We start from the raw sequence: 144,179 nt of genomic DNA, 5'->3' as shown, positions 1-144,179 counted from the left end.
TTTCTGTATACCGCCGTAACGACAGCTACGTTGAGATACTGGAGCTAACGTTTCTTGAAAGACCATGCCGCTGCCTTAAAGTTAACTCATGCATTACACTCCAAATTCCTTGTCGCCATCTTAACACCTTCTAAATTACTCGACGCATTTACTGCTAAGCTATTAAAATCACTCTTTCAACTGACGTTTTTTCGGGTCTTTTTGTTACTCGCGCATTGACCGCCTGACCGGTTCTTCTAAACCCACAGATGCATGCCGCCAATGACACCCTTGAATGCTCCCTAACCTCTAGCTTCCCCAACACCGTCCCATGCCCGTCTTTTTTTTCTTATTTTTCCTCTCTTGATGTCACCCCTGTTGTTTTCCTTTTTTTACCTCTCCTTTGCTTTCCTTTTTCTCCCCACCTTCCCCCTCTCCCGCTCTTGTCCCTCCGTCTTGGGAACCGCACTCGCAGACGTCACGCGACAGCGCTCTAAAGGGAGAGACTTCAAAGAGAATTCTCTTTGAAGTCTCTCCCTCTACAACCAGCCGCCACCGATAGCCGCATGTGACGTCCCTGTACTAAACCTTTAAAACTTGCATGCCGAGGAAGACGAGACCGCCCTTGACGAAGATAGGTTCGCCTATCGAAACGTTGGCCAGCCTTTCTGATCCCAGCCTTTCTGATCCCTGTTTATAACCTTTGTACCACAGTGTGCTATTCCATCTGTCAGCCCCTTTCTTGATTGTGGATTTCAATTCTGAGAGTTATTTATCATTGTAATATGCTAGTTGACAATGCTATTTTTTTCTGTTATATCTTAAAATGACAATGTTGCATTTAGTTTTGTGCTACGTGTGAGGTATTTGCTGTTGGCAAAATTTTAACGGAGCCTCTGTCAGGCCTCGATGCCTTTTGCTCTTTTCACTATTTCTGCAGAGGTACAGTAGAAATAAATTTTTCTAAATCTTCCTTTCTAATTTCTTTTAATTTGGATACGATGACTTGTATAGTTGACGAATAACACTATAGATACCAACTATATTCTTCATATCACGCAAAAAAAAAGAGGGTTCAGTCATTACTTACAATGCTACTAGACAAACGAGAAACACGGGATTTTCGCCACAGAGTAAAATTAACGTTTTCACGATTTTCATTGAACAACAAGTTGGTGACCCTTGCCTTTCTTTTATGACCCTGGAAAACATCGCTGATAACGGCAGCATGACAATCGGGAACGCGTGAATAAGTAACTTTCTGCAAAAGGCTGTATATGAGCATCGGAAATTTAAAATTTGTTCTTCATCACGCACAACACGTTTCCTACTTTAATGAAATATAAGCACCATGCCTCACATGTTTGACACGCGAGACTCGGCAATAGCAACGGCATGTCTTGAGCAACGTATGAAGTTAAGATGAAGGCGGCTTTTCAGTAGTTATATTCAGAGCCCTTAATTAACACACACAATTGATACCTTTGGTGCGTGTCACCTATAGCGCGGCCCCAATTTCCGGAACATATGAAATCTGTGCCGTTTTAGGTCATTTCAGATAAGCGTTGAAACTTTTGAAGCTTTTCATGTATTGCCTAATAACTGCTTGAAGACGAGGGTTAGAAAAACTTAATTAAACCCAAACTGACACACATACTTTAAAATTTGTCAATATTTCCCAAAATATCAACTTCGTGAGTTGTATTGCCTTTGCTGAAAACGGTACAAACTGGCTATAATTCTATTCAAGCGCTTCTGTGGTCGCATCCACAGCTTCGCTGTAAAATAAAACGTTATGCAGAGTGTGCGACAGACAAACGACCTACAAAAAGTACACCACAGCATTCAACAAATTAAGGTGTCTCACTGATGCCTGTGTCTCTGAGGAAGTTTTAAGGGCCCCTCACTGCTTGCGAAATTCAGATGCGATGTTACCTCATAGTGTCTTACCTCACGGGATGACAGTGATCATGAAAATGGATGTTCATTACGGATATTAAGGCGATAATCTTCATTGTAGATAGCCTGCAAGCGCAAATTAGGGAATAGGCTAGCTTTTCCTGTTCGTTGTACGCAAGGCACGGAGGTGACCTTATACTTTTGGTTTTAAATAGAAGTAGATAGTACTTGCGGAATATGCTCAATGCAGTGTAAACATATCCAATCGCGCTTGGTATGGTCACAGGCGTGCGAAACTCGCACACAAAGGAAGTAAGGGCAAGTAGTCCTTAGTGAATCCGCGAAGCTGTATGGAAAATTTACATTCGCTTTCTCCAGCTATGTTTCTTACAATTTAGTAACTCACAAAGCGTTGTACAACATCCTTTCTCAAGCACGACGATAAACAAGCACGTAGTACTTACAAAATCAAAAATCGCAGTCTTCAAGATTCTGAATACGGTGTTTCCGAACCACCGAAGAAAACTTAGAATTTCGTTGGATCGTTTCCTACGTCGAAGGCTCTTCATGATAAGCTCGAGGTCGCCCTTGTTTTCTTTATTCATTTCATACAAACGAGCGATATCTTCTGGAGGAAGTCGAAGCAGCTCCTGCAATGAGATCACAATTGGCTCACACTAGGTTTAGAAGCATTAACATCATAAGGGGTCCAGCTTGCAGTTTTTTTTACTTTGAGACCCCTGTAGACAACTGCTTTTGTGCAAATTTACTTATCAATAAAATTGAATGGAATTGAAATCTCAAACTTCAGTGATTGATTGGTGTGCTCCAAATGCGCATGTAGAAATAAACTCGAAAGAAGAAACTTAGCACAAATAAGAAGATATCCTCGATTGCTTATCATTTTTCTTCCGCAGTATCATTTAATAACGGCAACAGCCCCCACAATGCTTACAAAGAGCAGCTGCCCTTGAACCCGGCGGAAACCTCCTCAAGTACGCTTTTATGTAGTCGGAAATTTCTCGTAAGTGATCCAAAAAGCTGTCGCTCAGATGGCAGCACACGGTCCTCAAATGACGATGCGAAAGGAGATCGCCATCTGTTTAGGTGTCCAAGGTACCTCGCATCAAGGTAAAAAAAAGCAAGAGTATCCTTCTATGTGCGATTGAACCTGTGTAGTCAGCAGCATCTTGAAGACGCGTATTTTCTTTTTAACGCGAAACTATTACGGCGCAGCTCTTATGCGCCCATTCCTGCGTTGAACGTCAGCGTCCCTCTGCGTAACCGAGCGAAGGGGCACAGCGAAGAATTAAAGAGCGAACGCTGTGCGCAGCGGGGGATGAAAGACGGCGATGGTGAAGGAAGCGCGCGGGGGAAAGCGGAGGAGGAGAGTACGACGAAATGGTCATGAGGAAAGCGCAGTGCCGGCGGTGACCAGGCATGCGGCGCGCGCAGAAGCAAAGCGCTGGCGTGGGCGTCGGACCCATTGCGCATGCGCTTCTTCACTTCCACCACCGCCGCTAGAGAACGCACTCGTGCGAGCCACGCGTTCCCGTGTTCACGCTTTCTTTCTAAACAATGAGCAACTCAACCGGTGGAAATGCTTCGCCTGCCGCTGCTGCTAAACGAGCTGCCCGAGCAGAGGCTCAGCGCAGCCGCCGAGAAGACCCTGTCGTTCAGAATCAGATTCTTTACGACACGATATCGCGAATTCAAAAAAAAACCTACACAACTGCGCTCAAAATTCGCATGATGGAGTATCGTAATCACTGGTAAATTTTTGTGCTTTCTTCTCCCTGCTACCGTACCCGCGATACTGTTGCCGTGCTGAGTAAACAACTCGGGGAACTGGTTGTGTAGACATGACGACATGGCATAGGAGCTGTTCCATGACAGCGTGACCATGCCTCTCGTGAGCGAGTCATTGCCTATGCCAGTCCTTGCCTGTCTACAGCAGAAACAGATTGTACAATTACTGAACAGGAATGCCTCGCTGTTGTTTGGGCTGTGTAAAAATTTTCTCCGTATTTACGCGGCCGTCGTTTCTCGGTCGTTACAGACCATCAGGCGTTGTGGTGGCGTTCCTCGCTGAAGAACTGATCGGGTAGTGTTGGGCGCTAGGTGATTCGCTCACAGGAATACGACTTCGACATAATGTACAGGTCTGGAAAGAAGCACCAAGACACCGACGCTCTCTCGCGTTGCCCGCTTCCGCTCTCGTATCACCCACCCACGCCTTCACATTATGGTCAGTCTGTCTCGCGAGCCATTTTCATCCCCTTTACAAATCGCAACACTGGATTGGTAAGGCGCCGACTGTCATCACGTTCTTATCGGCGCATCAGCATGCAGACCCATACTGTCGGACAATTCTTGAACGCCTTAGCGGTTCCTCTTCGCCCCAAACTCCCGTCTGCGTCGACAACTTGACCAATTCCAGTTGCACAACGGCGCCCTATATACGCCTCTACATTTGTCACCCAGATGGCAACAAGTGGGCCCCCTCATTCCCCGTTCTCTGGAAAAGCGAGGTTCTACAAGCTTTTCATGGCTATCCAACGGCAGGGAACCTTGGATAGCACGAGACGTACGACCGGATCGGAAGCGGCCTCTCTTGGACTAGCCTCTCCTCCGCCGTGGCCAAATATATCGCCTTCTTGCATGATTTGTCAACGCCGCAAACGCCCCACATCTGTACCCGCTGGGCCCCTCTAACCCCATCGTTGTCCTGCCTATCCCTTTGAGATGGTCGGAAAAGACTTGTACGGGCCTCTTCCCATGACCACCAAGTGGTATCAATAGATCGTGGTAGCTGTTGATCATCTCGCTCGTTATGCTGAGACAGCTTGTCTTATACATTCTGGTACAGCTTCTGAAGTTGCGGACTTTTTCCTGCAAAGCATCTTTTTACGCCATGGAGCACCACGCGTTCTCCTCAGCAACCACGGCAAGGTGTCCCTCTCTTCCATTCTTGCCGAAGTTCTACGAGCTACCAGCACTGCTCATAAGACAACTTCCAGCTACCATCCACAGACCAATGGCTTGACCAAGCGTTTCCATCGTATACTCTCCGACATGATCTCAATTTACATCAGCGCAGACCACACAAACTGGGATGCAATCGTACCGTTTGTGAATTTTGCCTGTAACGCTGAACCTCAACGTACCAGCAATTTTTCCCCATCAGTCCTTGTCTACGGCCGCTCACCAACTTTCGCCCTTGATGCATCTTTCTTCTCGGCCCCTGTCTCATTGGCAATGCCTTTTTCCAAACAATTTGTTTCCCGCCTCGCCCACTGCCGCTACCTCGCCCACATTAACACGGACATCTCCCAAGATGATCGCAAGCACCGCTATGACTCCACTGGACACAATGTGATTTTCTGCCCTGGCGACGAAGTACTACTCTGTACACCTGTACGTGCCCCCGCCAAATTTCACAGTCGTTTTCTTAGACCCTACCAAATTCTTGAACGAACTTCACCTGTTAATTACCGCCTTTCGCCTCTTTGTACTTCCTCTTGACCGTCGTTTATCGCGGGACCGAGATTGTGCACGTGTCTCGTTTGAAACCTTATCTACGGCGCGTTTCGTAGCACACTTCTGCGGCCAGGCTGGCTGCTTCCGCTAGAGGGGGAAATTACTTTGGTGTGGTTTGGCTTGGCGCCTGTTGTTATAGCACAACCCACTACGGGGGATTGACCATGAATCGGGCGGCAGTGGGTCGAAAAAGAATAAATACGTAAGTAGGATTTTTAGTGTGAGCAAAGTATTCGCATCTCATCTTCCTCATCTGTAGATATCATCATCAGAGCTGTGACTTGTTTGTCATCGTAGCGCGGTATCTTCGAGAATAAAGAAGTTTCGCAGAATATGTATATAATACCCAGCCTGTCAGTAATTCACTTAAAATAAAAATTACTTCTTCGTACAATGTGCTGTTCTTTATTACTTAATATTTACTTTACCATGATATGCTGGGGATAGATGAGGATATGTAGATTTCTTTAGTTACCAGGTGTGCAACACGATCTATTCGTCCGAAGCAAATAAAGAAATTTTCTTGAAGAACAAATGTATTTAAAAACACGTTTTTTCCTCGGACGATAGTTGAGTGGAATGCACTCTCCACTATTTCAGTGGAATGCCCGACTGTCCAATCATTCTGCAACATGCTGAATAGCATTTAGACGTGATATTATATGTATGTGTATGCACACACTTACATATATATATATATATATATATATATATATATATATATATATATTGCTACGGAACAATATGTGCGATCACGAAAAGGCGAGCAGTGTGAACACGACGACGACGATTAGAAGCTAGCGCGGGCTGTTGCCTCTTGGCCAAGCGCAGCGTATTTTCTTGTACATATACTTGTACACAGCTTTTCGTCTGCGTCTTCCTACGTAACATATCTGGTGGAGGTGCGGGGTAAGGTGCGAGTGGAGGTGCGCTCCGGCTACTGGCAGATTGCCGTGGATGATCTCGACCGCGAGAAGACTGCTTTTGTAACACCCGATGGTCTTTATCAATTCAAAGTGATGCCGTTCGGTCTATGTAACGCCCCTGCCACTTTTGAACGCATGATGGACTCCCTTCTTCACGGTATCAAATGGTCCACGTGCCTGTGCTACTTGGACGACGTTATCGTATTCTCCCCAACGTTGGCTACGCACCTCAAGCGCCTCTCAGCAGTCCTGGACGTTTTTCGTCGAGCCGGTCTGCAACTCAACGCATCGAAGTGTCAATTCGGCCGTCGCCAGCTTACCGTCCTTGGACATCTCGTCGACGCGAACGGAGTGCAACCGGACCCAGGCAAGATCCATGCTGTTGCGCACTTCCCTGTTCCGAAGTGTGTCAAGGATGTGCGCAGCTTCATCAGCCTTTGTTCGTACTTCCGCCGTTTCGTGAGAAATTTCGCCGCCATAGCACGACCCCTAACCGAGCTTTTGAAAAAAAGACTCCCCTTTCCAGTGGGGCGATAACGAGGCCTCTGCATTCTCACATCTAATCGACATTCTCACAACGCCTCCTGTTCTGGCCCACTTCGATCCTTCTGCACCTACTGAAGTCCGTACTGATGCCAGCGGTCACGGAATTGGCGCAGTACTGGCACAACGCCAGCGTGGCCACGACCGTGTTATCGCTTACGCCAGCAGGTTCCTCTCACCCGCGGAGCGCAACTATTCCATCACTGAGCGTGAGTGTCTGGCCCTAGTTTGGGCGATTGCGAAATTCCGCCCATACTTATATGGCCGACCCTTTTCCGTTGTCACAGACCATCACGCGCTTTGCTGGTTATGCTCACTGAAAGATCCTACAGGAAGACTTGGTCGCTGGGCCTTACGCCTCCAAGAATGTTCGTATACTGTCACCTATAAATCTGGCCGACTACACAAGGACGCTGACTGCCTGTCTCGCTACCCGGTCGACGAGCCTCACGACGCCGACAGTAGTAGCGCCAACGGCATTTTCTCTGTGTCTGCCTTCGCGAACATCGCCGATGAGCAGTACCGAGACCTATCGCTGCGAGCACTTATCGAGCGTCTGCGCTCTCCACCTACCGACGCATCCGTTCGCCGATATGTCCTCCAGGGCGGCATTCTGTATCGAAGGAACTTCCTCCCTGACGGCTCTGATCTTCTTCTTGTCGTGCCAAAACAGCTACGACAGACTGTGCTCTTTGAGATGCATGACGCACCCACTGCAGGACATCTTGGGGTAACCCGCACGTACGACCGCGTCCGCCGCCACTTCTGTTGGCCTAGTCTCGCTCGCTCCGTTCGACGCTATGTTGCTGCCTGTGATCCCTGCCAGCGTCGGAAAACACCTCAGGTGCTACCTGCCGGTCGTCTCCAGCCGATCACCGTCCCTGTGGAACCGTTCTTTCGTGTTGGATTAGACCTGCTCGGTCCCTTTCTCACGTCATCCTCTGGGAACAAATGGGTAGCCGTCGCGACTGATTACGCCACCCGATACGCTATCACTCGGGCTCTCCCTACCTGTTGCACCACTGACGTCGTGGACTTTCTCTTGCGTGACATTATCTTGCTTCATGGAGCCCCGCGACAGCTGCTTACTGACCGTGGTCGAAACTTCCTCTCGAAAGTTATCGCCGACATTCTGCGTTCCTGCTCTATTAAACACAGGCTGGCTACCTCATACAGTCCTCAAACCAGTGGCCTGACAGAGCGGTTAAACCGTACTCTTACCGATATGCTGTCCAAGTACGTTTCCAAAGACCACCACGACTGGGAAATTGCCCTTCCTTACGTAACATTTGCGTACAATTCTTCCCCGCACGACACCGCCGGATTTTCTCCGTTTTATCTACTGTACGGTCGCGAACCTACCTTGCCCCTAGACACGGCACTTCCTCCTGCTGCGATCTCAACAAGCGAGTATGCGCGCGACGCCATCGCCCTCGCCGACCATGCACGCCAAGCTTGCCCGTGCACGACTCACGGCCTCACACATCACTCAGCAGTGTCACTACAACGCACGCCCGCCATCGTGACGTACTGTTTTCGCCTGGTGCGCTCGTGCTCCTGTGGTCGCCCTCTCGTCACGTCGGACTTTCAGAGAAGCTCCTTTCGCGATACACAGGGCCCTACCGCGTGCTGCGCCAGGTGACGCCTGTGACTTATGAAATTGCTGCAGTGGGTTCAACCTCGTCCTCTCCTCTGGCATCTAGTGATGTCGTGCATGTCAGTAGGCTCAAGGCCTACTACATTGCTTCCGAGTCCGATCTTTAGTCGCTCCGGGACGGCGCTTTTGCAGGCGCGAGTAGTGCTACGGAACAATATGTGCGATCACGAAAAGGCGAGCAGTGTGAAGACGACGACGACGATTAGAAGCTGGCGCGGGCTGTTGCCTCTTGGCCAAGCGCAGCGTATTTTCTTGTAAATATACTTGTACATAGCTTTTCGTCTGTGTCTTCCTATATATATATATATATATATATATATATATATATATATATATGTGTGTGTGTGTGTGTGTGTGTGTGTGTGTGTGTCTATATGTATAGGAATGTATGAATGCGGCTCCTTGTTATCAATATCACGTTGTTATCAATATGCTCTGTACAGCTTTTGCGGTTCAGCGAATATCTGTATCCTAAAATATATTGAACTTTTGTAAAGCTTTTTCGTTGGAATGCTCTGCACGGTTCGGGCGGATCAGGGAATATGCCTATTGCAATGCATTGAATTCTTGTAATGATTTTTGGTGTTCATTTTTTTTTGGTTCATCTGTATATCGCATTATCCACTCCTGCCCAAGACCTAAGACTAAGGCCGGCAGTATCCTGCGATTAATAAATAATAATAAATTGTCTATCCCTCGAAAACTGCACTTTCGTATATAAGCACAATGTTCATGAGGCAATAACACCGACAATACTTAGTTTCCCGTCGATGTCAACTGCACTTTAGTGTGCCCATGTTTTTTTTTTTTTATTAGGAGCAGCGGATAGGCTTTTACGCAAATGCAGGCCCGGTTTGAATCAGTGCGATTTGCGTTTCGCTGGAGCTCCTCGATTGGCATCCTGACAATATGCGGTGGCATGTTTGCGAGATGTGAGGGACGCCATGCTTCGCAGCAGAAACCACGCACCAGCATGTACTATTTTGGTCATCCTACCATGGCTACTACGTGTAGAGAAACGATGGCACAAGCAGTCAGGGCATGCATGGTGTGTATAGGTTCCTGAGGCTTTGTCATAATTTCTTCCAGCAAGCAGACCTGTCCAATGAAATGTCTTCTAATACAGCTTCCTCTCTGAAAGCGGTTTGACGATTGGAACCCAAACCCGCCTACACATATTTCGCTACCTTACGTTAAAATTCTGGCGCACACCGAAATCGTGTAGTTAATGTCAGCAATGTTCTTCAGAAAACGATTTAAAACTGAAGATATCATTTTTTTTTATGTCTAGTGATTTACGACCGCGAAAGACTCCCTGGAGTAGTCACAAAATTCACCGTACGCCTCAATGCGCTGGCATGCACGCAATAAATTACGAATGAGGCTATGTTCCGTCTACTGAGGAATGCTCCCGCGGCCTAATCGGTAAAGCATTCGGCACCTGCACTAGGGGTCCTGTATGTAAATCTTCCCGTCAGACAACTTAGCTATAACATTTATATGTATTTACAAAGATGTATACCCGGAACATCATGGTGACCAGCGCTTCCTGGGGCACATACCCCAGAGACCACCGTATCATCTATAAAACACCGTATACACGTATCCGGACACTTCTTATGCTGAACTGTCTCCCGGATCACCATAAGAGGCTACAAACATACCAGGTAGGGAAAAGTTATAATGACTGGCTAATAGTGTTTATAAATGCAGCACAGTACAATGCGACAAACGGGGACTTTTTTGTTAAAGCAATAATTTGCAAGCAGCTCTTTGTGTGTGATCTCCCGGCGCAGTATCCTATAGTTAAGGTTGTAAAAGTCCCACCTACCGCACACTGAATATCCAATTCCTGGTTCTCAGAGTACCGTTATTCGCCAATTAAAATCTTCAAATGAAACGTAAAAATTCGTTGATTGTTAACAACCTAATGTTTTCAATTCCAAATTTTTCACACGTTGCATGAAAGTGATTGTTTTGTTGTCCACGTTTTCGTGAATAATTACACTAAACTGATCTTCAGGACTTCCTAATTTTTAAAGTCCTTAGTGATGCTTTTTTTGTAGATTGCGGCTTGCTTGCTGGCATTATTCATTCCCACATATACTTCCATTATACGAAATCGTGCTACCGAATAACTAAGTCGCTGTAAAAGACCAATCTGCAAAAAAAAAAGAAAAGTGGTGTCTATTGATAATAGACGCCACTTTTTGCTTGTTTATGCAGTATTAAACATTTGATGCGAATCCTACTGTAACTCTGTATGCAAACTTCAGGTGATCCTTACATAAACTTTGTTACAGTATTGCACACATGTTAAAATTAGGATACGATATGCATATATGTGCTGTGAACGCCGTATGCTGCCGATTTAAGGGTCTTCAGGGACTCAGTCAAGCTGCCTAGAGCAGCTTTTAGCCCTGAAGACCATCCAGAATATTCTGGTGAAATAAACTTTGATGGATTGATTGATTGATTGATAACCGATCACAATGGGAGTTATCTGGAAAGATGAAATTGATTGAGTCGTTCTGCTTACAAAATATGCTTAGCCGAAGCATACGTGCTCAGAAGTCAATAGCTCCATTAGACAAAGTAAATGGTTTATCATCACAAATAAGCACTAGTGCAGAGCACCTTTCTTTTTGCTTTAAAGGACTAACTGCGCCTCCTCGTCAGCAAATGCTTCGAAAACCATAGTGACGTACACGCACCCAATTTGTTTTGCTAAGTTGTATCATAAAAACAGCCTCTTTGTGCTAACGCGACCTATGTACTCTTAACTTCATCATGGGAAAACGTTACAGTAAATATCGATCTGCTAGATCACTGTCAATACGCTTCAGCATTGCCACGTCGGAGACTTCATGACAGAATAGCAACATCATTGTCGCCATGAGCTCTTCCTCTGCCTTTGTTTTCTATAGCAAACAAGTAAAAGGTTACCTCTATGACTTCTAGTGCAAACATATTGTCTTTCACCAAGTCTTCGCTCCACCCCTTGTGAGTATATTGTTCTGCTGTCCATTTGACTGAAGGCTTCTCAGTTTCTGCTAGTGCTGTATTTACTATGTCTGCAGTATCTTCAGCAATCGTGCAGGATCCGCTGACGAAGATCACTGAAAAGCAGACACGAAACCTCGATTTCTAGGTTAATATTGTTGCTTCTAAGGGTCACATATTATTCCACGGTTGTATTCAAACAACACAATAGAGATTTGGGCGGTTTGATTAGAATTCATTTTTAGAAACCACAAAAGAAATGAAAGACATGGTAAGACACGAGCACACTGTCCGGCGTTATACTTACTATATATTTTGTTCGTCTTGCGCAATCTTACGAAATTGTGTACTGAGATAAGCTCTAGAAATTAATTAAAGGCACGTCAATAACAACGGGAAGCGTGATGTCTGGCAAATGTGAAAGGGACGGGAAAAGCGAAAAAGATGCACGTGCAAGTGAAGCAAATTATTTAATTATTTCATAATTAAAACGTGAAAAATCATTTTGCCATTCTGCCTCGCGTTACTGTCTAGTAGCTTCTTGTCAGCTGAGCTGGTAGAGCGATTACTCTGAGAAGACATTTGGTCCCAGGCTGAATCCCAGGACCAGGACAATGATTTCTCGAACTGCGAAGCTTTCTTTCTTTGATATCCGTTTGGGCTTCCTTTTTTCTTTTTAGTTTCAAACTACATTCAGATGCATGACAATTTTAACTTTCATGATCCTCCCTGCAAGTTGCTGTCATCCGCAGGACTAACTTGCCATATCATGCGTCATTGTGCTTCGACTTGCCGATTAATTCGGCTTCACTCTGCGATTTGCTAGCCTCCTCGTTAGTGCAGGTGGTAGAGAGACAACCATAGAAAAGCGTTTTCAAATGCGAAGTCTTCTTTAAGGGAAACTTGCACGGGTTTTGCTTGTAACTTCACGCTTCACTGGGTTGGATGACAATTTTTTCGTGCATTCGACAACAGTAATGTGAAGTGCTGCATTATACATATAAGTTACTGGGTGAGCGCACTTCTACTTCAATACTGTGCAACGTGATGCAACGAAAATTCACCACTCAATTAGTAACTTGTCCTGACAACCTGTTCTGGAAGAGGACAAGTACAATGGGATTCAAAATGTCAAGCACAATCCGTATTGGCACTGCTACCAATTACCGGCCCCTCTGGCCTCCACCAAGCTGCATTCTTGCAGCGTTCTTGCCAGAGGGGCTTTCAACGCAACACTGTATGTTTTGTAAAGAAATTTTTAATTGAACTTAATTGAGTGGTACCATTTGAATTTTTATTTCTATATATACCCCTCCGCAGCCTCCTAGCTGTGTCCGCCACTGCACTGCTGTGCACATTAAAAGCATAGTCATCCATATTGTCTCTCGCACTTCGTCGTCGCATCGCATCTCTAGCCCTGTTCCATACGTTTTATTACAGCACCCGTGACCGTCCAAGCTTTATCATCTCACCAGCCCGCATCGTACCGGCCGTGTCCTTCAAGTCGACCGGCCACGCAGCCACATGGCTACATTCTCCGCCTCCTTTCTTTCCCCCGCACAGCATCCGATCAGAATGACCTTTCCCACAGCGCTGTCGCAATCACCTGCCCGACAATATTTCTTCTAAATGTAACAGACAACCTGTCGCGGAATTAACATGTAGTTACCCAGGTCAAACAAAAATTTTCCTGCATATCCATTTCTTATGTAACAACCCCTACCCGCTGTGGTTGCTCAGTGGCTATGGTGTTGGGCTGCTGAGCACGAGGTCGCGGGATCAAATCCCGGCCACGGCGGCCGCATTTCGATGGGGGCGAAATGCGAAAAGGCCCGTGTACTTAGATTTAGTTGCACGTTAAAGAACCCCAGGTAGTCGAAATTTCCGGAGTCCTCCACTACGACGTGACTCATAACCAGAAAGTGGTTTTGGCACGTAAAACCCCACAATTTAATTTTTTAATTTTTAACAACCCCTGGAAGAGTCCTTGAGGTAACAATATGAAATGAAATGAAATTTCTCCTTAATCGTTCTAAATTCTCGCATCACAAAACAACAACAACGTCTACAACAGAACCGAACTTTTCCGAAGGAACTCTTTATTCGACTCCTTCCCTCGGTATATGCGTTTGCCGATACCAGTGTGCAGGCAACAGCTGTAACAGACAATTCCTACTCGGAGGCGGATGTGTAACCATTGCTTTCCGTGAACCTATGGATTTCTTGCTTTCGCCTTCTTATTTCTACCGTTGCACAAATAATTCGCTTATATTTACTATAAAAGTGAAGCTCAACAGCAACCTGCTCTAGGTCTTACTGATGCCGTCACGTTAGAAAGAAACTTTATAGTTTACCCGAGTGACCATAGTCATTAAACGACCTTATAATTGGCGGAGAAAGTTGCAAACGCAGGGCGTGTCCGCTGCATTCTGTTGTCCTTCAGGTGTTTAGATACCCTGAACAAATTACGCGGATCACCTAAATTTGTTTCTTTAAGATTCCAATGATATAGTCTTCCTATTGAGTCAATTTGGACTGAAGCGTAATAAGTGATTCAGGGCCCATTTCGTGCTTTTCTTTACATGAACGTTTACACATGTCATGAAACAATCAAGTGGAGTACGTGCATATAAAAGACTTTCTCACAATAGTCAGCCGAACAGTACCCTCCGCCATTTACAAAAGTAAAGAAGAAAATAAGAAACAATGACGACGCTCACTATGCTCCCTATGGAAATAAGTTTCGTACATACCATATATATAAATAATTGGCTTTGTAGCAATCATTGTTCAATCTCGGATTTGTCGGCTGTTTCTGAAAATAAACCACATTAAAATTAGTAGTTAAAATGCCTTATCATGCAGCAGAAGTGATAGTTGGGCGAGTTGGCACGAATTAATAGTGAAATATGTAGCGCGCACAATTGACAAGGACACAGTGAAGGGGGACGTTCGTGTGTCATATTTCACTATGAATGCCTTATCATAATTGAGGGGCAGTGCCTTCAAGGTAACATTAAAGACATTAGTGGGCTGTGTAGGAAACAATGGAATGGAGTGGGGCGAGCCTTCGGGCATAACATTGTATGATTATTGTAGGTACCGCTGTTTTCTCTTAATAAAAGAAAAAGATATCTCTACTAAGAAGAGGCTACCATTCCATATTACAAAAAGTATACGAACAATGTTCGCCCCGGACAACCAGAAATGCAAATTGATATTTCTAGAGAACACCACTAGGGAGGTTCCGGAATGCAGTCTTTCAATGTTACCCGACATTTATTTAATGCGTTAGTAATCTTAGAGTACTTCACGCGCTTCCCTATCTATCTATCTATCTATCTATCTATCTATCTATCTATCTATCTATCTATCTATCTATCTATCTATCTATCTATCTATCTATCTATCTATCTATCTATCTATCTATCTATCTATCTATCTATCTATCTATCTATCTGTCTGTCTGTCTGTCTATCTGTCTGTCTATCTGTCTATCTATCTATCTATCTATCTATCTATCTATCTATCTATCTATCTATCTATCTATCTATCTATCTATCTATCTATCTATCTATCTATCTATCTGTCTGTCTGTCTGTCTGTCTGTCTGTCTGTCTGTCTGTCTGTCTGTCTGTCTGTCTGTCTGTCTGTCTGTCTGTCTGTCTGTCTGTCTGTCTGTCTGTGTCTGTCTGTCTGTCTGTCTGTCTGTCTGTGTCTGTCTGTCTGTCTGTGTCTGTCTGTCTGTCTGTGTCTGTCTGTCTGTCTGTGTCTGTCTGTCTGTGTCTGTCTGTCTGTGTCTGTCTGTCTGTCTGTGTCTGTCTGTCTGTGTCTGTCTGTCTGTCTGTCTGTGTCTGTCTGTCTGTCTAATCTTGTTACATAACCGTTTTCCAGATTCACTGGGTATTCAGTCGTCGAAAGGCTAGCGCATATGGTTGATGTGCTGAGGTATCAGGGTTTGAGACCAGCTCTTAAATGTACTGGGTTACCGAGTATGTGACAGTGTGTACGTACAGGCGCCCAAATCTTTAACTGGCGTGCACGAGCGGCGACCTTTCCTTGAGTCAGCGCCCTATGACGCACGGAAGACACATGACGCACGTATGAAGCATTGGCCCAGCTGAGCGCGCTTTGTCCGCATGCGGTTAGCCTCAGACTCTTTCTAGCCTCGCCCCATCGTACGGCGCTGACGCACGGAAAAGTCGCCGCTCGCACACGCCAATTAAAGATTTGGGCGCCTGTACGTACCGCTCTTCAACGGACCTCTATTGAAAGGTTGAAAGGCCCCTTAAAAGCTTTTTATAGATAGCATTTTCCGCCATCGCGTTAGCGAGCTGCGCCATTGATGCGCCGGATATGTGCCACTCTTCAAAGAACATCTCGCCATCATTAGTCATTGAGTATGTGCCACTGAGTTTGCGGCAAGTGAATGAACGAAGCTAATTTTTCGAAAGCATCCGGTGGACGATGAAAATTCTCGTCTCGGAGGCCACGCCCAGATTCCTTTAGAAGGGCCACTGCATGGTGCAGCTTATCTACCAAGACGCTCGAGAGAGGAGGCCGGCTGCCGCATGACGCGACTCTCAGCGTTCGCAAGCACCGGCGCCGGATTTATATCGGAGGCGAAGCGCAGGCTGCGTGGTGGCGGCGCTAGATGGCGCCGAGCGTTCTTGGGGAAGCGCGAAAGAGCAGTGCCACTGCAGTAAATGCCAGATACATAACTCGTTCCGATGGTGGCAACACGTTGTTTAGCTATACTGATTCAATTCTTAATGCATTTCTGCCGAGCCTTCAGGAGATGGGTTCTGTGTATTTTTACCTTAGCTTCCCTTTTTTTTACAGCGCAGCTCTTAGGTGCCCCTTCCTGCGTTGAGCGTCGGTGTGCGTTGTCCTCCCTCGGCGTAACCGAACGAACATGGAGCACTGCGAGGAATGAAAGAAGGGATAGCAAAGAGCGCGCGATGAGGAAACGGAGGAAGAGGCTACCGTGCAATCATGACTCCGAAAGAGGAGGAGGAAAGTATGGCAAAATGATGAGGAGAAAAGCAGGAGACTGTGATAGCGAAGTGATTGCGAGGAGGAAAGCGGAGGAAACCACCTTGAAGCACTACCAGATGGCGCTAACGCTCTCGCATTTGCAATCTCATGGGTGGCAGCAATGGAACAGAAACCTGTCATGAGTAACTACTTAAGAGGAAAAAACGAAATAAAGATAGAAACAATTTATGATAACTCAAATGGAAGCTCATTACTTTTCGAAGCGAGATCGGGATGCCTTAGAACACACACCCATAACGCGAGATATAAGACGGAAGAAGAAACATGTGCTTGCTGCGGTAAAGCTAGGGAGACTAGGGAGCATGTTTTATTAGGATGTGAAGACATCTACCCAGCGGTCGATTTAGGCACCACTGGCCTCCTTGAAGCCCTTGGGTTCAGCGAGAGCAGTACAATAAGCATGTCCGCAATAGGCATTAGTAAGAGGCGATTGGAGGATTGGTGGAAGAAAAGTAGGGACACGACAAAAAACGGAGACGTAAAAAAGCACAGTTCGAAATAGGGGATCAAAAAATTTCGGTGTGGTAGTTCATAGTGTTTGTTTTCTCATTTGTTTATTTTTTAACCTAGGTAGGACATTAGGCAGTATAATAGCAAGAGCTTGGTGGCGCAACCCACCGCCCCGTTCCAAAGGGGACGCTCATAGCATCCATCCATCCATCCTTGCGGCAGCGGCGGCGCTGGCCATCCGCGGAAAAGCTCGCTTTGTACACAACGTTCCCACAAATATTTCCCGATAAAGATTACGTTTGCATAACATTAATAATAATAATAAACTTTTATTATTTCTAGAGAACATATTACATTTATAAGGCCTGCCAAGTGCACATTGAGCTTGACTGATAAGCTGCGGTTGCCGAGAAGCGGGACCTGGGTGGCCAGTTTACATAAAGAGCCGGGCGTCGCGGCTTTGCCAGTCGGCGCGGTGATCGGTGCGATACCTCAATATATCGCGAAATGAAAACACACGTAGAGTTGCGCTCAAATTTCTCATTAGGGGGCGTCGTAATCGTCGGTGATTTTGTATTCCTTTTTTTCGTGCGCTACGTATATGAGGAATAAAGGAAGGATTGTGTAAATCACAGACTCAGCAAACCCCAGAACAACGTTTGCAAGGCTTCTCAGGGCCACTAAGCAATTATAAGACATAGAAGTTAACGGCCATCATATATGGATAATTGCCTGAAATATTATCATAAGGTCGACCTCTCAAGCCGCCGATCTTAAAGGCCGTCTCAATGCCAAGTTGCGATGAGCTTTCTGTAAGTGCAATGTCGGTGTTCCTGGGTAAAAGCGTGAGGATTTCCCGTACCACACACACGAAGAATGTGTGACGTTGTTTATGCACTGACATTTTGTGTACAACGTTAATGTGGAGTACTTTTTTTTTGGCTGCGTTGTTGTAACGGTTTACACTTCGCACTTTATTTATTGTGAGTTGGACATGAGCGGCCATGATGCCCATCCATCGTATCACTGTGACGTTTGTGCTAAGTTTTATAAGTAATGTTATGCATGGTCTTCGTGTAGTAGGGTAAATAATTTCCTTTATATAATTATGCTTGATGTGCAAAGCAATAAACACAAAAGTTTTCAACTGAACCCAAAACGTAGTACAGAAACTCGCTAGTAGGATTAGTAGGAGTGGGTAGGATTAGTAGGATTAGGTAGGAGTAGTAGAAACTCGCTAGTAGGAATTCCGGTAGCTCAAATTGCGCTCATGCAACGAATGATTGAATTAGCGGCTGAGGTGCGCACACCGCGGCTCGCGGTGTCAAGGATGACGCTATATCTGCTGCAATTGCTGCAGTGACCTGCTGTAATTACTTTTTGATGAACCTAGTTAGCCTGAACTAATACTATTCGGAGAAATAACGTACTCGTAAGTAATCTGACAATTACTTTTAGTATCCTTCATTACTCCTATTCCTTTTGAGTGCTCCCTATATATAATCATAATCGTAAATCTCAGTGACCCATGTCGCCGTGAAAAAGGCTCGTTGAAGAACGCCACATATGTATGCGTTGCCACATGCTTATTGACCCAAGTTGGTCGAGAGATTGGTTTATAATTGTATTTGCTCAGCACAGCAGCCTGATCCATTACCCATTCGACGATGAAGTACCCATTCACCTAGATAGACCAAAAATCTAATCGATACATACATACATACATACATACATACATACATACATACATACAAACATACATGCATGCGTGCGTGCGTACATACATACATACATACATGCATGCGTGCGTGCGTACATACATACAAACATACATGCATGCGTGCGTGCGTACATACATACATACATACATGCATGCGTGCGTGCGTACATACATACATACATACATGCATACATACATACATACATACATGCATGCGTGCGTGCGTACATACATACATACATACATACATACATACATACATACATACATACATACATACATACATACATACATACATACATACATACATACATACATACATACATACATACATACATAGCTAGCCCCCAAAAAGGGCCGGAAGTACCCTAAGAATTCTAACACAGTCAGAAGAGGGACCATAGGTGTATGGAAAATTATCGTTCAGGCGGTGTTTTGAGTCCCACGCTTTTCAACCTTGTTCTCATTGGTCTCGTTCAACAACTTCCAAACACAGTTAAAATATCAATGTATGCCGACATCTGCGTCTGGGCATCTGGTGTGACACGGCCGCAAGTACGCGCCAGTCTTTAAAAAGTTGCCACGCCAACATCGGCGTACTTAAATGAACAAGGCCTCAAGATCTCGCCAGAAAAATGCGCATTGGTCGCGTTTAGCCGAAAGCCAATGAGATCATATGATGTCTATCGACGGTCGAAGCATACCTTATGTCAGGACGCACCGATTTTTAGGCGTAATCATTGACCGTGACCTCTGCTGGAGCCCTTGATCATGTGGCTCACCCAAAGAAGCGCCTGACGGATATTTCTAATGAGCTTCTTGGAGGAAAAGTCTGGGTACTTCATTACATGCAATGATGCAACTCTACAGGACGCTCTTTCTTGGGTATTTGTGATACAGCTTGCCTGTGCTGACTAACACCTGCACAAGTAATATCCGTACACTAGAAAGCGTCCAGGCCCAGGAACTTGGAGTGTGTCTTGGATTGCCGCGGTGCTTGTCAACGGCTGACACAATTGAGTACGCAATAATTGCTGTTGCACACGATTTCCCAGCCAAGACCCATATAGTCATGGAAGCACTCAGAGCACACGTAAGACACCTTGCTCGAGCCCCTGCCCATCATCTAGCCTCACTACCAGAGGATCGACAACGTGCTTCCTTTTGTGAAACAGTCCTGTCCTATCGTGCACACCTTCCACCAGGTTATACAGCTCGAGCGAAAGTTCCTTTTCCACTATGTGCTTGGCTCAAGCAAAGGTTCGACTAATGGTACCAGGAATACGAACAAAAGCCCAACTCTCGTCTCCAGCACTCAAGCAGCTTTCACTGCTCTTGCTGTACGAGACGCACAACGAGCATCATCATCTATATACAGACGCTTCAACCACGGTGAATTGGTCTGCAGGATCGGTAATCTTTCCTGAAAAACCCTTCACCATAGAGATTTCACTATCTCAGCAGTCCATATCGACTGCCGCAGAGCTTGCTGCTATTCGTTGTGCACTTGGTGTAACTTCTGAAGAACTGCCCAAGAAATGGATGTTCAGTGACTCCAAGGCTGCTCTTCATTGTTTGGTTTCTGCCTTGCGCCGAGGACCCCACGAACAGCTAGTTCTAGAAATCAGACTTTTTCTTCATCACCTCGTCGAGCAAGGACACGACATCACGTTCCAGTGGATTCCAAGCCACTGTGCCATAATTGGCAATGAACATGCTGACGCAGCAGCACGATCTGCACATGAGGAGGGCTTTCAAGACTCCATTCCATTCTCAAGAACAGACGCTGCAATGAAAATTCATGTGCTTGCAATTGAAGCCATCAAAACTTTATGGAACACACCAAGCATGAAGCATACACGTCTACACCGACTGGACCCATCCCTTCGACTTCGACCCCCATCTGGACTCTCTCGACTCGAAACAGTAGTACTTTGCCGACTGTGGCTAGGTGTCGCCTACATAAGATCTTTCGCCTTCCGAGCCGGTATAGACGACAGCGCGGCTTGCAGTCACTGCGCCGGCGAGAAGACTATCGAACACGTGCTTTGCTACTGTCCTGAATACAGCGCGCACCGGCTGTCACTGGCGACCGCGTTGGCCCGCCTTGACGACAGGCCACTTTCAGAACAGTCTGTTTTGGAATGCCGACATGAACTGTCGTCGCAGCGAAAGTCGGTCAAGGCTTTGTTGACCTCTTTACGTCACAGTGGCCTATTAGAAACACTATAATGACCCCATTCCGTCCCTATTCATATTGTTTACTCACGCTTTTATTTTTGTCACGCTCTTCTTTCCGTCTTTACATCCCCTTTCCCTTCGCCTAGTGCAGGGTAGCAAACCGGAGGTTTTAACTCTGGTTAACCTCCCGGCCTTTCCCTCATTTTCATCTCTCTCTATATCGCTCAGTCGCAATGCTGACGTGTTTAACAAATAAAGAAAATGTGCACCGAGAACCGACTGAATAAATACGTTAATTTAGAATGTCTTTGCCTAATAAATCCGGTTTCGGGGATATATACCATTGTCCTTAGCTTGCTGTATATACAAAAAAATTACATATACTGACATTTGTTCTAGTGCACCGTTTAAGATAATTCTTATCCATCAGCCACTTTGCCTTTGTAGTCAAGAAATTTCGGCTATTGTAGCAGTGCCTTTTTACGTGAATATGTGCTTCGGATGCGGAAGGTACTGGGTTAGAATTCCGGTACCTTATGAAACCAATCAATATTTATTAAGCGTACAGATGTCCCCCGCGCGTGGATGACGCGTGGGGGTGGTAGTGGTTCTGAAGGCGCCGCCACAGACAGACCTCCACTCATGCAGCACTTTGGTTAACAGACGACGCGCGCTACTCGTGCGCCGTCTCGCAGCCATCGTGGCCGCTGAGTCCGTGTTGCGTGGCACTGCGCTTTCCTTCTCACGCTTTTGAAATACCCTCCTCCTCCGCTTTACTCCTCGTGCTGTCTGCGCTATCACAGTTTTTCATCTCCCGCTGTGCTCTGCGTTGACGCTTATCCTTCGCTGTTACGCGCTGGTTCGCTCGGTTACGAGGTACGATGCCGACGCTCGTCTCAAGAACGAGGGCCTAAGAGCTGCGCTCTAAAAGGTCCCTATAAAATCCCAAGCATAGCGTCTGGGCACCTCTTGCGCCACTCTAGACGGCCTTCTTGTAGAGAATTCGCCATGGGTGTGAGGGCAACCTCTAGAGTTACCATTGGGTACCTACACGGAAACCCTAGAAATGTATGATTCCACCTTTTACGAGGCTACTAATAAAACTCAATGCCCCACAAACTCGCTGTTTGGTTGGTGTGTACCAAACAAAAATGGTAAAATGCTGCGAGAAATTGCTCACGAAATAAACCAGGCATTTGTATGTTAAAAAGAATCACTGATTTATCACCTAAGGAACCACAAAACACAATGACGTTCTTTTGTTATGCATGCGACATCTTGTGGTGACGAGCAATAAAAAACAGCGCAAAACAACAGGACGAGTGAAGGGACACAGAAAACAGCGTTGACTAACAACCTGTTTTCTGTGTCCATTGACTCATCCTGTTGTTTAGCGCTGTTTCTTATTGCTCGTAATCATGAACCAACCAGCCCAAAGACGCACTCTTCTGCATCTTGTGGTTCTTCCTTTTACTGAATAGTATAAAACAAACGCCATAATGCAGGCAACAGTTTATATCACTCCATTTACATCACATGGTTTTTAGGTATATTCTGGCCCTCTTATAGTTGTTGATTCTTATATGTTGTCTTTATCAAAGCCACCTTTGAAAGGCTTTACAGGTTTTGTTAGGATCTAAGTAGTCAGTCTGTAAGACGCATTTTACTGCCCTTCCGCGCCCCATGCAGTCGTCCTTAGGGCTTAATATCTTGTGCTCGTGAACCTTCTGTTTCATTCAAATGACAATTTCCCTTTGGCCATTGTGTCAAATATTTTCAAACACCATATCGACCGGAGCACATTGTTTATGTGGTTCCAGGGATCCTCTTTCACCTGCTAACCACTGTTGCTTCTTAATATGGATATGAGCATTCCTTGAATGCTTCAGACAAGGAAGCCCTTTCTTTAGCACCCGCCCAGATGGCGACGGGGCCTGACATGGACTGTGACGCGCAAACAAAGTAGCTCACTTTGAGGCAACCACCGTTTTCCGTGGAAGCGGTAACTACCGCGAAGACCACACTACCTGATCCTGACAAGCTGACGGTCACGGAGAGCCTCCAATTAATGAAAAGGGCCAATGTCGAGGACTACCGTGGTAGGTGCATTGGCTTCGGTTTCCCAGGTTGAAACGCGGTTGCGATAAACGAGAGGACGATGGTGAAACATTGAAGGCGGAGTCCGGCTGGACGGTGCGACGTCATGGGTGGGATTTTGTGAACGATTCCACGATGTGGATTTGTCGAGAGACAGTCATAGGAATTCCCTAGTCTTGTAACCTAGGGAAATTAACTGTTTTTATAAACAGACACCTCTGGTGTGGAGAGTGCGTCCCGGCGTCTGCTGACACGTGTGTCCTGACATGTCTTGATGTGTGCTCAGACGTGTAATGAACTCAGAAATTTAAAGTGCTCCTACGTGGAGTGAACGAGAAGAAAGGGGGTTAACCGAGGGGCCCGATTTTTTATTAGTCATATCATAAGAAGCCAACAAACACTGACACCAAGGACAACATAGGGGAAATTACTTGCGTTTAATAAATGAAATAAAGAAATGATAAATATAACGCAAATTAAAGTAGATAAAAAAACAACTTGCTGCAGGTGGGAACCGAACCCACAACCTTCGCATTTCGCGTGCGATGCTCTACCAATTGAGCTACCGCGGCGCTCTTTTCCCATCCACTTTCTTTGGTATTTGTGTGTCCTAGTAGAACCCTGGGAGTGTTAGCCAGCGCCACCACTCATAGACCTTGGCGGCGGACGTGGCACGTCCTTTTTGCCGCAGGCGCCACAAGAACGTGATCTTTTTGGGTGAAGGCAACTGGTCAATAATCCCACATATGTTACCTGAAGGCATCAATGTAGCCGGATTCGAGACCCTCGTTATGTAAACCTACATGGAGTGGGCATACATATGTGGAGCCAGCGCAAATAATGTAAAATAACCCCTTTTCTTTCGCCCCTACTTCTGGCCGTGCTGATGCTTTTGCCTGAAGGATTCCTGGCATAAACGCTACACCGAGTCGCAACCTTACTGTAACAAAGTTGTAATCTTGCCTAATGTGATTGCATGTGCGACACGAGTACCTGTGTACATTCTAGAAAGTAAGCGAGCACGAGCGGTAACGCTGGAACGTAGAATGGGTAACCTCAAAATATCCAACGCGTTTGTGCCGGAGATTAGATTTTGACGATCGACAATAGTCCTATCGTTGTGCTTTGAGTGTCACTTGTTCTTGTGGGTAAAAGTTCGCCCAACAAAGCGCTCAATTCGTGACTCACAGTTTGGGTGCTCTGGTTCTTCACCATCACTACATCGAGACAATATGATTCATTCTGTTTCTGAGTACTGATTCAAGGGAGAAAAACTACACTCTAGTTTGAAATATAAAAAAATAATGTTCACTTAACATGTAGGTTATTTGCTCCAGTCGGAATAATACTCCTAGCCAGATTCTATTCCAATGCATAAATTTTGCTTAAGCTCAACAACGCATTTATTGAAAGCTACAACAGTTACTGTAGACCGGCGTAAGTTACTCCTTATCCTAAACATCTAACACAGCTAGAGCATTTACAGAACCGATCCATTCGAATTTGAACATCTAGGTTGCTCTTCAGCAATACTATTTTGCTTCTTTATGGTCACACACTGCTATTAAATATTGCCCTTGCTTAATAACATGATTCAGTCACTTTGTTGAAGACACTTAACGATCTTTTTCCTGTAAATACATATGTATATCCCTTTGTCGAACACAAATCAAAGCAGATTTGTTACCGAAAACAAACTGAACACTTTAAAGCAATAAAAGTAAGTCATAAAGTTCTATCCATCGTTACGTGGTGGAGAGGCTGGGTCTTTCTGTCCCTACCTAGGAGTGGCCCGCTACGTGCTAGTGCATGTTCCGATGAACCTCAATAAAGTTTTTCCATCCATCCGTCGTTACGTGCATTTACACAAGCACTATTGTCACGTTGTAGTGACGACAAAGAATGACACACTATCCAAGCAGTGAATTACAAATTTAATTTTTATTGGGCGAGCGTGTGCCCAGCAAAACAAGTAACATGCAGGCACAACGATAGTGGCGGGCAAAGTTGGCGATCTTCTGAAATCTGATCAGCGGGTCAAGCGCGTCGGATTTTATAGATGAGTGATCGGAGGTTCCAGAGTAATCACTGGTGCCCTCGTGCCTTCCATAAAGTACTATGAAATTCGCGTCGCGCATACAATCCCAATGCAAAAGGTTCGGTGACAAGCGACAGCGGATAGAACTACCGATAATATTCGAGAAACTCGTGATACATGCAGGTGCGTCCTGTACTCAGTGATAACGGTAAAAAAATGTTAGTCGTTGAAAAGCGGTCGTCGGCGAACGATAAAGAAGTATGCGTGTCCCTTTCTCCTGTTAAAATGCATTGCCCCGATGCTGCAAATTTAACACAGAGGCAAAATACAAAAGCACTCGTATTGAAGGAAACATAACTAAAGCAACAAAGAAAAAGTCTCGAAGTTTTTTAGCCCTGGTAGAACAGCTTAAGGCGCCCAACCTGGACGACTTCAAGTCTTCGAAATGCTCTCTGGCACGACCTCATAGTCCATCGCGCCAATACGTCGGATGATATTGTAGGGTTCGAAATAGCGTCGCAAAAGTTTCCCACTAAAGCATCGTCGGTGTATCGGGGTCCACACCCAAACATGGTCGTAGCGTATTCCACGTAGCGTCGTCGAAGATTGTAGTGCCGGCTGTCTGTCCTTTGGTGGATCTTGATGCTCAGGCGGGTGAGCTGTAGTGCTCTTTCGGCCCGCGCAGATAGGCGGCGACGCCGAGATTGTCTTCGTAGGTAACGTGTGGCAGCATGGCGTCCTGAGTTTTCGCGGGTTTCTTCCGAGATAGCTGGAATGACGTCATCTGTGTCTTTCTTGCACTGTTGTGTTGCAAGCAAAAATTGCATACGGAAGGTCGGTGTTCCATGTGTTGTGTTCGACGTCGACACACGTTGCTAGCATGTCGACGAGGGACATGTTCAGCCGCTAGGTCATTCATTTGAGGGTGGTAGGTGGTTTTCCTCCTGTGGCCTGTGTGACTGCACTGCATTATTGCTTGCATAAGGTCCGCTGTAAAACCAGTTCGTCAGACGGCGATAAAGACTTCTGGGGCACCATGTCGCAGCAGGATGATCTCGACAAATAATTTGGACACCTCCGCCGTACTGCTTCTCGCCAGGGCTTTCGTTTCTGCATAGCTGGTAAGGTAGTCGGTGGCGACGACGATCCACTTGTGTCCTGATGCTGACGCCTCACAGTGCCCTACAAATCCATGCAATTCTGCTGAAACCGTCTCGAGGAGGCTCGATCGGTTGTGGCACTTCCGCTGGCTTAGTCGGTTTGTCTTGCATCGCTGGAATTCGCGGCAATTCTTCGCGTAATGGGCGACGGCGGCGTTCAGCTGTGGCCAGTGATACTTCTCCCAAATCCTCGCGAGCGCAGGGGAGCAACCGAGGTGGGCTGTCATTGGGTCATCATGAAGGGCGTGTAGAACCTCTGACCGCAGTGCTGACAGCACAACCCGAGGGTAGTTCGTGCAGACTGGCAAGATGTTTTTCTTTTTGGAGGACGACGTTTTGTAACGAAAACGAAGACACTCCGTGCTTAAGTACATTTGGTACAAAGTCGGTATTACCTTCTCTGAAGTCGACAAGGCTTCTTAGCTCCGAGACTTTTCACTGCTGTCCGGTGATTTGAACTAATTTTAGTAATGCAGCAATGTTTCAGAGGATAAATATGTCTATCCACGAGGCGAGTTGAACTGACGACCTAGCAGTCGTGAGCGCAACGCTCTTGTGTGGCCACGCGAAACTGGAGTGGAGAACGAATGTATGAGACGGCAGGTTATCCGCCGTCGCACAGTGCGCATAACCATTTCAGGTTGTACTGCATTACGTAGTGCGCAGGTCATGCTTACGGTAAATAGAATAGAATCGTTACATTATCCGGGATCAGCTGACTACTTCGCTGCAGAAAGCATAGAGGGATACGCGGAGCGAAAAAGAGCGATCAAACACACGATAGTCAGCCGCGAGCGCTTCGAGAAAAATCACCGACGCCAAAGGTCAACGTTCGGCTGCAGCTGCCACGCGGCGCGCTCATTTCCGCCGGTGCTAGGGCCACGCCTACTCGGTACCGGGAGCGGCGATAGCATGGCCCCAAGCATGAAGCATGTCGAAAACCACAACGCGGATTGTAAGCGCAGTTCGCTCCGGTGGTCCCGCCACTGGTCGCGGGCTTGCCGAGTGCGCTCGGGAAAGGAAGCAACTTTCCGCCGTAGTTTTCCGTGTTGTTGCTCCTGCTTCTGTGTTTGATTCACCTTTTCGGAGCAAAATAATCAACACTCTTCGCATGCGCGTGACGGCCAAAACTTCAAGCAATGTCGAAAAAGAATTATTGCCCCGTGGGGGTGCTCAAATATCTACAAAAATTTGGAGGACGCTTAAGCTTTGCCTTTAAGAGCGGAACACAATACCATTCAAAGATCCCTGAATGCTTCTCACGCTTTGTGGCAAGGGCAGCTTATGTGACGATAACGTTTACCGGTAAACGCTGGCGATGAAGTCTATGCACGAAGGCGAGGTTTAATTAGGAACGTGGCCTCTTGCGTGGCCGGTCCGGTAGGTGGTGCACAGCCTTTCCGAAAAATTCCGTAATTTCCAGGTTTCTGTTATTGCTTCGCATATTTAGCAATTAATTTTAAATTTAAGAACGCCCGGCGGTGTAGTTTAGTCGCCACTCCCGTCGTCTCTAGACTTTCGGACTCGACTGTATATATACGTAAATATAGGCCGAAATTTTCGCTCTCGGTCAATTCCGCCGACAGCAACGAGTCGATCAGCTGTTGCAGCAAATGTACACAAGTGTACTAGTAATACTAGTGATACTAGTAATCTTGAGAAAAGTTCAGTGAACATGTGGAATCTCTTTCCCCCAAACCTGTCAAGGTGATAATTTACAATTACTTAGATTTTTATAGGGCACATAACTATTGAGGTTCAGCTAAGGGCTTCCAGAAAATGCGGCACCTATAAGCTGCCACTGACACATGTAAATTATGACTAAGTACGTCGAGAAGAATGCTGTCCTCTTTAATTAACCCGTTCTAGCAGAAATAATTTCACCGCACTAACTAAACCAAACCAATCTGTGTAAAATGGTGCTTCTTTCCTTCTTTAAAAGTGAAATTTCTGTAAATAAGAGTTTTTTTCTGTGGCTTCTCAATTTTTTTATTGATTATACTTTCTTTTAAGTAACTAAACAGCACCTCATATCCCCAGTAATTAAGTCGCAAGCGACTCGTATTTACCCAGGTAAAAATCGTTTTGCAGATTTTGAGCTGAAGAATGGAAGATGTTTGTGTAAATAGGAGGGTCATGTGCAATCACATTTACGCGGTTTGTTTCAGTATAATGTTTGCAAGGTTGAATCATGGCGATCCTCATTGAGTTGCATTCACAAATGGAAAGCTGCACTTTGGCAGCTATGCGTGCTTTGCTGCTACTAGCCAGTCTCGCATGGTAAATTAAAGACATATACAGCAAGGATATAATATAATTTGCCTTTGACACACAGATAAAAAAAACTTTGTCCAAGAACATATTTCCTTTGGTCCAGTGCAGTTTTCATGGCTGTTCCAGTGCAGTTGTTCAAATGGAGCTAGTCCGCATTCAAAGACTGGCAATAGACCATATACAAACAATCTGGCACCTTCGGTGTGATACGGAAGCCGTCGGTGAACCATCAAGAATACGACAAAATTAACTTCAATTGTGCACATAGACAGCCGAAACTACATTTTGCCCATGCTGAGCACGAGGTCGCGGGATCGAATCCCGGCCACCGCGGCCGCATTTCGATGGGGTCGAAATGCGAGAACACCCGTGTACTTAGATTTAGGTGCGCGTTAAAGAATCCCAAGTGGTCAAAATTTCCGAAGTCCTCCTCTACGGCGTGCCTCATAATCAGAAAGTGGTTTTGGCACGTAAAACCCCATAATAAAAAAAAAACTATGTGCTCCGCCTTCAAACAATACATTATTTAAACAAGGCTAACGTGCAGTGCCTCAAAAATGCAACAGATGGCTCAAGGGATTGAAAATGTCGATGTTACTTACAATTAAAGATGCGCAAGGGGACTTGAAAGTTCTCAGATGTCTTCAGAGGAGCGCTATTCCTGCAGAATGTGAGCGTCCTGCGTGTTTTCCACAAGTATATATAATCAAAAACAGCACTGACGTATTACTGAAAATGGGTGCGTTGCCCCCGCAATACGTAACTGACATTGGCACAGCGTTCGAACGAAAAAAAGAAGCATTGCAAAATCAATCTTGGTAACCTTCTGGGCAGGACGACGTTCTGTCATATAAGCTGTTGAGGTTGCCGTTTGCAAGTACACTGAACAGTGGAGCGTCTGCAAGTCAACTGCAAGTCGATTATGGGCTTTTCCAAGTTAATTAAGGCGAATTAAGGCTCGGTCAATTAACAGAGTTAATTAAGCACTCGCACCCACGACCTTTGGTTTTACTATAGGGCGAAGAAAATTAAGGTACATCTAATTAAGGCACTCGAAAGCACGACATCTGGTGGTAGAAAACGAGTAATAGGAAGTAACTACGCATTCGAATGAGAATGTCAAGCAATTTAATGACTGCCTCGTGAGTGCGTAGGTTTTCGCCTTCATCCTCATTAGCGTACACTAAAGTGACTCAGCTTTTGAGGGTTCCGATGTGTGTTTACAGTTTGTTCTTTAATGAAACGTGTGCTATCCTGTCAGTTTCATGGGTGATTTCAACGAATGTATGCGCTGCTCACTTCATTTTTCCTGAGCCCTTGTAGCCTCGGCCTTAATGGGTGTATGAGTCATTGCTGATGATGATAGATGCGTGCATTTAGCTTGTTCTTTGTTGAAACATACGCTGTTCTGCACGTAGCCCGCGCAATTCCAATTATTGTCTGCATTGATCGCTTCACTTTCGTGAATGATTGTAGCCTCTGAATTACGACGGGGATGAGCCATTGCACTTTTTTGCTTGCTTAGGGGGGTATAAGTCATTGCTAATGATGACAATGTTTGTTGGCGGACGGCCTCGGAAAATGCAGATCACCGAGAGTCTAACAGCTTCGCTGCAATAAGAAAGAATGAGCTCTCTCAAGCACGTCTTAGCCCACGCGGATCGACAAACGTACTGCCTAGCCCTGCCTCTCCCAATGCCAAGCTAAAGGCTACATTTAGCTACGATTGCGTCGTGCGGGGCGCGACAATGGGGCCTCCATGCACGTGACACATACGTAATGCCTTTATTCATCTACGCGATGCTGCCATTGTAAGGCTTGTAACGTTTATTGACGCATTAAAAAGCTCACATGTTTAGCTTACGATATAGCTATTGAAGGTCGTTCGGTTTAATCTTGCAAAAGTGTCCGCTTCTTATTCGTAGTAGCCCGGCGCAATGAAAGATTGTGAGCGCCAATTGGCATCCCTCTTTCTTGCTGCCCGAATTTCTTGGGGCCATCTCTAGACCCAGTGTGCCAAGCACGGGGACGCCATCGTCGAGTAACCGTCGAATGTATGCAACAAATAGCACACATGCAAGCCTTACCACTCCTGCTGAGCACAGATTTGAGTTTGATGACTTATACCTACTATAGCTGATTGTGTTCTCTCAAACTGGACTACTTCCGGGTGGACCGACAAATTTACTGCTGAGCTGTGCCTCTTTGAACACCGAGCAAGATGCTAAATATAGCTCCTAGTTTGTTAGCTGGCGTAAAAACGCCGCCCTCTGTGCAGGCGACACATGCTTGATTGAGCAACGGCTTTTTCTTCTATACACAATAACAAAGTAAGGCGTCAGGGCAGTATGGCTGCAAAACATGTGGTTATAGTACTAGATTTCTTTTTTGCATATCCTAGCAGGCGACTCGTCAGCTGACTACATTGAAAACTTTCGATGTCCATAAATGTTGTTTTGTGATGAAGACGTAAGTGCGGTTTTTTATAGGCTGTTCCACTGTGCAATGAAATGATTTGTGGTTAGTTCTTTATGACGGTCTGAAGAGATACACGTTCGTGATCCCAATAGTCACGGGATTCTCTCAAAAGGAAATGCATAGGTTACGCTGGATTTTGCAGTGAGTAAAGACCATCGGTGGAGGGTCTAATGATGGCGGGATTCAATAAGCGCTGGAATTCGCTTTGTGCTGTCTGCGACATTTACCCGGGAGGCGAGGAAAAGGTGGGCAGTTAGAAATGCTTTTCTTACTTTTATTTTGCACCAGTGGGTGAACTCGTGTAACATGTGTACTGTCGACAATCGATTAGGCTAGAGTGGCGGATGAAATTGCCCGCCTTATTCTGTGTGCTCTCGAACCTGATAGGGATGAAAGCGTAATGAAAGCACGCCAACGTGGATTGATTAGGGTGCATACGTTGTGGCTGAAATCCGAGACAATATTATTATTCTACACATAAGCAACGTGTGAGACATTTTGGCGAAGCTTCCCTTTATAGTCGACGACTGCTTAATGTAGATGCAGTACTGCTCTTGGTCATGGTTACGGAGGAGGAGAAAAAATGATCCCTCGTGGATTCTGCGGCAGTCAGACAAATAAGCGCTGTTTGTTTGTTTTTTTCTTCGCTTTTGGTGTTGTGCTAATTTTGCTCTCCCCGTTCTTTGAGGCAGACACCACAGATAGCAGCATACATCCGAACCGCCAGTGCGATACTAAAAACTGTTGCATCATTTCCCACCAAACAAGCTCCTAAAAATTATGGTTGGAGGCGCCTGTGTCAGGAGGAAGTATATTGTTTTTCGAATGATGATCTTTTTCGTGCATTGGGACGCGCAGCGGTATATTGCTAGTTCACCTGGAGCCACAATGCTAATTCTATAGGAACATTCACCCTGAAAATAAGGCGAATGTCCTATTCTCCCATTAGCATTATGCTAATTCAGGAATAGGACATTCCCCCTTGAAGGGGTGAATACCCTGTTCTCACAGGTTCGTCGAGTTCGCGTTAACTTTAAAACGTTGCCTAAATAGGGCTCGCGCGTCTGCCCTGTTGCCCGCTTACAACGCATTCGAGCACTGAAGTACATTTGTTTCTTCTGTTTGCGTTCGTCTTTAGACCTGTTTATTCATGTTACCGCACCATCTCGAGTCGCTGTTCTTACGTTTGCTAAGGAATTATTTAGCCAAGCCTGTACTACAGCCACGCACATTTCAATACCATTTGTTATAGTAGACACCACAGGCGTCTCCTATTATGCATGATATTAGAGGGAAAACAACGATTCCGTAATTATTTACAAACGTCCTAATTATTCTAGAAACGTTAACGTTTCCCCACACATCGCACATAAGGCGCCCATGATTTTCACTAAATACATGCTCAGTATGGCGCAATCTTCTCACGATATTGGGAAACACAGTGAATAACAGCCCCATAACGCATTTGAGCGCTCGAGGAATTGCATTGGCTGTAATTACGAACGTTGCAGTTCATGAGCACATATTTCAATGTGCATGCAGGTCGGCTATAATGTTCCTCCACTTCCTCCTGTTTTAACAATTTGGGTCTCTAGGGCAGTTATGGCACGGCGGAATTCAGCTGCCGTTCGTAACACCCTTATACCGTTCCGGAGCACTGACATATGATATATACCCGAAAGGCAGCAGCTCACCCACGCACTCTCAAGCTTGCCTACACGTAACCCCCTTAATTTCACTAAATACAAAACATGTCCGTCGTTTGGCTCACCGAGGGCATCAGTTAAAGATATCGTGCCTCGTAAAACGCATGAAAATAGCCGGAAAATGAACGAGTATGAAGTCATTTCTTCGAATGAATGTAATTAGGCAAGAAACATTTTTCCCACATCCCGCGTAATATATGAGGCCCGCTTCAATTAAATGTAGCCTTGGGGTCACGTACAATCATCCTGTGACACTTGAGCAGCGAATAACGGCTTACTCGCGCTATAAGTACCTAGTGAAGCAATTTTTATTATTGCTATTACTTAAGAACACACCTGTAACTTCGCATGATCATATTCCATAAAGTTACCACAACTTTCACCAAATATAACCTTGGTCGCAATTACAGTTCCCTCGTTTCAGAAGGCCTAAATTTTGCGCCATTCGTAAAGCACCTACAACACTGCGGTGTGCTTGGATACGTAATTTAAGGAAAATGCTAAAATTAACCTACGAACTTTGCGCTACGCGTCTGATCTCTTCACCTTATTATCTACTTTAAAGACTCTAGCCAGACTTGACCAAAACGCTCTCCACTTCTCCGCACTCCTAGCCTCTTCTCAGCTTATTAGGTAAGAATAACCTGTAAAGGTAGGTAATGCTGTTCCCGTTGAAGTCAGACTAAAAAGTGATCTATAAACGAGGTGAGCGTTTGGTGGGGCGTTTGAAAAACGCTTCTGGCAACCACCCGATGCTTGCTTCAGCCGTTACGTAAATTTGACGTCAGGAGATTAGAATCTAATCAGAATGGAATAGTCTAACGCTATACGTTACATGAACCTTGTTTACGTCGACCGGAACATTACTCACTTCTCCCATGAGGCCCTACAAGTAGCCCTGCATTCCGCAACCGTCGTATCTTCATGTACAGCAACTCTAGGGACACGAACCTCACCTCGACTGGGCCGAGCTTGGTGAAATGGTTACTGTACGGACGGTATCGGTACCTGTTGCTCCTGTGGCACCCGTCCATGTATGTGTATGTGTTCAAGTAGCTGCAGCGAAGGTCCACATTTGGCTGCACCCTCTCCTGAAAGTCACCCCTGCAGAACGCGTGCCACGGTTGCAGTTGCTGGCCTCAAATATTTCTAGAACTACAACTGGTCACACGCATCGCACGTATGACTGAACTGGTTGTCGATGAAAGACGGATTTGAACCGCACTGTATGGCCAGCAGTCAGTGCGTGCGGTACGCGGCCTCATGCCTAATATGATCTGACTGGGGGCCTCCACTCGGGTTGCTTGGTGTATCCTGGATGCTCCTGGTGCAGGTTGATGAGCCGGTATCCTTGGCTACCTCCATAGGAATCGGAGATGTTCCGTCTCGTGGCGCCCGAGGCTTGCCCTGCGTCGCTCGACCCCGCCGCACTCGTTGATGGTTGGGGCTCCTGCGCATGCCTCAGTCTCCTACACTTGCGTCCCCTTTTAAAACTTTAAAACACGTCCCGCCGGGGCCAAAGGAGGCGAATGAGGACTGGAATTCTCCTGAAGTCTTGCTGCCCCAGGCGTGCCGCGCCATTTGCGGCCTCCACGTGCCCCGTGCGAGGGTGCCGTAGCCGAGGAACCGCCAAGTGTCTGCAACAATTTACGCACTCGTATCCCTTATAGTTTCTCATGAGCCCCGATTCGAGTTCGATGCATTATAGGTGCTGTGGCGGAGTGAGCTGTCCATGCATGTGACCCCTCCTACTCGGATCAGCAAACGTGCCGCCGAGCTACGTACGCCTCTCTGAACGACGCGTGCGAGGTTTCATTTAGCTTCCATTGCGTCATGCGTAGCGCAACAACGGCGTCATCTACACACGCGACACATATGTGATTGGATAATCATTTCTTCCCCTTATATAATCATATCAAGGTAAGGCACGTGGGTAGTACGGTTAAAAGTATTTAGGCGATGACACTACATGTTCTCGCTAGATGCGGTTTTTTATTTAACAAGCGACCCACTTTACGGAATAAAGGTTCTGAACGTCGGAGTATTTCAGTAATTATTTACAGGGTACCTAATTAAGCAAGAGGTATTTATGTTCACCACACATAAGGGATTAAAGTCTCCAATTTTCTACAAATGTTAATCCGGTGTCTTTTAGAGTTTTTTTAGGACTCCGCGAAGCTTTGCAGATAAGTACACTATGACACCCCTGATAGCTTGAATAAGAAATTGTATGCAAAGGCAGTAATAACCTATACAAATTACACATCTGGCTTACGTATCTCAACACATACTTCTTATACCTCAACGAAAAGTGAACAGTTTGCTCTGGATAGTTCACCGAGCCGGCAAAAAAAAAACAAAAAAAAAAAACGATACGCCTCTTGTGACGCATGAGAATTATGAAAAAGAAAAACACAAACAGGGAAGCAAATAAACTGTAAATGTTTTTGAACTGCAAAATGAATCGGCCTGCCTAAACCTTTCGATGCACGTCACACATACGATGATCCCTATGTTCTCTATATGTCCAGTTTCTGTCATTCATGGTCCTGTTGGCACCGGGTAAACTTTGTAAGCGTTTCGTACACTTCCGAACTTGTGGCAACCGGATTAATTAACCCTATAATTTGGTCACACAATTAGCGTATCGCCCTTCACAAATCCCAAATTTTCTACACTACTTGATCTTCGTGAACGTATGGTTCTTTCACAGAAAACTCAGAAAACTGGTACGCAACGTTTTCGAGTGCTTTGTACTGGTGAAACGACCGAGTTTGACGTGGTAATCACCGTGTTTTTAAACATTGATGAATTCATATAAAATTATTCAGAAGCTGTCGACCGTGATTTTCAATGCATGCGAATATCCAAGCGTTTCCAGAACACGGATTGCTTTACTAAAGGAAAGTGCGCTTGAAGGCATACATCTATTGCGGTAACGATATTTACATCACGTTTTTTTTCTATTCCTTGCGTAATTCCGTAGAGAAAAAGAGTCGTAGCGATAGTATAGGATAGTATAGTATAGTAGTATAGTATAGCATAGTATAGTATAGCTCCTGTATAGATAGTATAGATAGTATAGTAGTATAGATAGATAGTATAGATAGTATAGCACCTGTAGCGATAGTATAGGAGGCTATACTATAGTCCAGTTCGTCCTATGTGTCTGGAGACTAGCGTCCTCCTCTGTCGTAGCCGCCACTGGCGGAAAACCGTAGACAGAGGGAACCAATACGTTTCCCTAGTCCATCATGTAAACCTTCTGAAGCCCCAAGGCTCTAGTACGATAATGTGTGTGTCTCAAAGAGCTGCATTTCGGCGACAAGCGTCACGCACAACTGCATGGGTTGTACGTACGGGAGAACGCGCTTTTTCCATCGGCGCCTTTGGAGAGCTAGGTGGTCAAAGCCAGACCACCAACCAGGAAAACGAGCGAAAGACGCAAAGCAAGCTATTTGCTTGAAGACAAATCCCCGAAAGTGCTCATAGTTCAATAAACCAGCAACACTGCATAAAAGGCATGTTTAATTTCTAATCCCGCTGTGCGCAGGTGGACCTACCGCCAAATAATAAATAATTATTTGTTTAAGGGGGTGGAAATAACTATTGCAAAAGATGTTTAATTTGACAAAAGTGATTCCGTGTAAATAGATAAAAATATTGCGAACCAAATATTATCTGCATTTGTGCTTCGACGGAAGTATCCTGTTTTTTTCGAGTTTCCTCGCGATCGCCAAAATTTTTACGATCGGAGCTGAAAGAGTGACAAAACAGTCATCTGGTATTACTGACCGAGCTTACATTGGTCCCCAGGGAAATCCAGCAAAACGATAATACTTCTGTTCTGGGGCCATACTTTATTACTCTTTTGCACAATATAATTATACTGATTTGCTTACCAAACACATTACAAGCCATTTTACTATTGAAAGCAGAGTAAAGTTGGACGTCACATAAGTACAGAAACAGGTGTAAAAGATATCCGCTGTTTTTCTTATCGTAAATCTTCGCGTCCTTAACTAGATCCTTCTCCTCCGCTACTTGTGCGTGTGATCTGGCACTTGTGTTGTTACGGTCCTGTCGTAATAATTAAAGTTATAGTACTTGTGCTGCGTGGAGCTTCGTACTTAATGTCCTCTATTTACGATCGTTCTTTGGCTCTTATTTAGAATCGAACAAATCGCGCATCATTGTTTTTCAACTTCAGGCCGATCTCCGCAAGCAGCGCAAGCAATTTCTGCTCCTAATGCCAATGAAAACAAAACCGAAACTCTCCATTCTAGATAAGCTCCGCTGCTTACTAGTTGGACAACAATGGCATTTCGTCATCCAATCATGTAGCAGCTGCTACACCATTGGCTACACCGACCAACCCCAGGGAAGACGAACGCTTCTGCCGCCCTTTGTTCCTGAAACTTTGTCGTGGGCCCGTTGACCGTTTGCTATCGTTTGTTGCGCGTTACCGCAGGTATTGTGCTGTTTGTCAGCTTGTGCCAGCTTGCAGACTTCTCGACGTCAAGTTTACACCGCGCATACGCGAACGTGCGCCTGCATTCTTTGCGACAAGAACCCCGATAGGACGAACGCGCATCGTAGTTTCGTAAAAGCTCCGTCGTTGTCGAAAACTCGGCTGCCATTTGAAATCGACGCGTAGGAGCTAAGAGGGCATACGGCAATGGCAACTCCTTCGGACGCGACGTCGGCTCCAGGGACTGCGTACACGCTTGTGGGCTTCGGTGCTGCGTTGGACTGGAGGAAAACATGGTTTGTGGAGCCGTTGCCGAACAGCGCAACGTGCTCGATCTGTGCCATCGCCTGCCCCGGTCTCTATTTGCTGCCCTGCGTGCACTTGGCCTGCTGGCGTTGCTATGACGGATTGCGCAGGATGGGACCGATGTGTGCCCTGGATCGAAACAAGTTTTCGCCGAGTGAGACGACCTGGATCACGCTTTCTTTTGACAGTATGAAGAAAAGGAAGGTGAGTGCTTTCACAATTTAATTTCACAGCTTTTGAATGCAAAAAGAAACAGGAATGGCGATTTGGTGCGAACACTTACCGCTCTTGTTTTTAAGCTAAAAGCTGTCTTCGCCTCTTTCGCCCGTTTTCATGGTTGGCGGCGGGCAGCACTTGGTCGGCTCGTTAAGCGGGTGTGGTATACAAAGGCGCTGAGGGAAAGCATGACTGCTTTTCCGCAACCTAGTGGGAGCTGTTGCGCGTGGTCTTTGTGGTGCGCTCGGCAAGGAAAACAATTCGTTCGTTCGTTCGTTCGTTCGTTCGTTCGTTCGTTCGCTTGTTCATTGTTTTTTTTTTTTTTTCGCTCGTTAGTTGGTTGGGGCTATTCGCTTACATTAGAAAGAGGGCCCGTGGCTTTTCCACAATCATTTTTGCACCTTACACATACTCTGGACCTGCAGTTAATAGTTCGAAGTTGTGTTCTCTATTTGGTTGGTGGCGTCAATGCGCCAACGCTTTTACGCTGCATGCTGCAGTAAGTGTACGTGTAGTTTGGTCAACATGACCAACCCATACGCGCGCTTGCCGGCGCGCCCGCAGATCGTGCGAGACAGATCGTAAGCGTCGATACGCAGCGCGAGCACGTACAGGTGGACGTCCTGTCAACCTGTCAACTTCGTCAACCGCGCAGAGTCGGCTCGGCTTAAGCCAATCGAACGCAGTGGCGCGCTTCAAACAACGATCTCGAGTCGCACCACTGGTGTCGTTATTGTCATGATTGGTTGCTAATAACACCAAGGCTCTTTATCCTGCTTGCAGATTCATTGCTGGAATGCATCGAATGGTTGCAAGGCTGCTGGACCCATGTGCCAGATTCTCAGGCACTTCCGCTCACAGTGCGGTTACCATTCTGTCTCCTGTCCTGGGTGTGGGCTGGCCATGGCACACATGAGTGTCACCGACCATCTGAAGCTCCACTGTAGTCGTGGGAGCTTACAGCATAATCACAGCATTGTCCCGAGACAGCGCCCAGTCTGTCCAGAGACTGTAAACGAAGTGTCACAACAGGTATGTTTATGTGGCTCACAGCTTCCAGTTTCCTCATTTGTTAGGTTATCACCTGTGGCCTCCACAGGAACATGGAACATACAACATGGAAGTGTCCCATGTTTCATCTTTGCTTACATTAATAAATTAATACTCGTAATCAACAAGGAGTCTCTTTCTGAGTAGGGTATTTTCGTTCTGAAGAGAAGTGTAGCAGTGTTATTTTTTGTTTTTCTCTTGATATTATTTAGTGCACTGGTCAGAAATTTTGAGCAGATATGAGGCACACATGAGATAGACAAGTGTGCAAAACTACAAGACATTTGCCGGCAAGAAATCTTAAACAGAAAGATGGGCACAGAAAGAGGTGTATTGTTTGCAGCTCTTTAGGTTGCCGTGAATCTAATGTCATATCCAAAAACAAAGTAGTATTGTGTAATAGAATGTGCCTTGTTATTTAGCTAGTTTTGCTATTTAGTTTTGTCTGCATCTTAATGAAAATTGCAAGTTATTTCATGCTTAGAACCTACTGTGAAGCACAGAGCACTTGAGCGAATCACGTGCATCTTTTTCGAAATGTTTTGTCCAAAATTAAGAGTAAAAAATTGGAGGACGCTTAAGCTTCGCCTTCAAGAGTGGAACGCGACAGCGTTCCCGTCGACCCGCCAAGGGGTGTAAGACGCGCTACGGCGCAGCGACTACGCGCCCCGCATCGGACGCGGTGAGCGTCGAGCAACGCAGCGTTCGGCGCGACAACGAAATGTGCGCCTGAGCAAGCGACGTACGCCTGAGCCTTAGAAACAGCTCATTTCTAAGGCAACACCGCGTTCACTAGAGGCTCACGGCCAACGCCGCCGACGCCGACGACACCGGCTTTTCTGCGACACGAGCTCCTTAACGCTGTCGCGTTAACAACACCTCACATTTGACAATACTCTACGACCTACGTGAATTATATTCTTAAAACAATGTAGGATAGTTGGACTCATGCTGGCTAAACTATTCCATTTCATATGAAATGGAAGCGAAAATTCAATCCGCCAGTCATTTCAATACACATCGCAGAATTAATTACGTGCTAGCCGTGAGATTTTATGAAGAGAAACGAGAGTTTGCTCTAGCCGGTCGCCATGTACAGGGGGAGAGAAAAGGGGAAGAAAGAGGTTATTAGTGAGGGTGACAATAGGGGATGGCTGCATGCACAAATGTACAGCACCTTTAATGGAATGGACCTTCATGATATCATCCCGTAATGCATAGTTTTGCACATCTTGGCAATGCCTAGAATTGGCCTGTTGCTAAGTCTTTTTCTAGGTGCGGTTGCACCATTGGAATTTAGCCTAAATAATGTGTGTCCGAAGATCTGTGAAGGTTTCTTTTCAATTGTCTCCAGGTATCCTTGCTGTGCAACAGCCAACTTCATTCTACTCCTGCCTGGCAATAACCTATCTTGCTTGATTGAATTCCTTGCTGCATTAACCTGTGTTTAGCCCCTCTGGGCTAATTTTCTAGCTATAACCTCTTGTGATGTATCTCTGCTTATGAAATCAATATACAAATCTGGTATAAATGAGCGCTACTGTCTATTTGTATATACAGATATGGCGCACAATTTTTTCCAGTGATGTGTGCGCATGTGCAATAATATAGATGAGCTCAGTTCTCTGTGAGAGCGGCACTCTTAACCCAGACAGTTGGTCATTTCAACAGCCTTCTAAACTCTTCTCGCTTTGATATTTCCTTAGCATCTTACAGAAGTTGCTGGTTGTTTCATTTTTATTTCGAGGGTTAACTTTTCACTCTTATAGTCTTCAAGACCTCTTACGAAAATTGAAATACAATTCAGTAGGTGCATTGAACCCCGTTCTTGAAGACAAGGCTATATTTAGTTGCTTCATGTTTCCGAGCACTAGCCATCTTTGAAAAAGGTTCTCTCATTTTGTCAATTTCTACAGATGGTCTAACTGCAGAAATTATACGTCTGTAACACAGTCTATAACGGTTAAACTGCTGTGCATTTTTTCATATGTTGAAAATTTGCCCTTGCTATCTTATTGATTGGGATTTTCTATTGATTAAAATGCATTTTTTACTCTCGTAGCTGACAGCCGTACTTCAGTAACAAAAAAAATTTATGCATCTGCCAAAATATTACACATGCATCATTGTATTCATTGATTTAGGCTTATCTTTGCCGTAAACATGCATTGAAACTATATCTGTGTTCCAAATGTGCGCAATGTGGGCAAGTATACCCATGAGTACCACTTTATTTTATCTTCCCAATTTCTCTAATATTTGAATTTTAGTCACTGTTGACTGCCGTCATGCACCTTCTAGTGGAATACAACGCTTATGAACTTACAGGGCGTCTACCAACTGAGAAAACCAGGAATTCTCAGGGATCTTGAATAGTCTGGAAGTACTCAGGGAAAAATCAGGGAATCTCTGCTATCAGGAAAAATAAGCTGTAATTTTATTGTCGCGCTAATGCTCGCCCGAGTAAGAGAGGAATCGATTTTTACGCCGTGTCGTCGGTTGGAGGAGTTTGCAATGTACAGTCGATGCGCGATTTTGGGGACATGCCGTATAATTCGGATGGCTTCGCGGCACCTTCACGTACCCCTTTGAGTCAATGTGTAAGAACGTCTGAAATTTCGGACGTAAGAACCCTTCGCCATCCGATTTTCTCAACTTTTTCTGTGGCCGCAGGTCTGAAACTGCATTAATCAAAGCCACCACCACCGCCATCTTGATTATCTCACCGCCTCGAACCGGCACTCACGAACGCAGATATCTACCACCACAGCAATGGTAGGCCCAGCTGCTTCGTCGTTCGCTATTAAGCTTCTTGCTTGTCGGTGCTTCGTCTTTCAATAAATCAATTCGCCGCTGTCAGCAATGGCACCGACTCCACCTTTGTAATCCTCGTGATTGGCTTCAGAGCTCGGAAAGCCCGGCACGTTGCATAATGCTGGTTTCCGAAAGGGAACTTTGCTTCAGTACAGCAGTGCTACGCGGTGAAACATACGCAAAGTACTGCGGTGAAGCTTAACAAGCGTGTGACGGGGCAATTGTCGCGGGATACAGAATGCATTCCTTAATTATGCACGCTTGCGCATGTCGTCTCGTGTCACCGTACAAACACTAATATGCCTGCCTAATAAGTGTACTGGTAAGCCTTCAGAGCTCTTTCGGACGTGCCTGTCGCGAATTGAACCCTTAAGGGCTAACACACGCGCATTCATTTTTTGAACTGCCCGCTTTTTCGGACGTTCCCGCGGCCTCTAGGGAGTCCGAAAAATTGGACATTGACTGCAGAACAGACCAAGAGGATGCTTCAAATTGCCCGCGGGGCGAAGCGTGGCAGAAGGAGGACGAGAACACAAAGGACCGGCGCATTGAGGAATGAATGGAAATGGAGGTGTGCCTCCCCTTCTTTGATGTAGCTTGTGCTCAAAAAACAAAATGTTGGCTGATGCTGAGATGCAGGTGTCCCTTATCCAAAGCAAACTTCTTAAACTAGTCAAATGCAACACTGAGGCGTGGTGTGCGGGCTGAGAGTATGTCAGGATAGTGAAGGCTGACTTTCCAGCTGCTGAGAGAGAATCTGACATGTGACAAAGTTCGGGCCTCATACCAGTGAGCTTGCTATCAGTTGATAGAACTTGCTCATATTCGAAAATATTTGCTTCTGTGTGCATCTTTTTTTATTTGTATTTGAAAATGTTCGATTCAATCTGCAATCGGCTTTATCATTTTGTTCGAAAATATTTTATTTGGTGTGCATTTTATTAACCCGTCCCTTCTGTTTTCTTTTTGAATAAAGTGAGCACTACTCCTTGGTATTCAAGCTGGATTAAGTTGTTTTTTATTCTTTAACATGCATATCAGCCTCTCTTGACATAACACAAAGTTCTGTGTCACACGTAGATTTTGGAAGCGCACTCAGGGAAAACCTGGAAAACTAAGGAAATTTCGAAATGTCAACTTCGTAGACACCCTGATTAATGCGTGACTTTGTTTTGTTGATAGGTTATAACTTACATATATTATAGAAAGCTATGCACTGCACTGTCAATTTACAAGTGTCTAGCCTACTAGAATACTTGCTGTTTAGAGGGTAGCAGAAGAAATAGGTCTTGCATGGTTCTATTGCATTTCATTGCTTAGAGTGTGTGGTAAATTGCTCTTAAAAGCATATACATGACCAGGTTGCCCTGCTAGAGGTGCTGGATACATTTTTTGCATTCACATGCATGAGCATATGGTAATATGCTTAAGTTGCAGTCAGCATGACATTACTTGAAAGTGCTTTCAGTTATGCAACTTCAATGATTTTCATCACCTACTTTCCTTCCAGAACACTGCAGCAAGTGTACCGGATGCTGCCCAAACTGTGAATGGCCTGCAAGATGTTCGAGACTCGGAGAATGTGAATTCAAGCACATCTTTGCCAGTCGAGGGGCCCAGTCCAGCAACTGAGCACCCTATCGGCTCCTGTGAATATACATTTCCTGCAAATCTACAGCCTACGAAGCAAGTTCCAGTTCAGCTCCCACAGGCAGAATACGTTCCTGAACGGACATCAACATTGTCAAACGTAGACGAAAAAAACGGTGGGTGTGCCGTTCAATTGAATGGGTTGCCACAAAAAAGGGCCCGTCCACGGCAATTCTGCTCAGCCAAGTCATGTCGTAGAAAGCGAACCCGAAATTTGCCAGATTCAACACGACAGCTGAGAGCACGGGAACAAAAATGAAACCGCAAAAACCTACACTTTTGTGAGCATATTCGCTTCTGCAGTATTACCTGCAGAAGTGCAAATACTCAGAACGGCCTAGTTTTTTTTGCCAAGCGATGTGCCCGTAATGCAAAGTACATCCTTGAAAGCTTTATGTTGCTCTGAAGTTGGGGTGCCAGCATTGCCTCTGCTGAATATTCATAGAATGGTTTTATTTGAGTCTTGATCTCCTACATGTTGAATCAAACACTTGCATCTCGATTTTCAGTTTCATAGGAGTGTGCTTCAGCTAGAAAATTGATGTATAGTTCGCACGATAGCTCTGAAGGAAATGTATATTTGAAACATGACATACCTTTTCTGTCCTAAATTTACAGTAGTATGAGATCAAAATTTATGTACCATTCGTTTATTACCATAACTTTACTAGGTACCTCTTCACTATTGGCTTCAGGTGACATGCACTTTCAAATTGGAATCACGCAGTACTAAAAAGAACATTTTATTGGTACCTTTCAGGGCCACCACTTTTAAGAAACACATGCAAAGTTTTCACTGATATATATTTGCTGTTTGAGTTAACATTTAATTTTATTTTCCAACAGCACAGAAAGGGTCAGTGCAACAGCAATTCATTTCATTGCAGATATTTGGTAGACTCAAGACAAACATTGTTATGCTTTAGGTAGCAACCAACTTCAATTGTGGCATGGAAATGTTTAATATTAAAGTATGGTATTAAATTCTATAAAATAATTTTAATGCCATGTATTAGAAAATTTGGTTGCTTGGGCAGAGAACATTTTGACAGCAGTAAATACATTATCCTAAGTATTCTGAAGCAGTCGTCACAAAGACACATGGTACAACCATGTATAGCTCACAGTCCTTTCTGCTGGAGCACATGGTATTCTAACGTGGGGTATTATGCTTATTGCCTCACTGCCCACAACTCAAGTTTGGTGTATAATCTTCAAGTGATGTGAAATATTTTCTTCATAATATTTGGTGTAAAATGAATTGTTCAGTTTGGTATTTTTTTGCAGGTACTTAAAGTGCTTATTTAATAAATTGCGTGATGTTTATTTAGCAGTGAAAGTTTTCACTTCTGTTTTGAATGTGTGATTACAAGTTAGATTCTTCAGTAAAAGGGCTCTCGCAGAAATGATCGTTAATTGCAGTAAGAGACAAGCCTATTATATCTCTCATAATAATGTATACCTTGTTCATGCATAGCTCTGTATGATGTGTCTGCCTAAATTGAAATTTTTCTGTTTATGTAATGTGTATCTAACATGCTTTCCGGCACATAGTTACAAATTCCTTTAGTATCTTTGTATTGGGCTCATTGACAGATGGTTTTGATGTCTGAGGTCATCTCAATTTTATCACGTTGCCAAATTATCACTAGTAGGCAAAAAGAAGCCGGGCATTTTTTTTCTTTATTACTTATGTGCATTTATTTTCTACAAAGCTTATGTCCATAAGGCGTGATGGAAAAGTGACCACTTGTTTTATGCTGCTGCTCATATGCTGTGTCAGAAAGATCTGCGTCACTTTTTTTTTTCTTTACACTTGTGAGCACTGCGCACAAAGCTTGTATGCAGTAACACTGGTATTAGTAATTGGGCTTTAAAGCTTCGGAAAGCCCCTGTAAGTGATTTTGTTTTAAATTAGGTGTTGAATGCAAGGCGTTGAGCTTTGCAATCCTTTTTTTATGTTTGTTTGGTTTTTGGTTGGTGTGCAGATTTCTGTGCTGTAAACTTGTTTTTCTTCATCCACATATAGCAGCAGTGAATTGATTTAAGGACTAAATGCTCTACGCTGTTTTTGGACATACACAGCTTGCCAGTTATCTGTCTGAGAACTAGCCAGTTGCCAACATTTTCGCATATATTTGGACTAAGTACCAACTGCCAAGATGGCATATAATGCGTAGTATCCAGTATTGTATACATTTGATGTTTGCAGATAAATTTTTTTGTCATATTTCACGTTGTTTTCTTTTCTTGTTTTAGGTAGTGCATACAAACTTACATTCTTTATCGGCCTTTTGTGGTTGCTGTGCTGCAGATCGTGCGTACACATACAGAGAAAGTTGGTTTATGGGCTAAACGATTTTCTGTTCTTTTTAAAAAATATACAGTCTAAGAATAATTTCAGTAGTCTGTTGTCAAAATCACAGGATGTTCTTGGGCTTAGCTCCAAGTGTCCAGATGTGAGATGCAGTGTTCAAAAGAGTTCGTTTAGTGCGCTCTTATTATAGTGCTCTCACGGTTACCTTATGCTCATGGGACAGTAAGTTGAATTAGGCACTAAATACTTCACTTTTTGTTCCATTCTTACAGTACATGCTTCATCACTTACTTTTAAGTAATTTGTGGTCTTTGTAAAATCTTGCATTAACTACGGAGTGTCAAAACAGGACATGCAGCGCCCTGAAAGGTTAACGGTAAGTGTTGTCACATTGTAAAATTTATTTTATCTGTCATTCTTACATTCGTTTTCTCATTTCATGTTTCAAGTATTACCCATGAATTCAATCACAAGGCAATGTAAAGTGGCAAAGCTACGCTTATACCTGTTCCTCTTTTATCCCATGCGACTCCGCACTTGAACAGTGCCATTTCTGAAATTGAAAAATTGTGCTTTTTTGTTTTGGAAGCTGGAAGTGCTTCCTTGTACACTGCCTGTGTCATGTCATGTTTTCAAAATGTGGGCGATGAAGCAAACTGCCCATTTTATCAGGGATGAGGCCTGCGGCTATTAACATTTTCTATTATATATTTATCACACCACAGTCATCAGACTGTAATACACAATTAGGGCAGTCCCTTGTAGTGACTGTCACTATAGTGTGTAATTCTGGTAACCCAGTCGCTAGCCTACTGGATCTAGGTTGCTTAAAAACTAATGGCTCCCAAGTTTCAAAAGAAGTACTGCTTTTGCTGAGCAAAGAATATCGGATCTCCAGGGAAAGCAAGCAAAGTTGAAATGATCTCATATACATATGCCATACTAGGCTTAACATACGAAATCATAACACACAGTATCAGATTTTAGGAAGATGTCTCCAGTGTATGCACGGGGTATGTTGTCTGTTTCCACATGAACTTAAGCTGCTTCGAAGGTGATTGTTAGACATTATGCTTGTGAGCGTTTGTACTTATATATTTACCATGCATACTTCTAGGCTCTCCTTGGTAAGGAGCCATTTTGTAGTTTTTAATAATGTCATTTCAGAAACAACCATATTTACGGACCCATTGAGACCAATGCGCCACTAAGAGCTATAACATACAGGAAACTGAGTGCCATCACAGTGCTCTGAATATAAATTTCAGGACAATATGGAATAAATGAAGATACACATTTTTTAAATGATATACGGAAATATACTGAACCGGTGTTATACTGATAGCTCTTGTCGGTCATGTAACACGTAGCTATATTCTTTTGTATTCGAACTGCTGTTTGCAGCAATGTGTTATTTAGTACTCATACATGTCTTCATGGCATTTCTACTGTTCCTTTGTTCCTTTCTCTCCACAATCTGCCAACTACTTGAACAACTAATTTTCAATGTGCTTACTTCATTAAAGCATATTCTGCATTATTTATTATTATTGTTATTTGTTTTAAAACATACATACTGTTATGGCTATAAGTGAAATAGTCCTAATGGTAATGGCGACAGTATTTTCTCTAAGCATGGGCTCTAGGCCTATTTCACAAGCACTTGAGCCTGCTAGGAAACTTGAGAGTTGTGATTGCTTGTGCCAAGCGAGGCACTTCGGGCACTTAATCCCATAGATAAGCTTGCATTCAGCGTAACTTATGACCAGCCGGCTGTACTACGACTGGAATTTATATGGCAGCAAAGCAACATGTACTACGACTGGAATTTATGTGGCAGTAAAACAACAACATAGCAAAGGTTTCAACGCGGCCAGCCGTGGTAGCTTAGTGGCTGTGTAGTTGCGCTGTCGAGCACAAAGTCCTCGATTGAATTGCAGCCTCCCTGGCCGTATTGCAGTAGAGTAATGCAAAGACGCTCACGTTCTGTGCATTGACTGTACAGTAAAGAACTCCAGGAAGTCGTAATTAATGTGGAGGCATTATGATACCCTGTAATCATGGTTTAAGCGCATAAAATCCCAGTATTCGACTTTTTAAAGGTTTGTCTTCAGCTCTAAGTTAGTATATCAAAAAGTCGAAAAGAGCTGTATGCGAAATGATCAAATCAAATGTTTGGTCAACAGAAATAATCACGAGTGCACTTAGGTCCTTCGCCTACTTCAATGTGTTTCACGTAACTTGAGCCAAAGATAAGAGGAACAGTGGTAAAGCGCAGCTTTGTAAAACAGTGATATACTGATTGCCATTCTTTGGCTCTCCTCAGTATCTTACTTTATATTCTGCTTCATTAGATGAAAACTAGGATTAGTTATAAAAACATACTTGTGCAAAAGACTGAACTGACCTGAGCGACAGCCTGATGGGGCCCTGAATCAATTTTTATCAGTGTGGAGAAATGTTTTTGAAGTTAAAATAAGCCATTTCAGAATTTGCTGCAACAACTACTGCAATGGGTTCATTAGAAGTGCAGTTATTGTTAATCAAATGTTATGTTCGCGGTGCTTCCACTCCTTGCATTGCCAAGGCTACAGCGGAGTGAGGCGTGCTCACAACGCTTTGCCTACTAAAAGTCACTGTGGCACCAAGTTCAAATGTGAATTTTAATGTCCACGTAGACGGCGCCACTTCTGATTTCGGCGCCTACGACGCGCCAAACCAGTTTGTCCTCAAAGAGCCGTCATGCGCTCAGGCATTGAACTCTCCGCAGCACTCCACAGCAGCCGCAGTATCTACACTACGTAGTGGACTGCAGCTACATGCTACTTCAGGGCGTATTCGCAGTGTTTGCTTAGTGCACAACGCGGCTTGAGTGCGTGCTGGCGCTCACATGCTCGAGTCTGGCCTTGCTATGTGGCGTGGACCGGCTTTGTCCTGCAGTAGATTGACCGACCGATAGTAGCTACATCCAACTCGCGCATTTTGAAGCGTGATCAATAGCTGAACATGAAGTGAAGTGCTGCTAAGGCATCTAACCAGGAGTGGCAAAGAGTGAGCTTGCACTGGCAAGCGTGCGTGTGGTCTGTCTTTAAGGGGCTTGTTGAAAAGTAGTCGAAACTGGCGAGACCGGACGGCTACGACACCGATAAACACCCTTCTTGATTGATAGCTGTTGGCCAATAGCAGCCAGGTTTGAGAATCTACTATATTACGAAATAAAGGGCCCAGAAGAAAGTGGAGAGCAGGCTATTGTGGAAAAGAGTGTTTGTAAAAAAATGGCTTCGCGCTTCGCTTGTGAACTCCACGTGCCGCGCGCGACTGCAAAACATGTAAGGGATGTTCACAGTAGCGCATGCTATCTGTGGACTATGTTTTTTTTTCACCAACTTTGAAGGATGGTTCAGAACCGCTGTAACATCCTGGATTGGTGCAAACAATGGGGGATGATTATCTGTTAGACAAACATTTTCATTCCCCTCTCTCTCAAGAACGTTTTATAGACACATGTTATGCACTTGCCGACTGGAAGTTACTAACTACAAATATGTGTAACTGTATCAACCTGTCGTGCAACCTTTATGCTAACAAATGTGCCTCCGTGTTTCGCAAATTTTCTTAAAACAGAAACATTAAAAAGCTGCTCCACATTTTGATCTTTTAGCCTATTTTGGCCTGATTAGACTAAAAATTGAGTACGTCTATGTTGCCTGGGATCCCTGCTCTCATTGCGACGAAAACACTCATGAACGAATGCAGGACCTGCCTGTCCAGTTTGTGTACAGCGAATTTGCGACCTTCGACTTTCCAACTGAACTACCAAGTCAGATTTAACGCTGTTCCGTTTCTTGAATCACGCAAGAAAATACGACTAAAATGCTTCTTCAATTCCTCATTAAAAAATTAGCAATGGACCTCGCAGTGTATATAAATCAACTATTCACGAGACCGAGCTTGCTTGTTTGTTTATTTATTTATCAGTGGCCACAGTGCCTTTATGGCATTACAGTGGGTGGGAACACAAAAAGGTAAAAAGACAAGCAGGTGAATAAATGCACCAAACACTGGTATTAGTAGTGTAAAATAATGCTGCAATAATACTAATATTTATTTCCATGACTGATTTAGATCTTTAATGGCGCAGGGTAGGATAAAACCTGTGGAAGGTAGCTTGATTAGCCCTTTCCCCCTTCCTTCATACAGCAAGTGACAGAAATATGCAAAAAGGACTTACAGTGCATTCCAAAATATAAGCTGGGGTGGGTGGGAATGAAAACAGCAAACGCAGGGGATTTGAGGCAAGAGAAAACATAATTACGAATTTCACGGTAATAAGCAGCTACACGAAAAGGATTGTAGATTATACCACACTTACTTTGCTCTCACACATATACATGGCTATAAAAAACGGCACGATCACTCATCGCGTATTTATGAACAGCGTGACATGGACAGCTGGGTTAAAAGAAAACACTACAATAGTGCGCTCCAAACATGTTGTGTCAGCTGAAATCTAACAGTTACATCGTGTTGTCCACAAGTGAAACAAACAAATTGTACTTGACTCGTATAAATCATAATCACCATTGTAAAAATGCTTAGCCGCTCTTTCCTCCAAACTAGACCGATTCAACTCCTTTTGCCACGCACCATGCTGACTAATACTCAACATCGCAATCCGCCTTTTCCGTATCACGCGACATGACATGCAATGTCATGAATTAAATAATGACAATAAGATGTCATTACAATAATGACATGATATGCATGCATATGACATGAAAGGCTCATATGACGTATGAAATACATGACAGTTTCAGAAGCATATTTATCGAATGTATGTTCATCGCGGTTGGCAAAGCAACCGAATATGTGTGCATCTACACGCTAAAATAAAGCGAGCTCCAGGAAATCTCTTCTAAGGAGTGTCTGCTTGTACCATATTTCGCTTCTTGTTGAAAGATTAGAATAACTCCCCCTGACAGATTTATTACTCTAACACAATGGAGCGCTCGTACTCTTCTGCAGAGTGCTAATACTCTCCCTTCAAGGGTAATAGTACTCCATACCGAGTGCTTCTACTCCTCCGAACCGAGTGTTTCTACTACCCCAAATAGAGTGCTTGTACTCCTAATAGAGATTGTACTCCTTCAGAAGAGAGTGGTAGTGCTCTTCCCAATAGTGTAAAAGCGCTCACGATGTAGAGTCATGGTCACGTTAGAAGCCATACGGAATACTTACATGTGGGCAATATTCGATTCCTTCATGAGCAGCTCCTGCACTTGTGCTTGGTGATTGGACGTAATCTGTAGTCGCCGAGTTACTCAAATGAAGCATATTTTTTTTCTTAAAAGGCTAAAATCTTGATTGATCAGTCACAAGACAAACCGAATAATAATTTGAAAAAACATACTGACACACATAAAATGAGATTACAATGATGCCCATGAACATTCCAATACATCCTGTTATAAAACAAGTGTTTTCTCTACAATTTCATCAGTATTACAGTGTAGAAGTATCCTTTATTTTAATGGGCTCCGTCTTCAGACAAGTCAAGGAAGCGTCTATTGTGCAATAGGATGCTCGTGGAGTGAACTCCCGTATTTGTGTTTTTTGCCATTATGTTTTCACCAATGGATTCCCCATTATTGTCTTCTGTGAAGCAAACCTACGGAATCCCATCCGGATCTGAGGCTATGAACCCTATGTGTCATCAACTTGTAATGAAATTCGCCAAGTGATCATCTACATACGGTGTTAACTGACTTACGTTGTTCATCCCGTGCGGGCACATGACAGTAATCAGTATGTCTGACGGTGAAAAAACACAACCTTTCGTTTACTGTAGTGGGCGCTTACCTTACACCATCGAGTCGTTTCGACAGACAGACTGAGTGCCATTATATATGCGACTTCAGGTCCATGGATTGTTGTTGTGGACTTTACCGCACATCATTCACTTTGGGGAAGTATCAAGGTAAATTCTAAAGGAAGAAACCTCGTTTCCTATGCCTACAACCATGAACTTTGCTGTCTAAACGATGGCAGTCTCATGTTTCTGCATGGCAGGACGTACAGTAGTTGAGAGCTTTTGTCTCGCGATGCCTCACTCGCCGCGTCCTTTGGTTCGCAGAGACAGAAACGCACGGAAGCTACCACATCCCTACCTACTTGAAGATAAAAGGCCTAACCAAATCCGTTCCATCAAATTTTAAACAAACATTCGATTGGCCCGTGTTTAAATCACTTATGGAATACACATGCCACGAAGGCTTTTCGTCCCCACTAGAAATTCAAATTGCGAAGGCTATGCAAGGTGCTATGCGTTCATTTAGGCTATAGGAAAAATACACAAATTTTGATGCGGGAATACAGAGCCTCCGTGCAATCTGCCAGTGAGCAGAGCGACAGTACAGACGGACTAAACCGATTTATGACCTTAGGGAGGTCAGACGCATAAAAAAAAAAGAATTAGCGTCGCCTTGCTGTACTGCAAAATCAACGCTGGAAATCCTTTTGTGAGACTTGATTCGCGTAAGCCTCTGTCGGTTGTCTGGTGAACTGTCCGCGGACTTCGAACAGCTCCTCAACAGCGCCGTCCATTTATATCTCTAGCCCTCCATCAAGGACGCCGAGAAGTCGACGTAGCCGAAAATTACTGCACTAGGATCGCGGCTCCGGCGTTCACCTGTTCACCACGCGCACCTATTCCTATTGTCCCCCCTTGCTCCCGAGATGTTCGTATGGACTCTCCCTTCTCCATCGAAGAACTGGCTGCACTGGCTGAGTGCAGGCGGTCTTCGTCACCGGGATCCGATGGCGTCACATACTCTGCGCTTGCAAACCTTGGTCAAGAGGCCAGAGATGCACTTCTCAGCCTATACAACGCATCATGGCGTGACAGCCTGGTCCCTGCCACGTGAAAATCCAGTCGCCTTGTTCCACTCCTCAAGCCTAGCAAATCTCCATTGGAATTGTCATCTTGCGGTCCAATAGCACTGGCCAGCTGTGTCGGCAAGGTAATGGAGAGAATGATCCTTACACGGTTGGAATGGTACTTGGAATTTTACGTCTATCCAGAGGTAATGGCTGGTTTTCGACATGAACGCTTGTCAATAGACAGCGTTATTGACCTTGTAACATAAGTACGGCACCAGAAACGTCTGAAACGAATCACTGCGGTCTTAATCCTTGATGTTAAAGGTGCGTACGACAATGTAGATCATCATGCAATTCTGGACGCCTTAGAAGTGGTAGGAATTGGTGGACACGCATTTAGCTGGATACGCAGCTATTTGATTGGAAGATATTTCTTTATTTTGACTGAAGACAGGCAAACGCCGTCTAGCTATACCAGTCGTGGTGTACCGTAACGCGGAGTACTCAGCCCTACCCTGTTCAACCTGGTGCTCGTTGGTCTCGCCGATTCGTTACCGCAAACCGTTCAGCTCTCCGTATATGCAGACGGTGATAGGTGATAGAGAAATGTTCGGAATATAACCAGCCATTATATATAGCTTTCATTGATTATGAGAAAGCGTTTGATTCAGTCGAAACCTCAGCAGTCATGGATGCATTGCGGAATCAGGGTGTAGACGAGCCGTACGTAAAAATACTGAAAGATATCTATAGCGGCTCCACAGCCACTGTAGTCCTCCTTAAAGAAAGCAACAAAATCCCTATAAAGAAAGGCGTCGGGCAGGGAGATACGATCTCTCCAATGCTATTCACAGCATGTTTACAGGAGGTATTCACAGACCTGGATTGGGAAGAATTGGGGATAAGAGTAAATGGAGAATACCTTAGTAACTTGCGCTTCGCTGATGATATTGCCTTGCTTAGTAACTCAGGGGACCAACTGCAATGCATGCTCACTGACCTGGAGAGGCAGAGCAGAAGGGTGGGACTTAAAATTAATCTGCAGAAAACTAAAGTAATGTTTAACAGTCTCGGAAGGGAACAGCAGTTTACGATAGGTAGCGAGGCACTGGAAGTGGTAAGGGAATACATCTACTTAGGACAGGTAGTGACTGCTGATCCGGATCATGAGAGTGAAATAATCGGAAGAATAAGAATGGGCTGGGGTGCGTTTGGCAGGCATTCTGAGATCATGAACAGCAGGTTGCCATTATCCCTCAAGAGAAATGTTTATAACAGCTGTGTCTTACCAGTACTCACGTATGGGGCAGAAACCTGGAGGCTTACGAAAAGGGTTCTACTTAAATTGAGGACGACGCAACGAGCTATGGAAAGAAGAATGATAGGTGTAACATTAAGGGATAAGAAAAGAGCAGATTGGGTGAGGGAACAAACGCGGGTTAATGACATCTTAGTTGAAATCAAGGAAAAGAAATGGGCGTGGGCAGGACATGTAATGAGGAGGGAAGATAACCGATGGTCATTAAGGGTTACGGACTGGATTCCGAGGGAAGGGAAGCGTAGCAGGGGGCGACAGAAAGTTAGGTGGGCAGATGAGATTAGGAAGTTTGGAGGGTCAACATGGCCACAATTAGTACATGACCGGGGCAGTTGGAGAAGTATGGGAGAGGCCTTTGCCCTGCAGTGGGCGTAACCAGGCTGATGATGATGATGATGATGATGATGATGATGATATTCAGACGACAATTGCATATGGGCTTCATGAGTGACCCGTGTACAAGTCCGCGCGTGACTTTAGAAGGCTTCAACAGCTGTGTCAACATGACTAAGAAGGCAAGGCCTGGAGCTTTCACCTGAGAATGTGCACTAGGGGCTTTTGCTCGCAAAGCAATGACCCCATATGTTTTGCGGCCTAATGAACAAACTGCACAATACAGATGAACGCACCGCTTTCTTGGCGTCATCATTGATAGAGACTTGGCTTGGAGCCCTCACGTCTCGTGCATGACAAAGCGCTTGGCCGCCATTGTGGACCTTGCGGTTCTCGGCGGGAAGTCCTGGGGCGCAACAGTACCATCAGTGTTGGAACTATACAAAGCACTATTTTGGGTTTCCTGTGTCGCAGCTTACCTGTACTAGGAAATGCTTGCACTACAAGTATCCGCAAACTCCAGAGTGTGCAAGCACAAGCACTCAGAACTTGTCTTGGTCTCCCAAAGACTTCGTCCTCGATTGCGACAGTGGCCATTGCCAGAGACGCTCCATTGACAGTCTACGTTGATACAGATGTTCTGAGAGCACACATACAACACATGGCTCGGATTCCCTCTGACTATCTTGCTTGCTTGCCAGCAAAGAGGCCACATTCAACTTTTGCCAAAAGCATTGTAAGACATCAGATATACTGGCCATCACAATTTACGCCTGCTACACGATTATCAGGCCTATTGTGGTTTCTGCACCGGCCGCAAGTGCTAATGACAATTCCACGCATCAGAAAGGAAGCAAGAGCGCCGTTGCAAGCTTTGAAACAAGCAAGTTTGGAACACATTCACAACGTGCATAGATTCCGGCAGCATGCCTACGCAGATGGTTCCGTAAAACTCAACAGCTCTGCTGCTGCAGTCATCATGCCGGCATAATCTAAAGAAATCAAATTAAAAGCTTCATTTCTGACCAGATCGGCAGGCGCGGAACTTGCGGTACTCCGTGCTGCACTTGATTTCATTAATCAGGAACTCAGGAACCACTACAACAATGGACAGTCTTTACTGACTCTAAGGCAGCCCTTCAGTGCGTACAAACCCAATGCGCCACGGACCCAATGAATAACTGGCCTCAGAAATTCGACACATATATCATCGCAGCCATGAAAAGGGAAACAGCATAACCTTTTTATGGCTTCCAGTACATTGCACCACCAGCGGGAATCACCACGCCGACGTAACCGCCTGATCTGCACATGAAACGGGTGTACGTGTCTTGATTGCGCTTTCCCGAACAGACGCTACGGCTGGGATGCAACTGATGTTCCGTGAATGTACTTCGCCCCTGTAGGACTCAACGTTTTCACCATGTGTTGTTTGCGTTCGTTGTCTCCGGACATACGGATGCACCTACTGCCTGGGTTACCAAGACATGAACAGACCATGCTCTACCGTCTTTGGTTAGGCGTTGCGTTTAGGAACTTATATCCTTTGCTTATTGGAAAGGCCAACAGCCACACGTGCGACACATGCACCAACGAGGAGACACTCGCACATATTATGTGTCTGCCCGCGATATGGTGCCCAGAGACAAGGGCTGTGCATAGTACTGGACCAGTTGGACAATCGTCCACTATCAGAACTCAAAGCTTTGGGCCAGTACTCCCAAAGGACATCCGCGCTGAGAGCTTTACTCGCGTTATTAAGGTTCCTGCGGTCTACGAGGCTAAACGATAGACTTTGAGAATGCCGCGCCCTACTGCTCTGTAGTGTACGCGGTTTGTTCGTGCTCGTCTCTTTCTCTCTATCTCCCCCTTCCACTCTCTCTTTTTATCCCCCTTAACTTTTCCCCCCGTGCAGGGTTGCCAACCGAACTACTTCTGGTTAACCTCCCTGCCTTTCTATGCATCCTTTTCTCTCTCTCTCTCCTGTGTTTCCATATATCTATTGTATTGATTTAATCATATACCAAGGTATTTATATTCTTTAGGCGAGGTATTTCCTGTCCTTGTATTGACACTGTTCACTGTTTTCATTGAAATTCATAACACCTGATTTTCTAACGGTAAATTTCAGACCTAAATTCTCCCCTTCCTGTCAACAGATATGTAGCCAGTCGTTGCATATCACTTTGCTTGTTAGCTAGCAACACAATGTCGCTCATATAAAGCAAACCTGGAAGCTGTTGCTCTGCTACTGTACCCGCCTGTTTGTATGAGAGATTGAACCCGATATTACTTCCATGCATCCTTTATTAGAATTCGTGTAAAATTCATATTGGAATCGAACAACGATATGCAGTAAGGTGAATTCGCCCTGGTCTTCAAATACTGGTTTCCTCTTCCTTTCTTCAGAAGGCTGCGATAGCCCATTTCGCCGTCATAAACCTTCCTGCGCTTTTGACAGTGGCCGCTCAGGTACGCCGGCCATCCACGTTTGCACTTCAGTGACTTGAAAGTACACCTCTGGTTTGTAAGAGATTCAATGAAGAGCGGTGGAGCCCTGTCGTGACTGCAAGCATCGAACCTTGCCCAGTAAGCTGTAGGAAAGCACGAGTTGCTTTTATTAGTCACTCAATAAACTTGTTTTATGAATGAACACTGGCAGTTGCAATATAATAAACAGACAACCGTTTCATTGTTGCCGTGAGTCGAACTTATTTACGACGTCGAATGTAATCGATGTCGACTGCGAAACTAAGATTGTACTTGTTTGACAGCTGACGAGAAAGCACAAAACACGGACACAACACAAATTAGGAAGTGAACAACGAAACACTCGCGTGTGTCAATCATTTTAGTTAGTCACAGTTGCCTGTGCAATTTTTTTTGCCTACAATGAACCGACTGAGTCGCCCAATATAACAGGTTTGTTAACACAGAGATCTGTGCATACGGACTGACGAGCTCCAGTAGAATTCATAATGTCGCTGTTAGAGCTGATTGTTTCGCCAACCCGATTGCTTAGTATTTTAATTCATAGGTTTCTAGGGATACATGAGGATTGGACCAAACATGGTTGCATTTCTCTCTCAAGTGAAAAACAAAGTCCAATAAAAAGGCCATATATCGCCGGCTAACAGACATCGCGCCGTCTATCTTCAAATTATCATGCTGTCCTAGGAGGCATGACCGTCTGTCCTGACGCCCAGCGTCACTTGCTCGAATCTACTAGGCGTCCGCTGTGGTTTTGAACATGGTGCACAGCAATCAGTACGGAATCCTTGTCAGCTGACTCTCGGTAAAGTATCCTTTTGCTCATTGATGAGCGAACGCAGCAATCATTGGTAGTACTTGTGAGAACATATAGTTATGCAGTATGGTTATCTTCATGGTGTTTTGGTTATGATAATATTCGTCGTATCGAGGCATTTCAGACTTAAGTTTATTTTCATTCTTAAAATAAAGGCACGGGTCGAGTACTGGCAAGTGCTTAAAATTTCATCCCCTGCCGAAATGGCTCTACGAAATCCCGCCAAGTGGAGGAACATTCGATTGTCACCCATCTAGGAGTTGCATGAAGCTTCATGTGACTCTCAGGTTGATGTGAGCGTTTGGCTTTCAAGAAACGTGTGTCCTTTAGGGCCGGAAATCACAATAATACCCGGGAAAGGTGGGCGCGTCGAGGTAAAATAGGAGCTGGCTGCTTGTTCCGAATTTCTTGGGGTTTCCATATAGGTTAGTTCCTCTTTTACACGGGGTGAGATAAAAAAAAAAACTTTACGTTTGCCTGCGTGCGCACATAAGACACACCCAGGGTTGAAAAGTTAGGTTTAGGCGTTCTTGTTGATATGAAACATGAAACGAAAAGTTTCGAACACAGACAGAAAAGGGGAGAAGATTCTTCAGGGCATTTTGGGCATGTTATGGCACAAAAACCGACATTCACCATTTTGTCTAAGTTGCGTTGGGTGTACACAAAACTCTTTCTTTTATTACATTAGACGCAGACGGCTTGAAACGAAAACGTTGATTCTTGAGTGGTTCCATTTTTTCAGTGCTAGTGACGAGCAGGCCTCGAGATTATGCGAGACGCACGAACATGTGTCAACGTTAAAAAGCCAGCGTAAATTAACTTATATTTTCCTTGCGCCTGCATCTTGAATGGTGCCCTAAGCGCATATTTTAAATTGGCGCGGGGGACAACGGCAATAGGAAGAGACGAACACAAAGAGAGTGCTTCTAGCAACTGAATTTAGAAAGAAAAAAAATTAAGAAAACATCGCATGCACTCGCCTGCCATTAGATGACATGTAATAAATCAGCAAGCAACTGCGTCTCACAATCTAACAAACAAAAACAGACGATGCTGATACGCAATCACGCAGGCTTCCACAAGTTAACGTGCTTTCTATCTAGTCCATGCCTGATGCTGATTTTGGTTGGATTCAAGAATCAAAGCCTTACTGGCCAGGATGCGCAGTCCACCACAAATGCTAAGGTAGCACCGAATTCCCGGGAAACTCGCATTTCCTGGCTACTTGATCACTCAGCCTAAAATTTGCGTGAGCAATATGTTGGTATCGAGCAAAGTACCTTTTGCGCCTCTCGATGCGGTGGGGGATATAAAACGACTGCGGCAAATTTATTAAATATTTTCTCCGGGTCTCGTGCTCGAAAAGCTTTTGCGGGCGCAAGTACACCTCCTGCGGCGCCTGCGGTACCATACATAGGTGGTGGAGCCCCAATTCTATTCTCAAGAAAACCATGAAAGATGATGTGGCTATCACCTCGTGAGCGCAGAAAAAGGGTACCGACCACGAAGAGGAAATTCCAGTTGCTATTCTAAGAGTAACTTCTTTAGCCACGTTAGGAGCCCGAAAAATCCACGGGGACGGGCCCTTCCGATTTTAATAATGTTATTCTATGAGGTTTAGCACTGTCTTTAGCTCCCAAAACAAAACCAAGGCTATAGACTAAGACATCGTGTGCGACTCTTTTGGATTAATTTCAATCATGTTGTCCTCTATGCTGCGCTTCCAAATGACGGTACTCGAACGTTTCTACATTCCGACCTCGTCGGCATGGTGCTGCCGCAGCCGGAAACAGGACCGCGGCATTGTTTATTCGTTGCTATTAACTATAGTAGATAGGATGGCAGGCAACATTAACTCCAGCTCTCCTAAGGCAGAATGGCGCACGCCAACGCCTCCTCTATATCTTCAACGCCAGTGCAATCGCTCGCTCTTCAATGGGAGCCGCTGGTGCGCATTAGTTCAGTGAGTCGCCGCGATGTGACGCTACGCAGATGGTACGACTAATTTAGCTACGCCTGCTTCCGTAACGCGGGCGTCTGATGTTGCGCCGCTGCCGTTCCCTATGAGAAGTGGTAGACGCTCCGCCCCTGCGTCTGCGAGGTGTCGGGATATTACGCTTCAGTGCCTAGAATGTACTTAATTACGTATCTGTCAGAGTTCCTCCGACTTCCGCTGTGAGGCGCCACCCAGATGGTGCTCTCCTCCACTACCGCATAGCAGGTGCGAACGCTAGTCGAAGGGGGAGAGTAGGAAAGGACTAGAGGAGAGGGATGGGGAACGGTCGAATCGGCTGCATCTGGCTGGCATTGAAGAAGGAAAAAAAGAGGCGCTGGACGAACAGTTTATTCACAGAAGACGTACAGAACATGCAACCGACACACACCCATTGTAAGTCGATCTACAGAAAAAAAAATGTTACGAACACAAATAAATATATAAAGTAAAAAGTACGTGTGCACCAGCATTAGGTTATGCAAGTTCATCTCCACTATGCAATAATAATAATAACAATAATAATAATAATAATAATAATAATAATAATAATAATAATAATATTAATAATGGTAAAAACTAGAGCCGACTTGTGTGACCTTGCAGTAGCATGCAGGACCTTTCTGGCGAATATGTTTATTTCGAGCAGTGGGAATGAGGGTTTCTGTTGCCGGTAATTAAATCACGTCTTTAAAACGTGTTTCCTGTATACGAGTGCTCCTTTTGAAATCTCGCCTGCGTAAATTACGCGCATCTCGTTAGACCCATTTATCACGCGATGGAGTGCTTGCAAACGTAATTGATTGCCAAGGCTCCATATAGCCCACTGATTTTCAACCTTGCCTACACATCACCCACTAGCTGGCCTTTACTCTCACCGAACGTGAAGTACCACATTTATGTCGTCGAGGACAGCAGGCGAGCGTCCTATTATGCATAAAAAAAGAACGCGTGCAGTTAATATTTTCATATGTAATAAGGCAAGATCCTTAAAATTTAAGTAAATATTGCAGTTTAGAAGGCCCGTATTCCTAAACAAATTAAATTTTTGCTGAAGAAAAGTTATATTGGGACATAGGAAAATGTAACTCTAAATGGTAGTGTCATACTTTCTAGCGCTCGTTGAAGCAATTTTTTACTCTAAGGCTGTATATGGCTAGGGTACCATACAACTTTCGTGTCTGCACACAAAAATTATCAACGTGAATGGCTCATACCCCCGTGAGTACCCATACCCCCCCCTTAAAGAAGCAGCAAACGCAATGGCTCATACACCCCTAAGCAGCCCAAAAATGCAACGACTCATAGCGCCGCAAGGTTCATGCCTACTCTGCGTGGGTTAGTTGCGATTACACTACCCCTGTGGCTGTTGTCGGTGGTTTCAACGTCGATGTGTCGAGACCGAAAAGGGAGTGGTTAACGCGTTTTGTGTTGCAGTCATATCGCTTGCGATGTCGTACCAATCCGGCCCAACCGACCACCCAGCGACGTAAGTGCATCGATTTGACGTTATCAATGAATGTGTTTGCAGTTGCAAGTATGCCGAACAGTGTATATCATAGCGGCCACAAAGTCATTGTGACCGTCGTTACTCAGTCACAGTGAGTGATCCAGTAAAGTGTTTACCACGAGTTTTCTTACCACGATTTTTGCAGCTCCGCTGGCCATCTGGCCGTCTTTAATGGCAGGTGGATCACCGCCTTTAATTTTTACGAATGAAGTAATAGACACCCATGCTTTTGGCACACAGCTTGTCACACATTACATATAATTGCCTCTAAGTTCGCTCAACTTGGTTTTGCTGACCTTGGTCACTGCGCCATTATAGCTGACAAAATATTGCGCAACTTGTAATACAGGCTCATAATATGCTGGAGGACTGGCATACGTAATGCATTGCAAAAGCCGTAATTAGGGCACACGCTTTGAATTCTGCAAGCGTATTACCTAATATGGGTGCGTTAGTTTCATTAGCTTCGTATAGTGCATGGAGGACACCGGACATACCAAGTTTATCCCGCGAATCAACCATGCATAGCCAAAAAAAGAAACGGGGGTTCCATACTTATTTACGATAGTTACAGGGTGTCTACCAACCGGGAAAACCGGGAAAACCGGGAATTCTCAGGGAATTTTAACAGTCTGGAAAAACTCAGGGAAAACTCAGGGAATTTGTGCTTCTATCAGGGAAAATTAGCTGTAACTTTATTGAAAGGGAACGAAAGTCGTGTTAATGCTGGCTCCAGTAACAGAGGAATCGCAACGAATCGTCATTGACTCCGTGTCATCGGCACGATGTATTGCCAGAGTAGTTAACGACCGATTTTCTAGACGCCCGATTTTTCGGACATGCCCGATAATTTGCACGGTTTTGCGGCACCACCACGTACTCCATATAGTCAATGTATATTGCCCTGACTGCAGGTCTGAAATGGCATTAATCAAAGCCGCCACCGCCGCTATTTTGATTATCTCGCCGCCTCGAACCGGCACTCTCGCAGGCAGATCCGCTGGCAGCCGTAACCACCACCGCGGCAACGTTAGGCCTAGCTGCTTCTATGTTCGCTATTAAGCTTCTTGCCGTGCGGTGCCGTCTTTTTCATTGAAAGAATTCGCCGCTATCACCAATGGCACCGACTCCGCCTTTGTAATCCTCGCGATTGGCTTTGAAGCTCGCAGAGCACAGCGCGTTGCGTAATGCCAGTCTCCGAAAGTTAGCTTCGCCTCACTACACTTCTGTTAGGCGGCGAAGCATAACAAGCGTGGGAAGGGGGCAATTGTCACGGGACACAGTATGTATTCCTTAATTACACATGCGTGCACCCCGTATCCTGTCACAGTACAAGCCCTGATATGCCTAATAAGCGTACTGGCAGGCCTTCAGAGCTTTTTCAGACGTGCCTGTGGTAATTTTATCCCTTAAAGGCAGTTAAAGACATGCATTAATGTTTTTCAGACTGCCCGTTTTTTTTCAATTTTTTTTTTGCGGCCCCTCGGAAGTCTGAAAAATCAAATGTTGACTGCACAACTGACCAAGAGGATGCCTCAGATGATCCATGTGGTGAAAGCGTGTTAGAAGGAGGATGAGAACAGAAAGGACCGACGCACTGAGGAATTAACGGGAAAGGAAGGGTGCCGCCGCCTTTTTGAAGGAGCTTGAGCTAAAAAAACTAAGTGTTGGCTGACGCTGAGACACAGGTGTCCCTCATCCAAACCCATATAAATTGTTTAAGCAGTGAAACCCAACACTGAGATGTTGTGTACGGGCTGAGAGTATGTCAGGACAGTTGAGGTTGACTTCCCAGCTGCTGAGAGAGAACCTTAGTTGTGACAAAGTTCAGGACCTCATACAGATGAGCTTGCTATCAGTTGATAGAAATAGCTGATATTAAAAAAATATTTACTTATGCATGCATTTCCTTTTCATTCGTATTTGAAAATGTTCGACTCAATTTGGAATGGGCTTTACCATTTCTTTCGCTGTGCATTTTACTAACACCTTCCTTCTGTTTTCTTTTTAAATAAAATAGATATTACTCCTTACTATTCAAACTGGATTAAGTCATTTTTTTTTGTTTCAGCATGCTTACTAGAGAGTGACAGCATCGGGCAACGTGGTGACAGCCTGTCTTGACATAAAACAAAGTTCTGGCTCATTCAGGGAATTTCGCAAAGGTGCTCAGGGAAAACCTGGAAAACTCAGGGAATTTGGAAATGTCAACTTGGTAGACACCCTGAGTTATATTCAGTCGAGAAAGACGACATTTTCATCACAGCGTGCACTTGACATTCGCCTTACTTTTATTGACTTGGAAGTTGGTGTTATTTTTTTTCTTATATGAGCGTGGGAACCATACCGGATAACTGCAGCGTGACATCTTGGAATGCTCCAATAAGTAACCTTCTACAAAGGCTATATATAACCTACAGATAATAAACAATTATTGCTCTTCAGTCACAACAAGCTTTCTAACTCAATGAAATATAAGCGCCTTAATTTCCCAGCATAGTTGACCGAGGAGACCAGGTAAAAGCAGCCGCTGTATGCCTTTGTCAACGCAGGAAATGTGGGTAAATACGAGTATTCAGTAAATATTTTCAGAGCACTTCATTGTCTTACACACATGAAGCTTTCGGTTATTGTAAGCCATAAAGTGCTCGCCATTTCGGGAAAATAGGCTGCTTTGAGTCTTCTCATGTGTGCGCAGAAACTTTTGAAGCATTTCATATAATACCTATAAACGGCCACAGAAGGAGAGCTTAGCAATTATATTCAACCCCTTATCGACTCACAATCTTTTAAAATTTCCTGTGTAATGCTGCTATTATCCGCCACGTTTTATCAAAATGTAGACATCGTGGGCGTTTTAGTTCTGTTTTTAGAAGAGCGAGACTATGGAAAATGTGCATAAGTAGGGACACTTCCCAAATTTCAAAGAAAGAAAGCTCTTTTTTAAATTTTGCCTTAGGCTGTGCCCTTAAAGCGACCTCGTGCGAAGCAGCAGAAGGCCCTAACCGCTCAGCCGCCGCTGCGTATAGATTGTGATTGAGCTCTATTCAAAGTGACGTTTTGCGATCAACTTCCCCACAGGTGATTTTCCTTTTACGTTACATTTAAGCTTCTGTGTGAATTGAAGAGCAGAGTTTACCTTCAGTTGAAAGTACCCACCTGTAGGACACCCTGGTTGGTCTGAGCCACCATTAGGGTAAAAGTCAACGTGGCCGACGGATTTGTTCACTCCATAGCGAAACTGGTAATATTCGCCCGCGTTCGCGTGTATCGCATCAACAAATTGTGCGTCACTTTTTGATATGCATGCCATGCTGTTTTCGAACAAAGGCCCGGCGGGATCCAAACCTGGAAGGGAGTAATCATAACCTTTGTGTTAGTCAGGTGGTGGCAAAAATGCATGGAACAAAATTTATGTGCTCCCAACATGCGGGGCGTTCTATAGACCTTCGCTATAGGTGGTCGATGCTGCAGAGATCAACACCAGCAAGAGCTGTGCTTTCCATATTTGTGGACTCGTGAACGAATTTACGCTATTGATGAAAACCCGGTAAAAACTCACACGCATAAAAAATAACTAAGAAGAAACGATGACAATGTTGGTAGCCTACTTCGATGCCAGAGTTTTTCATCGCGACCCATAATGAACTGAAAGTTCTTTTTAAAAAGCTGTTTGTGCTGTTTTTCTGTGCATATTTTCTGCGATTGCAGTGTAGCTATATAAATGGTCTGTTTTTGTACATTTACGTTTTAGTATCATACGGACACGTGAAAATTTAAGTGGTCTGTTCTGCCACTTTCTTTTTCATTATCACCATTGTATTTTTTACCGTGAATTAGACAACCATGTGGGATGAATTATAGAGTTCAATAAAAATATCTAAGTCTCCTGTTCTTTCACTGGCTTCATTGGTCGTTGGCTTTTTATGGCTGCTAGAGACAAATTTATTATTCAATTAAGTTAACGACACGACAAGGACATCGACAGAGGTACGACAACAATGGTAACGGCGAATATGTCGGCCAGAAGAAGGCGCTGGCGCAACTACAACTGAACAGGGATGACGGGGCGAATTTGTTGTGATATCTTCAATAGAAAGCAACAAGTTATGCATTCGCGCCTCCTGAATATTTTGCCTTACATTTCTATGTCAAGATAAGGTGTTCCAGTTAAAGCTGATCAACTCCGGGGCAATAAGCAGTGCTCAAAAGTCGTAGCTGGGCCATATAGCAGTTCACAGATTTTGAGCACCCATATTGTGAGCATTATATTACCACTTCATCTTCTTCATCTGTATATGTTCATCATCATGGCCAGCGTAATCGTCTTCAGCGCGCGACCGGCGCAGTAAACCGTTGAGGCTTAACAGCTGTCTCGCAAGTGGTGGAGGCTGCTTTCGATTCCTTGGTCCTCTACGCCTTCGAGTTTCCCTGGAGCTTCGTTCCGCCGCTTGCTCCGCCTTTCGGCCAGCATGCCCCAAGAAGATCCTCCAGGAGCCTCCGGCGTCACCGTATCTGCCCCACCGGCCGTTCCTTCATGGACCGTCAGCACGCGGCAGCGCGATCCCACCATGTTTGCTGGCCTTCGTAGTGACGACGTTGATGACTGGCTGGACAATTATGACCGCTTGAGTGAGTATAACCGGTGGGATTACATGCACAAACTTCGCAACGTCGCATTCTACCTCACTGACGTTGCTAGGACTTGGTTTCTCAACCACGAGAGCACCTTGCCTGACTGGGCGGCATTCAAACACCAGCTTCATCAGATTTCTGGCGCTCCCAACGTCCGCTCTGAGGTCGCCAAGAAAAAGCTTGACGGACGTACGCAACTTCCCAGGGAAACATACACCTCATATATCGAAGACGTCCTCGCCCCTTGTCGCCGTGTTGGCGCCAACATGACTGAATCTGATCGTGTTCGTCATATCCTAAAGGGCATTCATTGCCCATGTCGCGTTCAACGCACTGGCGATCAAAAATCCAAATACCGTTAACGATGTGATCGCGACTTTCCAACACCTGGACGCACTGCAGGCCATCCGTTTACAACCTGTCGTCGGTGACGCGCCTCCTTCGTCGGATACCAGCCTGCGTATGCTGATTCGGACTCTCATACGCGAAGAGCTCCAAGCGTGTGGCCTGCTCAATCCTCCAGTTCTCCAGCCTCAGCCTTCGGTTCCTGGCCTGCGCGACATCGTCAAAGAGGAGCTGTCCTCCATGACCTGCGCTGCGAGCTGTGGCCCTCCTTCACTATCCACCTCGTATGCTCAGGTTGCGGCTATGCAGCCAGCGTTCGTTCGGACAGCGCCTCCTGCTACTTCCCCCAACCATCTGGCGACTCTACCACCCCGTCCACCTGCCACAGGATTTTACACTACCCGGCCTACGCCCCGCCCCATTTGTTATTATTGTGGTATTCGCGGTCACATATTGCGTTTTTGCCAAAGACGACAACAAGACGAACGCAGTGGCTACGATATTTATGAGAGAGACCCGTTTCTTCCTCCGAGTCCTTACCAGCGCCGGCTCTCCCCACGCTCACCTTCTCCACCTCCCGAAGCGCCTCTACCGTCCAGGGCGCCGCCGCTCCCCCTCCCCTCTACGACACTCGTCATCACCCATGCTACCGGCCACCCGCACTCCTGACTACCGATCGGAAAACTAGATGGTGCAGTTTTTGGAGGGAAAGCTGCATGGCACGCACAGACTACAATTCCTCCAGCGTGCCCGGCCAATACTTTATTCGTGTGTGTAGAAGGTGTACCAGTCCTAGCATTGCTTGATACGGGAGCAGCTATTTCTATTATTCACGCTGGCTTGTGCGCTCGTCTACGCAAAGTTACTACACCTTACAGTGGAGCTCTTTCTCGTGGTGCAAATAATTTTGTGATTCGGCCATCGGCGCAATGCACCGTTAGAGTTTCGATCGACGGGATACGCCACCATATCAAGTTCGCAGTGTTGTCTTCCTGTGCTCACATGCTTATACTAGGGTGGGACTTTCTCTCTTCGGCGTCGGCTTTCATCTCGTGCCGTGAACGCCTCGTTAACGTGACAGAGACCGACAATTCCGACGACGTGCACAAACGGCGCCTTCGCTTACGAACTGTTGACGATTGTATGGTGCCCCCTGGTCGCGAACAACTTCTTGCTGTTAACTCTGACATTCCGATGGTGACGTTTTAGTTGTACCGTCAGCCCGTTGCTTATCCAAAGGGACTGCTCTGGCACCCAGCCTTGTTCGCTTCACTAACGTCATGGCCACTTTGGCTGTACTCAACACAACCAATGAGCCAGTCCTGCTTTCTAAAGGCGCCGTTCTCATGTGTGTCTTAGACACTCAGCCTCTCCCTGTGCTTACCTCAACTACTGCTGTTTCACAGCCACCCACAGCTATGGATCCGGTCCCTGCTTCTGATCTCGCTAGTACCATCAGCTCCGATCTAACGCCACAGCAGACGGGGGAGTTACTGGCGTTGTTATCCAAGCATAAAGACTCCTTCGATGTCCACTCTTGTCTTCTGGGACAGACTTCTGCGACGGCTCATCGCATACACACAGATTGAACTTCCGTCGTGCGCCGGTAGCCATATCGCGTTTCTTCCGCTGAACGACAGATCATCGATACCCACGTTGCCGACATGCTGAAACGTAGCATAATCCGCCCGTCTTCAAGCCCTTGGTCGTCACCTGTCGTTTTGGTGCGTAAGAAAGACGGCTCAGTGCGATTTTGCGTAGACTACTGTGCCTTGAACAACATAACCCGCAAAGATGTATATCCACTACCCCGAATCGATGATGCGTTAGATTCATTACAAGGCGCGGAGTATTTTTCCAGCCTTGATCTACGCTCTGGATACTGGCAGATACCCATGCACGAAGCAGACAAGGAGAAAATCGCCTTTGCCACACCTGATGGACTTTACGAATTTAACGTAATGCCTTTCGGCCTGTGTAATGCTCCCGCCACATTTGAGCGGATGGTTGACACCGTACTACGGGGCCTAAAGTGGAAGACTTGCTCATGCTACCTTGACGACATCATCATATTTTCGTCGACCTTCCATCAGCACTTGCAGCGCCTCGACTAAGTCCTGACATGCCTCTCAGCTGCTGGCCTTCAGCTGAATACAAAAAAGTGCCACTTCGCCAGCAAAACCATTAAAGTGCTGGGACACCTTGTCAGCAAGGAGGGCCTTCGACCCGACCCCGACAAGATTACCGCTGTCCTCCGCTTCCCCAGCCCTCAACGCGCCAAAGACTTGCGTATAGCTTCCTTGGCCTAGCTTCGTATTTCCGGCGCTTCATACGCAACTTTGCCACCATTGCGGCGCCGCTCCATCAACTCCTTCCTTCTGGAGCTCCCTACGTGTGGTCGGATGAATGCCGAACTGCTTTTGACGCCCTCAAGCGTGCCCTCACGTCCGAACCTGTGCTTTGTCATTTCGACAACACCGCACCTACTCTTCTACATACTGACGCCAGCGGACACGGTATCGGCGCTGTTCTTCTGCAACGTCAGCAAAATTCTGAAGAACGTGTGGTCGCATACGCAAGTCGCACGCTAACAGCTGCAGAGAAAAAATATACGATTACCGAGCAAGAGTGTCTCGCCGTTGTTTGGTTCATCCCAAAATTTCGGCCTTATCTGCACGGCCGCCACTTTACGGTCGTTACTGATCACCACGCCTTGTGCTGGTTGGCGGCGCTAAAGAATTTAACGGGACGTCTCGGCCGTTGGATACTCCGTTTACAAGAACACGACTTCGACGTCACCTACAAGTCTGGAAAGAAACACCAGGATGCCGATGCTCTCTCTCGTTGTCCCCTACCACCGTCTTCAAACGCAGCTTGCTTACCACCTTCCGTGAGGAAACCTCAGGGCGCGTCGCATGCATTCCCTTCGCTCGCAGCTCTGGACCGGCTCCCATCCAGCCATTCTCATACGTTTGCCTCTAGCCAACGTAATGACTCCTACTGCCACTCCGTTATGGAACGTATTCGCGGATTATCTCGCCCACCTAACGCTCGGCTCCGTCGGCAGTTTGAACTTCAAGATCGAAAATTCGATATTATACCGGTACGTGTTTCGTCCAGAAGGACACCGTTGGGTTCCTGTCGTTCCCGGATCACTTCGGGCCCAGATATTGGAGACCTTTTACGATGATCCCACTGCCGGTCACTTTGGTTTCCATAAAACCTACGAGCGAATTCAACCAGCGTAGCGAAATACGTGGTTTCCTGTTCGCTCTGCCAACACCGCAAATGACTGACCTCACCTCCGGCTGGACTGCTCCAACCTGTCCCGTGTCCTGAAGCTCCTTTCGCAGTCGTTGGTATCGACCTCTATGGACTACTACCCTTAACCACTGGCGGTAAACGATGGATCGTCACAGTTGTAGACCACTTGACACGGTACGCTGAAACAGCCGCACTATCTTCGGGATCCGCCGAGGAGGTTGCAGCCTTTTTCTTGGAAGCCATCTTTTTACGGCACGGAGCCCCACGTGTCCTTTTGTGTGACCGCGGCAGGACCTTTCTCTCTAAAGTTCTCGACGATGTTCTCCGTGCGTGCAATACCATCCATAAAACGACTTCCAGCTACCACCCTCAAACTAATCGTCTTACAGAGCGCTTTCATCGCACGCTGTCCGACATGATATCAACATCAACCCTGACCACACCAATTGGGATGTCATTCTACCATTCGTCACTTTCGCATACAACACGGCTGTCCAACGCACTACGGGATACTCGCCCTTCTTCCTCGTGTATGGTCGCCAACAGCTGACTATCCTCGACGCTTCTTTCTTCGGTGTCCCCGTGCCTTCGTCCACATCAGTGTGTGAGCAGTTCGTTTCGCGCATTGCCCGGTGTCGCCAACGTGCTCGCCTCAATACCGACGCCAGTCAACAAGACCGCAAAATTCGCTGGATGCACCTCACCGTGTCGTTTCCTTCCACCCTGGACACCAAGTGTTACTGTGGACCCCAGTTCGCGCTCCTGGATTGTGCGAGAAATTTCAGTCCCGTTGTATCGGGCCCTACATTCTTCGGGAACAGACTTCGCCAGTTAACTATCGTGTCACTCCAGTTGTTCCGCCTTTGGACGGCCGCTGCCGTGCCACGGAGATTGTGCATGTTTCTCGTTTAAAACCTTTCATACTGCGTTTCCCGCCATAACCAGCAGCCACGTTGGCCGCTTCCACGCGCGGGGGAAATTGTGTGAGCATTATATTACCACTTCATCTTCTTCATCTGTATATATTCATCATAATGGCCAGCGTAATCGTCTTCAGCGTGCGACCGGCGCAATAAACCGTTGAGGCTTAACAGCTGTCTCGCAATATATAAAACGTAATGCTGCATAAGCGGAGGATTTCTACTGAATAGCTATAAATATATCACTCCTCGACTTCAATTCCGCTGTTGAGACGTTTGCCCCTCGAGCTAGTAAGTATAAACTGATTTGTGAATCATTATTATTAGCGAATATCACACAGCGTGTTATCGTGGAAGTAGCAGCCGCCCCTTTATGATTTAGCAGATGTGAAAAGATTGCGCCGTCTACCATAGGCGAGTTTTAAGATGTGTGCTTTTACTGTCGAAATCGCCTCGCATATTGCCTATTAACCTATAGAAAGCCCTGTCTGACAAAATAATTACTTTTGCCCCTCCCCGAAGGGCACGTGACATTACATGCTTACATTTCTTTTGCAGACGCTTAGAGTCGATTAGCGTAATTAGTTCTTAGCAGAATTAGCAGGCAAACCATGTAATGAGGTATTCACAATTTTTCCGTAGTATCCTGCGATCTGTGCAGCAGGTATTCGCGCAGTTGTAGGTAGGGGAATAAATGAGCGCGAGTCGTTTAGTACTCGGTCATTGTGAAACGTGCTAAAATAATGACGGCTTGACATGTCGCCAACAATACCTGTGATACGCCCAAGCTTCGTATTGAAGGCACGGTGAAAATGCCGGCCGCAGAAGCCAGCAACTTGTGCACCCAGGCTGAACCCCACGACGTGAACACTGTTCGGCGACAGACGATGCTTTGACGAGTGTATGATCTTTTGAATAAGCAGCGAGAGCTGAACACCTGGCACAGGCGTGTTTCTTGCAGCCCTTAAGTAGTAAGGGTACGTGGCGCCATTCTTCCAATCGACAATGAGTACGTTAGAGCGAGCCTGAAAAAAGGAAAGCGAGGAGATCACCTGACACACTGTCATGCGGCAAAGTACAGCAAGCTATAGCTTTTCTTCTGTATCATCATTCGGGACACCCAAAGCCCGCAACCGCGTTTTACTGCGACACGGAGACGTGAACTTGTTAATGGCGCTGGGCGTGTTCACAAAGGCCTCACATGAGAAAAATTGGAGGTTGTGGGTGTGAATATCACTCATAGAATATACTACGATGCTAACTACCACGGTTTTATAAGGCAAGGAGAATGGCAATCTGGCCTACTTGGTGTCATAATGAGCAAAGGAGAAAAAAAAGCAGAAAAGAAAGGAAGAAAAGTGGGGGAGAAGGACGCAAGCACGACAGGAACATGACGCTGCTATGATCATGCATGTCACTTCCCTTGTTATAGCTGACATTCTTATTTATAGCACACGCTGGTCGCCATGTACAATAGAGCAACACATGGAAAGGAAATGTAAAAATATATGGACGCTCTAACGAAAATAACTGGTTGACGCCTTCATTTTTAGACTTTTTCCTTTCTTTCTTTCTGTTGCTCCTTTATGGCAGCCAAGCAACTTTGATGACTCTTAACATAAAGTACGTAAAGTAGTACAAGAGGGGGAACTTTGGGCCAGTTTATCCGACATGCTTAAAGATGAAAAGAACCGCGACTTAAGACGGGGCGTCATGGAGTGGACAAGACGATCGGTCCTGTCCGTTCGTCCTGTCTTCTCCTTCATCACGGCCCGTCTGAAGTCGCGGTTCTTTTCCTCTGTAAAGTAGTATGTCTGTGCAATGCCGACCCGACCCGTGGTGGAGGTGAAACTGGCGTTAAGCACTTCCCATACGTGGGCCGATCTCGGGGATAGTTCAATGCCGGGCCGACCGGCGGTGGAGGTGAAGCATGCGTTAAGCGCTCCCCATACGTGGGCCGATCACGAAGATAGTGTAATGCTGACCCGACCCGCGGCGGAGGTCAAGCAGGCGTTAAGCCCTCCCCTACTTGGGCCGATCCCAAAGATGGTGCAATGCCGGACCGACCCGCGGCGGAGGTGAAGCATGCGTTGAGCGCTCCCCATACGTGGGCCGATCACGAAGATAGTGTAATGCTGACCCGACCCGCGGCGGAGGTCAAGCAGGCGTTAAGCACTTCCCATACGTGGGCCAATCCTGAAGATAGTGAGACGCCGTGCCGACTCGCGGCGGAGGTGAAGCAGGCGTTAATAACTCCACACACGTGGGCGGATCCCGAATATAGTGCAATACCGGACCACCCGCGGTTGAGGTGAAGCAAGCGGTAGGCATTCCCCATACGTGGGCCGATCCCAAAGATAGTGCAATGCCGACCCGACCCGAGGCGGAGGTGAAGCAGGCGTTAAGCACTTCCCATACGTGGGCCGATCCGGAAGATTGTGTGATGCTGGGCCTACCCGCGGCAGAGGTGCAGTTCGCCATTAAGGGGCCCACATACACAGCTTCGCTGGTCATCCTTCTTCACAGAGTGGAAGGGCACTGAGTTTTCTGAACGGTAGAAAATATAATTGAGTATGGCATGACGCCAGCGTCCGTTGGAAATGTCTCAGAAGCTACAAGCGGAACATGATGAATTGTGAATAATTTGTCGTGTCAGTATCCAGGGGTAGTCTCAGTTGGTGCTTACATGTCTCACACCGATGTGGTAGATGCGCTTTCGCCCTGTAACTAAAGCTTACGCCACTGTAAGAAAGAAAAAAAATTCTCGTTTTTCATATTGAACAGCGTGTCTTCTAGTGTCACAACACTGATTTTATTTGGTAATTCGTATTTTTACTTAAAAAAAATGTCAAACTAACAGGCGACACGGGATGCTGTACGGGGTGTTACTGCCAATTTGGTATCCATTTCTTTTTCTTCGCGCGAGGGAAATGCAACGTTTTCTTATTTCAACAATGCTTTTCAATCGACAAGTCTCTATAGTCACATATCTCCTTTAGAAAAGCGTCAGTTAGTGCGGCTCGGACCTTTCAGCGACAGCGTATAAACATATGATGATGCAACGCGTCACGTAGGCGCTCATCGCTTCTTATGCTGATTGTTGGCACGAAAGAAATTATTACGAAAGCGGAGTGATACAGTGACTTTTCTTCGTTTGATATACTTATCCTTGAGCGCGGACGGGCCAATACCGTGTAAATGAACTCAGCGGATATGCTAGGCGTAACTTGATGGAAGGGAACGATCTCTTCGCGGGTACCAGGTGAATGCTAAAATGTCTGTATTTATGCCCCACACCTTTTTTTACTATTATGTTATAGTACACTGTGTAAAATGGAAGCGCACGAATTGCCTCAGCTTTGTTATTGGTGCGATAATATCCATCAACGGGAGGATTCCTGGGCTCCGTTCGAACGCGTCCGAATGACTGCTGGGTCTGTTTTTTTCTTGTCGAGTCCGCAACACCGCGACAAGTAGCAGTCGTCGGTTGCGACTTCGCTCATAAACAAATATAAAACCATTTTGCAGGAACACCTCACTCACGGACACTGACACGGAGAAGTGCAGTGAACGCGAACGAAAGGTCAACATCCTCTGCTGCTGAGCAATGAGGCATCGTTGGCCGCAGTGTCACCCCTAGATGCATAAACGGAGCAGCTCAGGCTTATGTATTCCAAGCTGCGACCCGAAGTAGATGTTTATGACCTGAAAGTAAAGCGTTTACGACAGGGGACCAGTGTCTGCCTGTAAAAGTGCATCGACAATTTAATACTCAACAGCGTCGAAACTGTTCGCAATACTGGAACCAGTGTGCGCACAAACGCAACCAGCACAGTTTCCAGTATGGCACAGCGAACTCCAGCGAGACCCAGTGCGTTTGCAGTGTATACGAGTGCGCCCCTGCGCCTCGCCCATTGAAACCAGCGTCTTGCCCAGTGTGACAAAAGCTCTGTTCCAGTGAACTTACTGGTGTTACGGTGACTCCCAGGTTGCGCAATCGTCCCCAGAGTGCGATCCAGTGTCAACAAACGCGCTGGTTTCACAGCGGAAAGCACTGGAAGACGCTGATGTTGGCGATATGGCTGTTTTTTTTATTTTCAATACGTTGTTCTCCTCCATGTCTGCCACATTGTTTTTTAGCTACTTGTTAATCGCTAAGTGCCTACGGGCCATGCCCTGACCTGGTACTGCTAGATATTGCTTGGTTACGTACACTAATGACATCTAAGTGTTTGAAAATGTCACCCGAAATCTTTGAAATATGGTTTAACAATAAGACGCACACTTTGCAAGCTGTTTTGTAGATACGGTCGGAATTCAACTACGCATTTTTATTCATGATAAATCGACGTCGCTCTTTATTCGAATGAAAATTTTCCTATCTGACTTTAGCGGTATGCTACACGTTGGACCCCTCCTGGTGCGCTAAAAATACATACTCGTAGCTTAGAGTTCATAACCCGGCTTCTCAGACTTCCCTTCATGTTACTCAGCAATGGAGTATGCATCTCGGCGACACAAAAACCTGCTTGTTTATAAAAATTGTCTTCAATAAATGTGACATCAATTTGTCCTTATGTGAAGCTTATTACACTTTGCAATTTTTCGGAGAACGCATTATTTGAAATGTTCGCATTCAGTGTTCTCCCACGAGGCATGGTTGTTATGTAGAAAGAAAAGGGTACACAACACATTTTCTTTTTCTCCCTGAAGAGTGCTGGTATGCTCCACTGCTAACAAACTTACACTTAAATATGTGAAGAGTTTTTATTGCACATGCCAGGGACCTCAAAATACACCTGCGATGTGAGAAGCGGCGGTTAAAAACTACGTATTGGTTCTCACCACCTGCTTGCCACCGTAATGCATGACACCAGTGTTTGACAGCGATGTGTGTCAAAACTAATCAAATACAATTTTTCTGTCGTCTGTGGAAGTCAGCATTGTGCCCACGTTCCACAAAATTTGAAAAAAAAACGAAGAAAAACGAAGAAAAAAAGAGAACCCTATGAATTAGTGCCACCGGTTAAAAATGTACATTCTGGAGGTTCACGTGCCAAATACGCAATCTGATTATAAGGTACGCCGTCGTGGGGAACGCCGGATAATTCTTTGAGCCATGCGATCAGTACAGGGTACAGCAGTGTTTTTGCAATCCCTCTTTATCGCAATGCAGCTGCCGTGGCGTAAGGCCACAGCCGTGGAGAGACCACAGTGGGCTCATCAAGGATTCCATCGTACTCCTTAAATGTAGGGACGTTAGACGTGAGAAAAAATTAAAGGTAGAAAATTTTTTCTATGTAAATGACCATTTTAACGAGGCTGCTAGCAATTTCGCGATAGCGTTATCGTGCGTTTGATTGTGGGTATTTGTGCCCGCGCGATTGCGTCCGACTTCTAAACACATATGCGTGTGTGTCCCTCTCTCGATCTCTCTGGCTGAGTGTGTGCGTGTGCGCGTGCGTGTTACTAAAGCTCGAACTTGGGCGTGCGTGTATTTTCAACGGCGTACATTTTACTCTCAGACGACTCAACTTGGAACTTTTTTCTCCTTCATTGTAGAGCAAACTCACAAAAGTGCAAAAAGGTTATCGGAATATATCTTACGTATCTCACGAGGCTGTCCTTCAGGGAGATGACCCAGGGCCTCTGGCCATCCTCGGTAAAGCCGTGTATAATTGCGACGAGCGGCCTTCTCACATTCCAACGCCTCTTCTCCATCACGTTCGGCCAAGTCGTGTCGCTTACGACCACTCCTTTACGTGCGCCTTTTCCGAAGAAGGTTATTTTGGTGCCGATTTCTTCGGGAGAGTCGGGCCCAGCAATCTCGAGGCTCATTTTCTTTTTCGGGTTGAAACATGCTACACCGTTGTAGCAGGGAAACCTTCCAAGCTTTGCGTTGAGCAACGCCTTCATCTGTTGGAACGAAGAGAGATGGTAGTCCACATAACGCTGTTAGATCTATAGCAAAAGATGTACGAATAAACATGAAGATGAGGAACACTCCGCTGAAGGCCAACCATTTTTCACAGCTTATATGTATGTATGTATGTATGTATGTATGTATGTATGTATGTATGTATGTATGTATGTATGTATGTATGTATGTATGTATGTATGTATGTATGTATGTATGTATGTATGTATGTATGTATGTATGTATGTATGTATGTATGTATGTATGCATGTATGTATATATGTATTTTTTCCAGAAAATAATATACAGTATTGCAGAGGAAAACTGAAAAAAATCAGGAGCCATTCGACCCTGTGAAGGTGGTTGACCAGCGCTGCTGCTGTGGATGTATAAATTACGTTGGGATAGAGTTTTGTTAGTACATAACTTTACATATAATTGTGTATGTCATTTATGCGAAGTACAAAAAAATACGCAATCATTTGTTGTCTTCTCTCTTTTCTTTTTATCTTATCAACAGAATGATGATGCCCTTGTGGCGGCTGTGATACACTGCCGATGGCTCTTTTACGACGACGCTCTAAAGACGCAGCTGTTGTCGGCGCAGCTGCGACGGAGCGCTGTCTAGACGCAGGTGGCCGTTAAACCGAGCCTCGATGCGGGCGATGATATGCGTTACCGGGGCGCAATCCAAAAGTGTGCACAAAACAAAACACGTTTGTTTATATTTTGCGATTGAGCATACTTCCTAGCTCACGTACTCACGTAGGGGACGGAAACCTGGAGGCTTACGAAAAGGGTTCTACTTAAGTTGAGGACGACGCAACAAGCTATGGAAAGAAGAATGATGGGTGTAACGTTAAGGGATAAGAAAAGAGCAAATTGGGTGAGGGAACAAACGCGAGTTAATGATATCTTAGTTGAAATCAAGAAAAAGAAATGGGCATGGGCAGGACATGTAATGAGGAGGGAAGATAAACAATGGTCATTAAGGGTTACGGACTGGATTCCAAGGGACGGGAAGCGTAGCAGGGGGCGGCAGGTTAGGCGGGCGGGTGAGATGAGGAAGTTTGCAGGGACGACATGGCCACAATTAGTACATGACCGGAGTAGTTGGAGAAGTATGGGAGAGGCCTTTGCCCTGCAGTGGGCGTAACCAGGCTGATGATGATGATGATACTTCCTAGCTAATTAGCTGAATTGAACTTGGAACGACTAGAGTTGTAATAAATTTCGCAACGTTTATAAGTGCACTGTGGATTAATTATGACAACTAAATGAAACTCAGCGTAATGATAGCTTCATCTTAGCGACCAGTTTCAGTTTTTTTTTTGCAGGATACTTACATCAGATCGAGAGCTACTGAGCATTCGCTAGAAAATTGACTTTGCCGCAAGGCATTTTCTATTCACAGCCACAATTTTTCTAGAGGGTAGCCACGGGCAGCTTCGCTGTAAGAAGCTGCTCGTGACAGACTGACCAGCCCCAGTAGCTGTTTATCCCCGTTAACTAACTTGTCGTAACGTGGTAAAGCATTCTTTACCACTTATGGGAAGTACCTTGGACAGGCAGGCTGTTGTTTCAGGTAACTAGTCATGGCGACAGCGCAATGATTTCAAAGGCTCGTTTTGATATTATCACTCTGTTGTCCATTGTAGGCTATATCTTAGGTAATCCCACCTTTGATTACAAATGCTCGATTATGAGACGTAGGAGTTTGATAAGTTATATTATGAGGGCGTTTCTTATGAGAAAGAAAAATAAACTAGTTATTACAGGTCAGTCCGCTTTATTTCTATTTGGAAGTGCGAGGCTTATTTATATTCACATGTCTACTTGTTTATCTATTTCCGGTGACCGCTTTTCACCGGCCAATAAATGTTAAACGTAATCGCTCGGCGTAGGACACGCCTGCATGTATCGGAAGTTTCTCAAATGTTATACGGGTGACATACTAAAAGTCGATGTGCTTGACCAGCGGATAACATTTTGGACGATCGCTGACTTTTATCGCCGCTATCGTTGTGCCTGAGCATTGCTTGTTTTGCTGGGCACAAGTTCGCCCAAGAAAAAGTTACGTGAGTTACAGTTGTCGCTGCTGTGTTCTTCATTGTCACCACAACCTTCAACATGCTGTAATGCAAAAAGCGTTGCACAAGGAAGAGAGGCAAGAAAAAAAATTACACGTCATAGCCAGTTAGTGCACGAAATAATCATCAATGACAGATTTAGGTGTGGAAGCGATGAAGATAGTGACAGCGGAGACGGCCAACAGGTCATATTCATCCGGGGTTCTTGGGATGTATGTGTCAACAAACAAACCAGAAGAGAGGAAACCGAAGGCCCGATTTTTATGAGTCATATCATGAGAAGCCAGCAATGACACCAAGGGGAGCATAGGTGAAATTACATGTAGGTATTGATTCAAATAAAGAAATGGTAAATTAATCAAAATCAAGATTAATAAAAAACAACTGGCCCTAGATGGGGTACAAAATCACCTCTTCGCACTACGCTTGCGATGCTCTCACCAAGGGAGCTAGCACGGCGCTGTTTTCCCATCCACTTTTTGTGGTATCTATGTTTATCTACGAGAACTAAACCTGGGAATGTTAGCCAGCACCACACCTCATGGCCTCGACGGCGGATGTGGAGCATCCTTCTTTGTCGCAGGCGTCACGTGTACGGGATCTTATTGGGTGAAGGCAACTGGCTAGTAAACGCACACATGCTAAGTGAAATCATCAATGCCGCCTTATTCGAGGCCTCGCTGTGTAATGAACTAGAAGAAAGAAAAGTGATGGTCCGTTTTTTATTATTCATATCATGAGAACCTAACAAACAAAGAAACCAAACATAGCATACGACAAATTGCACCTGCGTATTAACTGAAGTAAATAAAGGATAAATTAATGAAAACGAAAGTGAATGCAAAAACAACAGGCAGCAGGTGCGGCAAGAACCCATTACTTAACATTACGCATGATTTGATGCTTTCAGGTAGTATGCGTGGCTTTATTAACCAGTTGTCTGCACCCAAAAAGATCGCGCACACGTGACGCCTGTCAGAGGACAGGATGTTCCACACCCGCCGTCAAGGCCGTGAGATGTGGCGCTGGCTAACATTCTCAGGTTTAGTGCTCGTAGATAAACATAGATACCACAGAAAGTGGATGGGAAAACAGCGCCGTGGTAGCTCACTCGGTGAGAGCATCGCACGCGTAATACTAAGACGTGTTCGTACCCCACCTGTGGCTTGTTGTTTGTCATCCACTTTTGTTTCCGCTAACTTATCATTTGTTTAATTGAAATAATGAGTACGCGTAATTTCCGTTATGCTGTCCCCCTTTTTGCTCGCTTGTTAGCTTCTGACGATACAAAAAGGCTATTATGAGAAAACAAAAAGGGACAGCAACTTTATAACAGTGGTTAGTACGGCATGTCACTAAGTTCGGTCTCTCTGAAGTTAGTTTTTTGGGAGTGGCTCATGAAAATTTTGTGGACCAATGAAAAACGTAACATTTTCCGGCGCACACAGAGGTTAGTGCGTTGTAAAGTGAGTTTGACCGATATTACACTGGAAAACGGGAATAACTTGACCGAATTAAAAGCGCATTGCGGTTCTGTACTGCCTCTCATTGATTGCAATACGCGTTCCAGACTAGCATCTCTCAACGCTCATGCGTGTTGAAGCTTAGACGGTACAAATATTTTATATATACTTACAAGCCCGCTAAATGGTCCGAGTGTATGCGTCCGAGTGTCCTTTGAGTGCAATTTGCTCTCCCGATATAATTTAGTCGTTTGCGCTTTTCCTGGAATCGCTATCTGTCTGGGCACTATCTGTCACTATCTGAATCACTTTCTGTCTAGGCAATAGCTGTCTTAATTAATTCGCCTATCTAGGCACGATGCTCAAGTTAAGAGGTTCGGATTCCGTAAAAACTACTTGACCGTACCGGTGTCCTGTGTTTACCCGCGTCCAAGGCGCTAAAAAGAACATTCAAATTATGCTTGAGCATTTTATGCTGCGCGCGTTCTTTTTTTTTTCATACGGGCAAAACTGAGGAGCTCTTCGCACTAATTTTTCTGCGGCGACAACGGTAGGAGACGCGTGCATGAGTGTCAGCAGAGAGTATCCCAAGGATTACTTAGTCGTACCAAATCTGTAGGTCGGTACTTATGCTTTGTGTGCTACGCAGTATCAGTTTTACGCGCTTGCTATTCTGAACACTGTATTGGTCTGAAATGAACGCAAAGAAAATGAAAATTCACTTCGCTAACGCTATTGATCATTTAAACTGCCAGCACCTTTTTTTTTGGTTTAGTTCAATACGACGCTGCGGAAACCATGATCTACATGTACTTAAGGCGACGAAGCACAAATAAAACATCAGTTGTGTTCAAGAAAGTAATATGTTGTACCTTCAAGTGCGCTAAGAGCCTACTCACATCTTCCAGATTTTGCTTCGTCAAGTCGAACCATGAAATGGCGTTTACTGACTGGAAACTTTCCTTTAGCTTTTGGAGTTGCAACCCAGGTCCTCGTGAGCATTTGCCTCCTTTCGTTTTCTCCAAAGCAGCTAACAAAGTCCCACTCCAATGATGCGGCGCGTTCTGCACCTCCTGTAAAAAGTTTCGTGTAGCTTGTAAGAGAGCGGCGAATGGACTCCGAATAGTTTTTTTGTTTCACTCAGTGATCACAAAATAGGATCCGCATTGAATTTGTTTTACTTATAACCTGCTTGTAATTAGCTTGGAGGTTGTATTTATTGCTTTTTGTGCCCTGAAATTAAACACGATGGTCTCCTTGCGCGCATTCCTTGTAAAAAGACTAGGTTCCCAACATACGACAGATATTTCTGTTATACACCTGTCATCTTGTCACAAGTGTTCTTTGATGGCTTGAAAAAGCTCGCTATAAGAAAATGTGGGGCTTATAAAGAAAATTCTTGCCAGTGTAGCAACACTTTACGATACATGACGACAGTTGAGAATTCCAAACACAAGAAACAAAATATTCAGTTGTTTTTTTTTTATTCATGAGTTGAAGAAGGTCTTAAAAGGGAGAGAAACTTTTCTATAAGAAAGGTGTAGAGTACGGCGTGAGTTGCGTGATTGTAAGCTTCCACTCGACGTTGAGGATAGGTGTTGTGGAAACGACCGGGACAGTGTATCAAGGTGGTATGAATAGTGTGATGTTGAGAGCTGCTTCAAAGTCTACTGTTTCTGTGCAACATGCGCAGGAATGCTGCGCGGTTTACTTTCTTTGACCGAGAGTGATCAAGGATATGGAAGCGTATCAAGGCAGGCATGTCTGCGGCATGCATGATCTCCACAGCTGTTCTCGCCACAGGCGTATTCGAGAGCCGCGGTAGCAGCCGCAGGGCGTCAGTTATTCGCCGCAGCAGCGCAGTGGTGGCAGAACCGATTCAGTTCGTCTCGAAACGCTCTTTTGTTCGCGTTGGTATTCGGGTGCCGGTGGTCTTAAGCGTGACCATTAGGTAGGTAATGTGTTGGCTTCCGCTGCTGATGTTACGCATCACACTTGGAGGCTCATAGGAAGTAGTTTTAACGAGCTCCTGCTGGACCTGTGTGACTGGGGCCATGGTTCTGCTCTTCAATTCGATGACGACGCGGTCGGTCCCACCACTCGCGAACTGACGCTGCTGCCTCCTTGTGCGTCAAGGTGTGCTCGGTGTTGCAGTAGTGTCATCTGTTATTTTTATATACCTTTAGAGCGTGCCTGAAGGGTGCCATCGCAACTCAAGCATTTTGCTACTTCGACTGTACGTAAAGAATTGTCATGGCAGCCTGCACAGCGGATGAATGTTGTCTGGCCCAAGCATAAAGGGCTAACGTTGCCCAGCGTTGAGCACTTGCGGCATTGAAGTGGTCGGGGCACAAATGGCGGCACTGGATACCTCACTTAGCCCACTTTGGCTTGGGTAGGTGGGGTGAGGTAAGGTACCTGCCTCGAGATGCTTTCAGAACGGCTGAACCGATGGAGATCAATGTTGACGGTTAAAGACAACGTATCCTGAAACCACTTGTAGGTAATTTCAATGATGAGGTGCGAGATAACTTAGTCCGTAGTCCGATTGCACTGCGCAGTAAATAAGCGCACTTCAACATGCCCAGGAATCCGCACGATTCTCAGTTTTTCTAGGGCCGCTTGCATCGCCACGTAAATCGTCACTATATTCCTTCTAGTATTAAACCGGACTTCATCTACCCCGGACTGCTTTTCCAAGATAAGCATTGAGAATGTGCGTGTGCATTGAATTCAAATTAGTTGAGGTGTCGAGAGGGACGTAGGCAATGGTGTAAGTAGTAGGAAGTGTTCTGAGGGAGACTTCCTCACTCGCTTCTTTAGTTATCATGCGGTGCTTTCTGTGAAATCATTCGCTCTTAACGATAGTGAAGTGGCTATCGGAGTCAACGGCTTCACTGTTCGAGAAGCGGGATATTCTAAATATGTCCAAGACGACGTTTTTATTATGACACCATAGTGTAGTAGGAGTGCGATGAGACGGGCCCGACAAGTCCATCAAACGAGACTCTCATGAGAATGTAATACGAAGACGTGAAATTTTGTTATAGGCTATAACTTATCCTTCTAGGAACACAAGGTGTTCCCGGGACGCATGCCTAATATCCTTCTTTTGGCAGGCTTTCTGTGCGAAATGTGTACGGACGCGACCGCCATGAGGGCTATCGGAGCAAGTTTGGTTTGGTTTGGTTTGATGCCTATTTGTATGGCACAGTCCAGTGAATCAATTATTAATCAGGCGCCACTAAGTAAAAAGGGAAAACGCCTAAAAGAATTATTTTGATTTGGGAATGAGATAATAAATGAATACTAATCTTTATTATCAATTTTAGGGCTAAGTTATAGAAAGGCACTATCAGTATTTTTGTTTTCATGGTGACGAAAAGAAAGAACAGATAAAATTAACAAGGAGAGAAGAAACGTTCCATCACTTCCCTTCGTCCACTTCCTCCGCTTATACATTTTTATATTCCTGTTACCTCTCAGCATTCCTCCTTATTCAGTACATCAGGTTTGATAAATTGTCTACAACAATCAATTTTCACCCTCTTAATAACTGTACGCCAGGACTAACAAATTTAAGTATAGATTATTTCCATATACTATCAAAATCGGGAACCAGCTGGTCCTAGACATTCCAAAGTTTCCAATAAACAAATTCGCTGCAACATTTGACGATTACGAACCTTGTGCTTTTTAGGACCACGTATTTCCCTCCTATGTAATGCATTGTCTTTATTTGACCTTCTCTTACGCATCTTTCATGATTTCGGAAACACACTAATGCGATAATCGTGTTTTGGTTGCAGTATCTATAATAAATGAAAACTAATTAAACATTTGTAGTTTATTTTTCACTGAGCTTTGCGGAATGGATTGCGCCCCAAACTAAATACCGGCTAAATAAGAATGTAATACCGTGCGTTGAAACATTACGTATCAGGATTCAAATATGCCAGGGGTCTAGTGTGACAGAATATTGTGCAAAGCCAATGGATGCAGCCGACGCGCCACTGTAATTCACGCAGAAGCTCACCGTAAAGTCATATCAATTAAAACTGGGGCTATAGTTGAGTGCTATTTCTCGAGGTATATTTCTGTGCGAGGGCGGATATCCTGCGTCGTGGTGCACCTATAACACTACACAGGAGGAAATGAGTTGAAAAAAGAACTTACCTTGGCGAATTCCATTAAGCGGAGAGTTTGATTGACTACATATTCGCCCCAGCCTTTTCCAGACACATCTACGTTAGCTGGAGGGACGCCCCCTCCTTCTTCATATTTACAGTTCGTATCCTCCACAGCAGACACATAGTGTAGGGCAAATGTCACTGGGAAAAAGGCGTAAAATTGTAGAGAAGTCTCGTATAGCTTGCACAGAAAACGACACAATGTTGATCCCACAAAAACTTCCTTTTTTTGATCGTGTATAGCTGGTTCTGCAGTAGTCAAACTTAGTAGACTGTAGACGGTAATGGACAACACCAAACAAAGGTGAAGGTGGTTTCCGAGACATCGCACGTGGTGCGCTAGGGTAGCCTACATTGTTGCAAAATACTTCAAAAATCCAAATAATGTTTTGCAGCTTCAGATAGTAAATGCATGACCTGCCAAAATCCATTGCTCTGAAGCGCCATGCAGCATGCCGTTTCGAGTGAACTATCGCCAGAAATTCAAACGTAAGCAAAATCTAAAATGCTTTTCCCCTTTTCAAGTTCGCCTTGCCCCCTGGCAATGACTTTTCTCGAGACGAGAGAGTTTAATAGGCGATACATGGGTACAAATATGTCGGTGTTTTGGGGCACTGCTCTTAGGAGCTAGTTCCTGCGTTTAGCGTCGGCATCCCTCGGCGTCGTCCCTTGGCGTAACCGAACGAACGAGCACAGGGAATGATGAAAGAGCGAACGCGGGGTGCAGCAGGGGATGAAAGACGGTGATAGCGAAAAGAGCGCGGGAAGAAAAGTGGAGGAGGAGGGTGCAGCGGAACCATGTGGTGGTAAGCAGAGGAGGAAGGCATGGCGAAAGCGTGAGAAGAGAAATGTAGTGCCGCGCAGTACGGGCTCTATGGGGACGACCACTACGAGATGGCTCCAGAGCAACGTGCCGTCTAGAGTGCCTCGATGTGCTCCTCGCCCGCGGAAGGCGAGGAGGACACCGAGGCACCCTAGCGCTGTCGTCTGTTCACGGATGGCATGCAGCGTGCGCGTCCGCCAATACCGTAGATGGAAAGAACGCTGCATGAGTGGAGGTCGGTCTACGGCGGCTGCTGTGAATCGCGCTCACGATTTTTGCTCAGCCCCAGAGCGAATCCCGTCGCTTAGTGACCGCCGCGACGTCGTCGGCCCTCCGCGACCGGGTTCCAAGTTGGTCGCGCCGTCGCTGAGTCGCAGTGATCGGCGCGATGTGGGAGGCGTGTAACGAAACAAATCGCGGTCAGGATAGACGCTTTCCTGTTTTTCCACGCGTTGGTAGCTCTGTGGGGCAATCTCGCGCGCCACTTGTTATGTTTGAATAGGGCGTACCTACCAGCGCCTACAATTCATTTAAAAGGACAAGCTGCACACTATTCAGGCCGGGAGCAGACACCGCTTCAACATAAGGCACGTACCCACTTGATCGCCACGGTCGTCAACCTCTTCATCGCTACAAATTGTGCCAGCTGCTTATACTTCTAACCTTACGGAAAACCGCCTGCTTCTTGGCTGATCCCCCATAATGGGTACGCGCCACTGTCTAGGACACAAGACAAGAGAAGCTGCTTACACATGCACACGCAATAGTAGCTTGTTTTCTGTAAAAGCAATAACTTCTCCAGGAAAAGGTTGTGGATTCCATAGTAGCAACGAAACTAAAGTGTTCTAAACGGAACCACCCCACAGACGCCGCACGCTCATACTTGCGGTTTTATGCAGCGTCTCACTCACCGCATCTGCAAGCTGTCATAAAGTCTGAACGCTTTTAAACGTTAAAAAATGGTGTACTTATTCTATTGTCGAATAATAACAGGAAAATTCGAATATTTTACTAGTTTCCATGTTGTTCTTTTTTAACGATGCAAGCATGGATACTTCGTGAGCAGGGACAACCTTGCGCATCGCTGCGACGGAAATCGCGCTTATGCAAACGCATGTGAAAGCTGACAGCGAAAATCGCTCTGCGACGTGCGCGGCAGAACGATTTCTTTCGCCCTAATCGCGCCATGTGAAACAACCTTGACCCGCGCACTGCCTCACGCCATCTCCCGATTAGCGAGGCAGCTGCGCGTCACTTTGCTGCGTTTTGAAAGTTCCGCACGAGACAGATTGTCCGCACCAGCCGATTAATCGCGATATAAGAACAGTTATATAGCGGCGCTCAAGTTTCGCCTTAGAGAGTGTCGTAATCGTCGGTCAATTTTCTTACACAGAAAAATAAACAATGTTCTTTACTATGCCCTCTTAGTAAGCACCGAGCTATTCAGAGAAGCGTTCACGAATGTACTAAGGGTCATATCTCAGCCACACTGTTAACTTTAAAAAACATGTTAGTACACGCAAAACCCTCACTGTACCTTCAACATAGTAGCTGTGCTCGTCCCCGGCGTAAGACCTGCGAACATCCTCAAAATGACAATAAAGTTTAAAGCATTGCAAACGATAATACGGAAGAAATCAAAACCAGTTTTACCTGCACTATAGTTCAAACGTTATCTGCAGTTTGCAATGTTCACTGTGCCGCTAAAAATGCATGAGCGAACCAGGACAGGCAATTATTGGCAGACGTAACGAGCACCACGCAGACACGGCTAGGAGATTTCCTAAAGCAGTGACACAGCACTTCAATCTGTCAGGTCACAATTTCGATAAAACGAAACTCTATATCCTTGTCGACATTCCGATCTCCTATAGAAATAAAATTTTATTTTATAAGATATATTTATTGTCCTACCTTTACAAACGCCACAAACCTGCATTTGCTCTCGTTTTCCTGTTTATAATTTCCTGAAAGCGCCAGCTTTGAAGCGAAACCCGAAAGGCGCGCGAGCTGTCGTCCGCCATTTCACTTTGCCGATATAAGCAGACCGCAACGTGTTTTCTTGACGCGCGTGAGGCCGCAGCCACGATCGAAACGTAGCCAAACGGACATGTCAAGCCAGCGCACTCTCCCCACCGGTTAGGCACAAGCGAAAGGCAAGACGAGCAGTCAAATCGAGCAGCGCTCCAGCTATCGTAGGCCGCTGCAAACATACAGAGATAACAGAGCACAAAACTTCGCGGCGCTGGAGTCAGTCCAAGCTGGTCAAGGCCCCGCTGCGGAGCGTTCGTTTTAATAGTGCCGATGGCTGTATCTAGAAGGTGTGAAGTTTACTTTGTTCACCGATCACCAGGCCCTCACTCATCTTTTGAATATGACCCAACCTAAGGGACGTATCGCCAGATGGGTGAACTACTTGCAGCAGTTCGATTTCACCATCTCCCACAGACCTGGACCCCTTTTGACTGATGCAGAGGCATTGTCTAGACTGATGATACAGTCCAACAAAGAACAATCGTAAGAAATCAATGAAGTAAGACTGTGAGAAGGCTCTGAACAATTTCTTTTTATGGAAGGTCGCTATCAAGTCCCGCCAACGCTGGTTTCCAGAGTGCTTTATTTGTACCATGATAGCCCAGAACCTGGAGGACACGATGGATTTTGGCGCACATACAACAAACTAGTCAAGAGATTTACGGGGCCTCACATGAAAGAAGACGTTATTCAATACGTTCGTTCATGCCACATTTTTCAAGTTAACTAAGTGAAATATAAGCAGCCTACGGGCGCCATGATAATACCTTGTCACTCGGACGTGCCTTTTTGAGTTATACATCATGATTTCGCCGAGCTAAATGAGAAACGAGCAGGAGTCCGAAAAACGCAAGCTTTTCTTCTGGCCATAGATGAATGCACCAGGATGGTCGCGGCACAGGCAGGAAAAGAAGATGCGAATAGTGTCATCGCCCTCCCCGAACGGGATATGTTTAGGACAGCCAAGACGATCGTATGTGACAACGGTCCAGCGTTCAAGAGTGAAAAACTAGCAAGATTGGCTCGAGACCACAATATATCAATCAAATTGTGTGCGCTATACCATCCCGCGGTGAATGGGCTTGCAGAGCGTGCTATACGAGATGTGAAACAATGCATCAGGATGTACGACAGTTTCCCTGGTTGATGTAAATGCTCTTTAGAAGCAGCTTTAAGACAGCACAATTGGTCCTACACCAGTGGCTTGGGATGCAGCCCACACAGTTCGCTTCTTCAGGAGAAACCCCTATTCTTCAGGCGTACCGTGAGCTGGGGCTGTTAGAAAATCTCCAGATCGTCGAGGAGAGGAAACGAAAATCGCAGGAGGAGAGGTACCGTAAACGAATGAAAAAAAATTTTGACAAGACATTGCTCAGATATCCCAGACATTCAAGTCACCAACCTCGCTCTAGTTAAGAAAGCAGTGAGAGAATTCAGTGCCAAATTTGATGATCCTTACTCTGTGGCAGAGACGGCCACTCAGAAAGGAATATTGAAGACTTTGTGGTACATTGGTGAACGTGGCTCAGTTGAATGTGCTTAGATTGGAAACGTTTTAAAGTATTTCCCCTGGAGGGGTTAGCAAAAGAAACCTGGAAGGGTCAAGTGGTATGAGCCTTCGAATAGAAGATGAGAAGCGCAGAAACTTGGTACAGGTGAAGAGGAGAATGAATTTAGAGTAAAGGTAGGCAAGATGGACGCCATTTTCACAGCAATGCTTTACTTCTATTGTGTCCTTTAACTAGGAACGCTACATAATATATACGGTAATATCTCGTTCACAAGTTTAATACATTCCAACGAACGCGTATCAATGTTTCAAAGTCAGCTCTGAATCCATTCGCTATAGTAATCACGCAATTATTCCCTGTAGCGTGTAATTATCTTTTTTTTCAGACGGATGTGTAAGCGTGCTCTTTCACTTCTAATTTGCACTCTCAAGTGAACCAGAGTACCCAAATACTTTTTTTTTGTGCTATTAAATCACTCTGACCGAGTACAGTCGGCTACCAGATATTTTCATTGTCTTCTGCCTGCGTATATAGAATTAGACTGAGAGCTGAATAGTTCTAGCTTTTCTTCCTAGAAAACCAGAAAGACTGGATTGGTCGCACGTACATACGTCCGTAAATGGTTTCCGCGTTTCGGTTGTTATCTGCATTTCTCGACAGATCCCAAATGCAGTTGCCCAATGTTCGCGTTTACTCTCATAACTCGAAACTCCCCTTTGTCCCTCATCCTGTAATTTCCGGTCCATCTGCACGTCTTTATTTTTTTACATTAGCTACGCGAAACCACCCTCCGGACTATTCTCCGCCTCCCCTTTGAGGGTGGGGGAGAGTGAGCTACGCGTCCATAAAGAAGTTACAGGGACGCTTCACTTCGTCGGGGTCTGAGAATAAAATGCTTCACTTGAATAATATTTTATTGCGATTAGCAACCATTTCCCTAGTGCGTCTACCTGAGTGTCTCTTACCATTTCCCCGTCAACCTGGGGGGGTATTCTGTAAGAGTCCACCTAGTGGACTGTCTATTTCTGCCGCTGCTGATTGGATGCAGCGGTACGAGAGAGGAGGAACGAGCGTCCCTAGCCAATCAGCAACGGCCGAAATGGACAGTCCACTAGGTGGACTCTTACAGAATACCATCCCTGTGTCACTGGGTAGTCCATGGTCGGATCCGTCATTGGGTTTTTTGCACTGGGTATTAGCCGATGCTGAATGAACCGCCTTCACGCCAACACGGCAACTGTCATGCATGGGAAACTGGGTATGTGTTGAACTTGAATAAACCTGTTTGACGTGAGCTTGTGTCACTGCGTATGTGCAAGAGGGTATGTACTGCTCTTCAACGAAGTTGTTTGATGCCAAATTGGGTGACTGGGTATGTCCAGCTTTTCTGTGAACTGCTTTGACGCCATGCCAACTTGGGTCAATGCGTATATTTGACGTTTCCCTATAACAAAGTAAACCTTTAAAATTCTTGGTGCTCCAAGTCGGTGGGCGTTGGTGGCACCGAATTCCCGTCATATACATTTAGACAATCTTCTCTCAATATATATTCACACAGGCACCACATCTGGACTTCTTGGTGGTGCCGCTATGTATCACAGCGTGTCCAAAGATAAAGCGCGAAGAGTAACCAGGCTGCACACACGCCTCATACATGGCGCGTTTTCGCAGTGGCAGTATGGTGTGCTGCCACACACTTTCACTGGTAATCGCAGAAACCTGGACCTTCACCCTCAGGTGTGTTCTGCCGGAATTTTAACGCGATTAGCATTCTTAGAGTATTCCACGCACTTTTGGCAGGCTTGTTGTTTATCTATGTGTCCAACCGTTTTTCCGGTAGCCTGGGTCATCGTGTAACCCGCGGTCGGATGCGTAGTGTACAGGGCTGCTATGATGAGGGCACAGGGCTCGAATCGAACCAAGATATCAAGTTAGGTCACCGATCATGGGGTACTGTGTACCTATATGCCACTCTTCAACGAACCACTTTGATGCCGTCATGAGTCACTATGAATGTGAGACTCCCTGTGTGGCCGTTCGCTCTTCACTTAATTTTTTCGACGACGACTTGTAGCACTATGTACGTGTCACTCAGTCTGTGCTGCTCCTGGATGAAACTTTTCGATGCCAACTTGGGTCACTGGCTCTGTGCCAGTGGGTGTGTACTGCTCTTCTATGAACGTATTTCAAGCTTACTTGGGCAACTAAAATACGTGCCACAGGGAATATGCGGCTTCAAAATGGCAAATAAAACGTTTAAATTTCTCCGCTGCTCGGCAGAACGGAACCCACGCCGAGCGCTAAAATTGCGACGGTGTCGCTTGGAAAGCGCGGGAGAGAAGCCCGGCTGTATTTAGACTAGCCAATTTCACCGACTGGTTCATTTAGACCAGCCACGTTTGCCGTTAGGGAGCCTCTAAAATTTCTCCCGTGCCGGCTTGCGATCGAACCCACGTTGCACGGTTTCTTCAAGAACGGTAGCCCGACGTTCGAGCAAGCTCCGCCACGAATGCACCAAAAATGTGCCGATTTCCAACGAGCCTCTTTAACCCGGACCGGGGTTCTTGAATAAAGTTTATTCTCTCCCTCTTTAACGCCGACCCTTTCACAAGCTGCGCCATGAGTGTACTGGGGTAATGTGCCGCTCTTCACTGAACATCTTGTTACATCCGTTACCGAGGAGTTACGAAGCGCTCAGAACGAATATCTATTCAAACAATTTAATACGTCTGTAGGACGCACTGCTAACGTTTGGAAGACGCTTAATGCAAGGCTAAGAAAAGTGCCAGAGCAAACGGTTAATATTTTGCTAGATGGCGTATAATTAAGAGGTAGCGTATTGGCGATTTAAGGATTTCTTTCTTTCCCTCGGTCAATTTTCAAACAATGATGCAGATTTTAACAATACAAATTTTAGCACTGGACACACATTATTCCCTTACACCGGATTCCAAGAATGAAATTGTCGTATCTTGATTTTTTATTGAAATGAAAATAAAAGAAAGATACGTCGTCACCTTATAATGGTGACGGCAACTCCTTTTCTCAAAGCGCAAGAAACAATATGGCGTTAAGCAACAGTAAAGCGAATGATATGTCAGGTATCCAAATACAACCAGGGAAATATGTAATCGACGCTTTGGCGCCATATCTAGTTCACATTTCTAATCAAAGTTTATCATTAGGAATTTTTCCGCGTGACATGCAGACCGCCAAAGCAACTGCAGTATTTAAAAAAGGGGGCAAACATGGAACGAGCTACTACAGGCTGATATCCATATTACCAGTCTTTTCTAAAGGTTTTGAAAAAAAAAATAATATTACAGCGCCTGTCATCTTTCGTGGATCGCTGCAATCATATACATTTTGCCCAATACGGCTTCCGAAAAAAAACAACAACAATAAATCCACTGAACTTGCCTTTGCAGCCCAAAAGGAGTCCATATCAGAGAAATTCGAATGTCAGGAAATGGTACTCGGCCTATTTTTAGATTTCTCCAAGGCGTTTGACCTTGTTAATCACAGCATTTTGTTAAGAAACTTGGAATTTTGTGGTATTAGAGGCGTAGCGCACTCTTTAATTTCCTCCTATTTACAACATAGAACGCAGCATGTACTGATAGCAAGAGCAAATGTGCAGTACCCCAGGGAAGCATTCTAAGACCATTCTTATTTTTACTGTATATTAATGAGATCCCAGCCATTGATAGTCCAGCTCAATTCACCAGTTCATTTTTGCGGGAAATTCGGGCACGAACTTAGTAAATAGAGGTAACGAAGCGCTACCTAAAAAAATGACTGGGGTACTGAAAACCACTTAAACGTTAATATAATACAACTTTGAACAAACCTGTTCAGGTTACTCCAATTAAGTTAGGTGACATGGAAATAGAACTAGTACCGTCCATTAAAACCCTGGGAGTCTACTTTGGTGAACACACGCCATGGGATGATCACGTAAACCATATTTTTAATAAGTTGTATAGAACGATTGGTATCATACGCCGCGTTTGTTTTGAATGATCTGTACCTTCCAACATGCTTCTTTATAACGCTTTCTTTTTACAAATAATTAACTATGGGTTGCTGCTTTGGGCTACAACTACGAATGAAAATATCTACAAGCTGGAAGTGTTGCAAACGTGTGTGGTTCGTTTATTATGCAAGGTTCCATACTAATTTTGCACTGAGGACTTTTTCATGAGGCATAGCATAATTAAGGTGAATTCTATGTGGACTTATAATTTGTCTCGCCAGTAGGAAGTTGGTATAGTCAATAATACTAACGCGCTAGCAACACTTGCTGGACTAGAAGCTAACATTACACAATATAAAACACACAAGCTTTGAGAACGGCAAATAAAAGAAAATGTCGAACAAATTATGGCAAGCACAAGCTACAGTTCTTGCTACCCATATTACTAAATATAATTAGTAGAGAACAGCTCTCTGACATCACAACTCTCATTCAAAGAACTGCGGAGAGTATTACTGAAAGTAACATCATTACCATAAACTCATACACGTTTGTACGAAATTCTTGCTGATTTCTTTATTTTCATTTTACTGTTGATCGAAATAGCGTTTGTGTGAGTTTTGAGACACTCGCCATACGCAAGTAAGCTTTGCCTGTACGTGAGCCATGTGGGCTGCACTATATATTTCTTTTTTTTCCTGTTGCACCTACCGTTATGCCAACGTGTGTGCAGAGTGGCCAGGTCTCCTCAAGCCGTTCAAACAGGTTTTACACCTGCTCTCCCCAAACTATGTTGCAAATGAACTCAAATTCAATTCAATTCAATTCAACTTGGGTCAGGGATTAGTAGCCAGTGGTTTTTGCGGCCAGCGAGTAAACATTTCGCAACCTTCGCACACGCAAGGCCATGCGTAAAGTAACCTAACGTAGCGTAACGTAACGGCTCCGCGACGTCGCCGCTAGATGGCGTAGAGTGTAAAGAGGGCAGCACGAGAGCAGAGTGCCGCTGCTGCACACGTCTCATACACGATGCGTTTTTGAAAGGTGCCAATACGTTGCGTCGCTGTATTGCTCATTTGCTAAACGCATGCTCTTTGACCGTCATCGTGACATGGGTTCTGCTGAGTATTTTTCAGCATACGTGATAAATTGTGTTGTTTGCTATAATTTCTTGGCGTTAAAATCGGTCGTTTGTTTGAAATGTAACACGGGTCGCAGGTGTAATACGCATTTCGAAATTCTATATATTCTGTTGTTTTAGTAACCAGACAAAGTTTATCGAAGGGATGCAGAGGTAACGTAGCGTAAGTGAATCTGTGACGAGCTGCAAAATGTTCGTCAAATGGAGATTTAGAATCGGTAAACATAAAGCGTACGATCAGGTTAACTGCGATAGCAAGTCAGAGAAAGTGAGACGACCCTTCCATGACAAATCGCTTGATTTCTCTTTGGTTTAATCTAGTGCAAACTATAGTATGCGTACATTTTCTAGTCGTTCTTGCGTTTGCGAAACTTGCAGACCGCCACAAAAGCCTTAGCCAGGTTGACTACAGGTATACGGGCGTGTAGAGAGGACGCGAAGGCGGCGTTCACGGTATAGCGCAGCCATGCGGTAAATTTACTTGCACTCCTTACGTAGTTCAATATTTACCTCAGAAGAAAAAAAAAAGGTTGCTTCGCCAAGTATCTGTGTTTGTGCGGTACCTTGAACTTTCAATTCGTCCGGTTTGGGCAATAAAGCGACTCAGGGGCAAAGTTAACTTGTTAAGGGGTGCCTTCTTGTAATGCGCTGAACAATAGGTATGCCGGTGACGACGTTTTGGGAAACTGAGTGCTCGTTAATTAGTGTAATTATTACTCGTTCCCAGGGTGCCTAAATTCGGTTAAGCATTTATTGGATAACAGTGTTTGGGCTTGCTACCATAATGCTAATTAATAGCTGCATCTGGAGCACCGACAATTCGCGGTTAATAATTTCTTCGTGTAGAGATGATAATTAGGAATTTTTATAATTTACGTTAATGGGTCGTGAATGGTCCCATTAATTTTGTGGCAGCCTGTGATAACAAAATACCAGAAATAAAAAAAAAGCAATCGCGATTGGACCCCTGAAGTCTGGCAACATTTTTTAAGCACTGAGAAATTCATGTGTTTGCAGCGCTACAGTAAACATAAATTTGTGTCGGCATGTCTTAATTATTATACTGAAGTACTTCTGGAGGTCATTAGATCTTACGATAGTTAATGCTGTTCGGCAAGCGAGTAGTAGACGACGCACCGCGTTGAGTGGGCATTTTTAAGCTTAAGGTAATTTACTTTTGGGGAAAATCAGTTAGCAAGATTGCATAGCGGATGCTTAGCTTTACCAACTTATTTCCATGGGAACAAAAGATTCCACTAATTACACTGCCATCGCGCAGAGAAACGTTGTACAAAAGCCAATAAACTAGTGCTAAAAATTGCATTCGGGCTCAGATTAAGTCAGGGGTCATGCAGAACTATTACTCCTAACTACACAAAATGCAATGCCGTCAACTACACGACAGGGAAGAGGGAATATGTCAGCAGTAATAGTTGCGTGGCAGTGGCTGGCTGAAATGTATACAGTGCGGCTTACAGCTTATGTCGTAATTTTGCCACGTGTTAATCGATGGAAAGCACACTTTAGAAGGGTACCTATTACGCTGTCTTTCTTGGCTCGAAGTCATTCTCGTGGATGGCGTTCAAGACCGTGTTTTTAATGTCATTCCGTGCTTAAAATTTGTTATCTTGTCGAGGTCGGAAGTTAACCAAAGGTCCATAGGCTGGTTGTCTTTGAGTACCCTCGGTAAAACTACAAATCAGGCATTGCAGGGCCTCATGCATTGGGCCTGTTTCGAAGCCAGAGAAGCGCAGGGGAAGACTGGTCTTTCAGAAAGTCTCAGGAACATGAATGAAAGTACATCGACCGGCCGCTAAGGTGCGCAAGTACCTGCACCTGAAAAGCGTGCCTACCGAACCGAGTAAGAGGTGAACAATTTCCGCAACCAAGTACATGGTAAATGGGCGAGCAACTAGACACTCAGAAGTAATAAAAAAATGAGAGAAATATCGGCACTAAATTAGATGCAACGAACGGAGGCAAAAAAGGCCATGGAAGTTTACAAGAACCGGGAGATATAAATTAGAATGGGAAATCTGTACGTTAAGAGAAAGGGCAGTGCCTTCCTATTTTAGGCTCATGCTAGTGGCCCAAAATCAAAAACGTACCGGTAAAATATACAAGGTGAGGCATTTGTCTGCTGCAGCGAAAATTAGTAGATCACTCAGCGCATCCCAATGAAATGCGGAATTATTCACCCAGAGGGACCGGTAAATAACGTGCACCTTCCAGAAGCGCTTGGACTTAAAGGCATGGAAGCATCAACCGGTCAGCAGTGGCGGTAAGCAACGTGTGTTTATTGTATTGGTGAAAAAAAAAAAAAAAGCAGGGGGAACATTCGTACGAGTGAATCTGCTACAGGGATGGCAGCGATACATGGTAGATCGAGAAGTTTTGAGGAACAAAGAAAAGAAAGGAAACATTAAGGAGATGTATAAATGCTCAATGGGCTTTAGATTTCGCCACATGCGTAAGCTGCGTGGAGGGAATTGCGCGATAATCCAATAGTGTTAGGTAGATGATAAATAATAATAAAAGGCAACCTTTCTTCCCATATTCCTTACCTGCAGCGTAATATGCGAGGAGATGAGTACGTGTAATTTTCATTACCTTCATGCCTTCCAGTTCCGCAGTAACTCCTGTAGAGAAAATTTATGGTGAAGGGGAAGTTCGACTGTAAACGTCAGGACGAGGTTATTCGGGTTACCTATGTATGTAGGCTGTTTTTGTTGCCCATAAAAAGCATAATTTATGATAGCGATGGAGCTGGCTTCGTAATAGCATAAATCATCTCATATCAAGCTTGTTGCTCTTTTTACTTCGCATAACGGAATATATACCATCACAAATAAAACCAGCCATTAGGCAACCACAAAAGCTCATTGTATTTTTATATAGGCGCATGTATCAAACGCAGTTGTTTACCTGTCACTCTTCAAGCACATCCACAGGAGAGCGGACAGCCTTTGGTAACCGGCATAGTTTGTTCATCAGCGTCTTTCACAGCAATTAGGGTACTGCGTTTTTGAGCTTTTTTCGTACGCACTACTCTCGAGGTTTTTTATCATTTTTGAAAACGGCTTCTAGATAAACTTTCCAGATACCCTAGCACTCTGGATTTCTCTTTCACCCAGTAAGCTTAAGAGAGATATTTACACAGAGACCGTGTATCTAAATATGTGGGAAAGCAGAAATCGTTTTCTCGGCAATCATTGCACCGAACTTGATGCATTTAAAATAAAATGCTAATTTGTACCAACTGCGGGAGCGCATTGTCTATGTCTGCGATCCTTTTTTACGAACGTTGTTGAAGATTGCAGTGATAATGAGATCTGTAGTACACCATCAGCAACATTGCAAGTAAGGAACAAGAAATTGGACCTCAATAATTTTTAAATTGTGCCTATTGAGGCATGTAAAACGGTGTAAAGTGATGCAAATACAGCTCTTTGAGGCTTAAGGCTAATTTGTGAGTGGGACTTCTGCAAAACTATTGCAACTATTGTGACAGTTTTCGTTAAATTGTAAATTCGTATACTACATTTGTCTGCTTCCGATGCTCTACCAGGATCGCTTTACACAACTGCGGTATCAGTTTTGCGGCAGAGTCAGGGATTCGTAAATTACGAGCGTAAATAACTTCTTCAACTGAGTAAGTTACCTTAGTAGCACCATATTGAGGCCTTCGATCAAAATTTTACTTCGTGCAGGATGCGAATAACTTCAGTGAAATCGGCTCAGTGGTTTTCAGGTGAGGGCGCTTCATCGTTTCGCATGTATTTGAATATAGGGAAATAACAGTTGGCCGCACGCTAAGACTTTCTCTTAGGGAATTATGCGATGGGAATTAGCGCATGTTCAACACTTACCGCACCTGAAGCCGCGCGCTTTTGGAGAGCTCAAAACTCGGTCGCTTGTTCGCGTCGCGGTTCTTCAGAGCGTGCAGTTCAGCTTGCTCTCTTCATGATATAGTGCCGCGCGAATGATCGCAACTTATCGTCGCACAGCGAAACCTCCATGCTGTCGCTGATGTAGCTACAAATACTTACGATTTAGTCGGCGCGATACGGACTGGCAGATGAGCAAATGTTGTAGATGAATCCAGTGTTACATATACAACCACGCTGCTGCATATTGAGAGGTGGGTCAGGTTTGTCAGAGTTCAAACACACTAAGAACGATCAGAAGTGAGCGCGAGGGTCGATTAAAGTGTGTGATAAAAAGACAAACGAACGGTACGTCACTACGAACAATGGGTTGAACATAACGTATCGACGAAAAAGAGAAAATGTGTTCACGTACTTGCGCGCAAGAAAACAAACTCCCGAGGTGCCACTCGATGCGACCCCCTCCTCCGCTACAGATGATGAAAACTTTATCACACATTTACAACAAATGTACGAGACAAAAAGTTTATAATTTATGTTTGCCGAGACAGGTATGCATAGTTGAGGAGGGCGAAGGGAGGATCGGCAACCGTGTTGGGAAGCAACAAAACCAGTTCACGCAATTAAAAACAAAAAACGAGACATAGCCCGTGCATAATGAATGCGCACGATACACCGAGTGGCTGGCATCGTGGAAAAAGAAAAGTAGAAGTTTAGTAATGTGTCAGCTGTAATAATGGTCGATTTGCCAGGGAAGCAGTATGCCGGTGGATTTATGGCGCACAATGTCGAACGTACAGTATATGGCTGTCTTTTCTTCATCGCAAATGTCCTTGGGTTTCTTTCATTGAAATGCACACAATGCGTCCATAAGGGAGTGTGTGTTAAACGCGATCGGGTGCCTTTCGTGCAAAATTAGAACCATAAAGGTTTCACGTCGTACAACTTCTTGCTTTGTCAGTACACACGCAGTAATAACAGTGGTTGTCTTTACATAAGTAATTAGGTATAAGTAGAGACCGAAAGATCGCAGCAGCCATTCGAAGCAATACCTTTAGCAACATTCTACGATATATTTGGCTTTACTTATGGTATGGAAACGTTTCATCAACGTTCAGTGGCTTTTCACAATTCAAGGAGTTTATTCTTGCTCGAATAGCGCATATTATTGCTGTTCATTGCTGAATCAACTATTATTGAATTTTTCAAACATGGGTTGCTTCTTAAAATATAACGTGTAGTTTTTTTGGACTGACCTAAATTATTAAAAATTGGCTGTCGCAGACAGCACAGTTCTAAACGTTCGTCTCACTTACTCAATGAGGTGGCCATTACTTCTACGAGAAATCAAAATGCTTATTACCTGGTAGAGCACAACGTATAATTTTTATACACTGAATTTGATGCCTGAAAAATCTGATTTAGTGCTGTACACCCAAAGTACAGCCCATACTAGCGTTTTTGATATTCTGGAGGGAGTGTGTAATTGTTCCTCCATTGTAATTGCGCCGTTTTCTTTATTTCAATATTCTCTCCTTGGCCAGGAATACGCGCGAGCAAGTCGTTTTAATTTTCTTCCACGTGGAATTGTGTTTGAGCTTTGTGAAGTTAACTGAATACTTAACACAATAGACTAATTAGCTTCTTAATTATTTAGTTTACGGCATAATTTTCGGTCTGCCAATTGTAGCCGGCGAGCTCGCAAGGCATGTCCACATAGAACAAATTCTCACGAGTGGACCACTTTTGAGATATTGTTTTCAATGTGTCCGACGAAAAGTATTGGCGTTCCAGTTGCATCGTTTTAAGAAAGTGCCGATTTATGCTTTGAAGCGCAAAAAGTAACTCGAATACTAATGGGTTTCCTTCGACACATTAAAAATTATTGTCTAAAGAGTGGTGGTGACCTGATAATTCGTGCCAAGTGGGTACGCCTTGCCAACTCACCGGCTATTATTCGTAGATTGAATGGGTGCCGCAAAGCAATAAAACAAATAATAATTAACGTAAATATGTTAATAAAGCCATTCAGGATATTTATTTCTCGTGGAAGTAATGGCCGCCTTCTAAGGTAATCTAGATCGAGTGTTTGACATTGTGCTATCCGTCACAGGCAATTTCTAAAAAAAATGGTACGGCTAAAGAACGCTCTCTATACTCTGTAACACGTGACCAAACCGTGTTGCAGCCTGAGGTGTATCGCCCAGTTTGACTTGTACAGGAAGCTGCATGACTGCCCCAGTGGCCCGTCAACCGCAAAATTATTAAAATGATGTGCTTCACAAATCATCACCAGTCATTTAACAACTCCCGTTGGGAAGAAGCCGGTGTGATACTCTGCGCGATGCCAACATTAGAACCCTTAATAAATAAATAAATAAATAAATAAATAAATAAATAAATAAATAAATAAATAAATAAATAAATAAATAAATAAATAAATAAATAAATAAATAAATAAATAACTAACTAAATAAATAAATAAATAAATAAATAAATAAATAAATGTGCATTTATAATGCGTAATTGGCTGGTGCCATTGTGTATTTCTGAAGAATTTGTTTACAGCTGCGAACTGCCTTATATATTGTTTTCGTTCATCGGCGAACAGAATGGACATTTTATAAAACATCGCCAGGAGGACGGTGTTCAAACGCACAACAGACAATGACGCGATGACACAAGCGCTGCTAGCACTTGAAAGGAAAGTTTGTCATCTATCCAACTGTAGCGCAAAGTCCGTACCTAAAAATAAATAAATAAATAAACAAATAAGAACTTCTATAAGAACAAATAAACTTCTCTGTTATGAACCTTCTTCCACCCTGCTGGCATCCTGAGAGCCTAACAGCAATTTCTCGCATTCCACGCGTCCATTCAACAAATGTAACTGACAGAAAGGGGAAGCGGAACTTCGTGCATATTACACGGTATGGCGGAGTCACGCTGGGTACTAAATGTGACTTGCTAAGAACGAAGCAACGGACAAGGAAGAAGGCGAGTGGCAGTGGCCCTATAACGTAAAACTATTCCAATCTCCTGACATCAAATGTACGTAACCGCCGACGCAAGCATCGGGCCGATAGTGCTCAAAAACGTTACATGGCCACGCAAAAAAATTTATTGTACGCAAATAAACTCGTGCTCTCCGGTAAGTGCGAGTAGCCAATGCCTGAGCGATCGGTGGCAGCCACGTTTAATTCCTTTCGGAACGCGGCCGCCTGCGGCTATTCAGAAAAATATTCAGTTTTGTTCGCCATATTTATGCATCTTTAACGCGCACGCGTCACTTTGGCGCGGTCAGTTCTCGGGGTTTTGTGTCGTCGCGTGACGGGCAGGTGAAGTGGGTGTAGCCCTTAAAACTTTTGACCAATAGCCAAGAGTTAACGGCTTTAGGCGTCGAATCAGAAATAACTATTTATTTTGTTCGGTCCAGTCATGCATAATCAGTGTGTACGCGTCATATCAGATGGGGGCCATCGCGGTTTTCCTTACGTCGGGTGACAGACAGGGACTGGGGGGTTAGCTCAAAAAAGTTTTTGACCAATCGTGGAGGGCACATTGCACAATTGGAATAGAAAAGTTTGGAATAGCTTTATATTATAGTGCTTCATGGCGTATACACGCCTGCACGTACTAAACAGACGTGTATACACGGTGTTCTAGTTATCATGTACCAACACTTAAATATCTGCAAGTGCCAGGGAGCGGGACAGAATTAAGGTAATGTTGTTCACCGTCACTTCGCCGCCTAATTACCTAAATAGTTCTATTTAGTTAATCAACTTCTCAAATATTGCAATTCGAAGAAAAAATTGTCAACGAAAAATTGTAAAACAACATGAAAAACTCCCGATACAGCTTTCTGTTGTTCAATACGTGCTACCTAAAAGCGTTATTCCGAGCGTGAAAGAAGCTCGTGAATACAGGCAAAGTGCCTGGAGAGGCCAGTCACGCGGCAGTATTGCGTGTAGTCGCGGGCTCCCTTCACGCTCCGAAAAACACTTTTATGTAGCACGTATTGAGCAACAGAAAACTGTAGCGGGAGTTTTTGCAACGAAGCTGTTAAGGGCTACTTACCCCAGGATCCTGTCCGTGTGTTAACGCAGAACTATCATAATGAGTATGGCTCCGGTGTCGTCATCTTCCAAAGCTCAGGGTCGTTGCCGCTGCTCGGCGTTACCGCGCGAACGCGCTCGTGCGAGTGCTCCGGCGTTTGTCGTCATCATTAATTGATTGATTATTAATTAATTAAGAAACACAAATGCGTAACTAATCTTACAGCGAAGCTGTTAAGAGATAGTTCCCCCAGAATCTCGTCCCTGTGTAGACACCGAATTCCCCATACGTGGGCCCATCCCGAAGATAGTGCAATGCCGGGTGGACCCGCGGTGTAGATGAAGCAGGCCTTAAGCACTCCCCATACGTGCGCCCATCCCGAAGATAGTGCAATGCCGGGCCGACCCGCGGCGGAGCTGAAGCAGGCGTTAAGAACTCCCCATACGTGGGCCCATACCGAAGATAGTACGATGCCGGGCCGACCCGCAGTGGAGGTGAAGCAGGCGTTAAGCACTCCCCATACGTGGGCACATCCTGAAGATAGTGCAATGCCGGGCCGACCCGCAGTGGAGGTGAAGCAGGCGTTAAGCACTCCCCATACGTGGACCCATCCCGAAGATAGTGCAATGCCGGGCGGACCCGCGGCGTAGATGAAGTAGGCGTTAAGAACTCCCCATACGTGGGCACATCCCGAAGATTGTGCAATGCCGGGCCGACCCGCGGCGGAGGTGAAGCAGGCCTTAAGCACTCCCCATACATGGGCCGATCCCAATTATAGTGCAATATCGGGCCGATCCGCGGCGTAGGTGCAGTTCGCATTAAAGTTCGCACAGCTTCGCTGGTCAATTTTTGAGCTAAACACTAAAAAATTGTTTCATCTATGTGAGGGAAGGAAGGAAAAGCTTTATTGCTATATTTACAGCTTTCAGCGGCTAACAGAGGTCTTTATGTTTTACTGAAGTCTCCGTCGTCCTGAGTGGTCGGCGCCTCTATTTTAGAGCACTGCTGAGCCTGGCCACTTTGAGAGCGTGTTGCACCAATCCTTTTTGGACTGTGAGCACGCCGCTGGTGAGCAGGCCCTCCCACTTTTCCGCACTGGGTTTTTTTTTCTTTGTGGAAAGAGAAGTTATTTCTGCACTCCCATGTGATGTGATGTAGTGTTGGGATGGCCCCACACCATGGGCATGTGTCCCTATATTGACTGGGAAACATTTTATGTAGGATGTGTAGATTGGAGAATGATGTGAAACTGCCATATTTACGTTCAGCTGGAGCGCACACATCCGCAACTTCTCACATTGGTTTCGACTCAGCTACAGTGATAGTTCCGGCTTCACATGCCTTAATTATCCGAAAGGAAAATGGGAGAATACCTATAAAAGAGTTAAAGAAAGGGGCACGTTCTCTAAAATGATATTGACTGCATGCTTAGAAGTATTCAAGCTGTTAGTCAGGGAAGGATTAATAGTGACCATCAGCAGCGATTACCTCAACAACCTTCAGCTTGCCGATGACATTGTCCTGTTCAGCAACGCTAGGGACACATTGGAACAATGTATTGAGGACCTTAATTGCGAAAATGTAAGAGTAGGTTAAAGATTAATATGCATAAGACAAATGTAATGCTGAATAGCCTGTCAAGCGAACGAGAATTCATCAGCTGCAGTCAGCCTCTATAATTTGCGCAGAAGCACGTTTATCTAGGTCACTTACAGTGAACTGTGATCATGGGAAGGACATTTACAGAAGAAAAAATGAATGGGGCTCATACGGCCGGAATAACCAAATCATGAACGTGAGCTCACCACTGTCGTCGAAAAGAAACGGGTACAATCATTGTATTCCACCAGTACTAACATGTGGGGCAGAAACTTTGAGGTTGACAAACAAGCTTGAGAAAAAGTATAAGACGGCGCAAATGGTGGTAGAACGAAAATGTTAGGCGTAACATTAAAAGGCACGAAGAGAGCGGTGGAGATCAGAGAGATATCGGGGGTACCGGTAGATGACCTCAAAAATTTATTATGCATTTCTCAGCAGTACCTGATCGTCATCTGGCTTGCTTGTTAGTGCAGGGACCTCAAAACACATCTGCAAGAACCATCCTGACCCAGAAGTTTTCTCTCCCGAAGAGCTTCGCATCTCTCTGATATCTGTTGGCGTATACGCAGAAGAGTTAGGTATGCTACTGAATCCCACAGATTAGGAAGACCAAGCTCAGCAGCCATTCTGAAACCGCGCACACTACCACTTTGATGGAGGCGAATTGCAAAAGGCGCCCTTGTACTGCAAGTTCGGTGCACGTTAAAGAAACCCAGTAGTTCAAAATTAATACAAATACCTTCACTACGGCGTGAGGGTTCTTATGCAATGAAATCGTAGTTTTGGAACGTAAAACCCATGAAATAATTTATATTGTCACAGAGACGAGATGTAGGCGAAGAATATATTTACGAAATATTTGCAAAGGAAACTAGGGCAAGATAATATTTCTGATCCAGCCCACGTGCAAGCGACCTCATCATCGTCTTCATCGCTCTGCCTAATCTCGCGTTCATCCATGTATCAGTCGCTCTTGTAACAATATTAACGATCAAAAGGGAGACCGTATTTTGCACAGATCGTACGCCCCGAAGCACACCACCTGAATGAAAGCAATGATGCAACAGATGTTGGTGAAAAATTGTAAACTACTTCCTAAACAAAGCTGTTTGTAAAAGTCGCAACAAAAACTGTGCCCCCGGTTAAAGTGACGCTCGAGCAGAATGTTAAAACTAACAGCGACAACAAGATTTCCATCTAAGCTACGTTGACATAAGTGACGAACTCAAAAGAAAGCTGATGGCATTAATCATCGTTCGTGTAGAAGTGGACGCCTTTTGGTGTAGTAGTATCAATGATAAAACATTGCAATACCCAGAACATAGACGTAACAGAAATACGTGCGCTAACTTCCCACTAAATATGCAGGAAGAAGCCCTCGCTTTTAGAAATAGTGACGCAGGCGTAAGTCTCTAGCTAACATATTTTTCTTATTATAACAAAAGCGGCCACTATCGCGCTACGTGACCAGCACATACACTGGGCATCTGATGACAGACGCAATTCGCGATTTGGCGCTCCGACATTTTTACACAAGGGAACAAGATTGCTACCGTGCCCTTCTTATGTCTGTAAGCTGCAAAATAAAGCGACTTGCCGTTACCTTGCGTCATCTTGCGCCAGCAGTAGAAAGTAGTAACAGGTGAGAAGCTTGGGACAGTGCAATGGTCACCTCTAAGTCTAATGCGGAACCGTGTATTTCCTTCAGTGACACTCGATAATATGAAGCAGAGTAGTTGATGAAGGCCAAGTGTTATGAACGCTCGTATTGTCAGTAGGGCCTGCAAGCAACAACCTCCTCGTGAGCGCCGCTCTGCAAGCTAGGTGCATGCATGCTTCATGACTGACCACACCGATCGGTCTATGCCCACCTGATTAGATACCCACCATGGAAGTTTGTGCGCAAATTCTTATACTTCTATATTCTTATATTCTATATATAATTCTTATTCTAAACCAGACACTCGTAGACGGGAATTTTGCGGTTCTTTCCTTAAATTTTCATCTATGTTGATTTTGGCGTGCTTTATTTCTTGTAACATGTTTATTTATATATTTGCAGGTGTCTATTACATACCCACACGCTCACGTTTGCACTTCGTCATCGATGGGAATTCGTTATACTTTTTGCTTTTATTTGACCTATGTTCTGTTGTGGTGGTGCGAACATGTAATGTAGTTGTGGAGAGACACTGGCAGTTCAGTTTGAATCACGCATAAGGAGACTCGGATCTGATAGATTATTTGGTGCCTTTTATTCCCTCACAACCTATGTTCTGCTATATAGCTTACGCAGCATTGTAATTGTTCATGGAAACCATTGTCATAAATATTATAATGGTTTCTACTTAAATTGTATTCACTGTACTAGTGTTTCCAGCTTTCTGCACACGTCTTTTCGCAATAACCTTTGGGCTACTTCCCCCCAGCTGGTGTCACTGTTGTTAGAATCTTCTTAGGTATCATTGTTTCAGAAATCAGCTCTCGTGTTGTAGTTCCCCCTTGCTGTGCATCTGGCAATACAACAGCTTTTTCTTGGCTACGAGCATCCCTGCTGTCATCATGCGCGGACAGCTCAATCTGCGTACCAGGGACAGAGGGCTGCCCTTTGACTGAGCCGTTCTTGCCCGTATCTTCTGTCTTTGAGCGTGGGAAGACTGTTTTGCTAGACTCGCGAGACTTTGTTTCTCGCATTTGGCTAGGCGCATTTCGAAGTGCATTAAGGAATTTGCTACGCACCACGCTTTCTGCGCTCTTGGCCATATCAGGCTTCTGAACGAAGTTCCTAATCTGCTGCACCAACGAATGGAAGACGGACAAGTCGCTGGCGTGGACAAAGCCTCTTAAAAGACTGACTGTTTGTGGCGAGAAGGTCGCTCCTTCGGCAGCTTCCGTGCCCGAAAAGTTTGTCCATTTTATGACAGTTACGTCCCTCCAGACCCTCTCGTGTGCTGTATTCTCAGCCAGGGTGAGCAGTTTTAAAAAGAACAACTCCTTCATGCACTTTTCCTTCATTATAGTACTGTTAGTGTCTTTCAGCTTGCTGATGATCGCATCCACTTCCTTTGCCAGGGCTTCCGTGTTGTTCGCGTCTTTGGGGTTGAGACGCGGAAGGTCTTTGGCGCACTCGGGAGAGGTACCGTTGGGATCGTTAAGCGAAATGAGATTTAAAATCATTGCAGCCCAGAGTTCGTTGGAGTAGACGGCTCCTAAAAGTCTGGCTGACAAGCGGTTCTTGCTCAAAAAATTTTTCTGCGTCTCGAGGGATTCAGGCGTTACGTCCACGTTCAGTTTCTTTGAGAGGAGGCCTGCTATGTCTTTGTCGTACGAAGCATTCAGAATGAGAATGCTGAGCTTCATATTTATCAGTTCGTCCAGCTTCCTGACGTACCAGTCTTCCATTGGCTTCAACGACTGCGCGGTGGCCAGCCGACTTTGCACACTTCGGCTCATATTCCGCGCAGCCCCGATGGGCAGTCTTTGGCGCTCCATTTCAACCCACTTGTTGTAATCACCCGAACCGTTGAAGGCGATCAGGTCGTAGATTATCATAGAGTTCATGGTGTCCTGGAACGCGCTCCCGAGCATGGGTGGTGGTAGCTTTGCCACGAAGTCCTTCATTTCTTCTTCCGTGATGTGACTTTTGTTGCTGAATAGGTTAAAGCCTTTTGTGAGCAGCTTCCATCCGAACTCCGATTGCATCGTGCCGAGACGCACCGTCTCCGCGAAGAGAACAAGTCGATTTGAGACGTTTCCGAATGCTTTCCGGTTTTCGATGAGCTCGTCAATTTCTGACGGCTCCGTCTCAATCTGCCTCACATTCGGCTGTTTTGCCGCCATGCCTCCACCTCGATGGGGCCTATGCCACTCGGGCCTGTTTTCGACACTATGCAAGCTGCTGGCACCGTGATACCGCCTTCGCCTATAAGCCGAATCATCCAAGTTCTTGTCACTATGAACATAATCACCATTCGTCTTAATCCACTCATTGTGCTTTTCCCCACCTCCTAATCCGTATTTTCGGCGCCCAGGGTCGTGACGAGTACTGGATGCACCCACGAAGTTTTGGTGACCAACTCGAACACTGCTGCCAGCATCGCGATTTGAATGCTTCGCCGGCGCGTAAATGTCACCTCCACTTTGGGGAATAGCGAGTACATATTCGTCCTCAGCTGGCTGTCTATTGTTCCAAGCCATTGCTCCCGACATTTTATTACTTCTTTTTGATTTGCTTTCAGTACCATATACACTCTTTTCCCTAGTCGCAAATTCTGGTTCAGGGTCTTCGTGCCTATCCGGTGGCATCCACCGGTGACCAAAAAATATCGGCTTGGATTCCACCTCGCTCGTTGGGCTGCTCTCATATCCCGCCCGTGAGAGGCTAGACGGGGGATCCAAGTCGGTCCCCCAACCTTTCAGGACTGTACGGCTGGTCGCGAGCAATTGGCATCCCTTCTCAAATTCTGCCCACTTCTTGTCCGAGGACCACTGGGTGAGCTCTAGAAGCTCGTGCAGGAGCAAGATGTCTTTGGCAGCTTGCACGGTTACCTCTTTCTCTGCGGGCTCTGAGAGCGTTGCGTTCAGCTTGGCAGAAGCGTTTGGGTGTGTGCCCAAATCCGTGGTGTTCATCACTCGTTTCCATCGAACGTTTCGCCAAACAGTGAGGTTCTTGAACGTGAACACGTCCATGGTGTCCTCCAGAAACGCAGGAATGTCATTTCCGCCAGATTTTCCGGATTCTTGTTTTTCTGGCCAGAAGGTGTCTCTGACGGTATCCTGCACATATAAGTAAATCAAAAAGTACATTAGTAAACGTTTTAAAAAAAAAAATGTCTCTCGCAATATTTTACTTTATGAGATATTCTGAGGAGACCGGCAGTGTTTCCATGTTCAGCACCTGTACTGATCAAGTCTGCCAGTTTTCCGATACTGAACACGAAGAATATTTCTTACGGAAACATGAGGTTCCACTATTAAAGAGAAATAAAGCTCCATTTGCAGAACATCCGGACACGATAGCAATTTTCTACAGTCAGCTTATGAGACTGAGAAGTGTTACGTATTTCATATTTAAAACGTTTTTCTTGTTTGCAAGTAACTACCACGCGTATGGTACTGAACAGCTAAACAACCTGGCGGTATCACTTTGCCTATAGTCATCATTCGTTCATTTACCAATTTATCATTGTTGAGAGGCCGAGCACACGCGGTACTTGTTGCGAAGACAGTACATGAAGGAACAACAGGCGTACTGTCTTTCATAGCGCTTCAAAAGTTTTCGAGACGCAAATCAACCAGCTAGCCCATTGGCCATATTGTTTTACAGAATATTGACACCTGTACTTATCTTTATCGGGCGACCACGTTTCGCCACCTAACAAATGTAATCGCACAGCGCGGGACGCAGCTGCATGTATCCGAAGTTTCTGGAAAGTTATCGATGCTTCTACCCGGCTGTCTGTTGTCGCCGAACGTTGTGTTATCTGATTTCATCGCGTGACGCGAATGGTGTAGAACATTGTGGAAGGCACGCGGGTCCGAACGATTAGTCTGGAACGTTCCACGACTGCTGTATAAAAGCCGACGCGCTTGCCTCGCTGATCAGATTTCCGACGATCGCCGACTGTGTTCGCCGCTTTCGATGTGCTATAAGTGTAGCCTGTTTTGTGGGTACAGGTTCGCCCAATGAAATCTAGTTTTGCCTTTCACAGTATTGCTACTGTGTTCTTAACGTCACCACCACGTGACATCTGGTGGAGGTGCTTGTGCGTTCATGTACCGAACGCCCCCGCAAAGCCGCGATCCAAGCCCGAAGCCCGAGGACAAAACCAACATCGCCCAAGACCAGCGTGCTAGCCGCAGACTGCAAGGACTGCCCCCAGAACACGGACTTCTACCTGAGACGACAAAGAAGATCGTGGTTAAGACAACCCCAATGGCTGCCCCAGCGTCCCCCGTTATCCTACAACAACCTCGGGACCCACCAACCTTCCATGGAGCAGCGACTGAAGACCCGGAATCATGGCTGGAGACCTACGAACGAATCGCAACATTCAACAACTGGGACTCCGACGAGAAGCTACGGCATGTCTACTTCGCCTTAGAAGACACCGCCAGAACTTGGTTTGAGAACAGGGAATCGACCTTGACAACGTGGGACCTGTTCCGTACCGGCTTCCTACGCACCTCTACAAGCGTCGTGCGCAAGGAAAGGGCTGAAGCTATGCTGGACGCCCGAGTGCAGCTACCAAACGAGAACGTCGCCATCTTTACGGAAGAAATGAGCCGTTTGTTCCGCCACGCCGACCCGGATATGGCCGAGGAGAAGAAAGTCCGCTTACTGATGCGTGGTGTAAAGGAGGAACTTTTCGCCGGGATGGTAAGAAGCCCACCGAAGACCGTCGAAGAGTTTCTTCGTGAGGCGACGAACATTGAGAAGGCACTCGAGATCCGGAACCGGCAATTCGATCGCCGCACGAACTATACAAACTACGTCGGGGCTCAATCACTGGCCACCGACGACCTACGCGAGACTATCCGAGCTGTCGTGCGGGAGGAGCTACAAAAGCTGTTCCCATCATCACAGCCTCAAGTGGCTTCGATTGCCGACGCCGTGCGTGAGGAGCTCCAACAACAACTTGGAGTAGCCCCTGAATCGCCGCAGCCTGAGCCGCAAGCGATGACCTACGCCGCCGTCGCGCGCCGTCAAGGACCCCCTCCGCGACCGCGGCAGGGCCCTGTCACGCCGCAGTTCCGTCGTCCGCCGCCGCCGCAGCCAGCATGACCACCCGTCGTCCAGCGCACATACGCGAGGAAGACGGACATTTGGCGCGCTCCTGACCACCGCCCGCTCTGCTACCACTGCGGAGAAGCGGGTCACGTCTACCGACGATGTCCATACCGGGAGATGGGACTGCGAGGTTTCGCCATGAACGCTCCGCGCCCGCAGCAAGGTGAACGCCCCCGGGATATCGCCGAATACCTCGCCGCTACTCAGTGGAGCTCTCGACGACCGTCGCGTTCGCCATCACCAATGCCGCTACCTGTCGCCGCAGCGCCGACCATACACTGGCCCAGCCCGGGGCCGGTCAGCGAGCCCATATCCGGAAAACTAAAGGCAGCAACCGATGGAGGTGCGGTTGCTGTTCGTCGAACTGACGAAGATCCTCCGCCGCCGACGAAGACGCCGAAGAAACCATCTCGACGACATAATAACGACACGCCGCCGTCCCGAGGAAGTCAGGAAGCCAAGACTACACCGTCGAAAGACGACTTGACGATGCGACGTACCAGCTTCAGTTCAACACGACGCAGCCGTGATCCGACGCCAAGACCAAACTGCAGCACAAGACAAAGAACCACCGACGTCTACTGCTAGACCGTGAAATTTGCGTCGCAAGACGGATCGCTCGACTGCACGGAGGAAACACGAAAGTGTTGCTGACAAACTTCAGCCAGGAGTTCAAGCACATCAACAAGGCCACGACGATCGCATACATCGAGGAAATTCTGGAAAACAGCAATGCGTTTGTCCTCTCGGATTCCGCTGCATCTACCCCGACGACCTTAGTTCCCGAGCCAGACTTCGACATAAATCCAAGTCTCCCCGCGATTAAGCAACAACAGCTGAGAAGTCTACTTCGACGATACAAAGAGTGCTTTTCGACGTCATCAAGGATTCGACGAACCCCAGTCGCAAAGCATCGCAATAATAACCGAAGAGGGCGCTCGACCTCTCCGCCAGAGCCCATACCGAGTTTCGACGCGAGAACGCGAAGCTATAAGGCACCAAGTCGACGAAATGCTGCGCGACGACATCATCCAGGCGTCCAAAAGCCCGTGGGCATCTCCTGTAGTCTTGGTGAAAAAAAAGGACGGAACCCTGCGTTTCTGCGTCGATTATCGTCGTCTGAACAAGATCACGAAGAAGGACGTATACCCCCTCCCACGGATAGACGACGCACTGGATCGGCTCTGCAACGCTAAATACTTCTCGTCAATGGACCTCAAGTCTGGCTATTGGCAAATAGAAGTCGACGAAAGAGATCGCGAAGAGACGGCCTTCATCACCCCAGACGGCCTCTACGAGTTCAAGGTTATGCCATTCGGACTGTGCTTGGCGCCTGCAGCGTTCCAGCGCCTGATGGACACGGTTTTAGCAGGATTCAAGTGACAGACCTGTCTCGTTTACTTGGGTGACGTCGTCGTCTTCGCCGGAAATTTCGACGATCACCTGAGGTGGCTTGCGACAGTACTAGAGGCCATCAAGTCATCAGGCTCTGAAGCCGGAAAAGTGCCGATTCGCTTACGATGAGCTTTTGTTTCTAGGCCACGTCATCAGCAAATCAGGAGTACGCCCCGACCCACAGAAGACAGCTGCCATCGCAAAGTTCCCGCAGCCAACCGACAAGAAGGCAGTGCGCAGATTCCTTGGCATGTGTGCCTACTATAGGCGCTTTGTCAAGGACTTTTCACGCATCGCGGAGCCGCTAACACATCTAACCAAATGTGATGTCGAGTTCAAGTGGGAAACGCCGCAGGCCAAGGCATTTCAAGAACTCAAACGACGCATGCAGTCGCCGCCGGTACTTGCACACTTCGACGAGGACGCCGATACCGAAATCTACACTGACGCCTGTAGCCTAGGCCTCGGTGCCGTCCTAGTTCAGAGGAAAGAAGGACTTGAACGGGTGATATCGTATGCTAGCCGGTCGCTGTCAAAAGCGGAAAGCAATTATTCTACGACTGAAAAGGAATGCCTCGCCATCATTTGGCTTACGGCTAAATTCCGCCCTTACCTCTATGGCAGGCCATTCAAAGTCGTCAGCGACCACCACGCGTTGTGTTGGCTAGCTAACTTAAAGGACCCTTCAGGACGGCTAGCGCGGTGGAGCCTCAGACTACAAGAATATGACGTCACGGTAATATACAAGTCCGGAAGAAAACACTCCGGCGCCGACTGCTTATCACGCGCCCCCATCGATTCCCCGCCGCAAGACGACGAGGACGACGACGCCTTCCTTGGGATAATAAGCGCGGAAGACTTCACTAAACAGCAACGAGCATACCCGGAGCTAAAAGGCCTCGTCGAGTATTTGGAAGGGAACACCGACGTTGTCCCTAGGGCATTTAAGCGCGGGTTGTCTTCGTTCACGCTGCAAAACAACCTGCTCGTGAAGAAGAACTTCTCACCAGTCCGCGCCAGCTACCTTCTTGTTGTACCCTCAGCGCTGCGTCCAGAAATACTGCATGCCCTACACGACGATCCAACCGCTGGGCACCTGGGGTTCTCCCGGACGCTGTCGAGAATACAGGAAAGGTATTACTGGCCGCGTCTGCCCGCCGACGTCGCCCGTTACGTCAAGACATGCCGAGACTGTCAACGACGCAAGACACCACCGACAAGGCCAGCAGGATTACTACAGCCGATCGAACCTCCTCGCCGACCATTCCAGCAGATTGGGATGGATTTGTTGGGGCCGTTTCCGATGTCAACATCCGGGAATAAGTGGATCGTCGTGGCGACGGACTATCTCACCCGCTTTGCTGAAACTAAAGCTCTACCAAAAGGCAGCGCAGCCGAAGTGGCGAAATTTTTCGTCGAGAACATCCTGCTGCGACATGGTGCTCCAGAAGTCCTCATCACCGACAGAGGAACGGCTTTTACAGCAGAGCTCACCCAAGCCATTCTGCAGTACAGCCAGACAAGTCACAGGAGGACAACTGCCTACCATCCGCAGACGAATGGTCTCACGGAGCGCCTGAACAAGACCCTCGCCGACATGCTAGCAATGTACGTCGACGTCGAGCACAAGACGTGGGACGCGGTCCTGCCGTATGTAACCTTCGCTTACAACACGGCAGTGCAAGAAACAACACAGATCACGCCGTTTAAGCTGGTTTACGGCAGGAACCCGACAGCGACGCTCGACGCCATGCTGCCCCACGTCACTGACGAAGAGAATGTTGACGTCGCTAGCTATCTGCAGCGCGCCGAAGAAGCCCGACAGCTCGCCCGCCTACGGATCAGGAACCAACAGAGGACCGACAGCCGACACTACAACCTCCGACGACGCTTCGTCGAGTACCAGCCCGGCGACCGTGTTTGGGTTTGTACACCGATACGCCGACGAGGTCTGAGTGAGAAACTATTGCGCCGCTATTTCGGACCCTACAAAGTCATTCGACGTATTGGCGCACTGGACTATGAGGTCGTGCCAGACGGAATTTCGCATTCACAGCGGCGCCGCGCACGATCTGAAGTGGTCCACGTGGTGCGTCTGAAACCCTTTTACGGACGCTGACGAACTTCCTTATTTTATTGTTTTCTTTGCTACGGGTGTTTTTCTTTATTACTTTCGTTTGTATGCAGCATCGGATCGATGCTCTTTAAGAGGGGGGTATTGACACCTGTACTTATCTTTATCGGGCGACCACGTTTCGCCACCTAACAAATGTAATCGCACAGCGCGGGGCGCACCTGCATGTATCCGAAGTTTCTGGAAAGTTATCGATGCTTCTACCCGGCTGTCTGTTGTCGCCGAACGTTGTGTTATCTGATTTCATCGCGTGACGCGAATGGTGTAGAACATTGTGGAAGGCACGCGGGTCCGAACGATTAGTCTGGAACGTTCCACGACTGCTGTATAAAAGCCGACGCGCTTGCCTCGCTGATCAGAATTCCGACGATCGCCGACTGTGTTCGCCGCTTTCGTTGTGCTATAAGTGTAGCCTGTTTTGTGGGCACAGGTTCGCCCAATAAAATCTAGTTTTGCCTTTCACAGTATTGCTACTGTGTTCTTAACGTCACCACCACGTGACAATATTTATCAGAAACGTGAATTGCGCGCTATCAAACATTGCAGTACAATATGATCAGTCATAATAATCGACATTACGAACTGCCAACGGAAGTGTAATACGACCCGCCGTGGTTGCTTAGTTACCATGGTGTTGGGCTACTAAGCATGAAGTCATGGCATCGAATCTCGGCCAAGGCGGGCGCATATCGATGGGGCTGAAATTGAAAACACCCTGTATTTAGATATGGGTGCACGTTAAAGATCTCCAGGTGGTCCGAATTAATATATATATATATATATACATTTATATGTAAATATATATATATATATGTAACATATATATGTAAACACTGCGCGTATGTAGCTCAGTAATGAACGTTGCCAGGGAGAGCCAGCGTACCTCCTCGACTTGTGCTGGTCGATTGCGCTGTATAGATACAGATTTATAAAAAATACCCAGTTGTGATTTAGGTTCTCTGATCGCACATTATCAGATTATTGCACAGTAATGTGGTGGTTACTCATGCAGAGAGAATCAATTCACGATATTGTCAAAGCCTATATGACCACTAGGATTTTCGCAAAAGAATAAAGAAACAGGCACATTCACCCAATCAAAGTCTCTTCCTAACATATTTAAAACATTCCAGCCGCGTCGGTTGAACGGAAACGCGCGTGAAAAGAAAGGTTGGATTGCACAGACAGTGCAGTACAATGCGGAAAAGAGCGCAGCTCGACAGAGCCTTCACTTTGTTGCCCGTGCAAACCACAGCTATTGAATAGAGTTAGTTCTTCGACGTTTTCATTTCTTCTTTTTTTCGGCTATCCTGCGAATGATAGCTCCCAAGTAATAACATATATGTCGCATGCCATGCTACTCTTTCATAGATACGTACGACTGAATATCCACTGAGTCAATTTGCGTGGGATGGCACATTCGAAGGCAATCAAGGAGCTTTTGCGTTATTTAGACTTTGAATTTAATTGACAGGATTGCCGGAGTGCAGCAAAATACGTATGCACTTCGAATTTGTCGTTGCAAAAAGTATGAGGGATATTACTCAAGCGAACAGTTTTTTTTTTAAATTTCGGTGACAACTTTTGCAGGCAATGGGCAAGCTAGTGTTAGCTTAGAGCGATGCTCTGATCCTTTAAAAATATCTCACAATGCAGTTCAAAGGTTATTGCAGATTTAAAATACAGGATTTAGGGTTCTAACATGAATATTATTAGGTGCCACGTTCTATTACCTCCAAGTATGTTAAGGTATTGCAAAATTTCAAATGAAAGGTTACATTCAAATGCATAGAGCTCTGGCAACACTGGCCCCGTCCGCGATCTTAGGCGTAATTTTGAAGCGCTCGTATGTTTTTCCGCTCGCCGATTGTGGCCATGTAGCTTCTTATGACTCCAATACGAAACAGTCGCCTTCATCGTCCAGATATAAATGAAGAGAGAGCTTCATTGTGCCCCAACGAAACAACAACGCTAAGCCCACTCCTTTATGTACCCTTGGATATCCGCCCATGTGGCATTCTCATGAGGCAGACCGCTTTGAAACCGTAACATTCACCGAACGTCCCTTTGCGCTCACTTGTGGTTCGAACCTGAGCTAACTGTGCTTGAAGATTGCTCACACTGTAAGTAATTTTTCAATTAAAACAAACCTGAATTCATTTCAACCCGCCAAATTCGCTTCGTGCTCAACAAAACGAGTATAATGCCAAAACTGCAGCTACGGTACCACTTGTCCAGTGCTACATTGCTCTTCGTCAGAGCTAATAAAGCTACAAGCACTGTGGTTGCTCCGTTTGCATTGTATTCAAGCTTCAAGTTTGCAAACTAAAATTCCCTGAGCGATGTTGCACGTGCATATACAGTGAAAAGAGAGGACAAACCTGATGTGTAAGTCGAGGGTCAGGAGTTGATTTGCAGGGCATCATACCCAGTGAAAACTGTACCGAAAACCGGATCTGAACCGTTGTTTTCAGCATAACTGTAACCGAACCGTGCCTTTATTTTTCCGCCATTTCGGAAGTGAACTAAAACCGGAAACTATTGAAGGAGCCATTCCTAATCTTTTCAAAAACAGTTCATAAGAACTTGTAGCCCAACGTTACCGTAGCAATTTCTCGATTGATTTAGGCACAGTTTTGTCTATTTCGCGACAACATTTTCTATCATATGACAGACGACGTTTCTCAGCGACATGAAGGACATTTTAACGATTTCGATATTTTGAAAATGCTGGAAATTGCCTTCTACAGAGGGAACCTTTTAATTCAAAAGTTGCATGTAAGCGGCAGAAATTAGCTGTACGATGCGTGGGCTCTGTGATGAAAGAAAGGTTGCGTTTGCATCAGCTGTCTGCACACTGCGCTTAAAAGCAGGATGGCTGTTAAGAACCATTTTAATAGGTCTTTAAGATGTCCTGAACCACCTTTCATTGAAATCGAGAAATGGATTTGACTTAAAAGACAGCCTATTTCAGAAATACGTTTCCAACAAGAAGTACTAATGCGTTCAGCACAAGTGGAGTTATTGCCAACCGAAGATCTCCTGTGATCCCCTTCTTGCTGCTTGCGGTCCTTCTTCAATGCTGTGCACTGCGAATGCAGTGCAAAGCATTGCAAGGCAGTCACGACGCAAGGCAGTCACAGTGCGTCGGGACGTGGTTCAGAGCGTGCGTATACTTGCCAGGAATATGGCAGAGAGGAAACGCGAACCGAGAAACTGGTTTTTACCATTCCATCGCGTCTCCACAATACCCGCTTGACAGCCGTAATTATTCGTGACCCCCCTCAAAACTACTGCAGAAACTGCAATGCTTACCTTTGTTCTAACGTGCCAGTTCAGAGTAGAGATAGATAAAATGGCAGACAAGGGGTAGGGAGAGAAGGCAGAGAATGGGGAGAATCTACGCAGTTACAAAAGGAGCGAATAACGACAGCCTGGCCACTCTTCGCTCGCAGCTGGAATACATTTGGGGATGGCAGAAGGAAAACGCGACGAAAGAAGACAAGGAAGTGCTACTACCATAAAAAATCTCGATACATTTATGTTGGGTTTTACTTTACGGTACGTTTCTGCTACTTGCGAAAAATAGACACCGTGCAATTTTTCAAGCGTACAACTGACGCATAGCGCGCTGTCGCAAAGCTGAATATAAACACTGCAGCGCATAGGTGGCACTACAGAAGCTGTGGTACGTCAAATCAACACTTCTGTGCCCGCCGCGGTAGCTTTGCGGCTATGGCGTTGTTCGAGGTCACCGGTTCGATCCTTGCAGTGACAGCCGCATTGCGACGAGAAGGGGGTAGGGATGGATAAAAAAAAAAAAAACGCTTGTTATTTAAATTTACGCTCCCGCTAAGGAACCCAAAGGGTTGAAAATTGAGCTGGAGTCCGCCACTAAGGCACGCTTCATAATCCGATTGTGGTTTTGGCAACATACAGCTCAGTATTTCAAGTAAAGTTTAACACTTCGATCTGCCGTGTGAGGCGATGGGAATGCTAACGTTCTAGGAGGTTACGAACAATTGCGCACAACAACGCGCCTGGCAAACACGTCTTGTTGTGGGTTCTGTGCTGCGCAGACAAACGGCAGTGGTGCTCTCGGGGTAACGTTTACCACCAACACACGACCCTAATATTGCACTAAGTGTGAATAAATTAAACATTTGTCATCAACCTCATTGCTAATTATCGTGAATCAAGTCAAACTGCAGATCAAGCTTCGCTTATATTGATTCCCGGCGTGCATGGGATGTGCATAATTTGTCTTCTACTAAGTGCAACAAATTTCATGCATATTGGTTGAGCAGTTTCTCATTTAGGCTATTTACGCGTTTCACGCGTAGTTGAAACAGAAAATAGAAGTTGACCCCGATATAAGGCTTCCAGTTTACAACGCATGCTAAATTAATTAAGTTGAGGTATGTCATGCAGTCCCCTCTTGCGCTTCAAGTGGCCAAGTTACATTCACTTGTCTGTTGTGCATGTTAACAGATTCGTCTTAGTTTTGGTATTTTCTTAGTTTGGACTAGACTTTTGATAGATAGGTTTGGACTATGAGAACACGTCTGTTTGATTGCGCACGTAATCGCTTGCCGGAATATCGTCGATACGTGATATATCCTTCCTCAATCGGCCCATATTCCTTTTACGCAGCCCTCGTGTGGCGTAGATTTTTTTGTAGCGCATGTCGTCATTCGCGAGTGTTTCTAACAAAACTGCCAAAAAAGGTGACCACTGCAGAAGCGTAGGAACCTTCGCCATGCGAAGCACTGTACAATATAACCGTTTGCACATTCGCCTCATAGCCATGTTTCTTAGATTCTTGCCTACTATTAAGCTAAATGCCCGATGTTACAACAGCCTTAATGTCAACATAGCTAAGAGCGGGCTAGAGGACGGAGAAATATCAAAACGGGCTCACGCTCCCAATACCGATCGATCGGTGGTCAAGAACCAGTGGTACGCCGGGCCGGTCCGCTGCCATCTGTTCCCTGATAAAAGTGGCCACAATCGCTTTGAATGGCGATCTCCACAACAAACATCATTTTGTTGATCGTGTTTGTTTTACCTTTAAATCGTGACAAGTGTACAAAGCATATCTTGTGCAGGTGTCGCGTCATAGCTTACCCTAAGAACAGTCATCATTCCCTTTTTTGTTCTGCATAAATAGAACAATCACAAGCATCTTTAGCCACGACAGCAAATCTTAACATGGTTCCACGTTCGCTTACCTAAGGAAAACTTGCTCATAATCCCTGTGCCACCACAAGAAATGGGTGAATGCCACTTCTTTCGATAACGCAGAGTAGTTGCTTCTTTCGCTGCTCATAGTCATTTTATTTTCGAAAGAAAATATTTACTTCCGCTAACGCTACTGGTGTTTCTTACTGGAGTAGATATTGCTTCATCTACGGGCGCAGGCTGGTAGCTATAGGTTATTGCTTACAACATTACTTTCTTGTCTAACAATTGTGTATTTAGGTGGTCATGTTTGGGCAAACAAGTGATGCCTAAGGCGGAAGGCAAAGTTTCCACAAGAAAATTTATCTTCGCCCTGACTTCGCGAGTGTCCTTGAAGAAAAGCTTTTGGCTCCAGCCTGGAGCTTCTCTGCTTCGACCACAGTCGAAAACACTTTCAGTCTCCATGATCCACTGAGCCCTTTTTCTTGTTTTAATCTTATTCAACTCGTAGTTACGTACCTTCCAGGATCGGCGTTTTCTGTTTACTTTCTTCCTCGGCCGCGCTTTCCGCCGCCTTCTCCGCACTTCGTGGTGACTCCTGGCCGCTGCCATCAATCTTCCCGCAGTGAGGTCCACGCGCACGCACATTTCGGTGCCTCCCGATTCGAAGCAGAAGAGAAAATCGCGTAACCCTGGAGGTTTGTTGTCGGCGAGGCTCCCGTAGCCGTACGGACCAGCCGGCATCGCTTGCTGCATGCGCGGGTACGTGAGCTTGGGGACAAGGACAATCTGCCGAAGATGTGTGGCTGAGTCGTAAACGGGCGGCCCTTCTCGCACTTCGGATGTCGACGGTGCTGCGCTGTTTCTGTTTTTCTTGGCAGATGTGAGAAGCGGCTTGAACTGTCCATTTGATCGGACTGGGATGATGTAGGTGGCGTTGCGCGGATATAGGATGACGAGGCGGTTTCCTGCGATCAGAAAGAAATAACGTCGCTGTGGGCGTCACACAGAAAAGGAAAGCTGCGCAGTTCCTACAGCACAGAGTGAGAAGGTGAAGCAAACTGTGATGGATAGATTTGCGATTATTTCCGTTTGGAATGAGGCCAACTTCTGCGTTTGGCTATGGCACAGCACCTGTGTTTACAACGCGGTGTGTAGCAGAATATTACATGGACAGGGACTTTCGTTTGAAAGACTTCATTGTTTCTGTGAATTGTAGGTGATAGGATTTGTATTTCCCCGGTTTTTGCAATGCGTTTCAGTGATTTAATTTGATGTTTGTGTTCCTGTAGATACATTCTGTATTATGGAAGGCATAAAGTATACACAGAATAATTGTTGACATTTTGTCCTGTACCGTGTGATAAGGAAAAAAAATCCTTTCTTCGCAACCGTAGGAACACACAATAACATCGAATGGCATAGCACATGTCTGTATGTACGACCAGTGCAATGCGGTGCCACATTTGCAAATTCGACTGCTGTTTTAGGAAAAATATTTACGTAATTTGTGTCATATTGATTTATTAATTTGATTGAACACCTTTAAATTAGCTATTTAGTCAATCAGTAAGCTAGATACTCTCAGGACCACCAGAGGGTACAGAGAGAAGTGGTGAATTATTTCTGATGGCGTGGGCTGTATACGTTTTGCCGCCAGAAATACGTATGTCAAGGGCACTAGCGGTAATTTGGGGCTTCTTTGCACTTTGGGTAGACTGAAAATTTAACTTTTTATGGTGCAAAATATCGAAGGCATCCCTACCATTGAAGAATACCTCTTTGTCAATTTCAAGAATTTCACCATTCCTATCGCAAAGCAATACGTTCACACACCAATGCTACTTGCTGCAACCCTGCTGATGTCTGACACATTGTGCCAACCAGTGCATTACTGCTAACACGTAGAACTGGCCTCCAGCTACAAAGAAACACTTAAGAAATTTTGGAATTCCCTGAATGAATTTATTGTTGGTCAGCCAACGCTATAATCGTTTATTGAATTCGTGGAAGGCGTCGTTTGTCACAGGTGCTTATCATGTTGATGACTGGCTTTTTTTCTGTTCCATTGCCTTACCCGCCGTGGTTGCTCGGTGGCTGTGGGGTTGGGCTGCTGACCACGAGGTCGCGGGATCGAATCCCGGCCACGGCGGCCGCATTTCAATGGGGGCGAAGCGCGAAAACACCCGTATACTTAGAATTAGGTGGACGTTAAAGTGCCCCAGCTGGTCAAAATTTCCGTAGTCCTCCATTACGGCGTGGCTCATAATCAGAAAGTTGTTTTGGCTCGTGAAACGCCGTAATTAATTGTTTTTGTTCCACTGCCTGCTTGTGGAAACTTTTCGATGTGCATTTTGTTTATGTATTCACTCCCACCACTGTGATAATTCCTGTGAGGGATTGAGAGTATTGCAGTATAAAACAAAGATAAGTAATAAAAATAAATGTCGCACATTTGTTACGTCGAGAAGTGCGTGTGACTTTATTTTCCGTGTTTATCATAAAGAACGGCCAAATGATCAATAAAAGCTTAGAGATAGAAATTGAACTCAAAGGAAATTGGTAGAACACATGTACCGTAATTTCTAAGACTATTCTTTAAAGGATTCACACAGCAGAAATACTTTAACTTACGTTGCAAATAACTGAGTGGAGCGCGACAGTGTGCCTCGTTTGTTGCGGCCAAAGTCATTGCGCGTATCTGGAAACCCATGAGCCGTCCGCGAACGAGCGGCGCATGTTACGGCTGGCCCTTCGGCAAGCGCTGGTTAAGTGTGATGCATGACTCGCGACTTGCATATTTCGGAGTCGCCTGGCGCTGGCCGCTCAGCTCCCACTGTGGTGCGTGGTCGAATGCTGAAGTCAAGACCTTCCTCCAATCTACGAAATACGCATTGGCGCCTCGTCACGGGTAAGAAATGACTTCCGATTGACAAGTTTATGTTTAGGGGTCGCAGTCACTCGTTATCTCACAAAAGAATGGTGGGAAATTGGCATAAGGAAGACGCAAGAATGCGCCCCCTCTTTCGAGCACCCTGCAATGCAGCGGTGGGCCAGGTGAAACGCTGCTGACTTCAATCACTCTTCGTGGAGGCCCTCAATATATTTCCATATGGAGTCATCACCGCGAGAAGACAAGGTTTATACGCATCTGGAACCGAGGGATCTACCTGCTCGGCGAGAAAGGCTGGAATTTGGTCCAATAACTCGACGGCCGATCCAAAGGCAGTTTCGGATATCGGTTTTGGAGCCCCTCCATGTAATCTCACTCTCCCTCGTTTCACATCAGCTGTACCATCGCGGTCAAAAAAAAAAATTGTTCAAGTTTTTTTACAACGGAACGTCGTCATCCTTGCTCGGTCGCCTGATCTCCTGATGCCCATGACACGTCTGTCTCGGAACGACCATTTCGTAAAGTCGGACGAAAGCCACGGGAATGAGCACTGGGCGATCGAACGGAAGTAATTGTGCGTCTCTTTGGCGTGGCCTCTGCATTCAAACGTAATGCACCTCTCTGGAGGGCCTCCACCCGTAAGCCTCCCATGCGCGTCAGTAGCGTGACATCGCAAGGGAGGTGGTGCTTTGGCACTCTAATGCCGCATGTGTTTCACACGTTTTCTCAACAGTTGGCGTGGCGCCGATGATAAAAAAATTATGTTCTTGGGATTGCCGTGTTGAAACCACAACGTGAGTACGAGGCGCGCCGTAGTGGGGGACTGCGGAGCGATTCTGACCATCTGGGGTTGTTTACCGTCCGCTCAATGCAAGATGCACGGGCGTTTTTTTGCATTTCACCCCCTACAAATGCGGGTGCCGTGGCCGAGATGTTATACTGCGCCCTCGGGCTTACCAGCGCGACGCCAAAGTCACTGCGCAATCACGACGGGTATGAGCCGAGGATAAGTAATAGCGTTTGATGCTGCATGCCCATGTTTGATTTCTTTATTGTATAAGGACTAGTTGTATAATTGTTCATACGCGGTCGTCGTATGGAGGCCAGAACGACAGGCTAACGTGGCGTAGTGTAGCCAAAGGGTGTTTTCCCTATCTGATAGAAGCAAGGCCATGAGGAAGACAGGGATTTGTACCACTGCCAGAATTTTAATTCCGAGAATATTTTCTTGGGATAAAATGCAGTTATAGTCATGCCGCACAGCGCTGAAATGGGTAGCGTGAGCAGAAACTAGCTGTAAGCAAAGCACGCCCAAGAATCAGGGAAGAACCGCTAGCTGACACTACTAAACGGACATCTTGCGTTACATTATGGCGCTGGAAACCAATGACGTAAGTTTAACAGAAACAGAGTGCACGATAGGGGCACGTATTCACAAAACCATTATTATACACTGCCACTGAACGTGCTATCATCGCGCCAGTCACTCTCATGATAGCTGGGTGCCGAAACGTCCACTAATTAGGAAATGATCTCACATATAAGAATTTTCGTAAGTTAGCAGACAAATATTCGACAACTGTCACGCAGAATCAGAAGCACCGCTTTAGCAGGGTTAGAAAATATCGAGAATTTCATAAGCACCAGCTTATCAGGAATACCTCGGTAACTGTCTCCATGTATGCATAATCAATTAAATATTGATACCGGCGATGTTTAGGTTGCGCTTTTATTTTGCAAAATGCATTTTGCACAATTGTATTTTAGCGTTTCAACCTTAAAGATAGCCCATTCAGTACTTTTAACGTGACATTTACAAAATTTAGGCAAGTACTCCTTTTTGAACTTGACTGCAGTTACCTAGTAGGCACTGCTAAATGCCATCAGCCGTGGTAAACATAATGAATCGGAGCGCAGAGCAGTGGACGGCTGCAATGTCCGATTCTGAAGTAGACGATCAGTTCCTACTGGTAGAGTGAGCTCACCTGCAGCAGAGGCTGCTGGCGCCCTGGAACACGGGTGCCAACTATGAAGACTCTGAGAATCGTAGCTTTCCTTATGAGCAATAAAGATTTTTGAAGCAATCGTCAGTGAATGTCCTGTCTATCGCAGTGGTCTAGTTGGAGGCCAAAGTTAAACGTTGGGGGTCGCCTACGACGATAGAAACCTGGGGCTCTATAACGTAAAGCTATTCCAATCTATTTTTTATTCTAATCTCCTGACGTCAAATTACATGACCGCTGGGGCAAGCGTTGGGCGAGGACTCGCAGCGTTGTTGTAAAGAACCAATGAAACTATTACTTCGTTATAGGATGTCGCTTTTGTTTCCTTTCAAAGCGAACAGCGTTGCCTTAGGTGACAGGTGTTTCGTATCTAATTGGTTAAACAGAGGTGAGGAGCACGCGGAAACTGGAAGAGTATCGGTGGGGCCGGGCTAACGCAGGGAAAAGAGGTAACGTGATGAGGTGAGTGGTGCCGGTGTGTGCTATTACCCGGCTTCGTATTGGTTAGCTTTCTGTGTCTAGTAGAAAATTGTGGTCGCGTGCAACGGAAGGGTGAAAAGGCGGCTTAACCGGATCCTCAGCGAAGAATACACGGCTGAGCGATACTGCGTAACCGCCGAAATTGCTCGAGGACTGCCACGCATAATTTTTTATTATAAGCAAGTAAATCCATTCTCCCCAGCAGCTCCGAGTAGCCAGTGCCAAAGTGATTGGCAGGCAGCCATCTTCTATTATTTTGAGAATGGGGCAGTCGCCGGCTATTCCGAATAAAATTCAGTTTCCTGAGGAATAATAATGCATCTTTAATGCGTACAGGTCACATTGACGTGAGTTCTCGCGATTTGTGACGTCGCGTGCCAGACAGGTAAAGCGGGCGCAGCCCGAATGTTTTTTACCACTTGCGGAAGGATGATGAAGAGAAAGGCGTAGAAGCGGAAATAAATAATAAGGTGGGCGGGAGTTTGGTCTAATCATACATAAACAGAGTGAACGCGTCATATCATTTGAGGAGCAGTGTTCACGTCTTTCTTTATGTCGGGTAACAGACAAGCAAAGTGGGGGCGGCTAGAAAACAATGTGACCGAACGTGGAGGGCTAATTGAAGAAATGGAATAGAAAAGTTTGAAAAAAGCTTCACGTAACAGTTCCCCTGCAGCGACGCGACCTGTAGTTATGTTGGGATGTCGCTATTGAGGAATATAAAGTAAAGTTTCATAGCTTGCTAGCATTCAAGTGGTCGTGATTCGCAGTTAGCTTCGTCAAGGTGCGAACTGGTACCTTTATATAGGCTAATTATGTCCAGACACGCCACAGGTAACGCGAAGGAAATCGTCAGACGAGTGAAAATGGTTTGTAGCTCATGTGGAAGGCGTTTGCAAGTCAACCGATTGATTGGCGATATCATTTAAAATAAAAGCGCGAGGTCACTGCATCGGCACGTACTAGCTGATGGATACTATTCTCGGGCAATAACAAAGAAACCTGCAAAGTTGAAGGCCGTGCAGGCACCAGTTGAATGGAACATTATTGCCTTAAGAGAGAGAAATGCAAGAGAGATCTGTTCCGGCACGCAGACAAGTGTCTAGTTGGGTCTCCGGCGGTGGGGGAAAAAAAGAATGGAAATGAAGGATGTGCTAGAGAAGAAACAAATACATTGTGAATGTGCGAAAGCTTGCGCTAAGTACAAGCCCGTTAAGAGCGCTGGAAGAAGCGTGCTCTTTTTAAAAATCACAAAAGTTTGTTCTCTTTCTATACGGCCGATGATCGGCAGAGACGGGGCGCCATTAGCGCCTGCGTGGAAGATTCGCATAGTCGCCGCTGTACTTTTGTCATTGTCTTTGAATAGGAAATGGGGAATGGGGCATGATAGCATTCGAATACAGAAATACCAAAATATAGATCACAGATGGAATGCGAGTTAGCTGCTATTCTGGTTGATTATCAGGGTCAGTCATGGTCGAAAATCACGCGATACGCAGAGCAGATCTCAGATGGTAGACTAAAGTAACAAAATAAGCACCAAAGGGAACATACTCGGGCCTGGCAGATGATTATGTGGTGCAATGTAATTGGAAAGTTTGAAGACGCAGGGTAGAACTGATCCATATATGACTCGAGTTTGCCGACTGTAGAAGTCTAACAGGGATCTTTATCTTTGAGTGGACATGAATACAGTGGTGCTCATGATGATAGTCATCCTTGCAAGGAGCCGTGTATGATAAAGGAGATATTCGATAAATGTGGGTCACCACATGTTGTGACTAAGGATTCAATAGACTCCTTTTAATTTTTAAATGGCTCCTCTGGCACTGACCTAATTATGTGCGCATTGCTTTGCGTCAATCCCATCTACAATCTATACTCCAAAATTTCTCTATTTGCGAATAAGTTGTATTTAACGTACGACAACTGAAAAACGCATGTTACAATCGCGTTTCTCATAGCAGCAAGCAAGGGTGCAATAGTGTAATGCTGGTGAGTGAACAAAGTGTATAATACCCTTACAGGTAAGTTCCATGTTCGAGGGGCCTATTGGATAGACTGGTTCTCATGGACGTTCACGGCATTCCATATCCTTTGTTTTCGTTTTTTTTTCGTTTCCGAATTTTTTTGTCTCCCCTGTTCTTTCTATCTTTAATTTGCCTTTACGCTTCCGCCAGTGTAGGGTAGCAAACCAGAGTCTTATCCGGTTAACCTCCCTGCTTTTCCCATCCCATTTAGGTCTGTCTTTTCATATTCATGTAAAGTAAAAGAGTTGCCTGATGACATCTGTGATAAGTGGCAAACATCTGGGTGCCCTCTTCTTTACTATTACAGTCTATTGTTTGCTCAACGAGAGAGAGAGAGAGGGGTCTTAGTAGTGACTGTACTTCGCTGTAGTGAATGTGCATATTGTGCTGGCCATTGCCCGCAAGAAGGAGCGCATCACTGAATTCTAACTACATTTCAATGAGTTCTGATTGTTGTCTGGATATTTGTTTTTTCAGTTTCCATTGCAACAACGAAATGATGTTGCACTCACATGCCACAAAAGGGTCTTGATTACGTTACTTAATTGAATTTCACACGAGTGCCAATAGGTTGTGCCACTTGACCGAAGTTACCTACAGGAAAGCCCCAGTGTCCCATCCGACGCTATCTTGGTCGCCTTCTAGTGCTGTCGCGATCTTTTCAAGGCTGAAGCTGCACCATTGTCATCTTAGTGGTGACCTTTATAGTAACATGGGGCTGTATTTTTCTCAATGCGTTTATCTTGCGGAACACTTGCAGGCGATGGCAAACACTTTTCTGCGTGGCGAAGACCACGAAAAAGTCAAGCGCGATCGTGACTCCAACGCAAGCATCACGGCGTATCTTGTGTAAATATAGCTTGCAAATTGTTTCACCTTTGTGTTTGTTTCACGTAACAAGTTCAAGCGAGTATCCGTAAATGTAGGGGACTTTCCCTGTTCGACAGATTGAAAAAATAACGCCTATAAGCAAGATTAGCGGAAGACGACAACACCGGCGCTGACTGCTGACTCTAGTTGTTCGACGCTAAAACAACTAGCCTTTCGTGCACTTATTTACAGTATATTACTTTGGACGTATGGTTACTTTTTACCTCATCAACTAAAATTTAAGTAAAACATGACGTATCGAACAAAATTAGATATTCTCCTGTGCTTGTGCACATGTTCAGACCATCAGCAATGTGAGCAAAAATAAGACAGGAAAACGATCTTAACCCAAACATCAGGAGCAGCGCCTATATTTTCGATTACCTGCGTTGCTTCAACGATAGAGAGAGGAGTCTTGACTGAAAATTATCTGTCCTTAAATCTACTTTATCGCTATGAATTATACCTTCTTCGTCTGTATGTTCATTTCGCACTCCTGTATATTTTGTGAACTATTTATATCAATTTTGCAGTAGGTTTATCTTTTGGAAGGTTCTCTCGCGGTCATCACATTATATTTGATACCAACCAGTACTATCCAAGCTTGGAACACTGATTACACAATGATGTATAAAAATATTTGCTTTTGGTTTCAATTGAAATTATTTGTGCGATATTCTTCGCAAATGAGGGAAATGTTTTATGTTGAAAATGTTAAATAATGTTAATATTGGCATGATGCGACAAACTAGTGACGCTCTGGCGGGTTTGAAAGAGCACCAAATTTTTCTTTCGCGTAGTTTCACGGAATATTAATTAGTTATTGCTAAAGAGTGTCAGTATCGGAAAATGTGGCAAGTTGACTTCTGGACAGCGAAATATTGATATTGGTGCCAAGGCTTATTGAGGATAAACATTATTTGTGAATCTCGGAGCAATGCAGCTCTACCAGAAAATTTTGCCGCTTACAAAAGCCTCTGGAGTAGCCCATTTTCATTCAACAAAAACACAATAAATCTTGGAACGGCACAACAAGACAAGACGTCTAATTCCTAGATGAACCCTATCTGCCTGCCGTGTCGTGCTCGCGCGCGTGCCATGAACCGTCCATCTTTATTCTCTACTTTCTCTTGTGCTCGCTAACTCTGCAAGAGGCGTTTGCCGTTCAGAAAAGGGGGCAAAAAATTCAATACGTTTTGTGTGAATCATAGCCAAACGCACTCCCAATAAGAAAGAAAATATTGAAAGCGCTACAGGCAATTAACGTGGTATTGAGCTCAAATTTGTGAAAGCCTAGACGTTCATGGAAGTAACTTACCAGGAGTGGTGACTTTAGCACCTCCGCCACTTCCCAATGCCGACAGAAGCGAGAGTAAACACACCAAGACGACGTATCGAATTTGTTCCATTTTTGGATCAGATCACAAGAATTGTAATTGACCTGCGAAAAAATAAGAGTAAACGTTCGTGACGACTTCGCGAATCAGAGAACTGAATATTTATAAGAAGTCCACTGCCTTAAATTCTATAGTACCGAAATGCGTCCTCTGGAAATGGTAGCGTTTGCACCACTCTTGCGGCGGTGGTTTTTTCTAAGCGCAAGCGCGAATGGCGCACTGTAGCTAACATCTGAGTGGACGTTTAAGTCGTGCGAAATGCGGTTTCCGAGACGAAGGTTTCTTTCCATCTTCCTTCGGCTTGACGGGCGCCAGCTGCTGCCCTGTCGAGTATACAAAAGCTTCAGCCCATGGACGTACGTGGTCATTGTCGGCTAGTTTACCAAAATGCGTATGCACGACTTTGACACAAATGGTACAGAAACTCTTAATGTAATTGGATAAGTGTTGTGTATACTTTGGACGCAGCTTGCATCAAGTCTGCATACACCTTGCATCAACATTCTTTCCTAGAAAAGCACTGTATAGCACCCTAATCCTCGTGACACAGCCCGGAAACAGCAAGCAAGGTGGCGGTCGTGTCATCCGCTGCCACCGCTACCTCGTTACCTGGAACAAGCGTCGCCTCTTGTTGACAATAACAATGGATTGTCTGTGTGTCGTGTCTAGTATACAGAATATATTGATTACAAGTTATGATATTTTTGATTGGTTATTATTTTGGTAACTGCGATCCAAGCTCATGACGTTTTTAGAAAGCTGCAGAATGTTGCGTTCCGATGATGCCGTGGTGCCGCCATTGCAGTAAGTCCTTCTAAAAAAATTTAATTGTACCGGCGTAAATTTTCTACAGAGACAAGATAAATAGACGAGGGGGAGAGTGCAACAGTTACTTCGCGAACATTGTTGACCGAAGCGGTGAACAGCGATGAATAAGATTAGATATAAACGTACTCATGTGTCCTTTTTTTCTTGAACATTGCTTGTGGAGAAATTCGAGTATGTATCTGTAACCGCTATTGTGACAGAACCCTTGGAATACCATAAATGCAGTTGCATAAACTCAATTACGCAGATGCAATGACCTAATATCGGCTATCGTAATCTTGTCAGTGAAGACTGACGTAATCTTTTAATGCTGCTTCAATATATAACTACGCATATAAATATTAACATATAGAAAGGCTCGCAGCAGGCAGTTATATTATTTACGCCACTCATAAATTACAATGTGCGCCTCACGATTCTGAGCATTCTCTTTTGACATTCGCTTTTTGAGTGCGTCTTTTTTTCCGAGAAAAATACTGGTGGTACGGTGGAGGAACTTTCTGGAAAAAGAATACATACTTTATTCTTACGTCACAAGAGTCATGAGCGCATCTTCATGACCACCTCTTGCATATAGAACTATAAGTTGGGAAGATTCCTAAATTAGATGTTATGTATATTTCTCTGCCTCAGAAAATTTTGGAACTTACGTGGGGGCCTTGTTTCACTCTGAGAACATGTCGTCCACAGTCTCTAGATTGAAGAAGTCATGTTTGTTACTGTGGCAAAGATTTGGCGAAAGCGTGTGGCCCTTTGTCCATAAAAGGCCTTGTCCAGAATCAATAAACAATCAATGGACCACCACGTTCCCGTCGAACATCAATCAGTCAGCTATGTATGAACTACCATGGTCTCCTGGGATGCACATACGAAATCGAAGCGGCTTTTCATTAAAAAAGAAAGGCACAGCGCTAACTTCGCAAACCTAAATTACAGGCTTTTGCCGTGGCTATTTTGAGGGAAAAGTCGTAACTAGAAAACTGTTCTTTTGCCGGCGCTTCTTTTGATTGTTTTTTGGGCTTTTGTGTCAAACCAACAGCTTAAAGTGCGTTCTTTTGTATTCGTTGCATGAAGTGAGTGATAGTACAGCTGCTGCTCTAGAAACGGCAGATGTTCAGCTGGCCTTTTAGCGCATCCAAGTATGTACTATTGTGAGCAGATAAAATTAATTTGAAACCGTCACACGATGACGGGCTCGTATTCGACACGTTAGCATTCATACCACCTATTAGGCCAGCGATTAGGGGCTACTGAGGGAAAAATGAAAATTGCCTCGCTAATCTAACAATGGGCGAACAATATGAACATAAGCGATGTTCCACTTTAGAGTTTATCTTCCGGTGTCGCATTTATCACCATGCTGCAGTACGAAATGCCTCTCTCGGTTTACTTTTTGCTCCTGAATACTAAATATGAGTAGGTGTTTAGTAGGATGGCGCTCGTACATTCATAAGGCAACAGTGAGCCTACTACAAGCGGTTTTGCATCCATTAGGTTACGATACACAGCCTCGCAGCCTCTAAAGCTTAGTAGTATTGGTAATCCTAAGTTACAACACTGTACGACCACTTCACGTCTTGTGGAGTAGGCGAGGCTTATGCTTACTTTTAGATAATGCAGATGAACTCCGCCTTCATATTAGTTTTACAGCGTAAGCTGTTGGAGGCTCATTCCAATAGCCTTTTTCGGTTGGCGATGGTGACCGCTGCCGCCTGGCCGGTGTCCGGCGTATGTAGCAGCTATCGCCGGGAATGAGAAAAAAAAAATTACTCAGTTCCCGTTGGGATCAAAAGCGGGCCCGGTGTGTGGGACTTAGCTAGCCTACCACTGAGCCAGGCCAGCCTTTTACTTCTTGATTACCTTCATCGCAACACTACGTAAAGACCTACAAAGCATGTAACTTGGTGCTAAACAATATTGTTACATCATTTAGAAATACAGCGCTAATTTAAAAGGCCTTCAACGAGGCCGTCACAGACGCCAAACTGGCAAGATCCTCAAACCATTCTGGTGGTTCAATCATGTGCTTTAGGGCATCATGTTTGTACGTAAGACCTTCAATCAGGTGCTGCCTGGCAGACCTTGCATCTACGCGGGTATCCCTGACATCCATGCACGTTTTGCACACGCTGTTCATGTACAAAAGCATCATCATGCCAGCCGGCATTGCCTCTGCGTATGCACATGACAAGGACCGTACACCGAAAAGGCTTATCGGCAATTCTTTTTCCAGGGTTCGTTTGAGAACGTTCTACAAGAATACGGAGTCATGGCAATCAAAGAAGATGCGCTCAAGAGTATGAGGTTTGGTACATATGATGCAGTTAACAGACCACGCAACAAAAAAGACCTTGCCTTGTACTCATGGCTTCACTAGGAGAGTGCCAGAATGCAATTGAAGAAGAAGGTTATTGCTGAAGATCTAACCAGCATTTTTTTACGCGTTTTGGTACAGTGCGTTCAATTTCTAAGTTATGCATCGTGCGATATACAGAAAGCTGCAAGAAAACCAACATGATAACGATAGAGTTTCTTACGCGTCACAGAAGACAAAAATTCATTAAAAAAATGCACTTTCAGTAAAAAAAAGGACATAATTTCCCTCAGAAAACCAATTGGTGTTGGTGATCGTTCATTTTTTTGATGAGGCAACTTGCTCAGGCAATGAGGAACGTGGCCTCAGTTGAATAACAGTGCACATCAATATATCACTTTGACCCCGTAAGAAAAAGAACCTAATAACAATTTGTTTCAAAAGCCAATCCTTTAGCCCCATTCCCGCATTCTTCACTGAATGAAACAAGTTACACCGGCTAGTTATTTCCCAGGTGGATTCCCATATACAGGGTGTCCTACGTAACTTGAGCCAATAATTTAAAAATGAAAGGCGCGTCGGAAGCGAATTGAATCAAACGCATACTATTCGCAATAGTATATAGTAACTCTGGCAATTTTTTGTTTTCCCCATAACTCACTAACTAATGAAGCTTAATTAGTCTGTTTTTATATTATTGGCTGAGGACCCCAAGTATGATACGCAGATTTGTAGAGCACTTTCAGAAACCATGCATCGAGCCGTTTCCTGTACGACACGTCCCGCGTGGTCGGTTTCTCCGGGCTGCAAAGAATGCGCGCGAAATATCAAAAATGCCACGTGACGGATCGCTTGCGCAGTGGTGTCATGCTGCTCTCAAGCGTGCGTTCGGTGGAGGAGGTCGGCTCCCGTCGGATCAAGGTGCAAATGCATACTGCTGGCAGAGTGCTACCCGCCGTGGTTGCTCAGTGTCTATGCTGTTGGGCGGCTGAGCACGAGGTCGCGGGATCAAATCCCGGCGACGGCGGCCGCATTTCGATGGGGGCTAAATGCGGAAACACCCGTGTGCTAAGATTCATGTGTACGTCAAAGAACCCCAGGTGGTCGAAATTTCCGGAGTCCTCCGCGACTGCGTGCCTCATAATCAGGAAGTGGTTTTGGCACGTAAAACCCCATAATTTTTTTCATTCTGGCAGAGTGCTGCCGAGGAGATAAAGAACGCGCTGCTGCTTTCCCATCGCCAGTCACGATGCAGCCAACCATGTTCACGAAACGCACGATTGAGAGCAACACGATACCACTGGACAAGTGCTCCGTCACGTGGCTTTTTTTTTCATATTTCGCGCGCTTTCTTTGTAACCCGGAAAAAAGCACTACGTGAGAGGTATCGTACAGAACACAACTCGATCGCTGGTTTCTGAAGGTGCTCTACAAACCTGCGTATGATACTTGGGCTCCTCAGCAAATAATTAAAAACTTGGGTAATTCAACGTAATTAGTTAGCTATGGCTAAAAGAAAAAAAATTGCCCGAGTAACTATAGGCTATTGCGAATAATATGCGTTCGGTTCGATTCGCTTTAGACGTGCGTTTCATTTTTAAAATCTTGGCTCAAGCTACGTGGGACACCCTGTACATATACCACAAGCACTCTATGAAATTTCTGCACAGGAATTCTTGCCATGTATAAAGCTTGTATTATATGTTTAACTTTTGTAACTAGCAACAAATTGCAAATACCAGCTCCTGAAAACAACGAAATATTATGCCCGCCCCACTTTTATTCCTGATATTTAACTCTTCTTATTTCTTCGATCCAATACTCTGCACTGTCAGGATAATGTTATAATGACATCCAAAGGTATTTTCCAAGGGTAACACTCCAGCTCATGTTACAAAAATACTCGGGTGTCTGTGGCCAGCTGCGGTGCCATAAGCCTAGGCACTTAGGTCAACTGAAAACACTTCCAGTTGTAGCGCAAGGAGAAACAACCCCTTTCATAGTTTTAACTACACTCCCTGTATCACTGCGAAAAAGAATGTACATAAATCTAGTTTCAATTCCTGCATAGGTAAACCCACGAATAGATTAACTTCGAAAAGGCTTATTGGTATGTCGAGTGCTTCACAGACTTCGTCTGAAAATGTTGGAACTAGTGGCAAGAAGTCAGTTTTAAAACGTTCCATATCACATGCATTTTATCCGCATAAAGCTTTCATAATAAGAGTGAAATGCGTGCTGCATCGTTCCAACATCAGTAGTGACTTGTTCTTGATTCTTTATTTCTGTTATTTCTTTGGAAACCGCATGTTTCTTCTCGTCGCTCATTCCTCGCTTGGTTGGTGTCTCTCCCATCCATGAACACTCGGACCGAGCCCTTAATACCGCACCCCTGTACTTTTCTTCATCCGTGACTTCAAGCTCAGATTTAACTTCTTTGATGTCTTTCTAAAATAAGCTCGGCGAAGAGCTTCTTGCGCAGCGCAGGTATCTTAACGTAAGATGCAATTCCTTGTTCCGTACCTTTTTCTTTATGCAGGGCTACGCATGCTTTTTCAATTGCGGTGAATTTAACGTCTCTTTTTAAGAGTTCCCATTCTGCAATGTAGAACGCTGACGTAATTGCACTGAGCAAATTTTCGAGCTTTTCTTGCACTGCCTTTTCCAAAACATCGTCTTGCAAAAGGTTATCATTCAGTTCCATAAATCCCATCTTAATTTTTATGTTTTTTTATTTCTTTTCAGTGGTTGGCACAACCAGGCAATGGTCGCTAAAACTAACATGTAACCCTTCATAATTTGAAAATAAAGGTACAAAGGTTAACTGAGCATAAATTCTGTCTAGCCTGCTGTGACAATCACCTTGGTAATGCGCATATATAGCATGATTTTCGCTTGACAGCACATAACCAGTGTCTTCAAAGTATTGTTCCTTTACAAACAAATTTAAAAGCAAGGCACTTTTTTTTGCAGACACTGGGAAACTTAGATTTATGTTCCCGAAAGCAAACACAAGTAAAATGTCCGTGTAAAATCACCTGCCTCTCACAACTCAAGTACTGCTGAAGTAGAACAAAACAGACATCTTGCTCCCATGCTACGTTGAGAGCATACATGCATATTGTCCTCCAAGGCATCTCTGAAAAGGTAAAATCACAGATGACCACGCTACCATCCTCGGATGACGTGACCGCTTCGAATAGAGCAATGCTGCTACGCAAGAAATATAAGGCAGCCCCAAGGCCTCCCTGCCGCGTGACACACACATACGGTATATCTGGGGCGGAAAACGTTAACGATTTGCTGCACGCGTTCATCAAACGTTTCTTGAACGGTTTCTTGAACAGGCAATCAGTCAACGATATTTTCAAAAAGAATACGGTTACCTTGGCATTGCCTTCTACGCCCACTTAGTCCACGCACGTTCAATGTCGCGACACGAAGACAACTCGAAAGTTTAGCTGCCATTTAAAGAACACACATCCTGCCCACAGACCCCAGAACCCAGACATCGACAATACTTTTGCTCTCCTAGGAAGGTTCCCGCTGGTGCGGAGGCATCGGGGTTGCAGTGCGGTGCTTGGCTGGAACGGCTTCAGTGCCGGGCCTGTCACTGTGGCAGAGGTTTGCATGCACTGGGTCACGTCGCGACCGTAACGAAGACAGAGCCCACAGCCTGGTACACCGCACTCGAGTCGTCTATGCCCTATGCCAGGATCTCGGAGGCAGAGGGAAGCAAGGACGTGCAGGAGCGCAACATCTTTCGCTACTCGTAGCTGGTAGGGCACGTCCTCGGTGGTGACGCCCACCTTCACCTTCATAATGACAGAAAGGGTGGTTGACCCTTTATCAACGCATCCTTGCACCCGCCTCTTGTCCCTGGTCATCTCAGTCACTTTTCCAAAACCCCGCAGGGGCGTCTGCGACAGCAGGCGTTTGGTGTGTTGCGACACCACGGACCCGAGCACACGAGGGTCGGACCCTCCCGCGTGTAGCCGTGCGCGGCTTAGCCGTGTCTGGGGAAAAGGGGATCCTGGGGGTTGAGCCGATGCTGGGTGTTTGGACCTTTAAGGCCCCCCGGCGGAGGCAACACACCCCTTTGGCCTCTGCTTCACATAGACGGCACCCCCGGACTGACCCACCCGGGGGAAATCGGTAGTTGCCTTTTCCTGTCTCTCTCTCCCTCCAATCTTCGTCTTTCTCTTACTTTTCATCTTTCCTGTCTTCTCCTAGCTTCCGCTTACTTCCAATTTTTCCAGGCAGCAAGGGTTAACCCTGCGTGAATAACCAACCTAGGTTATCTCATATTTGGTTATAGTGATAACGTACAGCTGGCGTTTGCAGGCCCTGTTTTTCAGGCCCTGCAGCGTCCCCTTGTAGGGCTCCACGGTGGGTGGTTGGCGTTATTGCCGAAATTTACATTATTCTATGGCTAGTTCCTTCCCTGCCCTCCCAGATCGCCCTGAGAAAAGAGGGCGCACCGAAGATGTATTTCAGTTTTTTGGACGACAAAGACCGAACTTTCCACGATTTCACGTCATTCATTCAGAAAAGCCAGATAAACAAGTACGCACAATCTCCCCATTTCTAGTTTCGAAGTCTTTAACTGAGGCTCTAGGTCCAGGTTACAAGGCATCAAGGATGGCAAGTGGAGATCTCCTTTTGGAGCTCCGTGACCTGAAACAATACGATAAGCTACCCAATCTAGTGTCTTTTGGAGACTTTCAAGTGACAGTGACTCCGCACCGCACTATGAACACTACACGCGGCGTTGTCTCAGATGATGACCTGCTTCAGCTGACAGAAGCAGAGCTCCTAGAGGGCTTCAATGAGCAAAATGTTGTTAATGTGAAAAGAATAAAGATGAGGCGCGATGGTAAAGAAATTGCGACCAAACACCTAATTCTCACCTTCAATTCAAGTGTCCTGCCCGAATCAATCGAGGCCGGGTACATCAAGCTCCGTGTCAGGCCTTACGTGCCCAATCCAATCCGATGTTTCAAATGCCAGCGCTTCGGCCACAGCTCGCAGAGCTGCCGCGGCCGCCAAACGTGTGCTAAATGCAGTGCCAAAGAACACACCACTGAAACTTGTGAGAACGCTCTCCACTGTGTAAACTGTGATGGAGAGCACGCCGCGTACTCGCGGTCGTGCCCATCCTGGAAGAAAGAAAAAGAAATAGTAACGATCAAAGTGAAAGAAAATATCTCATTCAAGGAGGCACGCAGGCGGATAGCATACCTGCCAAAGAAAAGCTTTGCCGAAGTGGCGCGTCAGGGGGCAGCGTCACAACGGCCTCCGGCGGCTGTCCGACCCACAAGCAGTGAGTCGACAGCTACGCCATCTGCCCCCGCGGCGGTCGCAGCTAGCGCTGCCCCGTCAACCCAGAATGAGGGATCATCGACCCCGAAGGTTGGCACAGCCGAGGCTGCCCCGGCCTCCCCGGCCCCTTCCAGCGCTGGCAACAGCCGGCGCAGCCAAATCCCTCAGGGAGCCCCATCGACCTCCGGGCTGGTGGGCGCAGGGGTCTTGCCTTCCGAGGCGGGACTCACCCGGAAATCTTCTCGCTCTCAAGAGCACGTGTCCGGCGCCTCAATAGAGGCAATGGACACTACACCTGTCCTGAAGGCGCACCAAACGCCTAAGGAGCGGCGGGGCTCCCTCGAACGCTTCAAAAAGGGCAAAACCCCGATTACAGGGCCTCGAAAGGGCTCTGTAATCTAAGGTATAACTTCCATTTCCATACACACAGCACCAAATTAACTTCACTATGGACACGCTGATTATGCAGTGGAACGTCAGAGGTCTCCTCAGAAACCTTGATGATGTTCAAGAACTTCTCTACGAACTCACTCCAAAAGTGCTGTGTGTACAGGAAACCCATCTGAAATCTAAACACACTAACTTTCTTCGTCATTATCTTATTTTTCGAAAAGATCGTGATGATGCCATCGCATCATCTGGCGGTGTAGCCATTATACTCGATAAAGGTATAGCGTGTCAACATCTACAACTACAAACGCCCCTAGAGGCAGTGGCCGTTCGAGCCATACTTCTAAACAAACTTATTACCGTCTGCTCTCTGTATATACCCCCGCACTATCAGCTCCATAAACATGAATTTTATGCATTAATAGATCAATTACCCCAACCCTATTTGGTTCTAGGAGATTTCAATGCACACAGCAACCTATGGGGTGACTCTCATTGCGATGTGCGAGGTCGGATGATTGAACAGTTTCTCTTTTCATCTGGTGCATGCCTTTTGAATAGGAAGGCACCTACATATTATAATACTGCACATAAGACCTATTCCTTTATAGACCTCAGTATTGCATCACCCACCCTTTTACCTGATCTTAAATGGAACGTTATTAGAAATCCATACGGGAGCGACCATTTCCCGATAGTTCTATCTACACCGAAGACGAATGAATGTCCCCCACAATTTCCTCGGTGGAAAACTGATTCAGCCGACTGGGAACAGTTCCGAAAAATTACTCTCATATCGTGGGCTGACGTTTCTGCTCTAAGCCTGGAAGCCGCGGTTGAATACTTCACCTTTTTTCTGATTGATGCCGCGACCAAATGTATCCCAGAAACAAAGGGATCATCTAAGAAGCGCCGTGTTCCATGGTGGAATGAGGAATGTCGTAACGCGCGTAAAAAGCAGAACAAAGCATGGGGGCTGCTCCGCGATTCTCCGACTGCAGAAAACCTTGTTAATTTCAAGCATGTCAAATCTCAGGGAAGGAGAACGCGCCGACAAGCTAGAAGAGAGAGTTGGCAAAATTATATATCAGGAATTAACTCTTACACGGATGAGACAAAGGTCTGGAATAGAGTGCACAGAATAAAAGGTCGACAACCTTACTCGCTACCCTTAGTAAATACACAGGGAGATAGTATGGAAGACCAGGTGAACTTTCTAGGCGCACACTTTGAACGCATATCCAGTTCGTCGCACTATTCGGACACATTTCAAAAACATAAATCACGAATAGAACGGCAGCCATTAGTAGGAAAAACTGCAAAATGTGAGGTATATAATAGACCATTTGGCATAGCAGAGCTTCAAGCAGCACTAAACGGCTGCAACAAATCTGCCCCAGGCTCTGACCGCATAATATATGAAATGTTAAAGCACTTGCCATCTGAAACACAAAAAACCCTTCTTTTTTTTACAATGGTATATGGTCTTCCGGCCAGATTCCCTCTGTTTGGAAAGAGGCCATTATAATTTCCATTTTGAAACAGGGTAAGGACCCTTCTTTGCCAAATAGTTATAGACCGATAGCGTTGACAAGCTGCCTATGCAAACTCTTTGAAAAGATGGTGAATAAACGCTTGCTCCACTATCTTGAAACCCACAAAACATTAGACCCATACCAATGCGGTTTCAGGGAAGGTAGGTCGACGACAGACCAGCTTGTCCGCATGGAAACGTACATCCGTGAAGCCTTTATCCACAAACAGCTTGTCGTATCTGTATTCCTTGATATGGAAAAGGCGTATGACTCTACGTGGCGCTTTGGGATCCTTCGGGATCTTTCTGGAATGGGTATACGTGGCAACCTGCTGACCATTATTGAAAGCTACCTGTCTGACAGAACGTTTCGTGTTAGAGTTGGCAATGTGCAGTCACGATCATTCGTACAGGAGACAGGTGTACCGCAGGGTGGAGTGCTGAGCTGTACACTCTTTATTGTGAAAATGAACTCCTTACATACCATCATACCACGCACACTGTTTTACTCGGTTTATGTAGACGATGTACAGATAGCTTTTAGATCATGCAATCTTAGCATCTGCGAGAGACAGTTACAGCTTGGCCTAAACAAACTCTCCAAGTGGTCAGAAGAAAATGGTTTTAAATTTAACCCTCAAAAAAGTACATGTGTTCTCTTCTCAAACAAGAGAGGCATTTCACCGGAACCCGCCATTGACCTTAACGGAGAACGACTATCGGTCAGTCTTGAACATAAATTTTTAGGTATTATTTTGGACACAAAACTTAATTTCATTCCCCACTTAAAATATCTTAAAGCCAAGTGCCTAAAGACTATGAACCTGCTGAAGCTGCTTTCTCGAACAAGCTGGGGAAGTGACAGGAGGTGTTTGCTTAGCCTGTATAAAAGCCTTGTACGATCACGCCTCGACTACGGAGCCGTGGTGTACCAATCCGCATCGGACAGTGCTCTCAAAATTCTCGACCCGGTCCACAATCTAGGTATACGGCTGGCAACAGGCGCATTTAGGACAAGCCCTGTGGAAAGTCTGTATGTCGAAGCGAACGAATGGTCCCTACACCTACGCAGAACATACCTAAGCTATTGCTACTTTTTAAAATGCAAATCGAATGACGACCATCCGTGTTATTCAACTGTACTTGACTTATCTTCTGCAAGACTTTACCGTAACCGCCCGTCTGTTCGAGCTCCTCTATCTGTGCGCTTAGAACAACTGGCTAATGAAACCGGTATTCAACATCAAGAAACAGTCCTAATGACTCCCACTAACCTTGCACCACCTTGGGAATGGCAGTCTATCCAGTGCGATATGTCTTTCGTCGCAATAACAAAACATGCGCCTGAGGTGCATATACATTCACACTTCCTCGAACTCCAGGCGAAGTACTCCTGCGCAGAGTTTTATACAGACGCTTCAAAGTCTACTTATGGTGTAGCTTATGCAGCGCTGGGACCTTCGTTTTCAACGTTCGGTGCATTAAATCCAAACACCAGCATTTTCACAGCGGAGGCATACGCGATCCTCTCTGCTGTGAAACATATCAAACAAACAGGTATAAGAAAGGCTGTCATATTCACAGACTCATTAAGCGTTGTTAGCTGCATATCAAGTATACGAAAACACAAAAACTCCATCCTTAATGAAGTCTATAACCTTCTATGTTCAGCGTACCTGTCTAACCAAATGATTGTTCTTTGTTGGGTGCCTGGCCATAGAGGCCTAGAGGGCAACGTAGCTGCTGACGAAAGGGCTACATCCGTACCTTTTTGTGATGCAAACATTAATATACCTGTGCCCTACACAGACCTTAAACCATTTTTACAGCATAAACTACGGAAATATTGGCAACGGCAATGGGACACTCAGGTATCCAACAAACTGCACCTAATCAAACCGAAAATAGGAAACTGGATCTCTGAGAAAACAACGAGACATAAGGAAGTACTGCTCTGTAGGTTAAGAATTGGGCATACCTATAGCACTCACTCATACATTCTAACTGGAACTAACCCTCCGACATGCACTAGGTGTGGAAGTAGACTTACAGTCCTTCATGTTCTCGTTCAGTGCCCATTATTAGAAGAGGAGAGAAAAAAGTTCTTCCCTTCCTTATACCGTCATAATATACCTCTGCACCCAGTTTTCTTTTTAGGCAACGAGCCTCTAATTAATTTTAAATCAGTACTCAAGTTCTTAGAAGAAACTAATACCATAGAAATCATTTGGCCAGGCTATTTGTAGCACAGCCTCTGCTTAGAGGCTGTAGCTGCAATGAAATCACTTACAGAGCACATGCCTCGCAGCCCTTGCACTGAAGGGCTCTGCAGAGGCACTGGTGCTGCTATAAATTAACATCTTTTAGTATCTTATCGTTCTCAACGTACTTTTACAACCGTAGGACTCACTTCTCATTGACATTATTTTAATTGATACATATTTTACAGCATTTACAGCGAATATTTTAGGCCAATATACAGCCACTCGATAACCGCCATATTCATCGATACTCATTGCCATTCTTCACCAAATGTCATGGCGCTCTTTGGCCATTTCTGGCCCTTGCGCCAAGAAACAATATTCATCAATCAATCAATCACTTTTCCAAAAGGCTATAAAGCAGTGCGAATGTCGTCATCAGGTTTCCAGTAGAGCTCCAGTAGAGGAGGAGTAGAGCTCCTCCAGTAGAGGAGAATCCAGTAGAGCTTGATAAGGACGCCTCGGTCACACGGGTCGACGACCACCCATCGGATGTCCTTAACGTCAGACGCGTTTGTAGGGAGAATATTCTTTTTTCCTTCTTCGTTCTTGAAAGTCACCGCCCGCAGATATGCACCAAGACCACCACTTCCGGCACTAGAGGCAGTCGTGTAAGAGCGTTTCGAACGCGCTCCACTATTTAAGGCCTTTCCTCAACGTCACCACGTAACAATATGTATGCAGAACGGAGGCACCTTCTGGCTGTGATGGCGAAATCAATTGGTAGTCCTGACGTGGTTTGTCTATTGACCTGTCACCGCGGCCTTTACGGGCTGCTAAACCCGCTCCTTGGGAGCTCATGCTACGCATGACCGCTCACGACCGACACATATCAACTCTCCGAGCCATGCTAGCACTTGCTGGAATACGGCCGAAAAATGCCTTATAAACGCGTCATATCGCGCGAGGAGACGTGCGATGTGACATGTGCACCGCGTAGCGTCGATACGTGCGCATTTTGGAATGCAGTTGCATATCATTAAACCAGGTACAACGCCATGTAGCTGATGCACAAGTAGCGGTGCAATGAATTAAAGAAGGTTTCAGGAAGAAAAAGAAAGTTTAAGATGTTCACAAGAATGTTAGAAAAACATACATTTTGTACATTGATTAAATGAAGCAGGCTAGGTGAGTATTGTCACCGCCGCGTTTCAAAGGAGATGCCAATAAATAATAATCATCATCATCTTTAGCATCGTATCGTGCGCTTTGCTTTCAGATGTGAGATGCGCGCCGCGTAGCGTCTATACGTGCCTCCTTTGCGTTGCGGTTGCATGTTATTACATCAACTGCTACATGAGCTGAAAAAAGAAGACTATGGAGATGTATAAATATTGATGCAATGAAGTGCATATATGACATTCCTCACTACTTCAGGCAGGCTAAGTGACTGTTACCGTGCCGTTACAAAGGGAATTCTAATAAATTATCTTCATCATCATTAGCATCGTATCTTGCCATATGATACGCGATTTGCCTTGCGCCGCATGGCATCGATACCTATAAACATCGCACTGCAGTTCCATTTTATTGAACCAGGTGTCCCAGCATGCAACAGTTGCACGGAGCAGTTGCATGCTGCATCAACCTGGACCTGGTTAGCTGAGGCAGGCTCGGTGGCTATCTGTCACCACCCCGTTTCGATGGGAATGCCAATAAACATCATTATCATCATCAGCAACATACCATGCCACGGGTCGATGGATGTGACATGTGCACCACATAGTCTGAATACCTGTGTTTGATCTTTGGTACACGTTATGCCGCCTCCTTGCAGCGACTCGTACAGAAGCGAATCGTAGACCTATGAGCGCAGCTGGAACCAGCCAACGTCGGTCTCAGCATACCGCTGTGCAGGGGACAGCTCAAGCCGCTGCACAAGTCGCAGATCGCCGTCAATGCCGGGCGGACAGTTCAGATTGTTCTCGTGAAAACAACGCGGAGAGGCTTCTCCGCGAAGGACCCGTAGTGCGTGGTGCTCAAAATAGAGCTCCTATGCAGCCGCTCCTCCTGCTTACACTGTGAGTGTGCGTCTTTTGCCGCGCAGGCCTGTGACTTCTTTTCCTGAATTTTGCTACGGGATTGTTTTGTTATTGGCGCAAGAACAATGTGCTGTGTACTTGTTCAGGAAGGAAGGAAAAAGTGGAGAAGGAAAGGCAGGGAGGTTAACCAGTTTAGCTTAACCGGTGTGCTACCCTACACATGGGAGCGGGATGGGGGGATGAAAGATGGGGAAGAGAGAGAGAGAGAGAGCACATAATATAGCTAGTAAACTGAAAGCCAAGCATAGTTACAAAACTTTTGAAAGATCGCAAGCGGTGTGTGCAAATGAAGCACTTCGCGTCAGGATGGATTTGTACGAATATTTATTCCATCTATCACCGTAATTCATAGATGTTTTCGCCCGAATAAAGTTAGAGGACACAAGTTTCTATAGGACATATTCGTTACTAATGGACTATTACTCAGTGAACATAAACACAGTAGTTAAGGCGCAGGAATGGGGGTCACTTTTCTTTGTTTTCTTCTTTTCATGTGTATATTAAGTACATACGTTTTAAAGCGATAGATTGCAAAATGTACGTTGCAGATTCGTAACTTTTGTTCTGAGCTGTAAGCATTGCTCAGTAGACTACAATTGACTTCAAGTAAACCACACCTGTCCCATTAGGATAGTTTGGTATTTCTTGCCACCACATGGGTGGCCGTCTCTGGCTGTTGTTTCTTGCCGGTCGGTCCGTTGGACATATTGAAGGAAAGCGCTGTGGCTACTTCTGTAGCGCCTGGCTGCACATCAGCTGGGTATGCTTTCGCGTTTGCTCTTAAAGCGCTGCCTAGTATATTCTTCGTCAAATGGTCAAGACTACGAGCTTCAGCATGGTGTTTGAGCCTCAAAAACACCGCTACAGTTTCCTCGTCATGCACTCTGTAACATGACGCATGAGAGTTCGAAACCGATGGCGGCAAGCACTCTAAACATGTGTAATGGCCCGTGACCAGAAAAGTATTTTTGACCAGTTGGTGCTGCTTCCCATATGCGTTCGTGATTTCCCGGTACTTACGTTCAACGAGAGACGCTTTACTCACCGTACATGGCGTCCGAGTGTTAGTGGTACAAGTGGCAAGCCACGGACACTGTCAGTTCATCGTGGACATAGAACACTAATGTGTGCTCGTACTTTTCTTTTTTTTTTCTATAGATGATGTCATAGCCTAAATGTTGCGGAAGTTTAGCTGTTTGGGAGTTGGGCGCGTGTACAAAAGTTGAGTTACCACGTTTGCTCGCGCAAAACGTCTTGGAATATGAAACTCTAGGCATGGCCAGAGTAAGTGGCTAGGCACTCACCGATGAGAAAGTATGAAGAATAATAATGGAGAAAGAAAATCACGACGTATATATCTAAAGAGTGAGTGCTACAGATGACCGAACTTCAATGTAGAAGACGCCGGCGACACGAACGCCCCAGCTTAACCAGTTCTCCCCAGACGCCCGGCAGCGCCGCAGTGCCATGGCATACACGTGGAGCCAGTGGGGATAATTTTCAACTCGAAGCTTTTTTCCAGTCTAGCGAGATATTTAGACTGTATCTCGCCGCGCAGTTTTCGTGGCCCCAGGGCCTGGGT

At 45.5% G+C, this 144,179-nt stretch overlaps 3 protein-coding genes and 1 long non-coding RNA gene across 8 annotated transcripts; 1 reads left to right on the top strand and 3 right to left on the bottom strand.

The window, feature by feature from the left end:
- Positions 1 to 2,448: 2,448 nt before the first annotated feature.
- LOC129385357 (uncharacterized) lies at positions 2,449 to 14,358 on the bottom strand. Its single transcript, XR_008612925.1, has 3 exons — positions 14,301 to 14,358; positions 11,491 to 11,663; positions 2,449 to 2,528 (listed from the first exon to the last, which is right to left on the bottom strand). It is a non-coding gene; the product is annotated as an uncharacterized lncRNA (long non-coding RNA).
- A 22,703-nt stretch (positions 14,359 to 37,061) lies between these two features.
- LOC126533797 (uncharacterized) lies at positions 37,062 to 45,446 on the top strand. 2 transcript variants are annotated; one of them, XM_072289338.1, is made up of 4 exons: positions 37,062 to 37,690; positions 38,486 to 38,734; positions 41,426 to 41,527; positions 43,077 to 45,446. In XM_072289338.1, the coding sequence occupies exons 1-3, from the start codon at positions 37,388 to 37,390 to the stop codon at positions 41,429 to 41,431; spliced, it is 558 nt and encodes a 185-aa protein (XP_072145439.1). In that variant the 5' UTR covers positions 37,062 to 37,387; the 3' UTR covers positions 41,432 to 41,527; positions 43,077 to 45,446. The 2 variants fall into 2 exon arrangements, with proteins under 2 accessions (XP_072145439.1, XP_050036949.1); XM_050180992.3 differs by lacking the exon at positions 41,426 to 41,527 and having other exon boundaries at positions 37,065 to 37,690.
- Positions 45,447 to 56,321: 10,875 nt separating this feature from the next.
- On the bottom strand, positions 56,322 to 98,202 carry LOC126534523 (lipase member I-like). Of its 4 annotated transcripts, none has more exons than XM_055072371.2 (8): positions 97,235 to 98,202; positions 95,750 to 95,824; positions 83,687 to 83,841; positions 80,410 to 80,583; positions 75,648 to 75,956; positions 70,813 to 71,065; positions 64,036 to 64,224; positions 56,323 to 56,657 (listed from the first exon to the last, which is right to left on the bottom strand). In XM_055072371.2, the coding sequence occupies exons 2-8, from the start codon at positions 95,799 to 95,801 to the stop codon at positions 56,353 to 56,355; spliced, it is 1,437 nt and encodes a 478-aa protein (XP_054928346.2). In that variant the 5' UTR covers positions 95,802 to 95,824; positions 97,235 to 98,202; the 3' UTR covers positions 56,323 to 56,352. The 4 variants fall into 4 exon arrangements, with proteins under 4 accessions (XP_054928347.2, XP_054928346.2, XP_054928345.2 ...); XM_055072370.2 differs by lacking the exon at positions 97,235 to 98,202 and adding an exon at positions 97,060 to 97,205; XM_055072369.2 differs by lacking the exon at positions 97,235 to 98,202 and adding an exon at positions 97,055 to 97,205 and having other exon boundaries at positions 56,324 to 56,657.
- A 3,812-nt stretch (positions 98,203 to 102,014) lies between these two features.
- LOC129385603 (uncharacterized) lies at positions 102,015 to 129,717 on the bottom strand. The gene is made up of 4 exons (XM_055072373.2): positions 129,385 to 129,717; positions 127,828 to 127,950; positions 118,753 to 119,201; positions 102,015 to 107,509 (listed from the first exon to the last, which is right to left on the bottom strand). The coding sequence occupies exons 2-4, from the start codon at positions 127,916 to 127,918 to the stop codon at positions 105,149 to 105,151; spliced, it is 2,901 nt and encodes a 966-aa protein (XP_054928348.2). The 5' UTR covers positions 127,919 to 127,950; positions 129,385 to 129,717; the 3' UTR covers positions 102,015 to 105,148.
- Positions 129,718 to 144,179: the final 14,462 nt, after the last annotated feature.

Source organism: Dermacentor andersoni, chromosome 7 (genome assembly GCF_023375885.2).
Source record: "Dermacentor andersoni chromosome 7, qqDerAnde1_hic_scaffold, whole genome shotgun sequence".
Taxonomy (NCBI): domain Eukaryota; kingdom Metazoa; phylum Arthropoda; class Arachnida; order Ixodida; family Ixodidae; genus Dermacentor; species Dermacentor andersoni.
This window is presented reverse-complemented; position numbering and strand designations above follow the sequence as displayed.

Coding starts and splice junctions, on each gene's coding strand:
- LOC126533797 (XM_050180992.3), top strand. CDS start 37,388: ATGGCAACTCCTTCGGACGCGACGTCGGCTCCAGGGACTGCGTACACG. Junction 37,691..38,485: donor ACAGTATGAAGAAAAGGAAG/GTGAGTGCTTTC, acceptor TCCTGCTTGCAG/ATTCATTGCTGGAATGCATC. Junction 38,735..43,076: donor TAAACGAAGTGTCACAACAG/GTATGTTTATGT, acceptor CTTTCCTTCCAG/AACACTGCAGCAAGTGTACC.
- LOC129385603 (XM_055072373.2), bottom strand. CDS start 127,918: ATGGAACAAATTCGATACGTCGTCTTGGTGTGTTTACTCTCGCTTCTG. Junction 119,202..127,827: donor TGCTAAAGTCACCACTCCTG/GTAAGTTACTTC, acceptor TTCTGATCGCAG/GAAACCGCCTCGTCATCCTA. Junction 107,510..118,752: donor GAAAACGCCGATCCTGGAAG/GTACGTAACTAC, acceptor TTATATGTGCAG/GATACCGTCAGAGACACCTT.
- LOC126534523 (XM_055072371.2), bottom strand. CDS start 95,801: ATGAAGGTAATGAAAATTACACGTACTCATCTCCTCGCATATTACGCT. Junction 75,957..80,409: donor CGAAGCAAAATCTGGAAGAT/GTGAGTAGGCTC, acceptor TCGTTCCAACAG/ATGAAGGCGTTGCTCAACGC. Junction 64,225..70,812: donor GAAGCTTGGGCGTATCACAG/GTATTGTTGGCG, acceptor ACTCCCTTCCAG/GTTTGGATCCCGCCGGGCCT.